The 142,513-nt window shown below is 41.8% G+C and overlaps 3 protein-coding genes across 9 annotated transcripts in view; 2 read left to right on the plus strand and 1 right to left on the minus strand.

The window, feature by feature from the left end:
* The window catches only part of CKAP4 (cytoskeleton associated protein 4), an 8,289-nt gene extending 2,901 nt beyond the window's left edge, over window positions 1–5,388 (minus strand). Inside the window, exons 1-2 of the mRNA XM_055712154.1 lie at window positions 4,906–5,388; window positions 1–228 (exon numbers count right to left, since the gene is read on the minus strand). The exon at window positions 1–228 is cut by the window's left edge and continues 2,901 nt beyond it. Of these exons, the coding sequence (XP_055568129.1) occupies window positions 1–228; window positions 4,906–5,268 (591 nt within the window). The 5' untranslated portion in view covers window positions 5,269–5,388. The remainder of the gene's footprint in view (window positions 229–4,905) is intronic.
* A 6,617-nt stretch (window positions 5,389–12,005) lies between these two features.
* TCP11L2 (t-complex 11 like 2) lies at window positions 12,006–28,598 on the plus strand. Of its 6 annotated transcripts, none has more exons than XM_014286292.3 (11): window positions 12,007–12,456; window positions 15,105–15,233; window positions 17,219–17,388; window positions 18,624–18,759; window positions 19,705–19,825; window positions 20,550–20,770; window positions 21,707–21,843; window positions 22,828–23,015; window positions 24,341–24,522; window positions 25,283–25,455; window positions 25,985–28,598. In XM_014286292.3, exons 3-11 carry the CDS (start codon window positions 17,253–17,255, stop codon window positions 26,227–26,229), a joined length of 1,539 nt encoding a protein of 512 aa, XP_014141767.1. In that variant the 5' UTR covers window positions 12,007–12,456; window positions 15,105–15,233; window positions 17,219–17,252; the 3' UTR covers window positions 26,230–28,598. The 6 variants fall into 6 exon arrangements, with proteins under 6 accessions (XP_014141769.1, XP_014141771.1, XP_014141767.1 ...); XM_014286293.3 differs by having other exon boundaries at window positions 12,007–12,354; XM_027816027.2 differs by having other exon boundaries at window positions 12,008–12,456; window positions 18,627–18,759.
* Window positions 28,599–31,509: 2,911 nt separating this feature from the next.
* Window positions 31,510–113,506, plus strand: POLR3B (RNA polymerase III subunit B). Of its 2 annotated transcripts, XM_055710667.1 has the most exons (28): window positions 31,511–31,658; window positions 32,979–33,011; window positions 35,395–35,451; window positions 35,537–35,601; window positions 36,100–36,175; window positions 39,283–39,383; window positions 42,919–43,010; window positions 44,224–44,341; window positions 45,363–45,471; window positions 53,149–53,271; window positions 54,750–54,866; window positions 55,343–55,477; window positions 60,980–61,141; window positions 64,445–64,645; window positions 65,703–65,865; window positions 67,843–67,996; window positions 70,003–70,077; window positions 70,859–70,957; window positions 75,387–75,514; window positions 82,437–82,646; window positions 84,509–84,667; window positions 86,110–86,227; window positions 87,867–88,009; window positions 98,911–99,014; window positions 99,885–100,051; window positions 102,306–102,419; window positions 108,023–108,196; window positions 112,976–113,506. In XM_055710667.1, the coding sequence occupies exons 1-28, from the start codon at window positions 31,587–31,589 to the stop codon at window positions 113,103–113,105; spliced, it is 3,399 nt and encodes a 1,132-aa protein (XP_055566642.1). In that variant the 5' UTR covers window positions 31,511–31,586; the 3' UTR covers window positions 113,106–113,506. The 2 variants fall into 2 exon arrangements, with proteins under 2 accessions (XP_055566643.1, XP_055566642.1); XM_055710668.1 differs by lacking the exons at window positions 99,885–100,051; window positions 112,976–113,506 and having other exon boundaries at window positions 31,510–31,658; window positions 108,023–108,161.
* Window positions 113,507–142,513: the final 29,007 nt, after the last annotated feature.

A 142,513-nucleotide genomic window follows, 5' to 3' on the forward strand; every position in this document is an offset into this window, starting at 1 on the left:
CACTGTGTTTTCCAGAGATGTGAAGTCTCGTTCCCTTGCATCCTTCACCATGTGGATGCCATCAGACAAGTCTTTCAAAATTTCATTTTGCAGCTTCTGAAGCACTTCACTGATCCTGTTTATTTCACTCTCCCCTTGTTTAACAGCCTTCTCGGTAACCTCCTGCTTCTGCTGAGTAATTTTCATCATGGATTCAAATTCTCCAAATGTGGCTTGAAGGGAACGCACCTAAAACAGAAATCCACATGTTTAATACTTAAAACTTCATCCTTACCTACATCCTCACCTTTTGTGGCTAAAATCCTTATGGCTCTTGTAACCATATGAAATTATCTGGTCACCCTGCAATCCTTCATGCTCCACACCTGAGGTGACCCTATGACATACAGATACAGGAGGCACAAAAAGCCCAGCATCTAGAGCCTTACAGCTCTATAGATACATCCATCTTCTGCTGAGGATCCTTGGCCTCACTGACCTGCCACAGATGATCCAGAAAATCCATGGAAGTGAAAATCAAACTCAGATCTCCAGAGTTTGCATCCAGACCCCTGAGCCATTTCCCCCCTATACGACTGCTGGTCATACAGGCCACAAGTCCATGAAGGAGGAAAGGGATGGGTAAAAAAAAACCTAAAGAACATCTGGCATCAGTTTCTGAATACAGAAAAGCTGGGATTAGACTATAGCAGGCAGTAAGACCCAAGGCCAATTCCTGAACATGAAAGAAGTTCACAGGAGACAAGAAAGAGTAATGGGAAAAATTAGGGGGAAAGGGGAGCTGGGAATGGCTGGGGAATGGGAGCTGTAATCATGACACTTTGCTGCTCTTAGACACCAATGGAGACACAGCTTTCTTCTTAACTACTTTTTAAGATAAAAAAAATAGAAATGCTTTAAGGCTTTAAATACTTAGTACCTCATTATTCACGCATGAGAACACCCACATGCTCTTAGTGAACAGGGGTACATGTATGTACTCAGGCAGCGAACAAAGCCATAGCAGCTGCCAAGGGGACTGACTTGCATCTGTCTCAGGTTAATGCAGAAAGCTGTTACCACTGGATCAGGTATGCTATTAAGCTTCCCAAGTACAAAAACTGTCTTTACAGTTGGGTTTAGCTGTAGCAAGAGCGAAAAGGTCAAGGGGTGAGTGGCTGCCACATTCATTTACTCTTGCATTTAAAGGTAAGATCCAGGCCAGGGAAGCACGCATTACTTAATTTTGAGGCCAAGCAGAGTATCAGTCTCAGGACTGTGAAGAAGGCTCTGTGTGGGGGGGGGGTTTGTGTTTTTTTAAACTTTGTAAAGCAGTGTAAGCACTCCCACTAGCTGCAACAGGAATCCATCACGTAGAAAATACCTCAAGGCTTTGGCAGGATGGCAAGTGCTGAGTAATGCATCTCGCCTTCCCTCACGCTACTCCTTGTGTCTGAGTGGTACATTAATCAGTCATGCCACATGGGTTACCATGTTTAATGATTAGATATACAGCTGGAGGGGTGGTTTTATTTTATAAATAGAAGGAAGTATATTTTATATGTTCTTAGAAAGAAATATACAGAGCTTCTTTTCTTTTTAACTGAAGGAGGCTCTACCAGTTCCCAGTCAGACTCTAAGCCTAGAAATTATTTTCAAAAGACCTAACAGACTTACTGACTAGAAATTCAGTTATTCATATGTATTTTTGTAAGACTAAATCCTGGCCAAATCCTCCCTGGTCTTCACGGAAGTCTACACTGTGTAAGGATTGCAGAGTTTGGCCATGAGACTTACTCTTGCCTCAATAGATCCCCACAGTTTTAAGAATGCTCATAAAGATGACTTATTTTTCCCCCTTCTGTAAAAAGGTTTGTAATGACTTTATGTCCCCTATACTTGTATTCTCTAGTGTTCACATACGAAACTAGAAATGAGCTAAAGGGTGGGGAGGAAGCAGGTGATACTGCCATACATATTGCAGCAGGGCACCAGCCATGATATTGACTTACCAATCCCATTTTCATTACATCTTAGCTGTTATTCACTCTGATTTTCTCCACACAGACAGCTTTTTCTGTATCGCTATAAACAGACTTCGGAAATCTAGAAGACATATACAGGGAAGTTCTTCTCCCCCTCTTATGAAAATGTATTTTCTTTGACACATTCCAACCAAATCACCAAATTTGTATTTGCAACTAAGCATCTTCAATTGTTAGTCTATGAAAAGGCATCAGAAATGGCTAGGAGAAGTGTGCAAAGGGCCAGGTCTCTGCTGCTATGTTTGACAGAGATAGATCCCACCCCTCTGCAGTGGAAGTACCTTACACCTGCTCCTCCACTGCATTCAGGCAATGCCTATGATGTTAACTTGAAGCTATTTTCCTATACTTCCAGCTAGGCCAGCCACTTGAAGACCGGAGAGCTGTGACATAATAAAAATGGACTGGGGTCTTCAAATTAGACCAGCTTCTAGTCTGATCTGTCCTAACCAAGTGCCACTGGGGCCCAAAGCAAAACCCTTGCACAACAAGGGTAAAATTCACAACTTCAAAGTAGTAGTTCATATTCACTACACAGTTGATTTGTGTGTGCACCTATGTGCAAGTTTGCCTGTTCAGTGTTCATGGCTGGCAAGGTTTGAAACCATTGCCCTTGAAAGGTTTACCATCATAAATAGCACATAAAAATATATCTATTGCTAACAACTATGTCTTCTCTAAGTGGTCATGCTATCTTGTGTTTAACCACGGAACAACTTTGGCCTCTCTGAGGATCGTTCTATATTAAAGACCAAACTTACGTATCATCTCCTTTCTCTTCCTATTGCTGATGTGTAAAGCAGATGAGCTTATATAACACACACTCCTGACAGGAGCTCTCTGCAGTAAAAGACTGAAGGGCAAAGCCAGTTCCGCACAGCAGCCTGCGCTGATGGCCCTCTGTAAGTACCATGCAGGACCCTGCACTTCCATAAAGCAATGAAATACAGCCTGGTCTCCTCTTCCTCAAGTATATTCTTCGTAAAGACAACACAAACCACAGCAAGCAAAGCTTTCAAGGGTTACACCGAAACTATGTGTGATCTCTTTCCCCCACCTTCCATTCTTGCACTACTTTATGTCTAACATCAGCCATCTGCTATACGCAAATAAAGTTTCAGTTCTCCTTGAAACCAACTGTTTATAAACTTCTGTTATATACCTGTACCCTAGAATACATAACACCTGCTTAGGATTTTCTGCAATGACATGGAGATGGGAGACAGCAAATTGTACCCATACCTATGCTTGGAAGGGCTTATACATTGCTCATACACCTGGGTTCTATACTCCTCTATTGTAAATTTAGGTCCTGCATGCCCTGTGACTGCAATTTCTTCTTTCCTACAAAGAGTCTGTAAAAATGCCTTAAAAACTAGGAAAAAAACACAACTCTTGCTAGTTCAAATCATGCCCCAGCCATCAGTGAATAAAACCCCCCAGGACTTAAAATCAGGTTCAGAAACAACACGATAGCCCTGGATTTTACAACCCCTTTCCCCTCTCATGTGAGTTTTCTTTTTCTTCTTTGTTGTAAGGGAGGGGAAACACTGAGACTGATCCTACAAACTCCACGTGTGCAGGCTGCCGCGCTTCTGGGATCACCACAGAACAGCCAGAGGATCTCTGCCAGCGCACATCCCACCATCCTGTCCCCCCACTGCCGGCCTGGGCCCGAGCTTGCAGGGAATACAGGGAATCTGCATGGCACGCTGTGCAGAAAGCCGTCAAGCTGAGACAAGAATTTCCTTTCCTTTGATACGACTCAGTTGTAACTTTACATACTGCTTTCCAACCTATTTACCTATACCCTAGACAGGAACTTGATTATGTTGATGATATGCCTCACAGATGTCATTTTTAAAGGGTTTAGGTACTCTAAGCCATATCCAGATGGACAGTGCTGTTTCTGAAACTCTAGCTCAGGGGCTAATAAGGCCAGAGTGAAAAAAATGAGGAAAATTAGCATTTCTTTCACTTCACTTGAGCTACACCCTTTGCCAACAACTTCACAGCTCTTCTGCGATCCTGGACTGCTGTGGACACTCTCGTTCCCTTGGCCGGAGGCAGCAGCAGGAATGTGGAGGGCAGCACACGGCAGGATCACCGTTTCTGGCACGGTCTTTGCTGTTTGCTGAAGCTGGCACGTTTCGGTTTTTAGAGCACACGGGGATGTTGAGGCAGGTTGCTGCCACATTCCAGATGTGCTGCCACACCAACTCCCTCTGCACGCACATCTGACCACTCGACGTGTCGACAAAGAGCAGCCCACCGGCCACACTCGGTTTGAAAAGATTTGCGGGAGTCGAAGACGTAAAATTACCGCCAGCAAGCTCTCGAAACTGCAGGTCTGCACTGCTGCCAACACGTAAGCGTGCTGACTGCATTACATAAAATGGCTTCGCGCCCAAGCCCTGGAAGAGCGAACCAGGCAAGGAGCGGCTGCGGCCGCCGCTGCCGGCTGTCCCGGGGTCCGCCCCGCCCCGCCCCGCCCGGCCCCGCTCGGCGCTCCCTGCCAGGGATTTCTCGCTTTACCGTGGCCACGTCTGCAGGCGCGCGGCAAAGCGCGGCCCAGGCTCGGTTTGTCCCTGTAACGCCGCGGAAGCATCATTCACGGAGCGAGAGGCGGCAGGCGGCAATGGGACGCGCTTGCTTTCCCGCAAGCCGGGCTATCCGAGAGCTGCGCGGCTGCTTATTTAAAGGGGTTAACACCCCCCGTTACTCCCCAAGCAATTGTTGGCCCCCGCCCCCCCAAGCAATGCCGAGTCCCTGACGGTCCCCGCGCCCCTGCTCGCCCTCCCGCCCGCTGCCGGCGCCGCCACCGCGGAGCGGCCCTGCGGGTCACCCCGCCCGCCCCCGGCGGTGCCCGGCGCCGCGCTACCTTCTGCACCACGGCGTCCAGGGTGGCGGCCAGCTCCTGCCGCTGCCGGCCGGAGGCCTCTCTCTCCCGGGCGCTGCGCCCGACCTCCTCCCGCAGCTGCCGCACGTACCAGCCGGCGGGCAGCGCGGCGCCCAGCACTACCGCGGCGCCCAGCAGCAGCGCCCAGCCGCGGCGGGGGCCAGCGCCGGAGCGGCCCCCCCCGGCCCCCGCGGCGGCCCTGCCGCCCCGGCCGTGCGCCGCCGCCGCCGACTTCTTCGCCGCCGCCTCCTCGGCGCCGCCGGCCTGCGCGCCCCTCTCGTTGGTGGCGGCGGCGGCGGCGGGCGGGCTGCCCCCCTTAGGGCCCCGGTGCTTGGCGGCCGACATGGCGGGACGCCGCCGCCGTCGTGCGCGGAGCGTGAGCAGCGGGAGCGGGCGAGGGAGGGCGGGATGGAGGGAGGGCGGCGGCGCCGGCGGCCCGGGCAGCGCCGCGCTCTCCGCCCCGCCCCGGCCCCCGCCCCGGGGAGCCGCCACGCACACGGGGACGGCCCCGGTCCCTCCCGGGGGGAGCCGCCACGCACACGGGCTCGGCCCCGTCCCGGAGGAGGCAACGGGTGGGGGAGGGCGGGCAGCCCCCGCCCGGCCCCGGGCTGACAGACCCTCTCCCGGCCGGGGCAGCCTCGGCCACGGCTGCCCGCGGGACCCGGCCCGGGGGTCTCAGGACGGGGTGGGCCGGGCCTTCCCCCCTCGCAGCCCCGGCGCTCAGGTGTCCCCGCGCCCAGCCCGGTCCCGCTGCTGGTTTTCAGTTCTGGTGGCAGAGCGCGGCGGGCTCCTGCCTCCTGCAACTTCTGCTTTGCTTGTGATTCCGGCTGAAACGACTGCAGCAAGCTCCAAGAGCAAAGCGTGGGGAAAAAGTTGTTGCCTGCACACAGAACCGCTCCGCTCTGCTTTTAGTGCCTCTAGAGCAGAGACTTGGCACCAGGCTGGTCCCTCGGGCACACAGCAGTGCCTCTGGGTTTCACAGACCGCTTTGTCCGAGCACGCTCGGTCGGGGCTGGGAGCTCAGCACCGAAATTCCCGGTGGAGCCTTCGCACTCCGGGCATGCTCTTTTGCCTCACCACGTCGGCATGAGCCCGCTGCCTTCATCTTCCCAACAGAGCATGTCCCGGCACAGTTCAGGAAAGGCTGAGCCGGCCTTCCCTGCCGTCGGCTCCAGCTAGGGCCTGCCCGGCTGCGCAACGCAGACCCGTCGTTTGATCTTCGTGCTCTCAATTTTTCTCCTGCTAGTAAGAAGGCAGATTAGAAGGAGGTGGGAGCTGACTGATTTGGATATGCCAGCAAGAAAAGGAGAGTGGGGAAGGAGGGAGCAAGGCAGATCAAAGAGGTAATTTCTTAATCACTGATGGCTTACAGGGAAGGATTTTTTCTAACACGTAAAGTTGTCCACACATGCACAGTGCAAGGCCAAAGCATGTCACTGCATCTGATTTTTGTAACTATAGGTTACAATTCGAGAAGTGAGTCATAATTTTTGCAAGAAAGGACTGGGGCATATTTTTTTTTAACCTTAATAGGTACATTGCAGGCAACAGCAATACAGACTTCTTCATATACTAGCTGATGGAGTACATTGCACTTGCATTTGCTTGACCTTCTTCAGTTCTTGAGCCCTCCCATGCCTTTAGTTCTTAAGTTGCCCAAGCTGATGTCTTGTTCACCGCTTCATGTGAAACTGAAAACAAGACTTATTCTCCTGCCCAGAAACTGTTTCATGAGTTGCCTGAAGATTCAAAAGCAAGATACATACTAGAAGTTGCTGTTTCAGTTAGTAGAAGAGAGCTTGCAAGGAGCTGGAGTCTGCATGTTGCAGGTGGCTTCCGTGAGGCACTTGAACCCAGAATTCTGGAGGTAGGTCAAGTGTTGTAACAGTGTCCAATGTAACAGAGTTTGTATTGAATAATCCTATAATAAAAACATGCTAATAATCTTCTTCACTGCGTGGTCCCCACACTTACCCACGTTTCAGACAAATGGAACAGAACAGAACTGAATAGTTCCAGTTGGGAGAGACCTGCAATGATCATCTAGTCCAACTGCCAGACCAATGAGGCCACTCAGCTTCTACCACTACCTTCCTCCTATCCGAAAGATGTGCTGAGTAGCTAGGGTATCAGTATGGACTCTCAAGTACTTCTGAAAACTGTCTTTCATTTCATTACAAGATGATCAATGAACAAAGTAAGCCGATCCCTTATTGTCCCTTTCTTTCACAATTACTAATACCAGAAAGGCTTACATGGTAGACTTCTATTACTGCCTCTGTCTCACGTTCTCTCAGAGGGTTCATGACGAGGATCATGCAAAGCAATCATGGATTTAGACCTGGGCTGAAAGCAAACAACTGCTAGATAACCAGTAGTAATGGTGGCAGTTTCAAAAGGATTTGCTATTTGTTTTTTTAAGAATAATGCAATGAAAAGTTCTTGGCAGTTAGCTTCTCCCTTAGACTCTTTTTCTGTATGTTTATGTATATCTTTATACCTAAAGCTAATTTAAAAGCCTGTATCAAGTTTGTATCTGTTAATATTTGCTCATATTAAAGATCTGTGTGGGATGAATGACAATTCTGTTCAAGACACAGAGTCATGAATGAAAATAATGCTTTAAAGCTCTACCAGGGCTTCTGGGCAAGGATCTTACACATGTAGCTTCAGTGTCTCTAAGACACAAAAAAGTTAGTAGCAGCAAGTTCTTTCCAGTTCTGCACCTAGGCTGCTGAACTGCTGGTGCAAATTTATTTCCTTCTTATGCTTTTATGTTATACTGAAATGCATCACTTGCCAAAAGTAATTCCATGAGTGGAAGTTCATTACATTAACATGCAGCCTATAACTCCTTGCAAGATAAAAGCTTGAGGTGCTAATGCATCTTTTTCTCCATTTGATTACAGCAAGAAATCAAATCAAGTTTTGTCCTGGAAAACATTTTGTTTTCTTGGTCTTTCCTTTGATTCCCAGCACTTTTCCAGCACCTTTTTTTTTTTTTTTTTTTTTTAGTAAATTTTAGGTTGAATAGTCTTCAGAGATGGCACATCTTAAACCTAGGCAGGATCGCAGCCCCTAATGTCAACCGGCAAATCCAGTTCCGTTCAATACTTCTGCCAAGATTTAGGGTGAACCAAACTGTTTGGTCTACAGATGGTGTTCTAGTCAGTAACTACTAGCATGGTCGATAGAAGGAGAATTTATAGCTGATTGTCTCTGACATTTTGTCAGCGCAGTCCTATAAAATGCACAGATCAGAGGTCAAAAATCACTAGCTGAAGAGGATGCTGGCATGACTGCAGGTTATGGATACCACAACAGAAGTTGTTTAGCAGATTGTCCTGAACCTAACAAGTAGTGAAGGTCTTGGATAGGGTCAGGAGGTTGTCTTAAATACATCCCAGAAATGGCTAGAGGTGATGGATGGATGGGGGGGCGGGGGGGGGCGGCGGGGGGGGCTTGCCCTGAAATGTAAGAGGGACCTCAGAATACTCTGTCCTCCTCAATACCGTGCGAGTACAAATCTTCAGCAGCAAACAAACCACCTTGTGAGGGCTAGAATAGCAGAGTTTCCACAGTAAGCATCTAGCCACAGCCTTAGCTGTCTCATACTTTATGGTTAAGTGTCTCATATTTCTGTTTAGGAAGGGCTTAGAAAGGCCAGGATTTGTAGCAGTAACCTAAGACCTAGGATTTTAGCTCTGAAGCTGTTTATGCAGTTTACCATAAAAACTGAGCCATATGGACGTTACCAGAGACAATAATCAAAAGGATCATCAATGTTAAACATCAAGGGATGTAAAGTTTCAGGTAGTAAGGCAGCATAGGTAACTGTCATACCGTTTCTCTTCCAGCTTGGCTGTGACAAGGAAAATGTTAGTGATGGACTAGCCAAGTCTTTTTCTCACCAAGGAACCAATACAAACTATTTATGACCAAGAGCACCACTCTGCAAACAGCTTCTCATTGTGTTTGACACAGTGGGTCAAACTTTATTTCCTACCCACAGAAAGACAGACCATTAGTGCTGAGGGGAGTGTGCATTAAGAATTTGCTGAGGTGATCAAGTAGCTAGGCACTGCAGACTGGTGCAGCTGGGGAGTTCAGTGATTTATCTTTTTCTCTCAGAAGTTTCAACAGTCTGTTTTGTCTCTGTGAATTTGAAGCCAAATAGTTTGGTGGGGAGAAGTAGCAATCCTGTTTGCCTCTCATAAGACTTATTTCTCCTTGGAATTCAGGAAACTCCACAGAAGAGCAACCTGAGAAATCATCCTTACACCTGCCTTGTAGACTTTTTTTTCTTGCCATTGAGCCTATTATCAAATCTGGGCCTGATGGTCTCAGTCAACCCAGAGTCTTAACATCCATCTGTTAGTGCTACAGCCAGTCTGCCTGGCTCAGTTATTAGGATTAGGGCAAAATATCTTGTGACTTCAAGTTATGTTCTCAACTTAGTTGTCATGGGCCTTGGTGTAAACAGTAACTTGCCTTACCCTTTCCCTCTCCTCCCACTCTAATCATCGGTTAGCCACATACTGGGACATTTCTGATCTGCGGGGCTAAATGCAGCTGCATGTCTTACTCAGTAGCTGCATTGCTGTTTGCTGGGTAAAGCACTGCATTAATCTTATGCTTTATTGTCTCCGCCAGTTTTACTGGTAACAGTAAAGACAGGGTATGAACTAACTTGCTGCAAAGGCTGAGCAGAAACTAGTCCTTCCTTTCAATTAACAGTGCTTCTGTAGTGAAAGGCCAAGAATTAAGGCCAACTTGAGACAATAGTCAAAATTCCAAATTTGTACCCTTTTGCTGTTTAACCCCAGCCAGCAACTAATCATTGCACAGCCACTCACTCACTCCCCCCAGTAGGATGGGGGGAGAGAATTAGAAGAGTAAAAGTGAGAAAACTTATGAGTTGAGATAAGAACAGTTTTTATCAAAGGCCAAAAAGGCGTTGGCTCTGGGTGAGCACTACTCAGCAGTAACAAAAACATCCCCCTATTATCCACACTGTTTTCAGCACAAATCCAAAATATAGCCCCATACTAGCTACTATGAAGAAAAATAACTCTATCCCAGCCAAAACCAGCATATACTTGCATGTCTTATATAAAAGACACAAGGACACTGATCTTCTTAATTGAGCAAAACAAATTTAAAGGCTGTACAATTATTTTCCTGGCTGACATTGTGGAAGACACAGACAAAAAGTAACAAGTGACATTTCTCTGTGGATAAAGTCTCCACGGTAGGTAATCTACTTCAAGATCCATATAATGGCCTACAGCTTCAATCAGGAAGGAGTTGAAACCAAAAAGGAGGTTAAGTGCTGAGTACTGCAGTAAGTCTAACTTACTCTTGGCCTTTGGACTGAAATCTTGAAGCATGTCTTTGGTGCCCCAGCTATATATACAGATGCACATCTCAGATATATATATAGATAGAACAAGCTAAGTACTTAAGAATGGGACCCAAAATAGCTGGTGTGCTGTAGGAGAAGGGCACTGCTACACCTGAAAAATAGAAGTTGTTTTTAAAGCCATCCCTTTCTAGAATTCCATCTCTTATTTTGTGGTGTAGGGTGATATCCCTGAGAAACTTTTTCCTTTAAAGTTGATCTTTCATATAAATGTTTAGAAGCTATTTTAATTGGTAACGCTGGGGCATCCCTTTACCTCCCTGTGCAAGCTACACCACTGAGCATCACAGGTTTCCGCAGTTGCTGGTCCACGCAGACAGCACACAAAATGGACCCTGAGTCACTGACTCTGGTGTGTGCTGCAAGTAGTCTTTGTGCAGTTCTAGATTATATAGCTGATTAATTAATAAAAGGAATCATCAGCCATCATAGCAAAGACCAGAACTCAGGTTTCCCCCATCTTTCAGATGTCATTTAAGCCAAAATGGATATAAAAAAAATAATAAATAATGTCCTTGTAAGTGAAAACAGTCCTGTACCAGGCAGTCCCTCTGTACGCCATCACAGTCTTCTCCAAAGCTTTTATTGAGCTTCTCTCAATTGTCATTGCCATGCGACATGCACAAACTGGGGCGAAGTAGTGCAAACACAGTTATTTAAAACATCGTCTTCTTTATGGAAGCTATCGGATTAGGCTGTTTGACTTAATCCCATTTAATGTCTCTGAAGGCTGGGCTGAGTGGCAGGGCTGACAGATGCTCCGTGTTGCTGGGAGCAAGCGCTCCCACTCAAGAAGGGCACTTGGCACTTGCGTAGCCAAAGTCCCTTCCCTGCTTCAAGCCCTTGCTTTTATAGCAGTTAATATGACCTACAGTGAGCTTTGGTCTGCACAAACGCATCATCTCATCTAACCCATACAGTCCATCACGTGTGCTAAAGATTATTCGCAGGAAGGGGAGCTCTGTGTCTTCATGACAAGCAAGGCTTGATTTAGTTAGCTCCTGCCTCAGAGATGACTGCCAAGGTTTTGCCCTCCATGCTTCCTGGTAGGTGAGGCAATAGTGGCACGTAACTCCTGTGACAGGGTGAGGTGATGACCCTGACAGGTACTGCTGGCCCAGCGGCACGTGAAGCTGCCCAGTAGCCAAGGTCAATACAGCAATAAGCGAAGTATTTGTAATGATAGTGTTGTACTGCTTCACGCTGCATTCCTCAGTGGGCACTCAGCAGGCCTCCTGACACCACAGCCGTGGGCAAGGCAGGTGACTAAGTCCAGCACAGTCCTGAGTGGCACCCCTGAGGCTAAGATGGCGCGGGGGTGGGCAAGATGGCGGGGTGGAGGGGGCGCCTCACCCCCCGCATCGAGGTACTAAGGAAACCGGGGCAGAAAAGCTCGTGGGGACATATTTAAAGCCTCGCTGGCAGCGCAGTGATCAGAGACGGGAAAATACACCCTGAGGAGTGCCACTGCCACCGCCGCTGCCGCAGCCCCTGGCGAGAACGCGCTCCCTCCGCGCCCTGCGAGGCCGGCGCGCCGCCCCTTCCCCCGACGCGGCTCCGGGGCGGGGCTAACGCAGAGACCCCGCCCCCGCCGGGAAGGGGCGGGGTCAGTCCGCATCGACGCGACTCTTCCGTAAACACCACCCAGCCCATCCCCCGGCCTCCCCCCCGCCTCGGCAGGGCCCATTCAGCGCGGGGGAGTCCGCGGAAGCGTCTTTTTTGTCCCCTTATATTTCTCCCCGCTTAGTGCTCGGGACCGGGCAGAACGAGGAGACACGGGATGTGTCTGCGGGAATAGGCGCAGGCTGATCCAAGTCCCTCGGGCTCGCTCGCCGTAAACAGGCAGGAAAAGGTTACCTGCCCCCCACCCCCGTCAGTAGCAGAGGTGGACGCGCCCAAGGAAGACACTAATAGTCCGGACTGGGTACATAAATCCGGGGGGCTGTTTAAAGCCCCGGTGAGCGCTGTGGAGGAGGGTGAGGTGTTGCTGCTGCAGCCGTTCGGCCGTGGTGAGTGACCTGAGTGAGCAGTGGTTGAGCTGCGCCGTCCGACGACGGTACTGTACGGCACACGGCTCGGTGTTCGGGCACGTACAGGCCATGAGCTGCGGGGTGAGTCCGGGTCCGAGCCGGCGCGGGGGCCGCTGCCCTCCCGTGCGGTGCGGGTGGCTGGGAGGTGGCGGGCTGGCGCTCCGCTGCCCCGGTGGAGCTCCTGCCGCAGCAGGTGGGTTTCGCAGCCCCGGCTCTGAGTCTGTAGGGCACCCCTTGCCCCGTGTCTCTGGGGCTGTCTCCGTCCCTTAGTGACTGGTGTCCGCCGGGACGGTCTCTCACGACGGACGCAGCCGCGAGCTTCCCCCCCGCAGCCCCGCTCCAGCAGAGCAAGGGCATCGCGGTTCCTTCCCCGGGGCGTGCGAGGCCGGGACCCGCGGCGGCGGGCAGCCGGGCTCGCCTTCCCCCGGGCTGGCAGAGAGAGGGTTCCCCCTTCCCTTCTCCCTTCCTCCCCCCCGGGCCTGTCCTTGGAAACGCTGTTTGTTTTGGTCGGCGAGTGCCAAACTCCTGCCTCTGGCAACTGTTAAAAACATGGGGCCGGGGGAGGAGACGGACAGCGAAACAGATGGAGGAAGAGGAGGAGCCGCTGGCGGCGGTGCCGCTCCCCCGCGCCCCGCCGACAGGAGCTGGCGGGGGAACGGGGCGTCGGGGACGTCCCCGGCGACCCTTCAGGGGGTTGTGGCCCCTCGTCACAGCCCGGGTGGGGGGAGCGTTGCCAGAATGTCCGAGGTGTAAGTAACTCCCGTGGCACCCACCTTGCGGGATGCGTGCTCACCTCGCTCTTACCTAGGCATTTTTAAGCCTTCATCAAGACAAGCCTATGTGTAAAGGGAAGAGCTGCGGAGCTAGAAAGCCAAAGGAGTGAAATGTCGGCTGTAAGCTGTGAAAGATGAGGCGTGAGGGGATTCCGTAACTCTTAACAAAGGTTCTTTTCTGCTCCTGTGCTGTGAGTGCTGACAAAGGTGGAGTCAGTGAAAGGGAAACTCGAGCCCAAATGAGATTCAGTTGGTGCCAGCTTGAAGATAGTAAGGATGTAAACCCAGCAGAGTAAACAAAGTTAAGACATTTATAGTGGTAAAACTAGACAGAGCACTTTAAAAGTGTGCATGGATAGAGATACTTACTTGAACAATGCAGAGCTGTGGAGAAACTTTCCTTGAAGATGCTATCTGAAGAAAAAAACCCTTCTGAACTTTTCCCCTTAGGTGCTTCATAAAATAACTTCTAAAACAAGCCTTCAGGAATAAAAAGCATGCTTGTGCTCCTTCAAACTAATCTGATCTTGCAATCTTGATCAGTTCCAAGTGAATGATCAGGCTGGGTGATGTGGTTGACAGTAGAAGTGGAGGATGCCTTTAGGTATCTACAGTATTATATTCATTGCATCTTTACTAAAAAGAAAAATCCCAAACTGTCTTAATTAGCAGCAGAAACCATGATAATTTATTTCTTCCTTGGTAAATTAACTGGAATCTTGGGTTTTGTACATTTTACAAGATATTTTTAGCTTGGTCTTCCATTTAGTGTTTATTCTTAAAAACTGCAAAATAGTGCTGATTGAAAGAAAGCTAACAGGGCAATGAAGCCCACTGTGAAGGTATCCATCCTAATGTAAAAGTAAACATCAGGCGTTTTAATGCAGGAAGAGTAAAGCAAACTGTAACCACAGGGTGACCCTGATAGGTAGGCTATTAAGCTGTGTATTAAAACAACAGCCTAATATGTAATACTTAATGAAGATGATGGTATTGTGTATTCAAGGTGGTGAGTTACAAAGGTGTTGGAAGGCTAAAGGGCTTTCTGAAATTTTTACTTGGGCATTGTATTAATCTAAACTTAAAATTACATGTGAACTTGGCCCTTCATTTGTGAGAAGCTCTATGCTGCCTACAAAAGTATAAGGAAAAGCAGCTATTCCAGTGTATGAGATATATATATAAAATGACTAAATAAGTCAGTTGCCTATTGTTGTAACTAATTAAAAGTGCCCTTTTTGGTTGTACTTCCTTTTGATATGCTCAATTAAGTTTTTTAGCTGTTGGGCAGCAAATTTGAAAACTGTAGATGACATATTCCAGATTCTGCTTATGTATTCATGTATGTTTACTTTTGTGCTTGCTGCCTTGTTTTAACTTTAAAAGTTAGAATTTAGCAGTAATGTTATGAATCTGCAGAATATGCCCATTCTTCCTTACCATTACATTTGAGGAACCCTGGTAGGAAATGTATTACTTTAAGGCAAAGATTGCAATGTTTTTTCAGTGTGTCATCTCCTGTTACATTGTTGAAACTTCTTACTTAAATTAAGCCTTCTGAAGCACTCTACTGACAGCTGTGCTATCTGTGTGTGTAAGAACAGGTATGGTCTCAGAACATCAAAATATGTCATGGGCCTCTTTGAAATGCGAGTATTTGTTGCCAAAAGATGCTTTGCTGGGAATAGTATGTAGAGACTTAATATATTTAGAATTTTAATTTCTACTTTAATGATTTGATTTTCTTGGGAATCAAGATTGGGATAGAAAATGGGATAGAAAATGGCAATGCTGACTTGCCTCCGTGCCTGATTTGGTACTTCTGTTAGGAGCAGCTTGCAAATCTGAATATTTATTACAATTATCATAGTAACGGTTAAGAGGAAGTTCTTGAAATTATGTATAAACTTTGGGGGGTTTTAATGGTCATTCAACTTCAGTGTTCTTAACATCTAGATTGAAGCAGTAGACGCATCTTGAAGCGCTTATACTAGCAGTGACTTACAAGACTTTTTGGGCCAGTACACTGCTAACAACATTAATAAAATCTTTCGATGGACCACATGCAGCATTAACCTTTTGGAGGTTAGTAGTTGGGATTTTTTTAATAAAAATAAAGGACATCTTTCTATGTGATTAAAGCCTGGAAGTAGTGTTCTGATGCTGATCCGGAAACAATAGTGGGAGGGTAATAAAGCTGTGCAGTCTCTGTGGGATTACTGTATTTGAGTGCTTCCACATCAAGAACCTGGAGTGTGTTTGACAATTAGGTTACTTGTCACAACTAGTTTCTAGTTAGTGGTAGCTTTAAGATCTGTCATGCAGATGTTAACTGAAGAAATAGTTTGACTCTTCTGTAACATTAACTAGTGACTTATTTCTAGTTGTAACTTAAATACAACTTCCACACCAAAAATCTCAGCCTTTTTTGTTTTCTAGGTTCTCTTGCAATTCTCAGTCTTGTTTAGTCAATACTGCTTTAAATGTATGCTTCTTTTCAATTGCTTCATAGAAATTACAAAAAATGCTTTTCTAGTAAGAGTTATGATGTTAAAGATCACAACTAATGCTGTAAGCCTTGAACTCATGACCTCTATATCCTGATCAAAAGTCTTACTGGTTTCTCCAGTAAGGTAATAAACTGTCAGCTGTGTTCTTGCTGATGTGCCTAATTCTTTTCACAAAAAACAGCATAAAACATAAATAAGGTGCTCAAATGCATCCTCTTTCCTTTAGGAGAGGAGGAAGAGTAAACATACACTTAAAAAAATGTTAATCACCTCAGTTAACAGGGGAGTACTCATCAGTGTAATACTTCATCAGGTTATAAAGGCCTGTTTAGGATGAGCTGGTAGCCAAAAAATGAAATGCTCTAAGCTGTAAGTAGGTGCCAGCATAAAGAAATATTCATTCTTACTCCCTTTTGTGTCTCTTGACCCAACAATATGTTGATTCACCTAAGTACACGCAAAGATCACCCTTTTGCTGCCAAAAGTGACTTTTCCAAAGTTCAACAGTTGCAAAATGCTGTTTTTCTTGCCTGCTGAAGTTGATGCAATTTAATCATAAATGAAGTTGCATTACTTACACTTGCTAACAAAAAGCATTGTTGGCTATGTCCCTTCATAAAGTCTACTACAGAATGCTTCATGGCCATAATTGAAGATGGACAGCTACTTTTGGTATCTGGGCCAAATTCCTTTGGTAGCAATTACGGCTGACTTCCAGTTTCTCATTTTAATATGGTTATGAACATATTTTTCACTTCCTGTCATACAACTATTAATCATCTCTATCACAGTATGCAGCTGTTCATATTCTCTGCAGTTGCAGATTATCTTCCTGGGAGGCAGTTTCTTTATGTGGACAGAAGCACTATGGAGCATGACACTTCTCAGTATTGCTGTGTATGCTGAATGTAATGTTAGTGGCTCAGAGTTACTGTTTGACTTGGAAACCCCATCTACCCTCATCTGTATGAAGAGTAATTTTGAGGTTTATGCCATTGTTGATCTGATTCTGAGCAAAGACCCACCTAAAGCAGCAGGCTAGAATTTCAGCTGTGCCCTGTCAGAAATGTAGTATTCTGAATTATTTGCCTGTTCTCCCACAGCAACTTTTATGTTTGCTTCACAGTTGTTACACTCCGTGCAGTCAGTTTGTGGAAGGAAGCTAATTGCTAAACATCACTTGGTGAAGTTGAGAGGGGGTGGGGATGGATGGGTATGGTATCATCGTAAGACGCCTTTACGGACATGGAGAGCTTCCAAAACTGACAAGCCACTTTACGGGTTACTGTGGGTAGTCTTTCTTTAAACATAACCAATTTACAGACTCTCTCTAACATAACCATTAAGGTATGAAACAGAAGAAGGTACAAAACCTTCTTGCAGAACAGGTGTAGTTTGTTAATAACTGTGTGATTCTGCATGTCAGGCCAGATTCTTTCTGTAACACCCTTTTAAGAAGGCAGCTACTTGTTCTTAATTAATAATATAATGATCAGTATCTGACTTTGAGACACAAACAAGTAAGTGTTGGTTTTATTGGGAAGTTATTTGTCTTTCCAGGTCTTGTTTACTGTAGCAGCTACAGTGAATCAGAATGCCGCTCAATGATGACCAGAACAGTGATTCAGATTCTTCACGCCTCTCTGAAAGCACAGCTTCTTCTAGCGACTCTGAATATTCAAGACAAAGCTTTAACAGTGATTCTTCAAGCAAACCCAGTTCCCCAGCGTGTAAGCCTATTTCAACCTTACATGCATTGTGCATAGACAGATAAGGCTAACTTATCTCATTTCTCTTTGCTGTCATGGGTAGAACCTGGGATTCTGAATCTCTGTTTAAGAGTATTAAGAGAAAAGCATGGCTTTCTCTCTGCTGTGAAGCAGTGCATCTCCTTGTGTGTGGAACACCACCAGCAGCTGTATCCGTGGGGGTCTCCCTGTGCAGTCCTTCAGAAAGTGTAAGAAAAGTGTGCCACCATGGACATCCTAATCTTGAGCTAATCTTGATGTTGGTAGCAGTTTCCCACTCAACCAGACACTGCTTTGTGCAAAAAGTGGATTTTTTTCTGTTTGCTCCATATGCTTAAAAACCTGTAACTTACAGATTTATAATATCACATTGTTACATTAAATTAATCTCAATTTCACATTTTTCTTTCGTAAATATTAGCATCAAACAGAAAAACACACACACTTGCACAAGGACAGTATTTTGAGTAATGATAAATAAAACGTTGGTTAAGATGTGCTTCATGTTCATGTCTGTAAGCATTCTCAGACCACCTGTACTTTTTAGCATCTAAGTGGAGTCTTACATTAAAGCAAACTTGTTAGTGGAACTGCTGTTGGCAGCTGGCTCTTTGTCTTTGTTACCAGTCTTCAAAGGCTTAATTCAAAATACTAAATTGAATGACAGGGTTTAGAAACTTTGGGAATTTACTCTTGCTTTTCAATGTTGTTGTTAATTGTAAAAAGGGAATGTAACTTACGATGTATCTGCTATGGAACATAAGTGGGGGGTTCTCAAGTCAGTAGCTTCAGAACCTTCTCTACAGGTAATAAAATGCCAATATAGGCATCATGTGTTCACAGTTATAATGGACATCTGGTATCTGTTACTGCCCATGCTTTTGGTCTGGTGGATGTTACAGAACAGTAAATAGGCAATCTGTTGAATGCAAGATCCTGTTTTAAAGAAAAAAAGATATCATAGTTAAGATGTAGAAATATGAAATTGCTTTTCAAAATGTTATGGGGCTTGGGTGGTATTACCCACACACACCCCTGATAAGCTGGGAGTTTCCTGAGTTAGTGTTTTTAGAAGATATAAAGACCTGGTAATCCTACGTTGTTTCTACTAGAGTACTAGACTCTACTTAGCAAGCAGAGCAGTAAAACTTCTAAATATTTTCAATGGCACTTATCAACTATAGTTATTTGGCTTGAATTGATCTTATTTGTTCCAGCAGCAAGCCCTCCTAAGATTATTACATTTGATGAACTGATGGCAGCTGCAAGAAATTTGACAGACTTGACTCTAGCTCATGAAATTGCTGTAAATGCAAACTTTTGCATAAAACATGATGACTTACCACAGAACAGGTAAGAGCCTGAATTTTGCAAAAAGCAGCACTGGGGTTGGGAAGGGGGGAGAACAAACGGAGCAGCAAATAAAAAAAAAAAAAAAAAAAGCAAACAAAAAACCTCAAAACATGTTGGGAAGGCTACAGATTTTTCCAGGTGTTGCTGTCAAAGCTATCTTGCTTGGAACAAGTGTTGCAATCCAGCTGAGCTGATATACTGTCTTGGAGCATATTGCTCTGTCTTAAATGTCACGTGGAAGATAAAAGGCTACTGCAATATGAATGCTCATAGTGAAGATGAGCATCAGTCTGTTCTGTGTAGTTCCAAGCCCTGTGGAAAACATGAATGGTGGCCTTCTATATTGTTGTATGTAGTAGCCCATTGGTACCACAGTGATAAGAAGATAGAGGTCATCATGAACATAGCTGTAATATTAGCCCCAGAAGTGATGTGAAAATACCTGGACATCCAGAGGAAGTAAGAAGTAACCTCCCTAATGTATGTAGCTAAAATGGTCTTGCTTACAGACTTAAATTAAAAATTTAAATGCTTAAAAATTACCTTGGTCTTTACTTTGAGAAAACTTACATCAAAAACCGAGGTTTTTTAATTGCCCAAGTCCCTTAACTGGTAATGTCTTATATGACAAAGCACAAAGCTTTCTCAAAAACTCTTCTAACTTGGTATGTTAAGTACTATGGATACAATTTCAATAAGGAAAGGTAATATCTCTTTACCTACATCGGAACTGCCAGCACCACTTTATAAAATACAGGGCCTTTAGGAAAGGCTTGTCAGTCTAGGCCATGTTTTGGGAGCTGATAATCCACAGCCCAAGAAAGATATGGTTGCAGGGCACAACAACTGGTGAGGTGTTGTGTGATCAGGTAAATGTAAAATACTTTTACCAAGGATGAAAGCCAGTTGGGAGTCTTTTCTGTATCTAATTGATTTATGCCACAGCTTTGCAGGCACAGTAAAACAAATTGTACATGAGGCGTTTTGGGATCATTTGGAATCGGAACTGAATGAAGATCCTCCAGAATATGAACACGCTATCAAACTCTTTGAGGAAATTAAGGAGGTAATGTTCCTCCTCTTCTGCACCTCAGTATTGTTTTGTCATCTTAGGTCTGAGAGTCCCTTACTTCACTGAAGGGCCTGCGAACTCAGCCAAGCCAACACTTTCAAGTTCTTTCTTTTAAGTTGAAGCCATGATTATTCAGAACTGCGAACAGGTGTTTATTTATAGTATATTTATATTAACTGTTAATATGGCCACACACACAGTGGCATATCTACTCAGGTTTCATTGTATGGCTGTTTGTTGCCAGTCAGCTCATTTCTCAAAGCTTCACATCTACTAGCCTCTTCCCAGCCACACACTGTGAGTTTAGGGCATAAACAGGAATACAAATGTGACTGCATCTGCCCGCATAGACTTTGTGCAATGATCATAAGGGAGCATACAAACCTTCAATCCTGGTACAATACTAAGTCTTTCAAAATTTTAAGTTAGTAAATGTGTGTTTTACAGGGCAGCTTCCCAGTTTTTGAAAGTCTCACTGTTGACATGCTTTCTGTTTTACTGGCTTTGAGCATTTTTGGAGAAGTCTGCGATCCTTTTAACAGTCCTTTTTTTCCCTGCTACCTTAGATAATGTTCCGTCTTAATGTGTCTTGTTATAGTCGGTCAGCTAAGTACACTTGACGTTAATATTAAAATCTTACTTCATGTTGACTAAGTTGTTTGGTTTTTATTGATAAGCTCTTCATTTTCTTTTCTTTTTTTTTCTCCCCCTACTTTAGATTCTTCTTTCCTTCCTGACTCCTGGAACAAACAGGATTCAAAATCAAATTTGTGAAGTTCTAGATACAGATCTTATAAGACAGCAGGCAGAACACAATGCTGTTGATATTCATGGGCTAGCTAACTACATCATCAACACTATGGGAAAGTTATGTGCTCCAATAAGAGACAATGATATAAAACAGTTAAAAGCAACAGACAATATCGTAGAATTACTGAGGTTGGTATTTGGGTGTGGGTTTTGGGGTTTTTTTTAAGAGTAAAAACCTCTTCTCTGAAAGACTACTGGATAGTGGAAGAGGGTGTTGAAGTCTTAAATTGTGTCAGTTCACATAACACCTGTTCCCAAACCACTGGAAAACTTATTTTTATACAGAAATATTGAAGGGGAAGAGCTATGACATACTGATCAGAATACTATGTGTATCTCTACTTTATAATGAAATGGGTAGAATGCATAAATCAAACACTACCAACTCTGAATATCAAAGCCACTGAACAACAAAAAATGCACTCTTGCAATAATGTGTGTTTCAGAAACTGTTTTTTTTTTTCAGTCTTGTCCGTCCTTACAAAATCTAAGCAGCACATTTGTACTGTTTCTTCTTGAACTGTTTATTGTGTGCTTCCTCTAGGAGGCCAAACTGGGTTTAAAATCTCTTTACTAAAGATCTTTTTACCTGAACTTGAGTAAAACACTTGCATAAAAGGGCAGTTTACTGCTCCTTAGTACACTGAAATATTAAGAGTAAATGGTGGTGGTAGTTCTGATATTTCATTGCAACTTGGATCATATACAGGGACCAAAGCAGCTGGCTCAGAAGGATTGTTTCTCTTGGTGAAATTACAGTGACTATAAGGTTAAAATCTGTTCATTTAGGCTGAGATGTACCAATTGGTATAGTTCTTGAAAACCCTTCTCTTTCTGTTACAGGGTTGTAGCACTTAGCTATATTTGTCAAGCTCTCTGTACTTAATACAATGCTCCTTCAAGTATCCTGAAAGATGGGTAACATGTCTGTTACACTGAAATACCAATGAAGGAGTTTACTTCTCCCAGAATTGAAATTAAAGTACTAATGTTTGTGTACCTCATATGTGTTGGTTAAAATCAATAGACTATTGTAATGGTCAAATCTTAAATTCTTCCTTTCAGACAAATATTCCGTGTTTTGGACCTGATGAAAGTGGATATGGCAAATTACACAATTCAAAACCTTAGGCCATACCTTCAGCGTAATTTGGTGGACTATGAACGAACAAAATTCCAGGAAATTCTTGAAGAAACACCAAGTAGGTATCATGCTATATTTTAAACTTTTTTTTTTTAAAAAAGAACTATTTAAAGACATGCTATAACACCTATCAATTGTAGTTAATTTAGAGGAAAACTTCAATTTCTTGTCTGGATCTAACTAATGCAAATATTCTTTGACAAGCAAGCTACCAATGGGCAATTGCTTAACTTGCTATAAAGTATGTTTATCTGTAATCTGGGGTGCTTTCAGACACATTTGTATTTGCTAAATAGGTCAGTATCTGAAAGAAAAAACCTACAGTGGTTCTTTCTGTCTGGAGGCAGAAGCCCTACACGCTGAAAGATGAGACTTTATATCTTTTTGTATGCCTTAAGTAAATATGTAAAACCAGTTCACGTGCCTGGAAGCTGGAAGGGACAGGATCATTATTTTAATAAACAAAAGGCAGGCTCTGAAAAAAACTTAGATGATGCAAAGTCAGCTTGATCCACTGTTACAGGTTTTGTGTAATATGGCTAAACATTGTTCAGGAAAATTATTTTCCGGGAAGAAAAAGTAAGCTTACTAACATCTGGGGCAGGGGCTTCTAAAATAGGAACCCTGAGCCATTGATATGGCCTGCAGCGTCTACATAGGTAGTCTGAGGAAGAACTCCTTAAAAGCATTTCATTTGCTGTTAATACAGTTTATCTCCCTTCACCTCTACCTTGCAGCCTCCCTGAAGAAGGGGAAAAAATGCTTTGGGATCTCGGACTTTGAGGCTTTTTTTTAACCCCAAAATCTTGGCTGAAGCTTAACAATTTGGGTTTGTACAAGCTAGCTGGAATATTAAGGTGACCAATGGAAAATATTGGTGGGAAAAAACGAGGGAGAGAATTTACGTGTGACTATCCAGCTGTCCACTATGTTTAAATCTTCAGAAGTTCAATATTCCTGTTTGTGTAAAACTTTTTTCCTCCAGGTAGTGTTTATTTTGATGAAAGCATGCAGTAAATCTGTTTTGATTTGCAATGCTTAGGTGCCCTGGACCTCACCACAGAATGGATAAAGGAATCTATGGAAGATGAATTGTCATCCGTTTCTGATGAATCTTCATCATCCCCTGGTGCTGACGGTAGTTCTAAACCAATTATTAGTCCTATACTGGTGCTAAACAATGGCTACTTGAAACTGTTACAATGGGATTATCGCAAAACAATTCCAGAGGTAAGAAAAGTATTTTAGTGTCTTCAGATTTCTAGCTGTATGAAACCATCAGTGTAGTATAATAATCCTGACAATATGTGAAGTATTCTCTTGCACTTAACTATCTGAGTAATAAGTTTAGAGCATATGCTAGTTCCTGAAATAGGAGATGGGCATGCCAACAACTAGAAAACAAAGCAAAGGTTGTTTTCCCTCTTTCCAATCATAGTCTGCTCCATCCTAAGAGCAGACTTGGCCATGATCAAAGGTGGGCCTTGTCCTGACAGCACCTGGGCTTTCTGTACTTCTGAGAGAACTGACTATAGCATCCTGTTTTCCTAACAGCAGCAGGAATTGGTGGGATTACTCTTGCTTTAGAAACAGGATCAGTAAAAGCTTAAAGCCTTCTAAAATAGATATTCACCCTTTCTCAGTGCTCAGGTTTTTTTTCTCCTCCAGCTCCTGATTACTGACCTCTGCAACCTTCCGTAAAGCCAATTTGAAATTGGCCATCAGTGAGGGCTAAAATTGGTATCTGCAGTGAATTCCCTAGCTGTACTTAGGGTGGCCTGGCAGAGAATTTGCTGAATACATGGGGATACTCATAATGCTCTTAGTGGATGGAAGGGGAACCACCTTATTGCCTTCCTTCTAACAGTTTTGAGTAAGAGCTACATACAGGTATCCTCTGATGGATCTAGTTTGTTATACTATGAAATTACTGCCAAACAGTTGAATGTTAATGCCCCTGTGCTTCTCAGTGATTTAGTTAGGATGAACTCTTTCTAACCTAAAATATGTCACTCCAGCCTATATCTTGCTGTGGGAATTACATTCTTGGTACAATCAAATGGCTTTTTGCCTGTAGCAGGCTATGTGTCACTCGCAGAACCTGCTCTGGTGGTTGAACTGGTGGTTGTCATGCACAGTTGTTCATCAGTTACAGATTATGCCATTTTTCAAAGGACAGCTAAATCCAGAAGACTTATTCTGTTTGTAACCTTGATCACCACAATGTCCTCTGGATCCCCTGAGCATTCTGCGTCATGGGTTGAACTGCTCGGTGTAGATTTCTGTCAGCAGTGATGAGGAATAAGATGCAATTCTCAGTTTCTTCTGCACTGGAGGCATTACCTTTCTTCCTGGCACAGGCTTACTTCTGGTACTCGTACATAATGCCACTTTGTGCAATACTACATATTCAGGGAACCTCAGCTGCTGTCTCCTGCAACTTTGCGTATTTGTCATTAAAAACATTAATGCTTCATGGCTAGATCCTATATCCGTCCTTTTCACTGCCTTTCTCCCTCCGTATTCCTAAATTAGTATTATTGTTTCAATTCTAGACTCTAATAACAGATGAAGTTCGTCTTCAGGAGTTGAGAGAAAAGTTCAATCAATTAAAAATTGTAGCTTGTATTTGTCTCATAACAAACAACATGGTGGGTGCAGCAATTGTAGATGTGCCTGATTTTGCTGACCAACTGAAAAGGATCTCTGTTCCTCTTCTTGAAGGCATGAACAAGAAGTAAGGCCTTGTTTTTATCACTCTTTGTATTTTTTACCAATAGGAAATAGCAGGTGGATCTGAAAACTTTTGGAAACAATTAAAATGTCATAGCCAATGCTTGTTAATGATAGGAAGATACAAAACTTTAACAATTTATATCTATATTCCCTTTACAATAGAAGTCCACTGTATGTTAGGCATATGGTGTCAAAAGCTATATTTTAATGAAATCTTAATCTTGATGTTAGTCTACAGAATTTGCAGCCTAGTACTAAAGTTCATTCATATGCTCCTAATACTGGAGAGACTGTGGCAATGCATTCACTAAATTGTCTTGTCAATTGCTTCAAACTTGTAGTTTAGCTACAGCTTAAGCTGTTTGGCTGCCTATTTCTGCTGCCACATGGACTACAAGAAAGTCTGATGTGATCTGAAAGGCTGTCTCAAAATAATTTTCCACTCTGCTTTTCCTTGTGAAATGCTATGCATGTGGCCCAGAAAAGCACCTAAACATAAGGGCAAAATTAAATGGTGTCACTGCTGCACACTTGAAATAATTGTTATTCAAACAGGGAAAAAATTAATGTAGTATTATTATCCAATGGAGATTTGCCCTGTAGATGTACATAAAGCTGCAAAATCAAAAGATAACTTTTCTAAATTCTCATATTGCAGAGAGCAGGTTGGAAGTAAAAGGGAAAGGAGACAAGGCAGGTCACCTTACAACCTATGCTACAGAAACTGCAAAAGTTAACGCTTTGCTCTTTCTTTCTTCCAGAACTTTTGATTTGAAGGAGGCTCTGAATGCTATTGGTGTCCAGATTTGCAGCAAAGTGAACAGGTCTCTAGCTGAAAGAGGTCTTCCTACTCTTAATGAAGAAATGCAGAGTAATTTAATGGGTCAGATTGCTCATATCGTTGAGGAGAATAATCCTGTCAGTTCCTTGATTGGTGAGTAAGATAATAAATAACTGTCCTATTGTATGTGTCTGTAAATAAACTTATTTCCAGCAAGCTTAATCAGCTGAAACCACTTCCTCGCTGCAGTAAAATAGTGGGTCAACTAAGAGTAAGGGAATGTTGTTTACCTGTAGATGGTGTTCTCGGTATGTTGCAGAGCATGGTTAGTCACTGCTAGAAATAATATAAAGTGTCTGTACAAACAGGCCTAGACATGTTAGTCTTTTGGAGAAAAATTTAGAAGAATGAGTAATATTCAGTCTCCCTTCTGTCAGTTCTGGGTTTAAACCTAGTGGGTTTCTCCTTGGAGTCTACTTTGTATTAGGTAATTGTTGCAGCAGATTTATGCTGTGTCCACCCTGTGGGAGCCAACTTTAAGAAGCTTTCAGTATTGTTTCCCACCACAACATGGGCTTGGGAAAGAGTTGGATTTTTTTGCTGTGCTGGCGTACAGGGTGCTTACAAAGTGAGTGTGGCATCATCTTGGTTTACATTTGTTCTGTGCATACTTCAATTTCAGACAAACGAATCCAGTTCTTCATGAGAAGCTTGCTTGCGCTTCCAAGTTTTCAGAAGAATATGCCTACTATGCCAGGAGGCCTTTCTGTGATTCAGACAGAGATGGAGTATGTTGGATCTCAGTATGCAAGCATTGTAAACTTCAATAAACAAGTGTATGGACCATTCTATGCAAACATACTAAGAAAACTACTTTTTCCTGAGGCACCAATGGGGAAAGCAGAAACAGAAACACCTACCAATTAAAAAAAAAAAAGAGACCTATTTCTGTAACCCTTTTTTGCCTTCCAAGACAGTGATCTGACTTCCCCACTAACAACAGCCCACTCAATTGACTATTAGTGAGAGAGGTATTGTAAAATGTATGCAGATAGCTTTTGAAATTCACTGGATGAATTAATTTCATGGACATAGATATTTTAATAGACTACATTTGTTTAACAGATTGTGTCACTTGTAAATAGCCAGTGAGTTCTTAGTTTTCATGGCAAGCATCTATAGTGGGAAAGTGCTGGCAAAGTGTGTACTGTTTTGCCACCATTAAAACATGTTATTTTTCAACTTAAATATATTTACATATAGCAATGCAATTATGATATGACAAAACAATTGTAGATAAAATGTACTGTGCTTACATTGTATTTTTGTAGAGCAACATCTTATAAAACAATTATGTTTCTGAAAAGACTTTAAAGCAAAAAAACATAGCATAACTGCTTTTGTAACCAAAACCAGGTTTATACTAGGCCAAGTTGCGGTACTCCTGCAACTACTGGAACCAGAACTTAGCCTCTGTTACATTAAGGAATGCCAGTATTAAAAGCTGGTTGGAGTGAAGCATTCACCACTTAAAGTAGGAATCATTCAGAACTTCTCAGCTGTAATTGAGATTAATGATAAACACCTAAGAAACATGATGTCGGCAGGGGAGTGGAGTACATTTATGTATATAATGTTTATAAGCATTTTGTTTATCCAGTGGAGGTGATACTGATCTTAATTCTAATCTCTAATATGTGTATGTACTGATCTTTAATCTTGATGGGTATTAAGTATTTTTAAGTTTGGTCTTTCTGACCTTTATTCCTAAAAGCACTTGAGAGTGACCTTAAAGAGTACCACAGAGCAATTTCCCTTTTTATATTCTGTTAGATGAGTATGTTTCAAAACATACTTTTTGGGTTTGAAAGCGAAAACCCAAACGATTAGTCATTCTTGAAAATGTCTTAGATTCATTTTCACTGAGTCTGTGAAAAATACTGCAGTATTCCTTTGGAATAGGCCCCAATACTTAGTTCCCATTTAAAGCATCAAGAGTCTTGCATACAGAAAATGAACAGGCTTGAAACTGAGAAATGTGGAAGTAAACTTCTGTAAGTTTACACAGGCTTTATTTTGCCTATTTCAGATTACTGGGAATAAATACTGCTGGAATACCTATTATAGACATGTTCTTGTCTATGAAATTGAATTGTAATTTACTTGAATGTGACCTTTTTTAATATATTTACCATATAGTCCTTTTAAAATGTCATATATATATAAAAGCTACATGTGGTACAAGTTATATAGCTTGGCTTTAATATTTTATACTACAATTTTTTATGAAGAGACAAAATATTGCCCATAGAAGCTTAATGTGTCACACAAATTGTGTATGTACCTTACTGTGTCTATCATAAAGGTCTAAAAAACTGGGCATTATTAGCACTGTGGTTTTGTAGTCCATTCTTAACAGAGTTGTGAACTCTTATTTAGTAAGGGAAATGACTTCCAGTCAGCTGTTCCTCAGTGTCCAAGGACTTTGGTCACATGTACATGATAAAAAATTCCTTCAAAATGCCTTTTTAGAAAAGAAATATCTCTAGTGCACTTCTGCTCTATCCCTTGTAAAAACTTTGCACAAAATAAAGTTGTATATAAATTCTAAAGGGACCTGTTTCCTGAAGCCTGAAAAACCTGAGAGAAAGGAACTCTTAGAATATAGTAACTGTGCCATTAGGTAAAACAGGCTTGCTCAGATGAATATGACATTTTGATATACAGTTTGAAATCATCAAGACAAGAAATGCATTTCAAAAGCAATTATGGGGAATTAAATCTTAGTGATTTGCTACATCTTTAGAAATACCTGAATTATTTTGAGCTTCAGCCAAAAGGGTTTTATGAACATTTGAAAGTGATTTATAATGTGATTATGAACTTTTTATCATAATACTTTATATGCATTCTATTGTAAAAATAAATATGAAACTGTAGATCTTTAATATACTGGGGAAACTGTCATACTAGTTTTTACCAGTAAATACTCAAAAAATGATAATTCATTGGGGTTTTTTGGTGATTAAAGTGACTTGCAAAGGGCATTTTATAGCATGGCCTATGTTTCAAGTGATTGTTTAATGTATCTTAATTTTTATTTAACGTTTCAAACATGGACATTGCATCTGTTTAATGTTACGTGTTGCATGCTGTTTATGCTACTGTGGCTGAAATGCACTTGCCTCTACTCTGAAGTTGTCCTTGTGAAATAAGATGCCATTCTGTAGCAGCTTTCTTTGTTGAAATACAAATATTTGAGGTTTTATATGCATTAAATTTTGTTTGTGATACCACTGGTAGTGAAAAGTCATTTATGTAAACTTTTAGACGGAATGGATTGTTCACTTCTGAAGATAGATGACCACCCTAATAATATGGTGTGACTTTCTCTAACTTCTAGGTTGCAGCTGGAGTGTAGAGTAGGGGCTTCAGCTGCACAAATTGCATTCAAAACAGTCACTTGCTGAAATCTGATTCCTTGGAAGATGGTTGTATTGGGTTTGCAGGGCAAGGATTTGGTAGTGGCAGGGCTTCAGGGGTGGCTTCTGTTTGAAGCTGCCAGAAGCTTTCCCCATGTCTGATGGAGCCAGTGCCAGCCAGCTCAGAGATGGGCCTGTCACTGGCCAAGGCTGAGCCAATCTGCAATGGTGGTAGCGCCTCTGGGATAGTGTGTTTAAGAAGGGGGCGGGGGGGGAAACCCCACTGTGCCATAGAAACTGCAGCCAGAGAGAGGAGTGAGAATGTGAGAGCAACAATTCTGCAGACACCAGGGTCAGTGCAGAAGGGCAGGAGCTTCCCCTGCAGCCTGTGGCGAAGCCCACGGTGAGGCAGGCTGTGCCCCTGCAGCCCATGGAGGTCCACGGTGGAGCAGATACCCACCTGCAGCCCATGGAGGGCCCCATGCCAGAGCAGGTGGATGCCCGAAGGAGGTCATGACCCCATGGGAAGCCCATGCTCGAGCAGGAGGACCTGTGTCCCTGCAGCAAGAGGATCTCAGACTGGAGCAGGTTTGCTGGTAGGACTTGTGACCCCATGGGGTACCATGCTGGACCGGTTCCTGAAGAACTGCAGCTCATATTGGAGCAATTTGTGGAGGACTGTGTCCGGTGGGAAGGACCCTATGCTAGAGCAGGGGAATAGTGTGAGTCCTCTAACTGAGGGGGAAGAAGCAGCAAAGTGGGATGAACTGACTGCAACCACCACTCCACAGTTGTCCTGTGCCACTGATGGGGAGGAGGGAGAGAAAACTGGGAGTGAAGCTAAGCCTGGGGAAAAGGGAGGGGTGGGGGGAAGGTGGTTTTAAATTTTGGGTTTATTTCTCGTTATCCTACTCTGATTTGATTGGCAATAAATTAAATTTATTTCCCCCCGTGTTGAGTCTGTTTTGCCCATAGTAGTAATGGCTGAGTGATCTCTCCCTGCACTTACTTTGACCCACAAGCCTTTAATTTTATTTTCTCTCCCCTGTCCAGCTGAGGAGGGGAGTGGTAGAGCAGTTTTGGTGGGACCTGGAGTCCAGCCAGGGTCAACCCACCACAGGGGTAATTTATTTAAAATTAATTTTAATATTGCTTTAAATTCAATTTAATAGATCCAGATCTCAGGACTGGAAGATGTTGCAGGGGGAGGGCTATGCCTGATCTCCAGAGTGGTGAGCAGCAATAGAGAAAGAAGAGCAAGTAAATTGTTCGCTGTCTTTTTGGCTGCAAAAACAAGAAGCATCAGAGAAAAGTACTCAGTTTAAAACTACTGAACTGTTTTATTCCCAACAATGTGTAGATAAGCTGTGGAACATCTTGCCCAGAATCTGGCACTATTAAAAATTTTTTTGTTGCAGGAGAATTGGACAACATGTAGCCAATGGCTGTTCTTTTTCCCCTTCTATGATTTTTAATTAAAGGTGACTGATGGCTTCATATTGCTCTCTTTTTAGTAGCATTATGCAGATTAAGTCTGCACAATTCAGTTGGTCTTAAAGTGTTAGCTGTATTGCATGTGCCTGGGTCAAATGTGCTGAGAATATGCTGAAAACATGATGTGGCTTGGAATTCTAGTATTTCTAAAATGACTGCCACTTGGTCATGCCAGGATTTTGATCTTTTGTAATCCCTGATTTTTTTTTTTATCCCTCTGTGAACAATTTACCCCCAAAGTTACACTCAAGAATACCTAAAAAGCATAGTGCTGAATTTTCAAATCTGTAAAATCAGAAAAATTTGCTTCTAATAAAACTTTTTCCTTTTTTTTTTTTTTGACAGTTATGCAGTAGGAACAAACATTTTGGAGTAAACTTACGGCTGAAAGCTTGTGCTATCTGATAGAGCTTAGGTTTCCTGTAAGCGATAAAAAAAATCACAAAGAACTGACTCCAATAGGTGCTTGGTTTGGAAAGGGAAAAAACTCTTAATCCTCTAACTACCACTGTTAATTTATTAAACTTTTCTATTGTGGAAGTAATGATGATTTCTGATTACATACTAACCACAGCTAACAGACCAGGCTGCAGGGTAACGGGGTCATCGGACTGAAATAGCTGCTTGGCGAGCATGTAGTTAGTTAGATGGAAGTCCATGTGGGATGCAATAGGAATTAAATGTATTAAACAAATGCTCCATGCTGACTGCCTGCTTTATGCAGTAAACTGTATGGAAATGGCCTGAAATGTTGCTACTCTTATGTTTAATGTTGGCTTTTGTGTCCAGGATGTCTGGACCCCAGACCAAACTATTCATGAAGAATCTGAGTGAGTGCAGATGTGTGTGTCCAAGTGCTATTTTTACACTCTGCTTCTAAAATGTACTTAGAAATTATTACATATGAACTGGCAAAAACTTACCATCACAGGAATTTGCAAAGATCAGTAATGTTTCTTTTTTATCTTGAACTGGAGGTGGTGAGTAGTCCCCTCTGTCAGTGGGATTCTGGTGTCTGTAGCAGCAGCAGCAGAGGTGGCAACTGGCCAGAGGCGGGAAGGCCGCAAACGGTGGAAGGTATCAAAGTCCCCTACGAGGGGCGAGGGTATTGGGAGGCGGCGGGCTTAGCAAAGCCCTCGGCCCCCTTCGTGCACGCGTGTGTGTGTGTCTGTGCGTGTCTGTCTGTGACTATCTGTGTGTCTGTCCGTGTCTCTGTGTGCGTGTCTTTGTGTGTCTGTTCACTCCTTCCGGCCCTCCGTGGGCCCAGAACCTTCGGGCGCGGCGCGGCGCGCCGGGAGGACGCGTTTGGCTGCTGCACCTCCGGTCCCTCGCCGCCAGCCTCCGCTGTGCCGTCCCTGTCGGGCTAGGATGGAGGCGCTGGCCACGGAGCTGGGGGCCCTGACCCCGGAGCAAGCGGCGGCTCCTGTGAATACGGTGGAGGTTAGCGGCGGGCACCGGCCGACCGGCCGGCGGGGAAGGGGCGGCAGGCGTCGGGCCGGGCCGGAGGAGGCTGGGCTGGGGGTGAGGTGAGGGGAAGGCGCCCACCTCCCCGCGCGCATGCGCAGAGCCCCCAGCTGTCTGCACAGGTGGCCGGGGGGCTGCAGCGCCCGCGCGGCGGCTGTGGCGCGGGGCGGCTGGCTCGCGCTGCCCGTGCCGCACGAGGCCGGGCCTGCTGGGGTGCCGTCTCGGTGCCGTCTCGGTGCCCGGAGTTTGCCGGGGCTGAGCCCTGCGGGCGAGAGCCGAGAGGCCTCAGCCCTCCCCGGCGGTTCCGGGGCAGTTGCCTCGTGTGGGGAGGGGGAGGAGGCGGGGGCGGTGTCAGGTCCCCGTGGCTGGACCGCGCTTCTTGTGAGGAAAGAGCTCGTCGGGAGCGGAGCCCGGGAGCCCCGGTGTGCTGCCTGAGGTGCTGTGCGTGCTCCTGCACCGTGAGGGACAGCGCTACACCACAGCTGCAGCACTGCCACGTACGGCTAAATGTGAATGCCAAACCAGAATTGTGAGGTGCCGATGTGCTGTGAACATTATAGTATACGCTTTTTCTGGAGCGACCTGGTGCAGCCTTGTTTTGTGCTGTCTGGGCCTCGCCTTTGCCCTCGACCCGTTTCATCCCAAATCTGTGGGCGGTTCCCGATGCCACTGAGGAGGAGGAAGTGGGGCTGATGTAAGGTGATGTGCCCTGTCATCATCAAAGAATGAATGGGGAAACGTTTGTAGGAATCTTGGTGTGCTTACATTTGTCAATACTTTGTTTAGATAGTTTTGCTGAATCTGCCACCGTTTGAGCGCTGGTAGGTTTTACGGAGACACATGTCTGCAAGTGCTACTCCCAGGACTGATGTATTTTGTAAAGTAAAAGTTGTAGCAAGTCTTTCCTTTCTAGGAATATAATTTACAGTGTTAACAGCACAAAAAAAAAGTTAGTTCTTCTTAAATGAGGACATGGTAGTAACGAATTTTCTAAGAAATACATATTCTCACATAAATTGCTTTTAGAAAAGACAATGCCGTGTTGTGTACTGAGAAAGTATTGCATAGCACATATGGCTTACTACGATGATCCAGTTCATCTCCCTATTTTGTTTTTACTCATCTAGGTTGGCTTTGGACAGTTGTTTGGTTTTTTTTTCCCCTAGATAGAGCTCAGTTTAAATAATGTTACTGTTTAAAAATAATAATTAAGAAAAACGAAACAAAAAAAGCTCTAGCATCGTAGATGTTTGGTCACTCTTTGGAAGGATATTTCACACTGTTTTTTGTTTTCAGGAAAAATGGCGACTTCTTCCAGCGTTTCTAAAGGTTAGTGTTATGCACTCATTTCGTGGCATGAATATTTTGTCTTCTTTCTAAATTCATGTGCCCCTCTTCTAGGTTTGGCTGTTTCCCAGAATACCTGTCCTTACCTTCTGTGTGGATTTTGCAATTATTTTTTTTTCATTCCATGCAATTATGGATAAACTTATTACATAGATTGATTTTTTATTTATTTACAGATTAATTTGTGGAGGTATCTTTTTTAGAAGTTTGCATTTTTGTGTGGGTGTTCGCAATGAGCAATGTATATATGTAATGTTTCCAGATTTTTTTACTCTTTTACTGGCACACATAGACCATATTCATGGTCTTTATATAAAACTGTGGTATTAGGTTTGTTGTGTTTGTCACAGGATGTGTATAACTACAAATCTGGATTCTGCAGAGGCTTGAATATATGTATGTCTTCCCTCATGAAGTCAGAGCTTGATTGAACTCAAAGATTACTAGTGTCTTAATGTCAGTGCTACTCGTATAGTATGGAATTAGTTGAATAGCACATTTCTATATAAAATGCCATTGGATGTAATAACAGGACTAAAACAGCTGGAAGTGAGGAAGGAGAAAGGCAGTAATGAAAATTGTATCATAAAGATGGCTGGTAAAGTCTGTGATGTGCTTAGGTACCTTCAGGGAATTGCAGTCACCTCTGCGCCCGTCATCTGTCTGGAAACGTTGCCCACTTCAGCAAGGTGGTCTCACTTCGTCATTCCTTTCCTTCCCAGTTTCAATACCTGCACTTCTCTTTTTGTTGCACCCTTGAGTGTTTGATTGTGGTAGGAAAACTAAATTCAAGTGTCAGTTATGGGTTGTGTATGTTTTCACTTGGTTCGGGCCTGTGAGGATGCTTCAGGGCCCTAATGAATCTGGTTTCTGTGTCTCTCCCAGCAACCATGTGAACTTCCATCATGAGCTTGAGCTAGTGACATTGTCTGAATTCCTGAGACTCTGAGAAAGGGAGGGCTGCTGATTGTGAGGTGCAGTTTGCCATGTGCTTTATACCAAGTGTATCCATCCCACATTATTTCCAGCCAGTGAGCCCTTTACTCTGGGGCTGCTGGTGGTGGTTGGCCTTTCTGTGCGTGTCGGTTTATTCATGCCAGCAGTGATACAGTTATATAAAGCTAATGTTGTGCATTACAGTTTCTGTGGTGGAGTTTTCTTTCAGTAATGCTGTTCATATCGCCTCATAAAAAAAATGGAAGGAATACGAGCCTGATTTCTAGGCACTAATAAATTAATAATATTTTCTTGCCTATGTCATATGATGTGCAATGTTTTTGTAAATTAGGGAAACTTTTGATCTGGAGTCATTCCTCCTTTGTCTTAACCCCCAGAGGCTTCACTGGGCAGCTGGATTTGTCATTCTAAGCTTCCTATTTCTTTCTAATAATTTCAGAATTAGCTGTTGCCTATCATGTGAACTATGTAAATATGTGTTTTCTGTATGAAGTTTGTAACATGTTAGTTGTCATAAGGTGTTTCAAAGATTAAAGCCCTCTGAGCATCTAAGCATGTGTCTCAGTATCAGCTAACACTCTTTCGTTTTCAAGGAAATCTTGCACTGTGGTTAGGATAGTTACACCTTTTATTTCTGCAAATGCAGATCTATTAACAAAATGAATGCTTCTCTTAGTATTCTTTCAAGCCAAAATATTTTTTTTCTTTAATCCCTGATCGTTTTACTTAGTATCACCCCCCTTCTTTTGATTGCTGTAAAGGCCTTAAACTTAAATCTTTGAAATACACTGTATCAACTCATTACCTGGGGAAATGGGTACTGTTTATTATGTGTGATACTACCCCTGGGCATATTCTCGCTCTTCCTGCCTACAGATGGAACTCAGATTTCTTAGGCGTGTCCTGCCCTCCTGTGACTTTCCTTGCTTGTTAACTTCTGTTTTTCACACCCTCCTTTTCTTCCATCTCCCCTGTCTCATTGGCCCTCCCTCTCATTCTTCTTTATGCCACCTGCTCTTGTTGGGTTGCAGACAACTTCTTGACCCAAGCAGCACACATAGTCATAATTGTACTATAAATGATTAAAATTATTTCAGAATAACAGCAAACTGATAAAATACTTTGACTTGCAATGGCTCTTGTTTGTTTTATATGACTGTCAAAATTTATTGGGTGTTTATACAGTGACTAAATTACTTTTCTGACTCAAAGAACGATGACAGCTCTGGTGTAAACCTGGAAATGTACATTGTAGAACCAGACCAATCATCCAGGCACTTCTCAGAACTTTGTCAACTGAAAGAATTTAGCACAGATCCAAAACTACTTATAAATGCTTCTATCTTCTGCCTTATGTGATTAATGTTATTGAAGCTAATTTTGTTTGCTGCATGTGTGTATTTTCCAGGTGAAAGGACTTGTGAAGCAACACATAGACTCATTCAACTATTTCATCAATGTAGAGGTATGCTTTCTTGGTGGAAAGAGAGTGGCTCTTAGTACTCAGAAAAGGCACATGATTCTGTTGGTTTTGTTTTTTTGCCCTCCAGATAAAGAAAATCATGAAGGCCAATGAAAAAGTTACAAGTGATGCTGACCCAATGTGGTACTTGAAGTAAGCATGAAATGATTTCCGTATCAGTAGTAGTGTGCGTACTATCTCAGGGGTTTGTTATTGGCTATAAAGTATTTATAGGCACTTGTGTAGGTATAAATCAAGAGAGTATTTTCCATAACTTATCTCTTACTTGGAGCATTGAAAGATGGGAGGATTTAAAGAATAATCGTGTGAAGCAGACTTAATAGTCAGCTGTTAACAATACCTTATGTCAGCATTCTTCTGTAATTTAGTCTTTTTGGATGACAGATGGGAGTTTCTTTCTGCCTGTTTGCAAAGGTAACCTGGGGTTTATTGCATGTGTAGTTTAAATTTTAACTAACTAGAACACAGCTCAAATACAATGACTTAGTTTGGGAAAAATGATTGCTCATTATTAATCAACCTACATTCAGCAAAGTAACTTCATTTTTCAGTATATGTAGGATTCTGCTTCTTTCAGGTCACCTAAAAATATTTGGCTCATTGCTCATTATGGAACCGTTTGCATTACAGGTACCTCAATATCTATGTTGGGACTCCAGATGTGGAAGAAAGCTTCAATGTGACACGACCTGTATCACCTCATGAGGTATTAATGTTTGCATCTGTCTTGTTTGTTTGGTCTTGGAAATGCCTTGGCTATTAACTGCATATAACTTTTTAATTAATTTTTTTTTCCTGACTTGCAAATAACTAGTCAGTGTTTCATGGTGCTGTATTTGAGTGGGTTTCCATGAAACTAATGAAAAGTACTTCTCTTGTGTAATCTTGTGGCTCTCCTTATGACAGAGCTGAAGTCCTCACACTACAGTGTAGTGTTTTTTGATGTTTTTATTAACTTCTTTGTAATATTAACCTTGCTACTCTCTGCACCCTGGGTCACTTCAGTCTCCCCTTCCCTCACAGTCATCTTTGGGAACATCTCTCTGATTTTTTGCTCACAGTTTTTAAGTCTGAGTCGGAGACTAAAAATGGAAACTTTGAGCAGAAATAGATGGAAGTTGATAAAATTACAGGAAACTTCAGAAGAACATTAGCCTTATGGGGAGTATATTTAACTACTTTGCACTGCTGTAAGCATATAGGTTGACAAATGGATTGTGTGCTTCTGCAATAAAGATGCCTGTTGGAGAACAAGTGCTTCTCTGACTGAAATCAGTCTGTTGCTTTTGGCAGGATATAAGTTAGCTTCTATACATATAAGAATATGTATAAGAAATGCATAAATTAAGATGAGATTTGAACCTTTTAGGATCGTTTCCAGGACTCTATAGCCATACAGTTCCCTTCAGAGATTGCTCAGAAACAAAGTCTTCCTCTCCTGCTGCTGTGCTTTGAGATTTATACCACTGCAGCAGAGGTACTGACAACCACTTCTGGCCTCAGAACAGGAACTGAGCTTGAAACTTGCACTCATTTACCTACATACAGCCTGCTGTCAATGTAATAAGTCAATTCATATATCAGATGTTTTTTTCCGTGCTATATACCCTTGATACTTGGATTGTTGGTTGTTTTCCATGTTGTGTATGTGGCACGCTTTAGACTCTTACCGTGAAATACATTCTGTGCTTTGGAGAAATTCTGTAAAAACAAGCCATCTAGTGGCTGCCTCGTGTGTATAGCCACACCTGTTTCCAGCGACCTGACTAACTCCTTTAGTTTGATGGAAAGATTTTAAGTAAGGCCAATAACTCAGCCATCAACAGTTCAATTAGATGTAATACGGCACAGCTCACGCATTTTATAAATGTGTAGTTAACATTAAATCAGTATATATTGAATGTGCACAAAATGCAACATGATTTTATTTTTCTTTCATATGAATGACATTGCACGCAAAAAATTTTGTGGCCAATAACTCATATGCAAGAATCCAGATATTAAAATGCTTGCTTACTTTAAAAGTAAAGTGACTGTATGTGCAGAAGAGGAAAAAATAAATGTTTCCTAGAGAATGTTGACCTTGAATTTAGAATAACCTATTCTTGCATCTCAGATATAGCCTTACTGATCCTTAACGCTAGTGCATCATTTCTCAGTTTTTTTCCATGTGTTACACACACGTGAAGGCCATAGTTATTTTCTTAAATAGTGTGCTAATAATGTCAAACCAGGGATGTGATTTAAAAAAACAAACCAGAAAGATTGGATACTCATGAGTATGTCATTACATTTCTCTGTTAGAGGCTTATGAAGTTCCTTCCCAAAGACACCTAAAATGATCAGGTTTTCATAAGGGGCTGAGTACATTGCCTATCTTCAACTAAATTTGGGAGGGTTTATGTCCTTGCTTTCCTCAAAGATCCACTCATGCCTGTCTTTTACCTCTAGGCGTCTAATGTAAGGGGAGTTACCTGAAGGAAGGTGATACAAAAATACAAGTGCTGGCCTATTAGACTGTGTAATTCTTATTTTATATCTGTGTCTTGCATGGACAGAGCATGCAAAAAGAATCTCAAAGCCTTTTTTCACCCAAGTTATATTAATGAAGCTATCTGAGACTCCTTCTCACACAGTTCTTACGGGAGTTTCAAGAACTATTCACACAGATGAATTTAAAGTAATTAGAAAATGGAAATGTTCTCAAGTTACTTTTATATTCGATAAAGATGCTTGGAGCACAATGGGACCTAGTTTCCTACAAATCACAGCTTGAAAACTGCTGGTGCACATCAGTATTTTATTACTAGAGAAGTAGTTTACTTCTTAATATGAAGAGAAGGAGCATTCAGTTTGCAAAGATTCTTGAGGCATGTTTTTCCCATACAGTTGCATCTTTAATACACAGCACAATCTTTATTGCATTTATTAATGTATAGTCGATACACTGAAAGACTATAGAACCATAAATGTACAAGTCTGAATACTGATAAACGTATAATCCTGGAGCTCAAGGATATTGAATACTCGGAGAGATCACAAATGACCTGCTGTGAGTTGCTCTGTTGTATTCAGCAAATGCAATAAACCTTGGCTTGCATGACAATACACAATACCTTAAGGGCTAGCTGCAGAGTCATAGAGAGAGATTGGAGATAGCAAACCAGAAAGCTCAGGTTAGAAATGGTTGAGCCTTGAGCTATATAATGTCCTAGATATGTATATCCTGCTTCTCTTGCCATGTGAGGGATTCGCAAACAAATTCTGGGAATCCTTACAGGAAGTGATACTGTAGTGAGCCTTCTGTAAGTCATCTTTAGAAAACAGTACCGTACAGTGAGATCTGCTCATTCTGTTAATGAGGTAGTGCAGTGTCTCTCTTAATCTCGTGTGATTCCTTTCTATCAAACTTCTTATGACAGCAGTACTCTTCAGCTGTTTTGAGTCTTCATACAGAAATGTCCCTAAGCTGAGCGCTGCTCTCAGAGGCTATGGTGTAGTATGGTCTGTGTGTCAGCTCTGCTGATTAGGCCTGCTTGTTTAATTAAACAGTTTAGAAGTTATGCTCTGCAGTGCTATCCTCTGAAGATCTGCTGGCTGCTCTTGAAACATCACAGTAATTGTATTTGGGGTTTTTTTGGTTTTATTTTAAGCAGGAGACTCTGTGACACATAGTCCAGGTACCATTAAGAGCTTGGTCAAGCTTTGTTTTGCATGATTTCTTTGTGAGGACTTACAGGTGACAGGGATAACACAGGATATTTTCAGAGAGAGTCTTCAGCTTGTAAGCCAACGTGACTGTTCTCCTTTTAGTGCCGCCTGAGAGACATGACTTACTCTGCCCCGATTACAGTGGACATTGAATATACACGAGGTAGCCAGAGGATCATACGCAATGCATTACCCATTGGCAGGTAAGATGTCGTGTTGGGAAGAGTTTTTACTGCAAAATAAATGTAGGCTGACCTTACCTCCTTGTTAAAAGAAACAGTGAGCAGGCAAATCTTGAAAAGCTGTACAGGATGTGGTTGTTATGTTCTGTAATAAGATCTTGTTTTGCAAAAGCTTCTGGAAATTTGTCTTTCCAAAGAAGGATGGATATAAGGATGGATGTTGTCTGTGCTTGTACTGATACAAAACCAAAGAGGGAAATACAGGAGAGAATACTCAAGCTTCAGGTTGTGTTATTGCAAAATGAAAATAAGTCATATTTGCTTTGTAGGCAAATTACCCACTCTTTCACACATAATATGTGGATATACATCTGTGGAAGTTGGATGGTAAAACCAGTAAAGCAAGCATGGGTTCTTCTGTATGAGGTTAAGCTCTCCTTTAAAATTGATTTGGTTTAGAGCCAAGGCTGAGCTTTGTGGGTAAGTGTTGAGGATTTTTTTACTGGTTTTGTTTTTCTAAAGCCTGTCAAATTACTTGAGGTTATTAGTATTGTGAAGGACATCTGATTTCTTAAAGAAAAAAATAATGTGCCTTTTGGAGAAAAACAAGCTCTTAACCATACCAAAAAGGCAAAATTCCTGACAGTGCTAGCATTTATTGAAAGCAAAATTGCATTTGAAAGGCAATAAAGGTGTCTGTCTTTTGTAGACAGAGTTTCTTAAAGACAAATGCTGCTGACTTTAAAGGTCAGTGCCTTACAGAGATTGTTTACTGTGTGACTATGCATCTTACCAAAGTTGGAATACTGGCAGGAAAGAGAAAATAGATATTTAAGGAGCTACACTTCTTGCAGTGAAATTTTAAGCTGTCATATAAAAAGATACACTTCAGCTCTGTCAATAGAACATGATAAATGAAACTTCTGTAGCTGTAGTCAGTTTATTGCTTTAAGTAACTTTTTAAGAAAAGTTTTTAAAAGACCATCTAAATTTGAGTCCTTTGAATTATTTTACAGTGTGTGCTGTAGGCAAAGAAAAACGTTAATGTGTGTTTTTACCAAAATGGTTAGCAATTTGTATACAAAAGACAGTACTTTAAAGGGTAAGTTATAGCTAAGAGAAGCACAACAAAAACTAGTTAGTTGTCTACATCTCTCTGTATAAAAAAAAAAAAAAACCAAAAAAAGATGGACTGAAGAAGACTTGTAAAGCCTCCATAATATACTGAAAAAGACTAAATTACTGCACAGCACTAGTGTGTTGCATCTTTGCATCTTACATTAAGGCCTGTTCCTGTAAATTCCTCTTTTTCCTATGAAGTAAGGTCATGGCAGAAAAAGCACTCTTCATTAAGAAATGAAGTTCTGTCATCTGACTGGTTTTAAGGGCATACATGCAGAAAATATTTTTGCTGTTAAAAGCTTAATATCCGGTTATTATTTCCATGGGGAATAATTTTCCTCCTCTATCCCTAGTATTATGCTGGGTTCTTTTTGTTGGGTGAGTATATACAATGTTCTTGTTTGATATGTAGTTCAGACTGGGACAGCAGAGCTGTATGTTCTTTCATCTCTTATTTCTGTTGTTTGGCAGAGTAACTGATAACCTATGTGTGTTAGAAACAAAAAAAAACCAGGGCAATGTCTTTTTGTCTTTAAAAAGGAAAATTTCCTTTGAATGCTTCATAGCATTCCAAATTTATGCACAGAAATTCAATAACTTTATTTTCCCTTTTTTTTATTTTCTTCCCGTTCTTCAGATAATTAAAAAATCAGATTCTGTCCTCAAAAGGAGAATGAGTTACTGTATATAATGTCTAACATTAATTGCAAAATATTTTATTGTTCACCAGTGAAATAAAGAATACATGCTTGGTGAAATCTGTTTCACTGGAGTTTTCAGTTTTGGCATTTACATACTCCATTTTGAGCTTTCTTTTGCCAATTGGTTACTGTTTCTGATATAAATAGCCAATGCATTAGGCTTATTGTGTGTGTGATACAAGATTATCATATGAAGCTTCTTATCTCTAGGAAACACTTTCTCAATGAGATGACTGAAGCAAGTAGATTATCTGTATAGAGCACTGTAGTGACAAGGTAGCTTTTTATTCTCTTCAAAAATAAAGAATTTTGAGTTCCTCAGTTTTCTTTTAAGATAAAAGAATATAAAAATGGTCAAGAAATTCAAATAATTGATAAAATTTGCATACAAGAAAGGTAACTTCATTAGCAAAAGCTTCCTACTGTTAATTTGTGTTGGAATAATTCTGAATTAAGTATCTCTGAGGTTGCAGATAGTTCCGTAGTAGAAATCATAGATAAATTTTGTCAAAATATGTCTTAGCAAACACCTGGCACATAGGTCTTACAAAGACTGTGCACCAAGGAGTGAAATTCTGTAAGCTGGACCAAAAGTCCACTTTTTTGTAGAAGAGACTAAAGGGCTTGGAGTTCTTTTGGTAGTTGTAGTGATAAGCTGTTTTCATCTTGTGCAAAATGCAGCTTTTTCTTTGGAAGTGAAATATGTTTTCTTTCAAAAGTTTTAATGAAAAATCTGAGAGTGGGAAGCTATGTTATGAAGCTGACTGTAGAAGTCCACTTTTAAATAATAACTGCAAAATCATTGTTGGTTAGTTGTTGAATAAGCCTAGTTGAATTCCTAGTAAGACTGCAATGTAAACACAAAACCAAATGAATGTGAACACTGCATTTCATCACAGGGTGACAGAGTAATTCAGGTTGGAAGAGACTTCAGGAGGTCTCTAGTACAACCTCCAGCTCAAAATGGGGTCAGCTGTCTTTATCCTGTTAGGTCTTGAAGACCTCCACACATGGAGACTGCCCAGCTTCTCCATGCACTTTATTCCACTACTTGAATGTCTTCATGGTGAAGAAATTTTGCCTCCAACCAGTCTGTGCCTCTTTAGTTTATCTGCTTTTTTTCCCTCCCTAAGCATAGAATTTGTATTTAATTTCTTGGAATAATTTTCCACCACTTCATGTTGCTTCACAAAATGCTTGCTGCAGGCTTCTGTGCTAAGACACTAGAGAAATCAAGAGCTACTACTGGGGAAACTTCATGCCTGGGTTATGTGTTAGAGGCACTGTCTATCTGCAGCCGTAAGGTGTCATTGTGATGTGGGAAATCAGGTCTGAACTAGCTTTTCCTAATTAAAACTGGTAACTGTGGATCTGCAATGGTGTGGTCTTCAGTGCAGACTGTACTGTTTTTGGGGACCAGGAGTCTTTGCACTAGTAGTCATTGGTCTTCGTGACTGTGCTTGTCCTGGATGCCTGTAGTAGCTGCATAAAGATTGAGTAGGAAGTCTACAGTTTCTGTCAGTAGGTGTGCAGTTTCAGGTCTGTTTTCAAACTACATGTTCAATGAAAAAAGGTGGGATTAAAGGAAAAGCCCATTGTTCGTTGCTTGCATGTGTTCTAATTACCTTAAATGTGTTTTCTTCGGTTTCTTCAGCATGGGTTTTGTTCTGAACTTGGCTATTCATATTTTTCTATCTGAATCTAAAGTAAAAGTGTAACTGCTTTTCTTGCAGAATGCCTATAATGCTGCGTAGCTCCAATTGCGTTCTTACCGGGAAAACTCCAGCAGAATTTGCCAAACTTAACGAATGTCCTTTAGATCCAGGTACATTTGCACTCATGCTCTTTCTTTCCCATCTTTACTTTTAATTTTAAATGTTTTTTAGCAAAGAAATACCCCATTGGTATGTTTCCTGCCACTTTGAAGTTGCTGTGGGAACTTCTCAAGTGTATGCTTGTAACTAAAAGAACTTGGCAGGCTTTTGAAAGTAGTAAGAAATGGTGACAGCATGGAATGTTTGTATTTGCAGAGGAGTTTTCAACCACAAAAAAAATAGACCAAAATTTTGAGAAAGTTGAAGAGTGTATATATAGTATTGTACAGTGATGTGTTACATGGGAACAAAGGTGGAGTTTGTTCATGAAAATGAAGTGAATCAGGGGAGAGTGAAGTATAATGGCGTCCTTCAGGAACTCTCACTTGCTGCCCTTTTAAAAGTAAGAATAAAGTGTTACATATTAATATTTGAAATGTAGAGAGGAGATGAAGGATTATAACAAGCAACTTCTTTGGGTTTTATCTGCCGCTTTTGAAGCGTGCGTTGGACATGTACCGTGCTTGCTTGTGATGGCAAGGTACGGTGACATGTGCTGTGCTGGAGGCATTAATAGATAGCTACAGTCTAAGAGAGGAATCTGACATGGCTCATGTGCAGATTCCTTAGATTGCCTTAGGTACAACAAGGGCATTAAAATGCATTTTAAAAAGTAATGCAAAAGAAATTCCTCCCCAGAGTGCCAGAGAGAGCAATTGTTAATTATGGAAGACTTTCTCTTTCTTTGTTACCAGGCATCTGAAATGGCTGGTTCTTTTTTGATATTTATATTTATATTATATATTATATATTATAATTTATAATATGCTTTTCTGGCAAGCAATTTTTTTACCTAATTTGTAGAACTAATAATTCTATAACATCTTTTAATAAGTATGGTTACCTTACAGGTTTGTGGGTTTTGTACAGCTTTTACAGGTTTTGGTCTGCCTGTGGGTTCTTTCTGTTGAAATCCTTCCCAGATAAAGTGTTAGATCTCAAATACTATGTGTGAGCTTAGCAAAATTTCTGTTTAGTCTAGTGGAATGTTTTCGTAGTTATGACAGGTTCCACACAGGGTTTGCTCTTTACTCTTATAAGGGAGAATTTACTCTTCTGTTTTGTCCTTTGTGTACATACTGTTTACTTTCTAATAATTTATATTTAAATTAATATTGAAGAAGGTGCAAAGGTACTGACATGCAAAATCTTTCTATTTAATAGGTGGCTATTTCATTGTTAAAGGTGTAGAGAAAGTAATTCTTATTCAAGAGCAGTTATCTAAAAACAGAATAATTGTGGAAGCTGATAGAAAGGGCACAGTTGGCGCTTCTGTTACCAGGTATGGTAAACACCTATAATTACATAAAAGAGATAAAATCAAAGCTTTAGAAGGTCATAGTTGTAGTTGTAGGAGCTGTGTAGTTTTTCTTCCTAGTATAGTTTAATGGGAAAAAGCTGTAGACATTCAATGCCCCTGTCTTGCTACTGTCATTTTGTATGCTAAAATATCAATTCCATGATCAGTTAGTACAGTATTCCCACAAAAATAAATCGAAGTTGCTCATATGCTTCAGGGTTCATCTCAGACTAGGAAAAGCAAGATCTAATTTTTAACATAAAGCTGCACTTCCTAACCAATGGTATTTGGTCTCATTTTGCAGCAAGTAACATGAAGTTACTGCAGTAGAAATTGGATGTAACCTTTTGTCTGACTAAGTCAAACTGGTGTGAAAGCTTTTAAAGGCAATTGAGAAGGAAACAAAAATCTATGTTTTTGTAGTACAGGAATTACTGAAAATGGCAAGGTAGTCTAAATTTGGACCTTCCTCTTTGACTAAGTTTTATTTGTATTTGTTTGCCTTTTTGTTTTTAAGCTGCCTGCTGGTATAATGTGCTTGTCACTATTCAGTGGGAGGGCTGTTTTTTCTTCCCCAGAAGTCTCATGCGTCTCTCTCCTAGCTACTTTACTGTTCCTCAGTAAGCCTAGATGAGGTTAAACATACAATACAAAATACTGTTATCTCGTTACTGCTGTTGCCACAGTATTTGTGTGCAGTTTGACCTTGCTGGTTACATCCAAGTTGATGATAAAAGCATGCAAAGATGATTTTGAGAAGTACAGGCTTCTGTTTGCTTAAGTTGCATATTGACCTTCCCCATCACAGGTGATAACACCCTATTACCTTGGAGTTATGGGGTGATGTCTGGCTGTTTTAATACAATTTTTAAGAGGAGAAAGTGGGATTAATTCAGCTGCAAGACTGCTCAAGCTTGAGAAGTTTTTTTATACAGAAGGTTCTTGGAGTGTCAGTGCAATCTTTCTGTTGGACATAATATTTCATTTTTTTTTTTAACTTCAGCTCCACTCATGAGAAGAAGAGCAGAACAAATATGGTTGTGAAACAAGGAAGATTTTACCTGAGGCACAACACTCTGTCAGAAGATATTCCCATTGCTATCATATTTAAGGTAATCAGCTGTTGGTTTGAAGAAAAAGAAAAAAAGCTATGCTGTAGCTCAAGAAGGAAGGTTGGTGGCAGCACCTCTCAGAATTTAATATGTATAGAAGGACTTGGCAGGACTTAGAGAGTGTTAGCTTTTTTTCCCCTGGGAAGTCATCTTTATTGTACAGCAAAAAGAAAAAGTGCTGCATTTGTCTGCAAGGAGAACATTGCTGTGCCAAGACAAATGCCTGCCACCCCTTACTGCTTTGTAAGGTCCTGCTGCACTGCTCTCTGTGCTCCTGTTGCTACAGAAAGTCAGGTTTTTGGTTTCTTTTGTTGTGAGCTATGTAGCAAACTTGCGTTAAGGGTCTTCATTTCTGGGTTTGCCCCGCTCCCCTGCCCCCACCTCAAACTTTTGGACTGCAAAGTCGCTCAACACCCTGTGTTTCAGGTCTGGGGACATGACAGCCATGAGCTCCTTATACATGACTTCCAGTCATAACTGTAAACAACACTGATAGCCTCCGGGGAAGGCTTGCAATTCTTAGACCTATTGCTAAATCCTTTAAGATTACTAGAGTGGCTTGCATTTTTTGGCACTTTAATTCCTTCCCTTGTGAATGAGCTCTGCCTCAGTCAGAATGCTTCGGAATCTCTGAATCCCTGCTTGGGTCAGGAACGCTCACTAGTATCTTAAGTGCGGTGACTGCCTGGGCAGGCATCGCAGCTTTGAAGAGATCCCTGGTGGGGCTGACAAAGGGCCGTGAGAGACATCCACCCCTGATTCTGGGCAAGAATTGAGAAGTATTTGTCCTGCCAGCTAAGCTGGTGACGGTGTCATGCCTTGGACCTCATAGCTTGTGAAACTGCCAGAACTGCTTTCTTTTGCCCTCTGCTCCTCTCTTTGATTTTAATTCACTCAAGGGTGCACACAACTGAAGGCATAATGATGACTTTTCCCTAGCTGCCCGACAGGACTGGGAGCAGGCTGGTAGCCCATCTGTCTGTGGTATTGAACATGTGGGCTACAGCCAGTGAAGGTGATGAGTGGACATGCACTGCAGGGCTGCCAGAGAAGACAGCAGAGCATGGCCAGGCTTTTAGGCTAGGATCTGTCCTCCCAGCTGCTCCCTCCTGTCCTGTAGGCTTCACTGCTGCCGGTGGGTTTGCAGCCTGGTGCCCTGTGCGTGCAGAAGGAAATTGGGCGGCAGTCCTGGAGGCACTTTTCACAGGGAGGGTGGCTTAGGGCACAGAAATGCCTCTGACTGTATCTAGCAAGTAAATCCTCCATCTCCCTTTACCGTCTTCACTGTAATGGTTAACGCAGCACACAGGAGGTTTGGGAGCGTAGTAGTCACTTGAGGAAATAAACTGCCAGCAGAGGGCAGCACTCGCTCACAGCATCCAAACGGGTTCTGCCAGCAGCGCTGATCTGCTGGTGTCGGCAAGTACGGGGTTTTCTGTATTACCACAGCATTTTGGCTGATGTAGAGTTTTAAGAATCGGTTTTCTTATAGCGAGTGCTTTGGGTTTGGTACTAGAAAATAGTTTAATAATTGGATTTAGACTTGAGAAACAAATGTCTGTTGTCTCTGATTAAGCTAATCTCTTCAAGTAGCTGGAAGTGATCATCTGGTTTTAGTGACCAGTGTTAAAGGAGGTTGAGAAATTATTTGTGTTGAGAAATGCACATAAAAGTGTCAGGATTCAGTTCACAACTTTTCTGTTGCAGGAAAGTGTTAATGTGGCTCTTAATCCATTTGCTCAGAGTACCAAACAGCTGGATTCCACCTTCACTTACAGAATTTTATTACATTTTGTCACCCCCTGCTGGTACAGATAAATACCTGCTCACAGAAGAGTAACTGCTCAGGGTTATTAAGTCTTTGGAGGTGGTTGTTTGGGTTCTTTTTAAGCAGCATTGTACGACTATTTGATCACCTTCTGACAATGCTTGCTGTAATTATCCTCCTGTCTATATGTATCTTTTATATTCCAGATGATGTGGCATATTTTTTTATTTATTTATTGAATAAGGGGTTACAGTTTTTAGAAGCTGCTTGCTGTAGTGCTTTAACCCAGTTACAAACTAGCTGCACCCGCTTTTAGCTATTCTGAATGTTCCATTCTTGACCGGCACTTATCTGTACTTGTGAGTGATCATTTTCGTTACCTTTCCTTTAATAACATGTGAACTTCAGGGTTCTTCTGTTCACTTTTGATGAGTCTCCAGCTGGGAACTAAAAATGCCAGAGAATCTTTTCAATGGATTATCAGGCAGGCACCGGCCTCTGATCTTTCCTGCTTTCTTGGGCATTGCTGTAATGCAGTATTACTTTATTGTATTTAACTACTAGAAGCAAGCTTGCAAATGCTGTAGCCCTGGAAAATCCCTAACTTAGGAATCTCCATGTAGCGTCAGCTCTCTCACATGGCAGTTATACGTAGGAGATTTGTTGGAAAAGCAAGGAGAATAATTCCTTTCTGCTGTCACCCAAGCCTTGGGCATGGAGCATGGGTCTTCCTTGTTACTAGTAAGTGTTCTGCTTCTTGTAATTTAGAGATACACATCTGCAAGGGGCAAAGTTAAGCTGTACAGACAATCTAAGGTCTGAAGTTGTGGTTGCTTTTGCATCCTTAACTTTTACTGTAGCAACTGCTTGTAGAATTTCCAACTGAAAAATAACCAGAGAAGGCAATGACAAAAATCTATTGCTGTGCAGTTTTTCCCAGACCAGTATCCAGCTGCAACCAAGTTCCACAAACCTCTGTGTTTTGACTAGGAAAATGACTGTAATTGGTAGAGGACTGCTATCCAGTTTAAGGGCCAGCTAGAGGGGAGGTTTTGTCAGGAGCTGAGAATCAGCGGGAGAAGGTTGGGCAGTTTTGGATCGTCTTCTAGTCCCAATAGCTTTAAATGGCCCAGTGTTCCTGCACATGACTTAAGATGTAGGTTAGGTACAGAAAATCATTGTAACTTCATAGAAAAGAAAGCAAATATTGGAGATCTGTGATCTAATGTGGATTTAAAGGTACTGCAACTGTAAAGTGCAGGTATACTAATATTGCTTAAACATCTTTGTCAAAATCAAGGGCTATGAAGTAGGGAGTGTTACAAACACCACCCGCTGACACAGCTGAGGGCTAAAATTCATAAAGAGCTCCGTAGACTAGAATCTTGAGAGCGCTTTCCTGTTTCAGGCATGAGTCATGGACACAGCTGCATACCGGGACAAGACCTGAACACACAGCAAACATACAGCCTGTCTTTCTTTCCTTTCGTGGTGAGGAAGGAAACCCAGGTTCATAGGCTGTGGGGAGAGGTGGAAATAGTTTGGATCTGAAGGTCCCTTGATCTGGATAGGTGGGGAGGCTGGACTGTGTAATGTCACCCTAAAGAGGGCATCTGCTGTGCAGTTCATCCTTATCCATAGTCTCTTCTAAACCTCAAGTCTGAATGACCTTGTTCTGCTGCTTTGCTTTTCTGCCATCCAGACCTGTAAGGATCTTTGAGATTGGCATACTTGGAGATTTAAGAGCTAGTTGTGCTGAACACATGTAAGTTGTGGTTTTGTGAAGTTTAGCACATTGACCACAGCTAACTGCAATTTGATAGGCTATAAAAGGCGACGTCCTGGCACTGTTCTAGGGCAGACTTGAAGTGTCCGTTCTTCAGATGCGATGGAGTTAGTGCTTTGTGTGGTAATAGCTTAAATACTTTCCCCCTAACCTTTCTTCTTGAAAGTGACAGAAGTATTTGTATGGCCGCTTTATATGTAAATGCAGGTTTTGGTTTGAAGTAGTGATTTAAATTGGACAGTTTTGCCCCCAAAGTATGTATTTGTTGAGGTTTTTGAAGGGTTGTTAACTGCCTTGTTACGGGAAACAGACATGACTAATTTGCTTCCTGCTTACTGGGTAAGGCTGCTTCATTAGTTAATACACATGCAACCAGATTGGTGTTTAGGCTGTCCTGAGTTGACCTGCAGCCCCAGGAGACCTTGTTTTAGCTGTGTGGTAGTTGTCCACAGATCACAGGGCTGTGTGAACTGTGTGTAGTGGGTTTTTTGAATATGTCGGGCTATGAGCTATGTACACTTTACCTGGGGTGGGGGGGTGGGGGGGGTGGAGCTCAAGCAGGTTTAGGTAGCAATGAGCGTTAGAGGAGGTGTGGAATATTTGTGTAGTACTTAAGGGTGTTTCTATCCTGAAAAACGTTAGGGTTATGGGTGACGTCATGCTGTGGCTTTTGCAGGGAACTCACTACATTGCAGGGTTTAGAGCTGTTTTAAGGTAAAGGCTATTTTTCTTTTGGGTTTGTGATCTTGGTTCAGTGGACTTGAGTGAGTCCTGGGAGCTGAAGTAAATGAAGGTTGCATGCTGCACCAAAACTAGTTGGAGAAGGAAGAGAATTATAAGTAACCTAGGGGGACTTAAAGTTGAATTTTACAACCTGAATCACTAGGTGAAGTATCTTTAGTTTATGTGGGAGCTATAAGGAGCTGCTCTAGGACCTGCGGCAAAAGGTTTGAACAGCAGATCAAGTTTCATTTTTACAAACCTGTGTTAGTCTTGGAGCTGTTAAGAGCAACTCTAGTGAAACAGCTGAATGGTGGTCTTACTGGATCTGCAGAATTATGGGTTCCCATGGCTGCAGTTTCATAACTTGTATATTTTGAATTATGAAAGCTCCAGACCAATTCTCTCTGTGATGTCAACCTTGAACTTCCCTGACATCTTTTTAATCCAGTCATCTGCCTGTCTCCGTTCTGTAATTTAGCCTGATGGACTGCAGAACTGCATTCTAGGGAAGTGCCATGGAAACGCCTAGACATCATCATTAAGGCAGGAGCTGGGGGAGGAAGAGCTGGGCTTGCACTCTGTCGTGCACACTCTGTCATATGTACGTGTGTTTGCGCACACACACATTTTGGGCAGCAGGGACATCCCCAGTCCTAGGAAGCGGCTGACCCCAGTTGGACCACTTTGTCCCACTTGAACACAGGAAGATCTGAATATTATGAATGATTGCTTTGACTTGTCTGTCTCATGTCCGTTGGCTACTAGCCTTCCAACCACGCTCTTCAACAGCCTGCTACTGTCTCCTTCCTCATCCCCTCATCCTTTCACTGCTACTGTTAAGGTATCCCTTTGCAATGTCTCCTTCGCCTCCACCCCCCCACCCCCCAAAAAATTAACCCTTTGTGGCTTTGTCTTCCAATCAAAAATAAACGAGACATCTTGTCTCTCTCTTTTTTTGTGTGTGTGTCTTTGTTTTATGTTAATTCACTTTTAGTCGGCTTTGTCTTGGGATGGTAAGAACAGGACACATACCTACTTTGAATGTCATCAGTGTTTCTGTAAGAAAAGCAACAACCCAGGAATATTTTGTTACTATCCTAGTGATGTTACAGGCTAATTCTGGAGTACCTTTTTGGTTTTGATTTTTTTGTGGAAGTACAACATCAGGGCCAAATTTACTAGAAGAGCAAGTGTTAAGATTACAAATCTATCTGATACCAGCATAGGCTGTTGTGTTCCCTGTTAGTATTGCATGTAGGTGGAGTTGTGTGTGCAGCTCTGCCTGTGATTGTTGAGAGTACAGAGGAGACTAAATGGGTTTACTTTTAGGCTGTTGTATCAGCACATCTTTTTCAGTTATTTGTCTAAGTTTTAGTCATTAGTCATAAATCAATTTCCCCCAATTTGCACTTATCGAATAATATAACATGTATTGTTTGGTGGCAGACCCCAGCCTTGCCAACACACAAATTCAGATTCTCAAGTGAGTTTGCTGCTAGACTTCAACTAGAAATATAAATGGGCCTAATGATAAGTCCTATTCTCATCTTGCTGTCGAACTTCTGATCAGAGAATTCATCACGCTAGAAGAAATCATCAACCTTCTTTACTGTTTTTTGGATTTCTGTTTTTTTTTTTTAATGGGCAAAAGAGCATAGCAAAACTGCAGGTTGACTTTTTTCCCCCTACTTGTTTTGTTCACTTTTTACATGACTATTACAATCTGGTTGCCATCCTAAAATTAACCTGGTGGACAGAAGTAGGATGATATCTTATCAGCTTGTATTTGATGTGCTTTAGATAAATGTATTCCTGGTATATGTGCCTAGAATGGCACAAAGATTCCTTTAATAAAATTTTGGTCTTCTGTAGCTGAGTGCAATATGAATATGAGTGTATGAATCCGATTGTGGTTCCTAAACTGGTTTGCTGGTCAGCTATTAAGTCCTAGACAGGTGGGAAATTACTATTGTGAAGCTTTCATGCTTTTGTAGATTTTTCTTATGAGTCTGGCTATCAGGTCATTAGGGTTTTTGTTAACTTCTCTGCTGGGGTTTAACTACTGTGCAACCTTATTTAAAAGGGTGAGTGAGCATAATAATATTTGAAAAACAGAGATCTGAACTACAGAAATAACACATGGGCAATTTCTGTTTCTGAAAAGAGCCTTGAGATCAGAGGGGTGACTATTTACTGGAACACTCTTATCTGGTGAAGTAACCGTGTCTTGATTTGGCACTCAGGTCCAAGATGGTGATCTGTGCTTTGCACTGAAAATGGGCATGTTCTCACACTCTTGTGGGTGTGCTACTTTTGCACTTGTCTGCTGAAAAAGAGAAGAAATTAAAGAAGAAAAGATAAAAAAAAAGCTGGATACTTCACAATCAGAGCAACAGTTTTGTGAGGGGATAGTGTTAGCTAGGTATTAAGCAAAGTGATGCCCAATGAAGGCAGTAAGAAGGGAAGGTATTTATGTATTTTGGAGGAAAATGTGACTTTTTGGGACACTGCCAGTTTTTAATGAGGACCAGAATACTAGGGTCTACATAGGCCATTATTTACAGTGGTCTTTGTGGCAGGCACTTAGAGGAATAATACGAATACAAACGTAACTTCCTCAAAAAGTTCTGAGAAACATTATAACTCAGCCAGAAGAGGTTTAGTGAGATTATTCCGTTTCTTGATATGGCAGAGCTCCAGGCAAATGTGTGAAGAGGGGAGCTTTAGCACCATCTGGAATCCACAAAGGCCTGCACTGCTGGCTGCCACCTTGAAACACTTACTGATAGAGAGATTTTTCTAAACCTGTTAAGCACTTTCTTAGTTTATTAAGCTTTTTCCGCAGTATAAAGTCTAACAAGGTGTCCAAGGATCAGTGAAATAATAGGATGGCTTTCAAGTGGAATTGTGTAGTGAAGTCATCTTCTAAATGCAGAGAGCTGCAAAGGAGTAAATTATAAATGTTTCTCAAATAGGACGTGCTGCATGGCAGTCAACTGAGTTTACGAAATTGCTTGTGGTAAGAGATAGCATGTAATCTTTTAAGAAATTTCACCTTCCTTTATTTATTGTAGATTCTGGTTTTCATTGTTAAACATGTAGGGTTGTTACTACCTGGTATTTATTTTTTCTTAAGAAAAACCATAAAATTTAACTCCTGTCAGTGAAGGAAAAAAGGCTCTCCAAAAAGTGTGTGTGTTCCTGCTGCTTATCAAGATTTCCTTTTAATGTTCTTCCATAGCTAGAATATGTGCTGCCAGTGCCAGATGGCACAGTTTCTTAGAGAAGAACTAGCTCTTGCTTAGTAGTAATGCAGACAAACAATACTGAATTAGCATAAGCAAATGTCAGTGAGTTAACATAAAGCCTGTGCTATTTCTGTCTTTTCTTTTTTTCCTAGGCCATGGGTGTTGAGAGTGACCAAGAGATTGTACAAATGATTGGCACAGAAGAACACGTGATGGCTGCATTTGCTCCTAGTCTGGAAGAATGCCAAAAAGCTCAGATTTTTACACAGATGCAGGTGTGTCTTTTCACATGGCCAGAGGCCATAAAATATAAAGATGGTGGGTATTGACCATTTTGATGTGTTCATGCACTTTGTGTTTTGGGGTTTGGTTTTTTGGGTCTTTTTTAGGGGGCAGGACTTGTCAAAAGCGAGGCTTTGCTCTCATTTCCTGACTGAAAAAAAAAAGTCAAGAAACACTTTGTTTTCAGAAGCCCAGGGTTATGTTTTAATGTGTGCGGCAAATAGCGATGTCCATAAGATTAGGGGGTTTTGTTGAGGATGATTCCCATTTTTTAAAAAGGAACTACAGGCCTCATTTTGCAGAAGCCTTACTGATGTGGACATGACCATTTCATCATGTGTAGGTGTTCTCCTCCAATTCTAATCTCTTGTATAAAGCCCACAATAATAGCCACCCTCTGTCCTGCTAAAGACTCTCCAGAATTCTCTTCAGCTCATGTGTACTTTTTTAAATTAGCCAGAACACAGGCCATTTTGCTGTTTTCCATCATGTACATATTAGTCTGTTAGAAGAAGCTTTTGAAGGTTGGTCATAGTTCTGCTATTTCATTGTAAACTTTAGCGACTCCTTCTGTGTATGATGTTAAGTAACATGAACATCTTTCTAGTTTGCATCTTTTGGGGCTTTTCAGGGTTAGAGGTAGTATAGAGGCCTCCTATTTCAGAGTCAGAAGAGTAAAATGGTGATGTTGGAGGAACATGGAGAAGTTTGAAGCATCTAGGAAGGTAGAAAAACTGAAATACAGAAGTTACTCTGTGCAAGAAATGTCAAACGAAATTAAAAGAGAGCTATCTGGAGAAGAAGGTAACAATGGAAAGGATAGTCTGTCGTTTAGTTGAGAGGGTGATTTTTTGGCTTGAGGGGCATGGCTTCATTTCCAGGCAGGAACTTCCTGTGTAGACCTGAATGCTTTCTTTGACTCATCTGGCCTTGAATTCTGCACATTGATTCAATTTCTTGGACAACTTGTAAGAGAGTAAGAATCCATTGATCATTGCAAGGTACTCTTGGAGACAGATGTGGATGCCACACAGTAGCATTTGTGCCTATTAAACAGCGAGTGCCACCTCATGGGCTAATACTGGAATGAAACTTAGCAAGTATACTGAAGAACTGGAGGTGAAAAGTCAAAATAATAAACTAGATATCTTTGGAATTTCTCTAATCTTTTCTCCTATATCTTTACAATCCTTTCTTTTAATATTGTAGTCATCATGCTCTTTCACCACTTCCCATTCCAGATGTTATCAACGTATGATAAACACAATGTTGTATATTTAATTATAATCAAGTGTCAATTTTCAATTTATTTTTTTATTGTGTTTGGTATTTTGCACTTCGCTTGGAGTTTGTATCATCTGCGACTAGTGAGATTGCACTGACTGAGGAATACACACAGATCTCTGTGTGTGTATATTTATATAGGTTACAATTCTACTATTAACTCAGGTTAATTCCCCACCCTTGACAGGCCTTGAAGTACATTGGAAACAAAGTACGAAGGCAAAGGATGTGGGGAGGCCCAAAGAAAACAAAGATGGAAGAAGCACGAGAGCTGCTAGCATCAACTATTTTGACCCACGTTCTTGTATGTAACTCTTTTTTTTAAACTGGAGTAAATTTGTGTGATTATTTACGGTGTGAGCTTTGTTGGCAGGGAAAAATGTCTTTGATTGCTTTGTAGCTAAGATAAAGTAAATCACCCTCAAAATAAAGGGGAAGATTTGAATTGAATCAAAAGTAATCTTCATGAAATGCTCTACTGTTTAACTACTTAGCATACTACGCATTTTTCTGCATAGCCAGGCAGTATCAGCTATTAGTTCAGGACCTTATTCTCATGACCTATACTTTATTCTGATTTGTTCTCATTTAACAGCCATTTCAGTGTCACTAATGTATATTACCGTTAGCATTTTTAAAGAAGGTAAAGTGCACAAATCCCTTTCTTAACTCCCCAGTCAGCCCAGATTACCCACTTATTGAAATGGATGTGTTTGAATAAGAACTAAGGAATTGATCCTGAAACATCAGTGTGTTTTACTTTTGTTTATTTGTTTACAGGTGAAGGAATTCAATTTTCGTGCCAAGTGCATATACACAGCAGTGATGGTGCGCAGAGTAATTTTGGCTCAAGGAGAAAATAAAGTAGATGACAGAGACTACTATGGAAATAAACGTTTGGAGTTGGCAGGGCAGGTGAGTTCTTACTTCAGGTGCTTTTTTTTGGGTTTTGTTACTATCTGCTTTGAAAAGATGCAGAATAAGGAGCATCCTTGTCTTCCTAACTTAAGCGGGTTTCCTCTCATTTTATTTTTGCTGTTTTTTCTGTGTTGACTTACAGATATGCTTCCCTGACTGAGACTAATAAACTATATCCTCACTTCTGTGTTGCCTCTTTATAGACAGAGTAGTGTAAATATGACATCAGTTCTAGTTCCATTATAACACTTAGTGCCAAGAAGGCAGCAGTAAAATCCATCTTCCAGTGTCCCCCTTTAAGCATCTGGGTAAGGGAATAAACTGGGGCCAAACCAAATACATGCCTGCGTGTCAGGTCCAGGTTGTCCCACTGTGGAGAACCCAGCTTGTGTAGCAACTCACAGAACAGCCACTCAAGTCTCCTGTACTTTGCAGAAGCCTGTAAGATTGCTTATTTGTTGTCAACTGCCTTTCTAGCCTCTAGAGTAGCATGAATTAACTAAGTGGTTTAAAGTTAACTTGAGCAACTAATGGAAGTGGATTGCATGGACTACTCTGCTTGCAGAATTTTGCATTGAGATAGAGGCAGTAACAAAGGCCTGTGAAGGAGGGAATGGTTTGAGGTGTCTGACTGGCACCGTTCTTTTGCAGAGAGGGTGGCAGTTCACAGCTGTTGGCCAAACTACATTCTCCTAGTGCAGTGGGAATTTGCCTATCAGGTAAAGGAACTGCTTAGTTACCATGGCATGGATTTTTCCTTGCCATGCGTGGTTATTTGATTAACCAGTTTAGATTATGATGGGGCTTCTTTGCTGTGCTCTGTATTAACTTAAGTTGGGGTTTTGGCAGTCAGTATCATCTTGTGTTACTGATCGTGCAGCAGAAGTTCAGACAAGTATACGTAATGCACCAGGTTGGAGAAGCTATGCATTTCTGCTCCCCACATCATTCGTATTGGGATTTCTGTTGCAGCACATGTAACAATATCCATTCTTTTTTGTTCATATCCAGTGGGAATTCTCATCTTACTGTACTTTTTTAAGATGTGTGCTTGCATGTTGTCTCATATTCCTGTGCTCTTTCCCACCCTGCCTTGTCCTCCATGCACACATGTGAACACACACAGAGCACGCAATCATTTCAGAATAAAACCATGCACTTTGCTTCCTAGGTTTCTGAAGAAACTAAGACAACACTCTTGAACACACTCTTAAGCACAAATACAAGGGAAAAATACTCTTAACCTGTTAGGAAAAAAAATAATCTTTCTTCAAATTAATATGTTTACTGTTCGTCAGACTTGTGTGCTGAAGCAGAACATATTTCTAAAGTGTAAGGAGTAGTAAAAAAGAATGCACAATATTCTAATGGTTCTAATGTGCTGTAATGTTGCTGTATTTCAGTATGACAGTCAGTAATTAGTTGTTGCTTTGTCATCGTATTGTTCTTATTTAAGTGTATTGAAGGAGTAGTTTGATTTTCCCTAATATTTTTAGAGACAGAAAGTAGAGCAGGTAAAAAGTTTTCTACAAGCTGTAATAAAAAGGTGTCTGCTCACACAGATGTTAAAGTAATTTTAAATTAACTGGGAAGAGGTTTTAAATGTAGAGGATCATCATAACAAAGCCAATACATATTTTTTCTACGTCAAGGGGAACTGTGCAGAGGGGGTTGTAGCACTTGATTAAGAGTAGTTCTGGCTCCCTTGTGATATTTTAAAAGCTCATTTCAGGCTGAACACTTGAATTCCTCTCTGCCACATTATTGGTGTAATATTAATTTGATTGGACAGAATATAAAGTCTTGAGATTTTTTTTGCCAGTTTGAGTTTAGCTAAAGTTTGTGTGGATAAAATGGTTGGTGGTTTGTTGGGGGTTTTTTTGTTTGTTTTTTTTTTTAATGCCAGCATGTTCCTGGAATAAAAATCCTGTTGATTTAAAATTTGAATAAAGAAAAAAAAAAGATTCCCATGCGAGGAGAAAAACATAGCAGTCTAAACAATGTAAAGACATAAAAGGCATTGTGTTTATAAAAATGTGTGAAAACAATAGCTGCTAATTTCACACCCCACGGGACAAGAGAGTATGAAATGTGCTTTAGCTTTAGATAACAGAGTTGTATCCACTAGCCAAGCTGGTTTACAGAGCTTTCTCTTAGTCTTTCTGCCACTAGAGGCTTGGTAGGCCAGGTGCCAGCTGAGGTGTTAGCAAAACCTACCGATTTCAGGCTTAATCTTTTCACCTACCTTTTCTCTTTCCTTAATGTGTTCATTATTTGCTAAGCATTACTCTGTTCTTTGTCCTCGGGATTTTTTTGTTGTTGTTGTTTCTAATGCAGCTTGCTTTGTATGGGTGAGATATGGAACAGCACCAAAATCCGGCACCCTGGAAAGCAAGGGATTTCTACCCTGTGACAAAAGAATACCGCCTTGACTTCAGAGATTGCCTAATCCCAGCTGTTCTGATAATATAATTAAGGCTGCCTAATGTCTTTAATTTTGCAACCAGTTTGTGTGAAAGGGAGAATTTGGCACTCCACAGGCTTAAACGCTAAATAGCAATCTCAAGGCACCTAATTAGAATTCTCTGACATTAAGCTAATTGGTGAAACTGTATTTCAGCAGCTTAAGTTCTTTATTAATTTTTCTTAGGATTTTCAATGAAAATCAATTGATGAGCTGTCAGTATTTTATTTTTTTTCTTAAATATAATTTGCTGTTTAGTGCTCTTGTCTGAAGCGGGCTGAAAGGCCCTGGACTAACTATGAAATCCATTGAATATTATCATTGGCATTCCATCCTTTTTCTTTAATCTCTTGCTCTTGACCTAAATAATGTGGTTATTGTGAGATTCTGCTTTGCCAGATAGTCAGAGCTCTGACAGACCTAGAGTCTGTGAGTGAAATTAGCAAAGTATGATGCTTTTCAGACTGGCAAATAGTAGGAAGTTGGTGTATTTGGGGTGTAATTTACTTTATTACTTCAGAGAAGAGGAAGGATGGTGTGGCTTTATAATGCCTATGGTGTGTGGAATTAGGGGATTTTTGCAATTTTATGATCAAGAAATCAAATGTGAAAGTATTTTCAGAGTAAATTTTTTTAAATGTTCTGTTAATGTTTTGCTAAATGTTTGTCCTGCTTAAACCTGTTGAGGTCAAATGTATACCATGATTGATTTCAAAGCGTCTAGTTCTTATTTGACAGGACTATCAGACGTCTTAAAACTGTGCACATTACTTCCTTTTACTTTTCCCCTACTTTTGAAATACTTCCCTCGTAGTCTAGTTTTTGGAGACTCCAGTGGGTTTTCCTTCCTAATATGATGCTGCATAAAAGTTGCTTTTATTTCTGATGGAAATCTGATTTAAATGAGTTGTGTCATTGCAGGTGAGTTGCAGGTGACTGGGTTTTTTATGACAGGGTGTCACCTTGAAAATGTTAATGGTACTACAACAATCAGGAAGGGAAAGAGCCTCTGTAACACCTTTTCGTGCCAAGTGAGGTCTAAAATATCCCTGCTTAACCAGTTTTCAGCAAAACTTCTCTGTCCAGATTGGAAATAGGATTCCATTTTTGTCAAGGGTTAGCATACAGCATGTGTTATCGCTGTGGTTTTACAATTTAGTGACTGATCACTAAATATTCCTTATGTCTTGTGGAGTAGACTGTCAAAAATGATCCAGTCTTGCTCTCCATGAAGACCAGTGGGAGCATTTTATTGCAAATCAGATCTCCATCTTGAGTTTCCAGGTGCTATTTGTTGCTTTTATTCTAAAATGCATTTGTGATGCCAGTGAAAAAGGAAGCTTATAATTTATTTAGCTGCTTTATAGTGTCATTTGCCAAATGCTGTAGTCATCTCAGCTGGGGTATGTAGGTAGAGGAAAGTAAGCGAAAGCTAGTGGTCCAACCCAGTGAGAGAGGCATGAGTCGTTTGCTTTCTTCTTTCCAGAAGGTGAGGAAAAGTTTGGACTATGATGGAAACAGTTGAAATTCAGTTTAATTCTGTACATACAGAAATTAAATTGTGCAACTGACTCCAGAATGTCTTAGCTTGTGGTAGCTGAATACCTAGCTTGTTCAGCCCTACAATGCTTTGTACACTGGGAACCACCATTTCTGGCATTGGTAGCTGCTGCATTTTTATTTCTTTTGACACTTGGAGCTGCTGTAAAATAGAGTCCCAGGACAAGACTGCCAGGCTTTAGAATTGACACTGCTTGCTTGCAAGCTAATCATCGTGAACACTTAAAATGTATCATGTAAAGCAGATTTAAATGTTTTGGGAAGCTATTAGTGTCTGCAAGGAGAGGTTGAGCAAACGGCAGAAGCAAAGCTTGGATTGGAGAACAAAAAAAGTCAGGTCACAAACTTTGGTCACCTTTTCATTTTATGGCTATTTTAAGAGCTAGAAGTAATTAGTGTAGATATGCAGGAAATAATTGGTTTAAATTGCAGCACTTTGAAGGGTTGTATTGCTGGGCTTTTTCCAGTTCAGCTGTGTTACGAAGCTCCTTTGCTTAAGCTGTAGATTTATTTTTTTTGTTTGTTTGTTGTTTTTTTTTAAGGGAGAGATGTGGAAGATCATTGCACTTTCCAGATAGTATCGCTTGTAGAAAGGGATGTCAGATGTTGAACCAGGTGGACTTTCTGTGAGTGTAATTGGTTTTCCATAGCTTCTGATTGGCAGAAGGTAGCAGGATGAAAGTGTATATCTGAGGAAGTTGTCTACATAACCTGAGATGTCTTGCCAGCTGTCAAGAGCACAGATTGCTTCTGAGCCCCTAATAAAGTCTCTTTAGTTCTGCTTGTCCAGAAGCAATGTTAACTGTGCACCTTTTTTGCGTCAGTCTGGTTTTCCACACTGTGCACTGCTTCCAAACTCTGTGCTGCTGAGTTGCTTCCCCTAACGGCCACTGACAGTCACTTAAGTGTCTCTCTTGTCTGTTTTAGTAGCTCCTGGGAAGGGGCACTTTAAATAGCCTTTTTCACTTTTAATAGTAAAATATCTCAAGGTAACTGCTCACTGAACTGCTTTACTGCAGTTATTCCATCCAGTATTAGAATAGAAGCTGGTCTTGCCTCCAAATCTTGTGTGTAATTCAAGGTTGTACATTTAGGGTATTAAATCTTTAAAAGAGTTTGTGATTTTAGGAAGGAAGTAGATCAGCAGATTAGGGAAAACAGTTAGTAAAAGGATAGCACAGAGATGGATGGGTGTGCTAAGATATTGTGAAGGAAGAATTAGAGCAAACCAAAAAGAACGTAGACCATTCTACTTAATTTGCTTTATGTTATAATTTCTCCAATACTGCACTCTAATAAGGAAAAAAAACTCATGAGAAAAATACCATTTGAGAAACAGAGAGGGTATTTTTTAACTTAGAAGAAACATAACGGTAGAAGTATTAAATGTGTCCCTGTCACCCATGTGTCCCCCATTTCCCAGTTCTGGAAAAGTATAATTTTTTTCCCTTAATCCAATTGGTTTGTATTTCCAGCTTCTTTCTCTTCTGTTTGAAGATTTGTTCAAAAAATTTAACTCTGAACTGAAAAAGATTGCTGACCAAGTAATCCCAAAGCAACGTGCAGCTCAGTTTGATGTAGTGAAGCATATGCGTCAAGACCAAATTACCAATGGCATGGTCAATGCCATCTCCACTGTAAGTATTTTTGTTTTCATTTTAGTAGGTAAAGTTTTTCCACCAGAGTGAATGATGCAAATGTGTAAATTTTCTTCTGATGACTCTACTATCTTTGGTTGTAAAAACAAATCTATTTAACATTCTTTATAGATTAAAATTGCAAAAGTCTGTCATGAGCAGGACTTTTGGAATTCACTGAAGGATCATTAATCATCAAATCAAACCACTTTTTATTTCACCATTTATTTCAAAGTTTTATTGTGTGAGAAGCAATGGTAGAAAAAACCACATTTAAAATAGCGATCACGTTTGTATTTATCCAACTTGCTGTCTTCTAGGTTCTGTTTGACTATCTGGCTCATGCTATTTTTTATTATCTGGCTTTAGCTAGGGTCATATTACATCGTATGTCCAAAAGGTGGTTTAAAAACATCAGGAAAACATCATGAACAGAAGACCCACCATCAGGGGGTGGGGGTGGGTAGGCAAAAAAAAACCAAAAAAAAGCCAACTCTAAAAAGGGAAGCTGAATTTTGAGCTCTTTAAGGGCGGTGCCTTTTTATTCATATGAAGTTGCTAGTATGAGCAAATTTGCAGCATAGAAATTAGTGCTTCTCTGCTAATGATACTGAACTGTTTAACAGGGAAAACTGCTACATGCTGTATAATAAAAAAAAAAAAAACCAACATAATTAAGCCTTAAATATTTGTCTTGGCTAGGTTTTAGCCTGTGTCTGCCTTCTCCTAAACAGATATTTTCATTTTTTCCAGCAGAGAACAAAAATACAATTACTAACTTTGTCTCTTACATCACACATCTGCAAGAACAATTTGTGAGGTGGTTCCTGAAATCTAGCTACTGGCTTGTAAATGACTTTGAAATCCATTATTTTTTTTAAGAAATTAGATTAGTCTAAGTATTTTAGTAGCTGGTAAAAGTTACGCAACTTAATTTTTAATCTTTGGAACTCTTGAGGGGGCTTTTCTGCCTAGCATGAAACTGAGGATTTTCTTCAGTTCTTGTGAACAAAATTAACTCCACAAATTGCATCCAAAACCACTACCAGTCTGTTACTTAAAAACCCCAGTGTTAAAGCTTATCACTATTTAATTTTATGAGTGCCCCAAATGTAGTTAAATCTCTTCAGTGCACGTAACCAAAACAATTGACGGATTTGTTTCTCTAAATGCTAGTGCTTTCTTCTAGCCAGTGCCAGTTTTTCCATTTGGACTGACAGAGATAAATCTGCAAACTATTCAGTATGTATTGTAAAGTCTTCCTTCTTCCACTGTCTTTGGACTTTTTTTTTACTGCCACATAAGCAGTTAAACACCATCTGCTCTTAAGCATTGAAAATAATTTCTCAGGAACAATGCCCAGTGCATACTATTCAAGAGATTAAGCAAATACCATAAAAATCATTCTTGGAAACAACAATCTCCAATTTCACCAGAATGCTTCAATGATAGTCTCAAAGAGCATTGAATAACTCAGTGGATTCATAATTACACCAGTAGCATGCAAAAGAATTCACAGCACTACTGCATTAACTGTACAGTGATGTTCAGTGATATTCGCTGTAGGTCATCTTTTTACCCTGAAAAAGACCAGAAGAGAGGGTAGGTCAGGCAGCAATGCCACAGGCCTAATAGACATTTCAGTGTCTGCAGAATCATCTGATGCCACTTAAGGAACAACTTTCAGGTCATTCATATTCATTCATAACTTCCTGCTCAGTAGGAAGTTACCTGCTGGGGATGGTCTCACAACAGCTGTGGCCCCAGTCTGGGTTTTTGGACAACATTTAAAGGAGTCAGTCTGTCACATCCAAAGCACAAAGAATTTTTCATATTATTTCTTCAGGCAGTGTTTCTACCTCCCCTTTCCTCCAGTCTTTGAGATTTCAGTCTTCAGGGCAGTGAAGAAGAAACCACATGCTAGTTTAGACTACAGGTGCAATCATTTCTAGTGTGAGGAAAAAGTACTCATTTATTGTATTCTTCCACTTATTCTGATAACTCCTGGTCTTTAAAGAATGAAATGGTTAGCAAGTGAACCCTTCCTGAGAAGGTTGAGTGAGTGGACAGGTTTCTTTTGACTGACTTACTGTTGGTATTATGACTTCCCACTTTCTGTAACAAGGAAAAAAGGGAAGTTCTGCAGACTGTTTGGTGGTCTCTCCAGTAGAAGCAAATAGCAAAATCATTCGGATGAATGGTCGTTCCTTGCTGTTCATCATAAAATGGAATTGTGCTGTTAATGTATAAATAAAGAAGCCAAGCAAATCGCCCTCTAAAAGAATTTCAGTGCAGTACAGCAGGTGAGCTTCAAATTTTTGGGTAGCGTTGGTGAGCTGAGTTTATCAAAAAGGCTATAGGAATTAGCTGAAGGCAGTCCTTGGGGAAACCATTACTTTTGAGATCTTCGTTGCCGTCGGACTGACTAGTAGCATGGTGGCTGGGATAAATAGTAGTAATTGGGACAGAAACTTGGTCTATCCACTGACTCATGTGCTGGGAGCTGTATATGGAGTAGATGTTATGAAGCCAAAATTGTAGCACCAAATTTCAAGATCTTCCAGTAGAGATTATTAAATCTGCTTGGCATGGAAACATAATTGTGTCCTAGAACATTCTCTGAACTCCTCTGTTCTCCTAATTAAAACCACAAGTGATACTGCCTGTGACAGTCATGAAACATGAAACCTCTGACGTATGTATGGATCTTGCATTTCATATTTGATGTAATCTTACCAGAGAAGTTGGAGAGACCACACTCTTTGGTGAGAAGACAAATCAGTGAGTCTTTTCCCTCTGGATTCCAAAACAAAAGGCTTCATGGAAGTACAGGTAGCTTTGATGTCAGACTTCTCCAGCTTAAATGCCTGTGTTTCCTACAAAAATAACAAAGCACAAAAAAGGCAGAGCTGAAAGTTTGTGGGATCTATTGTAAAAGTGTATTTCACTCAAAATACTTTTTTTTAGTTTGAAAATACTCAAAAACATCTATAATGGGAGAACAGAAAATAATTTAGCTAAATTTGAGTATTGATTTACCTGTGAGGGACACATGATGAAGAATCTTTGTGTGATTGACTAAGTATCCTCTTGTCTGAAAGAGCAGTTCTTTTGTTTCAACTTTTTTTAGTACTTAGTTACAAGTATGTTATAACTAGTAGTTCATGTGCAGATAGATAATTGGAAAGTTGTTCTATATAAATGCAAAGCTTCTCATTCTAAGTACTGAAAAAAGACATGTATTGTCAAGACTACGGAAGGATAAACTGCAATAACTTTTGAAACGTTCATTTTATTCTACAGGGAAATTGGTCTCTGAAGAGATTCAAAATGGACCGCCAAGGCGTGACACAAGTATTGTCCCGCTTGTCTTATATATCTGCTCTGGGAATGATGACTAGAATCTCTTCTCAGTTTGAAAAGACAAGGAAAGTGAGTGGTCCTCGATCACTACAGCCATCTCAGTGGGGGATGCTCTGCCCATCTGACACTCCTGAAGGAGAGGTGAGGAACTTACATTTTGCTTTCAGTAGTTCTTGTCCCGAGAAATGGAGGCATAGGTGATTCTCCATAAGAGGAAGAAGTCTGATGAGGATGTTTCTGGAGAGAAAAAATATCCTCAGACTGATAACACAACTTCTATGTCTTCTCACATCCCATCCATTTACATCCTGATCCTCCTTACTAAATTGCCTTTTTTCTCCTACCTCAGTGGAGTGGCTGGAAACTTTTCAGAAATAATTTGGCTGTATGAGAATGACATGGGGGCTCCCATTTTTGCATCAGAGCTACTTGTTCTCTTTTGATCAGAGCAGAAAGAGAGGAGTCCTAAACTCTTATCCCTTTGTTCAGTAATAGATGTTCTGCTTTGAAGTTGCAGCATCAACCTGCAATTTTTCTAGAAACAGGTATTATTACTATAGAAATGGCTTTAGCCTTTAGCTTGAGGAAGAGAAACACCTTTGTATGTTTTGCTTTTAAGACATCAGCTATTTTAACCAAATGATTGATGCTGTCTTTTTCTTTGTTTTCCTTTTTTTCTTTTATTTCGTAAAGAGAAAGTACTGGAGGAACTCTGAACTTGCTGGCATAAACACATAGTCAATATGAGCTAGTTATCATTAAGCAGCTGAAATAAAATTGCACTGTATAAGATATGTGGATATTTTCCATTGTTAGAATTTGTGTTAGAACATACAGGATATCTAGCAAATCGGTAAATATACTGATTTCATATTTCTATTACGCTTCTAAGTTGCTGTTGCTTTGAAGAGAGAAATATAGGGTTATACATGGTTGGTTAACTTGAGAACTACAACTTCATTGCCTATAGTTTTATTAGTTTGTAAATGCTAAAACATTACATTTCAACCTGATACAGAAAATTCTTCCTTTCTTCCCTCCTCATTTTCAGTGTAGTTAATTTGTTTCATTTCTTTCCCTTTATCCTTCTGACTTTTTTTTTTTTTTTGTTCTTAAGTATGGTTTTTGGAAGAAAAAGATAAGTATAGTATTAATACTTTGGAATAAAATGGATAAAAGATGTATTTTTTTATTTTAGGCATGCGGTTTGGTTAAAAACCTTGCCCTCATGACTCACATTACTACGGATATGGAAGATGGCCCAATTATTAAATTAGCCAGTAATCTTGGAGTTGAAGACGTCAACTTGCTCTGTGGTGAAGAACTTTCATATCCAAATGTGTTCCTTGTTTTCCTTAATGGTATGTTACTTTTCAGCAGTCTTGACTCTGATCTGTTGCTGATAGAGAGTTAGGCTTCAGAAATCCTCCAGCAATTTTTGGAGCAGTCAACTGCAGATGCCATTCTCCACATGTAGATAATTCCATCTGTAAATATTTTGATAGGGTCAGGCAGAGTAGGCAGGCCAGGTGATGGCCCTTAGTTGTCTTAAGCTGTGTCCTTAGAACTCTGCTTGCAGATGTGTGTAGTTGGGAAATTGAAGCTTGCTCAAATTTCAGTACTGTTTTGAAGTACGTTGCATAAATAAGTACAAAAATATGTACGTTCTATTACAGATTTGTTTGGTTTTTTCAGGTGCTCACTGAATGAGGTACCATTCATAAATACTTCTAAAAGAGAATAACACTGCTAAATTTGTAATAAGTTAAGTTTACGAATTCAGAGCTTCATTCACAGAAATTATTTAATTTTAATGTAATCTTTACGTATTTATATATATATTCATGCAAGTTCCTTTAAAAACAGGAAGGAAACATCACTTGTTTGCAAAGTTTAGCAATGCTGTTCTCTTCAAAACTACCTTTTAAAGGGCAACTTGCTTTGTGAATGATGAGAAAAAATTAGACCTCAGAAAATAGGCCTCTTTGTTAAAGGGGTGATTTGGTGTATGTGCTTTGCATCGGCACACTTATGTTCCTTTTACAATTGATCTTTCAGTGTTTCTAAATCAACAGGTACTGTGATATCAGATTCCAAAATACTGATGTTTTAAAAACTACAGCTGTGATTTAAAAATTGCCTTTGTCAACAGCATCCACTTCCAGGGACTAGCATTTAATGTCTGTCACCATGAATAAATTCTCCATTTACCTTTGAATTAAACAGCAGTTGTTCTTCAATCCTGTCTTTTACCAGCAAGTTGAAAGTAGCACTTGCCCAAACTGTTTTCTTTTGCTGTGCTTTTCTGTAGCAGTATGTTAAAAATAAGGTTCAGTGAAACTACGTGCACTCTCTTCCATCTTGTTATATGGTCCAAAGGGGAATGCATAACAGAAATACTGGACTTCCTTCACAAATTTGGCCTGTAGTATGGAACAAGATAGTTACGCTCCCAAATGTCAATGATCTAGTATTAAGTGAGGCAAAACAATTTACTTTCAATCTACTACTGTGGGTTTAGTTCATAAAAAAATTTCAGGCTTGTGGATGGCTGACTTGATTCTGATTTAAACTTCTGACCTGAGAGGGCAGAAAATCTGTTAAGTACAAATCCTTTAAGCTATAAAGACCTTTTTATTGTCTTAGAAACTCCCTAAACTGTCATGCTTTGTTTCCTCCTTCAAAGTTTTGTTTAAAATGATACCATACTTAGGGGTTTTTTAATATATATTAAAATTGCTTTGGTCAGCTGACTCTTTAAATTAATTTTACTCTCTTGTTTGTTCATCATGCATCAGAATACTTATGTATGTGCTAAAGTGCCCTGCTAAGATAGCAATAGCTTGTTGAGCTAAGTTCCTGAAGGAGGAATTCTAGTGCTGTTGTGAGTGATCACATATATAAAAAATACCAGGTCTTTCTAAAATTTCTGACAAGGCAGCAGGACAGTTCCTGGATCTGTTCTTGGAAACCTTGGATCCATTTCAGTACAGGTGAAACTGCAGGCTTCAGGAGTATTGTTTTCTTGTACACTAATTGGTGAATGGGCATCTGAGCAGAAACATATTTGAAGATGGCTGGATGAAGCATGCCATTTGTCTTATGAAGCTATTTAGAGGCAAATAGATGACCTGTGAAATTCTGACACTTTTTTTAATGTTTACTAAGAGAAAAAAAGAGCCAATTCTTACTCATGTCAGAAAAGGGAAATTTTATGATAATTTATTATTTGCTGGAAGTAGGACGTACTTCTGTACATGCTAGATATGATCAGAATTTGTAAGTAGGGTTTTGGATATGCAAAGAATGCACTATGAATTTATTCACTTTCTGAATAGGTAACATCCTTGGTGTCATACGTGATCATCAGAAATTAGTAAACACATTTCGGATAATGCGTCGAGCGGGTTATATCAATGAATTTGTTTCCATCTCTACAAATCTTTCTGACAGATGTGTCTACATTTCCTCTGATGGAGGGAGGCTGTGCAGGTAAACATCTTGTCAGAATTATCTCAGTCGTGAACTTACTATAAACACTGTTTTATTCACTGTCAATACACTGGGCTGACTTTCACAAGTACAGATTTAAGCAAATTCAGTAGGGCTTGAGCATCTCTTTTCTCCTTAAGTAGCCCTCATTCAAAACAGGCAGATTTGAGAAACATAATATATAGTCATGCAACTTTTTTTTAAAAAAAGCCCAAATAAATCCATTTTATCTGTGAACAAAAGTAAAACCAAAATATTTCTTCTATCTTCTTTGAAAAAAAAAAAAAGAGGGGGGTGATGCTAAAGTCAACCTGATTGGCAACTCTAGTAACATCTGATGTCCTTGGAGTTTTTTTTTTTTTTACTTCCTGTGAAGTGAGAAACAAGCAGCCACTTGCCTGATATCCCATGGGTATGATATCACATTTTAGAATGAGAAGTTACTCTTTGTCTTCAAGGGCCTTTACTTCTGATGCAAAACTTCTTCAGGCATGTATACCTCTTTGCTATAATACCAAGAAGTATGTCTCACAATTTTGGTTTATTCCATTGCTTATCCTTAAGTAGATAGGGAATTCAATAAACCTGTAAGGAAGGTCTCTACCTTGAGATGCTTGTGCTGTGTATTAGACAGAGGGAGTGCCTGTATAACAGTCATGTCACAGAGGAAAGGAAAAATAATTGGGTGGCTAAAATGAGAAAGAGTGGAACGTAACAAGATTCTGAAACAGAAAATCAGGTTGATTTTATAGTAAAGGCTAGAGACTCCAGTAAAATTATGGCAGCACTGTGATAGACTGTTTGCAAGTAAAACATCTCCCGGCCCAAGTAATTAGCCTAAAGAACAAGATATAAAAGATGAACAAAGCAGAGATTGAGAGAGGCAGAATGAGTTAATAAAGATATGCATATTTTAGCATTGACTAGCTGCGTGCATATTTTGTGCGTACTTCAAAGAAACAGCAGTCACAACTACAGCTGGCATTTCATTGTGTTCATTAGTTGAATCTCAGAGCATGTCGAATGCAGTTTGAGCTGGAGGCTCCAAAATAGTACATGTATAAACCATCAGCTAATCGTATCTGGTCAAGAGATCCAGAGTAGAGGCATATTCAGTGGCTGAGAAATCACTTTTCCAGTCAGGCCTAATATCGGCCATTCTGCAGGTTTGGAGATGCAGCAAAACTTCTGATCTGTAAAACAAAGACAAGTGAATCATGTGGATTTCCAGGAGTTTACCAAGTTTGCTTTGTGGCACCCCCCACTCTGTGATTGTTCAGATACCCCTATTAACCGTTTAAAAGTACTCATTAGTCTTCAAACAGTTATTTAGACTTCAGAGTGGAGTCTGCAAGTATAGTGTAGCTATTTGCTGCTCTTTATCAGAGCAGCTTGTCCAAATAGCAACAGCCCTTGACGTTTCATTCTTGCATGCCATCCTTTGTGTCAGTGTTTTTGTGTGGTAAGGAAGCCTTCAGAGATCCATGTGCTGTTGAAATTTATGGATTCATCCGAGGTCACCCACAGTAAATACCTGTACTTTGCATCACATAAGTAACAGCAAAATACATTCTTGCATGTGGACACTTGAGCAAAAAGTGTTCGCTCAGTGTTGTATGAAATCCTTGCAATATCCGTAGAACTTAATGCTGTTCTTAGCTTTGTAGATTGAGAAATCTTCACTCTTATAAAACTATCAACAAAATGTGTAGGTAAGACATAAAAAGTTAGTTTAAAGATTCAGGGGGGGGGGGAAGAGAGGGCTTCCTCCTCAAAACTGAAGTCTTAATTTTTCTTGCACGCTTTTTGGGTACTTCATAGACAATATGCCAGTGCAGGATAATCTGTGTATCAAACCAAGGTCTGAATAATTAATTGTATTTATGTGGCTATATCAGTTAAAAGTGCATAAGTTTTAAAAGTGGTTTATAAAATAGGTTGTGTGTAGGCAGGGTTCTTACTATGAGTTAAGTATTTGCTATGATAATTTTTTTGTTTAATTGTAGACCCTACATAATTGTAAAGAAGCAAAAACCTGCAGTTACAAACAAACATATGGAAGAACTTGCTCAGGGATACAGGTACACGATTCAAGTAAACCATATTCATCTTCGCTAAGTAAATACTGTGTGGAAATATGTCCATCAGTCAGTATTTCACAATCTTTGGGTTAGCTGTGTAGAGGAGAAGTCTACTCTCTCTATAAATTAATAGTCAGCGTATTGGAGGTTTTCTGTTTAATGTCAAATTAAGTCTGCTGTTGTTATTTTGTTACTGCTATGAAATTTGGTCGTTATGCAGAATAAATATATCTCACAGACTCATCTTTCTGCAAGTGGAAGGTCTGAGGCACTACCATCCTTCTCCTGACTGAAGAATCAAACACTTTGAAGGAATATCAACTTGACCACCTTAAACTGGGCGCATTCAGAATTAGTTTTGAAACTTTTGAAACTTTGCAAATTCTTAGTTTGAGTGTTTAAAAAACCCACTTTCACAAAAGCGTTTAAATTTAGCTTTAACTAAATGTTGGGAAACCATCACAAAAACTTACTAGATTACCCTTATATTTGCCTACGTATATAGTGATGATGAGTACATACAGGAAGATTTTATTTAGTAGTTCAAATAAGTAACATTGGCCAGTCAGACTGCGTGAAGCAGTGAATGGGCAAGGGGATTAATTTAAAAAAATAGCTTTCTTTAAATATGTAAAGTGTGCAGAACTTTTCATGTAGAAGTATTTCTGTAGTTTAACTTCTGCACATTACATTCCTTCAATAGATGTATTATGTAGTTTTATTCTTGCAAAAATTTAAGAAAAGGCAGTACTTCTAGTGTAATCTTTCAATTTAATTGTAGGAATTTTGAAGACTTCTTGCATGAAGGCCTCGTTGAATATTTGGATGTGAATGAAGAAAATGACTGTAACATTGCACTATATGAACATACAATTAATAAGTAAGTATGCACTCAGACTAAACACTAGTACAGGAAAAACTTTCATAGGGTGATTCTCTGAAATGCAAGTGTGTTGATAATGTTACTGTTTCCACATATGCATACTGTTCCCATGCTAATGGTTGAAACAACTCCAGATGAAAGCTAAAGAAAGAAATCTGTTTACAACATTCAAAAGTATTCATGGGACAGTTAGAAAAAAAATTATTTAGCTTTTGGGTTTGGGGAGATCTGTTCCTGCTTCTAACTCTCAAAACCATGATGTACTCAAAGGTATATCCTTTTTTTCTCTGGATGTGGCTTTTTTTTGTTCTAATCATTGGGCTGCTCATCGTAATTTGACACAATAGGAATCCAGAAGGCAAATCGTTCCATGTGTTAAATGATGATCTTAGCACATCCTGACAGTCATTTGGAAAATCTCTCACGGCTGTAGTGGGACCCTAGACAACCAGTTTGCCTTTGACTTTTGGAAGTATAATAGGCCCTGATACAAATGTCTGGATCATTCCGTGAATTCTTTACCACATATGTTAAACCTATTTCTGGTATGTGATCTTCATTTAGAAAGTGTGGTGGTTTGATCCTGGTTGAATGCCACGTGCCCACCAAAACCACTCTATCACTCCTCTCCTCAACCAGGCAGGGGAGAGAAAATAGAACAAGAGGCTCATGAGTCAAGATAAGGACAAAGAGATCACTCAGCGATTACTGTCACAAGCAAAACAGATTCGACTTGGGGAAAATTAGTTTGATTTATTACCACTCAAATCAGAAAAACATCTTCCCCCCCACCTCTCCCTTCTTCCTGTGCTTAACTTAATTCCTGATTCCTCTGTCCTCCCCCAAAGCAGCACAGAGGAATGGGGAGTGGGCATTATGGTCAGTTCATTGTTTCTGCTGCTCCTTCCTTCTCACAGTCTTCCCCTGCTCCAATGTGGGGTCCCTCCCACAGGAGACAGTCCTCCACAAACTTCTCCAACGTGAGTCCTTCCCACAGGCTGCAGTTCTTCATGAACTGCTCTGGCGTGGGTCCCTTCCATGGGGTGCAGTCCTTCAGGAACGGACTGCTGCAGCATGGGTCACAAGTCCTGCCTGTTGTGTGCTTCAGTGTGGGCGTCCCACGGGTCACAGCTTCCTCAGGCACCCACCTGCTGTGGCATCTGAATATCTGGCTGTGGATATCTGCTCCACTGTGGACCTCCATGGGCTGCAGGGGTGCAGCCTGTCTCACCATGATCTTCACCTGGAGCACCTCCTCCCTTCCATCTTCGCTGACCTTGATGTCTGCAGAATTGTTGCTCTCAATAGTTTCACTCCTGTCTCTTGCTGGCACAGATTATTTTTTTCCCCCCTTCTTAATATGCTATCGCAGAAGTGCTACCACTGTCACTGATTAACTCTGCCTTGGCCCGTGGTGGGTCTGTCTTGGAGCCGGCTGGCATTGGCTTCATTGGACGTGGGGGAAGCTTCTGGCATCTCCTCACAGAAGCCACTTTGTAGCCACCCCCCCAGTACCAAAACCTTGCCATGCAAGCCCACTACAGAAAGATTTCCAGATATGTTGTGTTTTCCACGTATCTGAAGGACCTGGTGCTTTTTTTTCCCCCTCTGTCTTGTCGCTGTGATTAAAGAGCCCACTTTAAAAGAAGGATTCTTTTAGATTCTTAAGTCCTCCTATCTTTCCACATTTTAATGTTTCTCCGACAATATCCTGTCAACTGAAGGCTGCATATAAGATGTTAGAAGTTATCTCTGTGAAATGTTTGATCAGTAGATTTACATAGAAAATGCATTTTCTAAATATTCTGTCCTGGTCAAGTACTCCTGGAAGACAACAGAAATACATAATTGATTTCAGTGGAGCTGGGTGACACCTTTAGTTGTCTTTAACCTTTACCAGATAAAATGCATTAACTCTGCTAATTAAATTGTATTGCTCCTGGCCAAGCTTTTAAAGACTTTATCACTTTAAGAAATTACTCTTGCATGCTCTTGGCTGGCTTCTGCATACATAAGCAAAGAAGAGCACACAAAATTGCTGTCATTCGTGCCAAAATTAAGTAACTTCCACAAAGCACCAGAACTGAAAAGTTTAAGTTACAGGACATGTGATTCAGCTAGGAAGATTAATGGCAGTGTATCACATGAAATCACGATTTAGTCAAAAAATAGGAGATGGTAACCTTCTGATGGACTAGTGTGAGGAAATGACTCCACAATAACTGCCAAAAAGCTTAGGAGACTCTTGTGGTGTCCATCAACTTGTTTTGAGTTTAGCTTCAGTGCTTGTAGTTAGTGCCATAAGTATCTGAGCTTGCACCATGTGAGCACATTGCTCCTTGTGTTTAGTAATGATATTCCCTACATCTTGAGTAGTTGATGTGTGTACCCCCTTTCCCCAGCTGATCATGTTGCATTTTAAATGGTGTGACCATGTTGGTACAACTTGTTCTGGTAATACAACTGATATAATCCACCATTGTGAAGTATTCAATTAACATTCCTGCTTTTGTAATGTAGGCTTCTTTTAGCTACAGTATCCTCTCTTTACCTTTCCAATCCAGTTAGGTGGGTTTTTTATTGGTGTATTTGACTCTATGTAATGTGTTCACTTTCTGCCTTACACATCTGTAACCGATTTTCAAACTCACTAGGTTGTCTTCCTTTCTTGGGCTCTTTTCTGGCAGTAGCATTTTGACTTGCAGAATTTGAACTGCTGTGTGAAGTTTGAAGGCCTCTCATCAGAGCACTATGGAATACTTTCTAAGCCTCTAGGATTTGTGTATGTTGCATCTTCTTTGGTTGAAATGGGATTGACTTCTATGGAAAATACTTGTGTTGAATACCCTATCTGAAAATGTATATATGTAGTTCCATGCTCTAGTACTTTCTGAAGAAATTAGCTAACTTTGCTATCAGTAAGTCTTAAGCCTCTTGTTTTATTATTTGAGAAGAGTCAGCAGTTCTGTAAAGTTCTACAGAATGGGGGAGCAGTCTGTGCTTGAAGTTTGCTAGCAGCTCTTGAGAGCATTTTGCAATTACTTGACTGCAATTGGGATTCTACCATTTGCATTTTCTTAAGACAGGCTTCAATTAACATAGCTGCTTTTTATCAAGTGGAGAAAAATAGTGGCTATCCTCTTGCCAGCAGGTTATTTTTAGGTGCTTCAACCATATCTGTGGTTTATAGATGGATAATTTCACTAGGCTTGTTCCTCAGGGTTTCCAGATTTGTTTTGGTTTTCATATTTCATTTTTTCCAGTAGCACATACATTGTTTCTGTAAGTTCATCTTCAGTCTGTATGTACTTGTGGGTAATTCCTCAGCCTTTTTGAGCTTGTGATGCTTTGCCATCTTTTGAGTGTTGTCATAATAGAGATTGTTCCAATCACTTCCTTTGCAAGGTCTTAAAGTTTAGTAATCAAATTAATTTAACCAATTAATAAGAGTCTTCCAAGAGAAGGCAGACATTAAGGATGGGATTTTCAGAATGCAGTGGGTTTAAGTGTGTGGGAGAAGCAATGTATGCCTAAACCCAAGCTCTGTGTAATAATTCCAGAATACCATGAAAGATATGATTTGGATAGGTTTAGTTATAATTTCTTTATTTCAAAATTTCCCATTTCCTAGTTACTTATCTTGATTTAAATTCAGATCTGCTCTAGCAAAACTTTATTGTACACTCCATCTTTAGCTATTAGCCACTCCATTTGCTCCCAGTGCATGCTATGATATAATTGTTTTTGTTGAGCATGAACTTCCTCCTCTGAAGCCTCATGCCAGGTAGAATGAATTTTGCTATCTCTGTCTTTATTGCTTGTCCTTGTCTTTTTACTTCTCATCAGTACTGTCTTTTAACAACATAATCATTTCCAAAATATTTGCAGAGCTTTTCAAATAGTGTTTTATTATGCCATATCACCTATGGCACTGGATCTGTTTTGGGCATGTTTTGCCTCTAACTGATGTTCTATAACTGACCTTGGAAAACTAAAACTACACTTTTATGTTTTTTTCTATACCTAAATCTGTCTTGCTCTTCCTTCTTCCACCTCCCCAGTGGATTTCCAGATCTCTGAGATCAGTAATTTGATGTGGAGGACTCTCGTTACGTGAGAAGACATTCCTTAGGGCAGTTTGGGTCTTACTGTATAAACTGATGTTTTACTGTCTTACTGAGCTCCCTCAGGTTGTTGTTATCTGGAGGCTTTTTCTCCATGATGGAAATTCATAAACCCTTATTTATTTCTTCTTCATTTCTTTTCATGTGGAAACTCTTAATGAATCCATATTTTGAGGTCCTACTGACTTACATTTTCCTGAACAGAATTCAACTGAAGTATTATGAGATACTACTAAATTAAATAAAGTCTAGTTAAGATGTTAGTTTACAAGCCAGCTATAACTGGTACTCTTTCTTTTAAGAGATACAACGCATTTGGAGATTGAGCCTTTCACACTTCTTGGTGTCTGTGCTGGCCTGATTCCATATCCTCACCACAACCAGTCCCCAAGAAACACTTACCAGTGTGCCATGGGGAAACAAGCAATGGGTAAGACTTTTTTTTATTCAATATTGAAGCTATGTAGCAGAATTGACAAAACAGAGAAATACTTTCTTACCTAGTTCACATAAAAGCTTTGCTAGGAAGAGGAAAAGAGCACTTTAGCTCTGAGAGAGAAAGAATTTACCTCTGAAAGCTGAAAAAATTAAAAGGCAGAAGATACCAGTCAGTTTTACTTAATGGAGACCATATCTGCAGGACTTAATACTTAAAACAAAAATTGAAGAAACTGCGGCACTGTTGCTTTTTTGATGATTCTCAAAAAAACCCAACATGACTTTAAAGTTTTCAGTGTAGCTGCAGGATTGGCAGAGTGGGGTGGTTTTAGGCTGCAATGTGCTGTGTGTTTTCAGACAGAGTTAAAAAGTACTCACAAAGAGAGAGAGAACACGGAGAGAGAAGAATTTTCCTGAATAGTTGAGTAGGTGCCCTATAAATAAATAAATAAATAAATAGTTACATTGACATTAGAGACTAAGAGGAATCAAAATGTGAAAAAAAAATGCTTAGTTACTTGAATACTTTCTGCAGCTGTGGTATAGATTTGGGGCTTTTTCTGTTTTGGATATTGAGGGCAAGTATCAGCTTCTCAGGAAGACAACTGAAACAAAATTAATTTCATGATCACTTAGTTCTCTTTACAAATGTGATAGCTAGTCATTAAAAACCATCCATTTTGTAAATTTGCTGTTGTGGGTGATTGACACTAGGTATGTCCTTATCCTTCCTTTAATACACAGCTAAACTAGCATTAAAGCATCCAAGTCATATGGCCCATGATCAAGGCAGAGCTGAGTCCCAAGAACCTGACCAGTAGCACATCAGTACAGACAGCTGTATTCAGACTTGTGCTGTACATGCCAGTTTTATGTCTTGTATTGATGGCTTGCTTGTAAGTTGAGAGCTACAGTAGAACAACTCTGTCATGAAAAAACTACTACTTCTGTCATGTTTATTAAACCATTTGTTTTGCACTGTGTGTTCGAAACGGAAACACTGCACCTTTTGTGAAACTTCTCCAGCAGAATTAATAGCAAAGAAACTGCCTTGTGCTGAACTGTCATGTTCAGCACATCAAAATAGCAGAAAATAGCAGCAGATGCATGTCTTCCATTTAAATTAAAGAAAAAAAAGGTGGACAGGGAGAAGGAGCGATACAATCTTTTTTTCCTTACAGTTCTCCCCCATCCCATTATCTTTCCCCCACCCCCGAGTCTCTATTTTATGACTATTAGTCTCAGAAGGTTTGGTTAGTTACCACACACAGTTAAGCAGGATCAGTGTGTACAGAAAGCCAATTCAGTATCTGTGGAGTTCTTTTGTAGTTTTCTGTGTGAAGGTTTTTTTCCCCGTTTTGTTTTGAGTGTCATTTGCAATTCATTGTCTGTGTTTTCTGAGGTTGGTGTATTCAGCTGCTTTGACCCTAGGTCTTGCACATTTAGCTCCTTGGATACAATCCTCTGACGTTCCTGCTGACGCTAGGAACACAAAAGCCGTTGAATATCTTGAGCAATAAAAAAAGCCTTTGTTTCAGTTTGTTATGACAAAACACCTGACTCAAAGAATAAGCAGCTAGATAAAAGTACATTTTAAAAGTTGGCACATGACCTGAGCTATATTTCGCTCTGCCTGAAGTATCTGCAAACACCTGAAGCTTTTTGTAATAACTGCTTAAAAACCAGCCGCTGTAAGTGGCAGTATGTAGGGACAGAAAAGATTTATCTCTACCCTTACTGGTCAAATGAGACCTAGAGGATATTGCTGAATCATTACACATACTTTTTCCTGTTTTGTATTTATGAAGAGATGCGATGTAGTGCTTCAAACCCCCACCTTTAAGTAACCACCCACTCATCTTGCTTTTTTTCCCCATACTGAAATTGCAGAGCGGCTCTTGGTCCAGCATTGCCATGTGGAAATCCTCATGCCCAAGTCTGCGTGTCATTCTCTCAGCTGTCAGAACCTGGGGGCATGGAGGGAGCCCCGAGGCTCAGGCTGGGAAAGGGCCTTGTGCTACTCCACACTGACCCCTCTGACCATATCACAGGGCTGTGCCGGCAGCTTTGGACAGTCTTTACTCTTTTTTTTAAGCAACATTAAACTAGCGAGAGGTGTAAAAGCACAAGTAAATGAGGGTGGACATCAGAGCTTGCAATGGGTCTATAACCCAGTATCCCTGACAAGTGTTAGGTATTAAAATAATAATGTTTCTGCAGGATAACATTAAATGTCCTGAAAAGTACTTCCCTTGCACAGGCAGAATGAGTCATCTTGTTGGAGGACTAGGGCTGCACTTAGTGAGCAAACTGGTTTTCAGTGAAATGAAATCGAAATGAAATCCTGCTATTTTGGCTTAGATAATTTACTGTGTGTTGGAGGTTGAAGTGTAAGACTGAGAGGAGGTTATGATTAAGTGGCAGCTGCAAGGACCTCAGTTGAATGTTGACATCTCAGTGCAAAGTTAACAGTTGTAGCTTAAAATCTGAGAACTATTTAAGATCAGAATGTAAGAGTCTCTACTGTTTGCATTCCATTGTATTGCTAAAATAATGTTTAAGAGGATCAGAGGCTCCTACAATTAGAGAAATAATTCTCAATGGAGCTTTTCAATTCCATTAAGACATAGAAAATCAGTCAGTTTTACACACTGTACCTCTGTGACTGTGAAACATTGTGTAAAAGCCTAATGTAAGAAATGAAAACATACACATTTTCCTGCCAGTAATCCACCATATTGCACATATGCATCTGTGAAAGCGGCAGTGTGGGTACACAAAGCAAGCTGTACGCTCTCACAGCCCAACTGTGCACTGCAGTTTCAACCCGAATGTCATAAGGCAAGTCTTGAGTAAGGAAAGGAGAGTTTAGGTGGTAGAAAGTGTTTGGGGGGAAGGTGGTAGGTGGACAAGAGCTTTGTTGCAGAGGTTTATGTTGAAGCAACTTCTTTGATATTACAAAAGAACCTCTCTTACTGTATCATGTACGTTCTGCTTTGCTTCTGTGAAATAGCAAAGCCCTTTATATACTGATCTGCCTCGTGCCATAACCAGCTGAATGTGTTAAAACTGACTAGAGAAGACAAATGTGCTTCAAGGAACTGGGTGTTGGGGTTTGTTGAGTTTTGACAGTTGTGAAAGGCTTGTTGGTGGGCTGAGAGCTAAAGCGCTCCCAAATTCTGTACAGCTAGCCTATTGGCAGAGAGTCGAAACAAATGTCAAAGCAAAACCGGCTGTTGCTGGTCATCACAGCTGGACCTGGGTGCTTTGTGGCCAAGGCTCAGTTCTGCTGCTGCTCTTTGAGGAGCAGCATTTGTGCTTTGTGACACTGTATTTGTGCCAGCTCTTCTCTCCCTGGTAGCAGGCATAGAAGTGCTGAGACAGAAATGAGCCAGACTACTTCCCCCGGTTTACCCGTAATCTTTTTAACTGACTTCTTAATCTTTCTATGGTGAAAAGAGTATTTTGAATGATGAACATTCAGATCACTTGATAAATGTACTGAGAAAATCTCTCTGAGCTGAGTTAGAGCCCCCTCTACCAGGTTCAGTGCAGTGTTTAAAAACTGTACGCCTTTCCCTGTTGCTTTGTGCTCATGTAAAAGACAGAGTAGTAGAAAATCCATGGCAAAATCAGCACAACAATTCTTTTCTTGGCATATGCAGTAATAGCCCTTTTGGCTCATCTCTTAAGTAGATTGATTTTTGTATTCTTGTTAATTTTGATTATACAGTTTAATGTTGCTGTAAGTAATGCTCCAGAGAATTGGATAAACACTTATTTTAGCTGGCTGATTGTTCTGGTGAGTTCTCAAAACTATCTTCATCAGAATAACAATATGCCATTTATGCTAAATATCAATAGAGAGCATTTTTATAGTGATTACTTCACACTGAAGGATGGTCAAATGATGCTTTAAAAGAAAAAAAAACCCACCAACTTGTCAAGAAATGGAGGAAATGGAAAAAAGGAAAGAATGCACATGTACATTCACAATATACCAAGCACTGAGAAAAGCAAGAAAATTATCTTCGTTGTATCCAGGTCAAGCTTGTGTGTTTTGCTTTAAACAGGGCTAATTACCAATGAAAAAAAATTGGTTCATGCTGTTGGGATAATTATAAATGTGGGTCATTGTGGGCAGGGTTTGTTATGGTGAACTGTAATTATACTTTACTTTTGCTTGGCTGTTTGACTGAAGCAAACAAGGACTCTGTTCTTTCAGACAGAAAACAGAAATAAAGCTAGTGACTTCCTTCATGTCAACACCCACACAGAGGTCTCATCCCAACACACCAGTCCTCAGAAGAAGAGGGCTGCTTCTTAATTTTAAATAAGCAGATTCTGGTTTAAGGCTGTGGTTTGTTACAGGAGTCGAGAGAAGGCATTATTTGTATAACCATTAAATTGTAGTAATTAGGACAAATATTGCTGATGTATGACATGCTTTTTGGCTAATTTATTTCACTTGTGCTCTTGAATCATTCTCTAACAAGCTTCTTTCCTGCTAGGATATCCATCATTGATACATATATATATATATATATATATATATATGTTTTCCATTTGATACAATACAGCATTCAACTCCTGAAGAATTGCCTAAGTCCAGTTTATTATTGAGGCTAAAAATTTCAGTAGTGTCAGTCACTCACGTATCTTGGTCTGATACAGACAGTTACAGTTCCGTTAGGCTTATCTAGACCTCTGATGAAAATGCCAGCTCTGAAATACGTGAAGCATCTGCGAGAGAAATAGTTTGGATTACCTGAAATACATAAAAGTGTCATCTGTAATCCTGATATATAGGGGACTTCCACAGATTGCAACTGGGGTATAAAGCACAAGTTTAGCTGTAATCAGGTGCTCCAGACTTCATCCCATCTTAGCATCCCCGACCAGTGAACCATATAGAGTACAGCATACATGCATCTCAGAGGAGGAAAAAAACGGCAAGCATTTCAAAAGTGGAAGTCTGCATGGCTTACTCGGGAGAAGATTTCTCTTAGCAGCAGGAAATTCCATGAAACTTTTAAGATGAGCTCTACAGCAGACAGCCTATCATGAAAGCACACAGACTATTCATTCTAGGTGCAGAGGGGAAAAAAATGGCCTAAACCTCTAAGTTTTTAATTTGGAAGTAATTTTCCTAGCTGTGTAGTGGGAAAACTAGCTCTTTTTATCAAAGTACAATGAAAACAATACTTAGGCAAAGAGAATGACAGAAGTAATGAGGCTTCAGATGGTGGCCCTTGCAGGGGGTGATTGGGAAGGTCTTCGGTGTTGATGAATCCAGGCCCTACCAGCTTCCTTCTTACTGGAGACAGAAAATACTGCTCAGGGATGATCAATTTTCTCCAAGAAAAAGTCAGAAAAGCAACTGCTCAAAAGCAAGAGAGACAAGTAAAACCTCTCAACTCTACCAAATCTTTCTTGCTGTTTGAAAATACTGTGCCCGTGGCTTCAATCCACTTTCTAGAGCCAAGGAATGTCCAGGTGTGCAAAAGGCAGTTAAAACAATTTATTTTCAAACAGTATCTGTTGAGCTATCTCCCTGTTCTTGTCCTTGGGTAAGGGTAGACCTGTGGTGGTTTAGGAGGGAGAGCTTAGTGCCAAGGACCGGATAGGTCTTTGGAAATGCCAGTGATATGCTGCCTGGTTTTATATATTTGATTTTCTAGACATTTTATTCAAATGCAGACATTTGGAAATTGCAAGTAGATAGATGAAAAACATGAAGCTGGCCTCCTCTAAGAGCAGATTTGTGTTCAGCTATACTTATTCTGGCTAGGTGAGGTCTTCATTATGCACTGGCTGCTTTGACCTTTCCTTGAAAGCAGCTAGCCTCTGAAATTGCAGGAGAAAATGGAAAGCGTTTGCAAGACTTAGATTCTAAGTGCAAGTATTGCAGCATATTTGGCACTTAAAACTTTAACTTTTCAGGTTATAATTTCTTAATTGCTTAGAGACATAGCATAGTCCTGGTACACCAAACTCTAATAACATATGATTGCCTTAACTTTTGTTCTGCTACACAACGGTTTATGTTTCCCTGCTGGGCGTTAATTATTTTTTCCTCAGATTTCAGAAGACACTTTGGCAGTCTGATGGGACAGGGCCAAAAATTTCAGTCTCAAGCTGGGAGGTCTATACAAAGGGTTGAATTCTTAACCATAAATTTAAAATTAATTTCATGTAAAAAGACAAATATATTGTGAGTGAACTTCTACTGTAGTCTTTCTAGCAATGACACCTCTAATTTCAGAAAGTAAATCAGTCTTGGCTGCTGCTAACTGTATGCTTTGTTCATGCTTTGTGACATTCTAACACAGGCTGCTGTTGAACTAATTATTGCCCAGAAAAGGAAGGAAATATGATGTGGAAGATGCAGAGCTTGATCCACAGTTCCTCTTGAACTCAGTGGGAGTCTTTCTATTGATACTCATGAAATTTTGGATCAGGTCTATGGAACACGAGTTCAGCTCTCCAAAAAAACCACCTATGGCTATTAGAACAATAAAAGCAAACTTCATACTTGCAGTTTTATTCAGTGCCATGATTAAAAAAGAAATCTTACTTGTATTCGGTCATATAGGACCTGACTTTGATTTCTTTTGTTGTTGATCTTGTATTGATGCTTAGGTTTTCCCTGTTAAATTAAAAATAAATAGTTCTTTCTGGAAGCTTAAATTAAGAAGCCTCTTACATCTTTATTTAAATATAAGAATGTAAAGTTGTTTTGGTTCATTCTGTTATGATTCCTCTCCCCTCCCCCCTTCTTTTCTTGAAGAATTTAGATGAAATTCTTCCGTTTGTCATTTTAGTTGGTTTGCATTTTGGTAATTTTTTTAGCCAAACACATCTCTAGAAAACTCACTAATGCTCACACACATTTGTTTTTCTTTTACATGCAGGTACTATTGGATACAATCAAAGAAACAGGATAGATACTCTTATGTATCTCCTAGCCTATCCGCAAAAGCCAATGGTAAAAACAAAAACAATTGAACTAATTGATTTTGAGAAACTGCCTGCTGGACAGAACGCCACAGTTGCCGTGATGAGCTACAGTGGTTATGATATTGAAGATGCTCTTGTCTTAAACAAGGCCTCTTTGGACAGAGGTAAGAACCATCAATTCTTTCCCACTTCTCTAGTGTGTGTTATAATAGAATTTTTTTAATAAACCTGTCCCATGATGTTATCCTATAATAACTTTTATTGCAGTTATGAACAGTATATCTCCAATTAAGAAATGAAATTCCAAAACTGCTTTGAATTGCTTTTATTTGTTTTCTGCATAATAGTGATTCTAATTCTGTGCTTGCAATAGTGCGTGAAGTTTGCAGCATGCGAATAAACTTCTGAGTATGGGTATTACAAGAAAAAATGACTAAATTTTGACCTCAAAGGAAAAAGTGTAAATGGGTCCTTTTTGAAAACATTTAATTTACAAAAAAACTATTAGATAATCTGTTTTCTGTTGGGCTTGCTTTTTAGATGGTTACCTGAACCTCTTGTTCATGACTAACAGAGGGGTCTCATTATTTTCACCAGTAACAAGAGCAATAGATGAAATTATACTTCTGAATGGATTTGGGAAAGGAACAGAATGCGTGGCAGTTTGTGTCATTGTGAACTTGATGCTTTGAAGGAGCAATACTAGTATTGCCTACTTTCTAAGAGAAAATAATAGTATTGTCTAAAGCAAAATAATTTAGTGTTTATTTAGAGTTAAACTAATGACCCACTTCCTTAAAAAAATAATAATAAATCCATGCAGTGTATTTTAAGTAAAAGTACATAAGCACCAAATAGAAGGTAAGTGAAACCCATGTTGGTGCCAGTCTAGCCTGTCTCACTCTCTCCATAATTCTTCGGTGCATTATGTTAATGCTGCTGGGAGTTAGAGGAGAGTTGCCTGAAAACTTAGTCTCTCTTCTCTCTCTTTTCCAAATAAATTCCATTTAGAGAAGACATAGTGCAGTGTGTGATCCAACTGGTTTTAGTTTTGGGTGGCCAAAATCAGATTCTTCCATCACTTTATCCCTCCCCCCCACTCCCTTCCTCCTAGTTGCTAGGCAGCTATAATAGTATTCCTAGACATGTATCTTTGGCATTAATGTGTGCCGCATTTAATTTATGCCTCCTTTTCTAAAACAACAACAGGCATGATTTAAAACTGAATGTTTTCTTTTCTGGTAGACTGGTAACATTTACAGGGAGAGCTGTAGTGCTTTGTCAGGAGTTACTTGACATAATCTAAAGATACAGATACACTGTAAGTGGCTGCAACCATCTTTCAAATGAACTAAAATAACGTAGGGTTATTAGAAAGGTTTGCTCTTGGTTGTCTGTAATTCTAAATGTGATGAAAGCATTTCATATTGTGGCTAGTTGCTGTACTTGGAGAGAAATTCCAGCGATGCTACTTTTCTCATCTAAAACCCCAAACAAACCTATTGATAACAGTATATGTAATCCAGAATTCTTTCAGTTGGGGAAAAAAATGAGTAATAGGGTGCTTTATATGAAACACTCAGTCAGTATGTTCCTGGTAGGCTAGCTTGTGTCAGCTACAAACAACAGTAAAAGTTCAGGTTTCTTAGAACTCCTGAAAGGAAGAGGTGCTGTTCTCATCCTGTTACAATGTCTTCTCCTATGTTATGTCTCCCTGCGGACCACCAAAGGTAAGAGAAATGATGCGTGCATGTGTGTGCAGTGGTATAGAAGTGGATTAGCACAACTTCAGAATTGAGCTGTAGACCAATGTCTAAAAAAAGTAGTATGCACAATCTGATTCTTAAACTGTGAGCTACTAGGTATCCATGTACAATGTTACATGTATTGAAGACAATAAATAATTTAAATAATAAAAAATATATTCTGCAGCTCAGCAGGTAGATCAGCATTCTTGTTTTATTCTGATAATGTGTTATGAGGAACCTTTGAACACCTAGGCAGATGAATTTGTGTTACATTTTAGGTTTTGGAAGGTGTCTTGTATATAAGAATGCCAAGTGTACGCTGAAGCGTTACACAAACCAGACATTTGATAAAGTTATGGGTCCGATGTTGGATGCAGCTACCCGTAAACCAATCTGGCGCCATGAAATTTTAGATGCTGATGGTATCTGCTCTCCAGGTACGTCAGACTACATGTTCAGTCATGGCATGTTCGTAATCTGAGGTAGAAATTTATGTTCTGTTAATATTCCTTGTGCACTTTGTTTTATACTTACTGTAATTATTTTTTTCTTGAAGGTGACAGTACTGTAATGGAAAACTTAAAAATGTTAGTTTCTGAAAGCATCGTGATACTAGTCATTGAGATCTTTTTTGTGCATGAGAAAAGAGAGCTTTATATTTAAGTGGAACAGTGAGGCTTTAACAGTGTGAATCTATTGAAGCATTAAAACTTGTATTCTTATATCCCCAAACTGGCAAACTTTTAATACTGTAGGTTTTTACTGTTTCTCTCTCATATGTTCTGTCATTGTTGTTTTTTAAGAATAGATTCCTTACTATTTTGGTCTCATATGTCAAAATCCCCTAGCATGTTGTCAGTTAATGCAGTTGTTTGAGGAAGTAAAACCTCATGGTTTTAACACTTCAGAAATATGTTTGGAGAGAGATAAGAAAATTAATACAACCACATTTAGTTATGAGAATAGGTATATAACTTCCCTGTGGAAATAAATTTGAGAAAGAATCTTCCCATACTGTCGTCATTGAATTGGGAAATAGCTTAATAGATCTGCTAAGATCTAATAAGGAAGGTGCTGTAAAAGGCAGTAAACTTAATTCCATTATAGCGACACAATTGGGTCACTTTTGCTCTTTAACGCATCACAATGGAGCTTTCAAAGTTAATTAAAAAAAGAAGGCAAGAATTTTCTGAAGTATTAGGATAGATAGGACTGGGGCAGACTACAGACTGCAGCTGTTCTCAGCATGTACGTAAAAACCTCATTGAAATAGTTCATGTGGACAGAAAAGAGACATAGGCTGAGGTTCAGTGTAATTTTGTGGAGGAGGCGGGAGGCAGGTACTTGATGTGCGTTAGTATCATTGGACATGCTACTGATCTGGTTTTGTAAGTGAAGGGCAGGATAAGGGAATGGAGGGGAAAATGTCTGATGTACGTGTGAGACCAGAAGCAATAGGAAAAAGAATTGCAAAGAGAGGCTGTAAGTAGTCTTGCACAACTCATTGTGGAAGAGATGTGATGTCCCAAATTTAGGTGTGAATTTCTAAAATTTCTCTGTTAGTGTTGCGTGTTAATTTTCATCATACTTACGGCAGATGACTTCAGTGTTTTTGTGTATTCTGTAGACCCAGGGTATGTTGAATAGCTGTTCTCATAGTGCACCCAGCATGCAAGCTGTTCCGTTTTGGTTTACCAAAAAAGCTAATTTAATGATTCCCTTACCATGCAATATTTAATAAAATAACTTGACATACTTCCTGGACATGTTCCTCCCAGTTTGTCTTCCAGCTTACCTCTTTTTCAAAGCTTAAAATGTATTTCTAACATAGGTAGGCAGATATGTTTTCATGGTACTTTTTTTTTCTTGTTCTTTATAGGTGAAAAAGTAGAAAATAAGCAAGTTCTTGTGAACAAATCTATGCCAACTGTGACCCAGACACCTCTTGAAGGAAGTAGTGTGCCTCAGCAGCCACAGTACAAAGATGTGCCAGTAACGTATGTTGCATCATAACTTTATAGTTGGGGAAGGTATATGGAGGAAAGGTATCTGAGAAGACACTCAATTCTAGAAAAGTCAAAGGAATAAACTTCCCTCTGCAAATTAGACCTAATTTTCTAGGTCTTGAGTTTTCACAGGATTTTTCAGAGCCTATGTTATTTTCACAAGTGCCTAGATACTTAATCACTAGTAAGTTAGATTCTGACACTTGAAAGGCTGGAATTGCAAAGAGGGGGAGGAACCCTCCTGTAGATGTGTGTAGAGTGGAATCACTGAGCAGGTTCCCAGGAGAAACAGAGGAGAGACCTAAGACAGTGGTAGAGGGGAGTGGAGTCGCTTACGGATGAATGGAGAAACAGGAGAAAATGGGATGGCAGAGAACACGTGTACTTAGTGAAGAGGCATATCACCTCCATACTAGCTCATGCAGAAAATGACCGGTGCTGACTGGTGCCCAGCCTTCACTTTGTCAGGTAGGAGGCCAGGAGACGGGAGGCCTTCCTATCTCAGAGGCTGACAGTAGCTTATTCTGGCCACTCCAGTTAGATACCCTTTAGCAAGGCACCAGTGAATGGGAAAGGACAGTCAATGAGTTTTTTCTCATCCTGTCCTTGAAGAACAGGAGAAGGCTTCCGAGGTGAAACAAAAATTTTGCATTAAATGTAAAAATAAATAAATACATAAGTAATGAAGTGTTTTTTCACTGTCTTGTGAAGAATGGCATTGACAGTTTGGTAATTTAGCAAAGAGCAAGGCAAACAAATTGGTACCCAGATTAGAAAGGCAGAATTAGCTTTGCTGCGCTTCCGTGTGTTTCATAACCAATAGAAAGCTCTAGGTTTACTCCTACAAGTTAATAATAATGAAGTGAGGCAACAGTGTCATTATCAAGAGGAAAGAAGCAATCCTGCTAGGTAAAGACATGGATCCAGGGCTCTTGAGTTTATAGTTGTAAGGTATATAAGTTGTAAGTATATAAGTAAGGTACTAAAATCTGCTCTACCCTCATTCTGCAATATATAGAAAAAAGCTGATACCGGAATAATTTCCTCTTACTCTGTCACGCCTACCTGCTTTTCTTTTTTTTTTTTTTTTCCCCACTCTGTCCAAAAATCTCTGCATCTTGGACTCTAGAGTTCATCTCTGTCTGTACCTCATACTGTGTGCTGCCCTTGGTTCATTTCCACACCTGCATCTGATGCATAGTTTCAGTCAAGATATTATGCCTTAATTTTGTTCTTAAATATCCATGGTATATTCCTGAAACTCCCTTCTTCAACTATAACTCTGTATTTTGCTTTTGTTTGTTTAACTGAAGATCCAGAAATCTGCGATATACTAGGAAGCTTTTTTTTCTTCAAGAGGAGTCTATGTGACAAAAAAATACACCTTGTTCTTTACAAGTTTGGCTTAATTCTCCCTCTGGTTCTATTATCTCTCTTAAGCCTTTTCTTTTCCAGAAACATACCATACTCTGGAACTTTATGTATATATAATCTTTGCTTCATTGGCATCCCATATATGAGTTCTGTGAAGACTACAGTTTGGCCAGAAGCTTGCCAATACCCAGATACTTGCTTGTAACTTGTGTTTGGTTCATAGATTTAAAACTCATGTTTTGTTTTCTTGTACTAGCTACAAAGGTGCAACTGATTCTTATATTGAGAAAGTAATGATTTCATCAAATGCAGAGGATGCTTTCTTGATCAAAATGTTGTTGAGGCAAACTAGACGTCCAGAAATTGGAGATAAATTTAGCAGTCGTCATGGGCAGAAAGGTAAGCTACACATTTAATAAAAATAAATTTGAGTTGGGTATGCCAACTATATGTATATAGTATCATCATGCATGTTTTCACTGATTGGTTTGGATCTTTTATGAATGCAGTGGTAGAAGACCATATCCCTTTTTTTGGTTAAGTTCACCTAATTTAGCAATGTTGTTTCTGGAACTGGGGAGAGGAACTAGCAAACACAACTCTCTGTTTATTTACGAATCTGGAAAATACAGTTGTTGCCCATTTTAAACAAGAACATGGTTTTGAGGTTTGGTTCAGGTTTGTTATTTTTTTCCCAAGTGTGTGTTTGGTTTTAGGTAATAGGTTTGTCCATGGGTTATCAAGTGAGAGATTGGAGGAAAGAGTCAAAGGGCTGGTTCTGAATGGACAGAAAAGACCAGAGATGGAATGGGATGTCTGCCAGTCATCTGGGCAGACATACTGCTCTGAAGACAAGACTGCAGATACATAGCCGAGAACCATGTTGTAAAAGGGAAGCAACTTAGGAATGCAACTTGGAGTGTACCAGCAGAGACCGGAAAGAAGGGGAAAATGTTTGTAAAAATGCACCTGGGACATGATCTGGGGCACCTCTGGATCTTCAACCTGAGAAATGAAAATGGGTACCTACTAGGAAGCTTCTTGGTGGCATGTAGCTCTCTAGTGTTGATAGTAAGATGAAAATCAGGAGCCTGTTTCCATATCTGTTGAAAAAAGAAGTAGACTGCCTTTGACCTTAACAGCAAAACAATGTGACTTGACCATCCTCTCTGAATCTCAGAGGGCTGGGAGGTGTGGGAAGGGTGTTAAGAAAGATGTGACTGAAAACAGTCTGACTGTAACTGACTTAAAAGCATGTTTTGATCCCATTGGTCTCAATGTGGGGCAAGTTTTGACGTGTTTTGATCTGTCTGTTCACTTGGAAAATCTAGATTTTTAGTGCTTTCAGCATACCTTCTGCCTTAGTGCTGTGCTGAACTTATTAACTGAACATTGTCATCTTGTTATATTTTTAGGTCTTATTTTGGTTTGAGAATATTGCTCGGTCTTGTCAGGTGAGGAGGCAAAGAGGTTGATATTACCAAATCCTTTCCATTACAGCACATACGCTCCTTTCCTGTTATTGAACAAACGTCTTAATAGCTACTGGAACAAAAAAATTGTTATTGCCTTGCTTTGATTTCTGAGGAACTGGAGCCAGAGCATTGAGTGAAAAACACACCAGCATTTTGCGTCTCATAACACAAGTATCCGCTAGGTCTGTGTGGAGGGCAGAGGGAGGGAACTGAGGACGTAACGAAGGACACTGTTTAGATTTGAAACACTAATACTTAAAACTAGTTGTAGTCAATGAACTTTGCAGTAATACATCAAATTACAATACTAGCTAAGGGACATCTTGCAAACAAACTGGCCTTCCGTGAGCAGTGTTCTCTTTGTCAGAAGACACATGGAAGAGAGTGCTTTTTGTTAGGTGGAGCTCCCTGAAAGTGTCCCTTTCAGCACTTTGTGACATGGTCCCGCTCTACTCCCAGCATCATGTTGGGTTTGACCTTGTTGAATGACAGCCTGTGTTCTTCAAGCAGAACCAGAGAACTCTGTGGGCAAATATGCCCTGGAGTCAGTCAGCAGAGAGCTGATACTTGCACAACATCTGCATGTAGATCTGCATGTAGAAATGTAGATTTCACTGAGCCAGTGAAAAGAGATGAAACTGCAACAAATGTCACCAGTACACAGACAGTATCCAGCTCTAGAGCTTTCTTAGATGAATCTTATACAAGATCATCTCCAGCATATTCAGTGTCTTTGCAATTGGAAGAGGTATGAAGAGCGGTTGCTTACAGATGGACCCCAGGCACAAGTAAGAAGTATTTTTTTATAGGGCTTCATGCCACTGCTTACTTCTTACTCACATGTGTAGCCTGAAGTCAAACTTGACGTACTTTATGACCTTCTGGGATTATGAAAGTACGTAAGCATCAGTGGCAATGAGATGGTCAGGTGTAACTGAAGTCTAAGACTGCATCCCTGTCATGAGATGCAGAGCTAACTACAGTAATCCTCATTTCTGTATTCTCCAGATTTGATGATCAGAACATCTACCTAAAGCAAACCTAACAATCAACAGAGGTCAAGTGGGTACAAAAGGCAGTAGTTGATCATAATGTCAGCCGTTACCAAATGTTGCCTCAAGTTTGTGTGTGTTTTCTATGGAGTACAGTCAACACAGGCTTTCTCGCTACATACAACCAGCTCTCTCCAAGATCACACTTACTTCCACAGCGTCTTTCCCTAGACCCTTAAAACTGGTTCTTGAAACTATTCTAAAGAAATTCTTCCATTGTTTCTGCTGTCATTAAGAAATAGAAACTCTTCTGATAAGCACTGAAACATTTTTCCTGATAGTATTTTCAAGATAGCTTTTGATCTAAAAATAGGAAGCAATTCTCACTGAGTCCCTAGGTGATTTGGAAACCAGTGCCTGTTGAAGGCTTAAAAAAAGTAAAGCAGCAGCAGTACATTCTTGACTTTCCTCTTAAAATTCAGTCTAGTTCTTGCACTACAGCCCTATAGGATAGTTTGGGCAAGTGAGGGGGAAGATCATTAGCTTTAAAGGCAAACAGAAAGAGGTGAACAGTTGGAGTGGTTCAACTGCTCCATTCCTGCCTTCTCTCCAGGAAGATTCTCCTTCAGGAAGATTTTGTGTAGAGTCTCTTTCAAATACTTCTTAAATTTCATACACAATGATGATGTGCAGTGTTTTTAAGCCTATGACCACTTTTAGAGCAAAGCCCATTTCTTCATGTATTTTGAGCTTCCTCTCATTAATCCTTTCTCCTTACAAATGGCAAGCGTAATTTTATTTTGGAAGTTATTATTTAACAATACAACCAGTACTATGCGGGACGAATTCTCTTACTAGAATTAAAAAAACTAAGCCTACAAATAATTTTAAAGAAACTGCTCGGTTAATCATGAAAAATATTTATAGCCATTTGCATGAAAAATTTAAGCAGGTAAGATTTTTCTCCTAGTTTGGGCTATTGATGTGCACCTATTGAAATAGTTGAACAGGGCATAAATGGATTGGATTTTCATACCACTCCAAAAATCAAGAAAAAGGGTGCTCCACAAATCTAGAACCATCAGAAGAGAAGATAGAAGTGGAGGAATGACAGAAGGAAACAGAATTGTATCAAGCAGGCTGCAATATGGCTTTAAGGAGCAGAGGGCCACTAAATGCACATAAGGCATCACACAGTCTAGAGCAAGCTCATTTTCGAGGTCTTGAAGGACAGACATCTCATGAGTATTTTTGCTACTCGTGAACCCCTGATATTTGTGGTCAAATGCAGAAAAAAACCTAATACGCACTGTACTGGAATCTGGTGGTATTTTCTTTAATATCCCCAAAGCCGCAGGAAGTTGGTAGGTTTTTTTCCCCAAAGTGAAATACCTGTGGAAATCCCATGGTAATGAAAGACAACAACCTGAATGCTGTAGAGAACTTTGAGGGTGCTCATAATTAAGCTTGGCATTGCATCAGGTTAGAATGACTGATTCCCCATTTATCTGTGATTTTGGACCTATCATAATAATAAACCAAACTCCCATCAATTATTCAGAATAGTGAATGCCCTTTTAGCTTGGTTTTGAAGATATGAGTGGGAACATTGCAACAGCAGAGTTTTCAGGCATGTGCTTGTTAGCCATCCAGTACATCAGTCTGTAGTAACCTCTTGTGACTAAGGGAGCAATCATAGTCTAAATTGTTACATACTACTAGGTTATGTTGCCTTCCTGGTAGTAAACCAGGCAGTTTGCTGACTTTTAGTACATTATGGAAAAAAACGTTACAATAAATGGGAGAAAGGAGAAAGGTGCTTAGTGGAGAAGATACATGTGTTAGATTAAAAAAAAAACACACCGCCAAACCACCAAACCTGAAAAGAACAGTGGAGTTCACTGTTGTGCAGCTTTGGTATACAGCGAAGAACCAGATACTGACGTTAATGTTAGATTACAGGCAATTGTAGAACTGAAAAAAAGGCATAAAAAGGAAAGGGAAAATCTCCTTTGCTAGCTGTTTAACTAGTATCATCCTTCTCTGACATCAGATCAGGGAAGGATCAGTCATAACAAAGGAATATAGACAACTGTGAAACAGAAATCATAATACTAACAGTTTAACATTTTCCGTTGAGAGAATTTTTAATTAGCCCATAATTTGTTGTCTCATCTTCATCTGAATGCAAGCAATTACCACTTCAGGTTTAATTTGTGAGTGTTAGCTTTAAGCCCATCATCAGGCCACTTAAATCTATGATGAGCTTAAACTAACAAGTACCTTGATTCAGTGAGGAGAGAAAGCATATTTCTCTCTGTACTGTCAGTCTTTGCTGTGTAATATTTTTATTTTCTAGAAGGAATGCATGAAGATGAGATTTGATTTCATGGAATTTTAGTAGTGGTTTCAAAGTAATAAAATATTTGCTAAATAAGAGATTGCAGAAACCACATTTCTCAAGGTTTTTTTTCCTGGACTTTTTCCTCAATTCCAAATTGATTTGTATTTCTAAGCTATACTTTGTTGCTGGGGCAGAAGGAAGCAGAGAAAGAGAATTGGAAATTGTCTGGGATGCGACAGATTAAATCTCACAAACCAGCTTTAGCCTTTTGTTAGAGAAGAGCCTTTCATTAAATTTGTAGGTAGATTTTGCGGGCCTCTTAAATAATATAGATCTATGCCACTGCCTCTGTATTTGCTACCTTCTTTGTGTCCTCTCACATGTCAACACAGTATTGGCAAGGGTCACTGCTTCTGGCCTGTCCACCACACCCTCTTTTCATGCAAGTCCGTGTTTTAAGTACACTTCTTCCAAGCTGCCGGCAAAAGCTAGCCTTTCCTTCAAGACCTGTCAACAAAGAAGTATATGGGAAGAAGGAAAGAAAAAAAACACAAAATGAGGCCATCATGTTGTATTTTGAAATACAAGTATTTTGCTCTGTTTCAATATTCATCTTCAAACTGGAAGTTGCAGTAAGATCTTTGGGGCTGGGATTGTCCCTTTAGTCTGTAAAGCCCTTAACCTTCTACTGTCTCACAAATAAACAGCTACCTACCAGGGAAGATTTATCCTGAGCTGTAGGACTTTGTTTTAACTATATTGCATTGTATATTTTCCAGAAGGATGAAGAAACTTTTTTTGTTAATTATTTTATTATGTAATCTTGCATTCTTCAAGCAAAGTCATATTTCAAAGCACAGAAGGCTAAAGCATTTTTAAGCTAAAGAAGCTTCATCTGAGATCCATACAATCTAAATTATTATATTTCCAGATTTCCTCTTGCTTTGCTACAAGTCACAATGAGGAAAAAGTTGGACTCCTTTGATGTGAAAAAAAGCAATATAACACTTCTCTGAAAGAACATTTCTCAGTCTCTCATGTGAAAAAGGATTAACACCTCCAACAAAGGTCCTGTAGATCACAGAACTAAGCAGCAATACTGAACAGTATTCCTGAGGAGTGGAAAAACTGTATTTAAGCAAGAGATTGTTTGAACTGGCAAACAGAAGCTTTTTAATAGCTGAAGATCTAAGATAAAGGATTAAACCTTTCTGAAGTATCTGCACTTAAACAACTCTAAAGACAAGGAAGGGAGTTTAAATTCATGAAAGATGGTCTTTGTTTTCCTAAATGAACCATGTTCTTTAGTGTCAAAACAAAATCCATTCACAGCATTGTCAACTACATAAACTTCATGACAATACCGCTTATCTACCAAAGTCTGACCTTGCTTACTTTTCAAAATTTTTACTAGTATGAGCATCTGTCTTGTGCTTGCCTGACTTAATAGTTGAGAACAACTTGTCTTTCTGCTTTTAATGGGCACTTTTACAGCATGTATAAGCAGAACATGTAAAGTAAGATGTTAGTTTTAAATAGCTACTTGTGTCATTTTCCCCCATGTTACAAGTCAGACTTAGTACTTTATCTCAAATAACACATCAGTGGATTTATAGGAATTAAAGGGTTGAAGTGGCATTAAAAATAATTTGCTGTTATCGACTGCAGGAATGTGGGATGATTAGTAGTTATTAGCCATCAGGAAAGGTAGGAATTTCTTACCTTATTTTTATCTTCAGAAGTTGGATGTGAGAAAACAAGTTGTCAGAATGCCATTAAAACTTCTCTTACCATTTTTTCTACTTATTTTTAACAAAACTGCTGCTTAGCTTGCTGTTTTAAGAAGAAAATTACAGCATTTTTTTTATCTCAAGCAGCAAACAGGTAACCTTCTGACCTTTTCAGTAAATCCTCAACTGAACTTCTGAAATTAGGGTGATTTAGCATTTTATGGCACAGAATAAAAATCTCTAATTCTGTTTCCAAATAGTGTATCCTGAACACACATTTTATTAAGCTTTTGACTCATTCAGCCATGTGTATTTTGTAAAGTTCCTATGGTTATTGTTTTACAATAGCTGCTTCCAGAAGCATTGTAAGGGTTTCAATTAATCAGCTCTTTGTGTGCTTCAGACTATGCAAATTTATCACATCAGACCATTCAGCAGCTCATGGGAAAGCAGTGTACAAACTGTATTGTCTTCTAGCACCTCCTCTCATTTAGAGTGATGTTTTTAATAAGAAAACTAATCAAGTTTACTTATGCATTATTTATCTGTTAATTTTAATTCTGTTCTTTACCTCTTATGTCAAATGGGATGTAGCAAGTGATATGATAGATCAGTGAATGATTCAATATTGAACAAAGCTTATGTGATGCAGCACTTTTTTTTCTGGATTTGTTTTATGCTTAGTTAGTCAACACAGTATGCAATTAGAGAGTTTTGAAGCAGACATACATTTTTTGTTTAGCTTTACTGATTTTTGCAAAACTATTTGTCACTTGTCCATAATATACAGCACTGTGTTATAGCTACAACTTCTCTTAATTATGTGACATAGTCTGATTTCTCAAGAGTATTTCCAAATTCTGACCGATCTGGTAAATCTAAAAGAGATGCCTTTCAAGTTAGTCTTAGCTCTTTTACCACCATATCATTAGAATAAGTAAACAAGCACATTTAGTAATTCGCTGCTTTTTATCTTGCTGATAGAAACTGGTATTACTGCTGCTTCTATTCACTTAGTCTCCTTTGCTCTCTAATGTCCCTCCTGCTGGTAGTAATTAGTTTTCTATATTAGGTTGTTTTGACTTATTTGATGATTTTTTTTCATTTGGCATGTGTGTGTATAGAAAGCATCTTATCGTAGGCCGGTGAAAAACTTTCCCATACTGTTGTGTTTTGTCCCTGCCCCCTCCCTGCCGCCCCCCTTCCCCCTTTGCTGAACTGCTGTTTTACAAGTCTGTGTATGTTCATGTTTTGTCAGCAAACGGTAAAAACAACCACATAAAAGATACCAGTTCTGGAAACTGAATTTCTCCTGATTCGAAAAAGAAATTCTTAAAGGACAAAAGTACAAGGGTGAGGGGATATTTGTGCTGTGGCAGGGCCTTGTGGAGGTACACGGGTGTTGAGATGCTGGCCGGGTTGATGCAGATAGTGTGTGAGGATGGGGGCCATCATGCATAGTCAGAGGGCTGTCATTTATTGGCTGGCATACAATAGCATTGAAAAACACTGCCTATGGCTGTTTTATACTTGAATGTTAAACCACTGTGGATTTCTGATTTAAGTTTATTCTAATTCAAACTGTTAACCTTCCAGTAAACTGCCATGCCTATTAATCTTTTTTTTTTTTTGTATGTGTGTGTGTGAGGGTTATCTTAAAATTCTAAAGTGACATGAAATAGATATATAAAGTTGGTTTCTTTTCTAGAATTTAATTTGCTTTTCAACTGAAAAGAATTGAGATGTAGCAAGCTGATGGATGCTTTCTTGCTCAAATATACAACCTTCTTGTTACTCCACATGAAAAAATTATACTTACTTTGTTTTGTCTACAGCCTTTTCTGGTTGTTAATGTTTGATTCTGGTCCTAGATGAGAACTGCAGAGTGCACTGGTGAGAGCAGATTCAGGCCCACTGCAATATAGCGTTTAATCTGAAACTGTATTGCTAAATTTGAGATGTAGCATATGAAGATTATGAGAGGAAGTGAATGAAACCATGTTGTTTTGTATGTCCTGTATGAATGCTGAGGATCAATTTTCATGTGATGTCTAAATCATTAACAATTAGGAAATCTTAATAACCTGTAGTAAGAGCCACAGAGCAAAGTTACTTACTAGTTTGAGTGTGTCCTATTTATGAATATTGCAGGGGGAGTAGCTGGGCAGCTCAGTTGTGAAATGCGGTTCGTGCTTGGACAGAGTAACATTTGAAACTTGAGGCTGTCTTAAATCCAGCCTCTTCTTTTCTCCTTTACTGTTTTATTACCCAGTTGCAAGTGATAATTCCACTTACATGGATTAATTCACTTAATCACTTTTTCGCAGCCGCTCGGCAATGCAGAACTGCTAGGCTTTTGCAGCCCTGCTGCAAACTCTGGCTCAGCAACCAGGGATGAGAAAGAGTAGCAAATTCAGGAGCTCACAGTGCAGACCTGTCAGTGTTAAGTCTTTTAAAGAACTTCTGAAGGCAAGTGACTGCAGAATAAAATCAGGTTTACATTTTGAAAAGAATCGCAGTTACTTGCTTTTAGAATTAGCATTGTATATGGGAAATGTGTCTTTCAGCTTTTTAAACAGTATTTTATGAGAAAGAATGAACTTTATTAAAAATAAGGGAGGAAGAAGCTTCTCTGTCCTGTTCTCTAAATATACACGACATGCTATAGATCTGTTAAAAATGCAGCAGCTTCTTACAATCCAGAAGCTTAAAATTGAGGTTTTATAGCTTTTTCTTTTTTCTTTTCCCCCTCTGTAAAATAGAAACTTTATAAATGGCCTAGTGAGCTTCACGTTGCTGGATTCTGTCTAAATATTTTGTTTTTAACTTCCAAACTCATTATGCTGTCTTTGTGTTAACTTGTATTAAAATCTGTCAGCTATGACTGGTCTCATAACCACAGTCAGCGGACCAGAATAAGTTAATTATTTACTTGTGTCACTAGTGCTCTTCATCTAATGAAATGCACAGCTGTGTTAGATCTGCAGTTGGGTGTGTAGGTCCCATTGTTACACAAGTCAGCGGAGGGTAGAAGCCGCTATGATGGAGAGCCCTCAGTTCTTTCTGCTGTTCTGCCTTTCTGTGTCGATTTCATGGATCTTTTATCATTCACTTTCACACAAAACAAACAACACAGTGGCTGTCTGCTATGGGAACCAGCTTGGCATATAAAAGGTTTTCAGAGCCTAAAGTAATTTTAAGTTAGCTAAGATTTAATTTTTGGCTTACAGGTGCCATGAAGTCCAGATGCATCCTAATGCTTTCTTAGAAGTAAATGTGAATAAGGCAAAATGTATGTGCCGTAATACGTATATAATAAAGTATCTATCTATACAACTTTAGGATAAAAAAGCTGTGCACACAAGAGATAGTGGGTTGGAGTTTTTTCGTTTTCAGCAAATGATTACTGCTTGGCAGTGAGAGGTAGAAGAATGTTATTGATTTATCATAATAGAACAATAAAAATTAGTTTCAATAGGTTTAAAGAGTAAATACACCACCACCCCGCTTGCCCCAGATGCTCCAATCTTTTTTTTTTTTTCTTTCTTTCTTTTTTTTTTTTTTTCCCTCCTCCCTTCCCCCATTCTCATTCTGTTGACTACTATTCCATACACCTATCCCTGTCTTGCTTGGACAGTGGAAGAGGAGCTCCCTCCTGAGCAGACGCCAATATCCCCCTGTGAACTGGCTGGTCGGGAGATGCCTTTTTAGGGATGTAACCAGCACCCTCAGTCTTCCAGGAGCCCCCTCCACTCCAGGACTGTTCCTGAAACATGGTCTGGCAGTTGCAGCAGGCTGATCTCAAATAGCTTGCAGACTTTTTCAGCTCTAAGGGCTTCTGGAAGAAATTGTCCAACTGAAACAGTGGCTTTGGTTCAAAGGAGTATGGGCTTAAGCAGCTGCATTTTAGCACCTGAATTTGAATGTTAGATCTCTTGGTCATTTATAGCTGCAGTATTTTGATCTGCAGAATGCACTGTAGAAACAATTGTAAGAGTTGGAAGGAAAATGTTGGGATGTATGATAAGCTATTTTAAATGAGTTTTCATGTTTCTCTTTAATACTGATGGTGACTGAAAAAAGCTTCCAAAACTTTTAAAGGTACAGTTTGTGTTCATGGACTAACAAAATATAAGCATTCTGGGGAGTGAATTGTACTTCACAATTCATCAAAAGCAGTCTTTGCTCAGCAAATGAATACTACCTGAAAAAATCTTTGGGCTTGTTTTTTTATTTATTTTATTTTCCCCTACTTACCTCTTCTCAGTCCCTGTCAAAGTCCTGACTTGATTTGGTTTTATTCACAATATTTAACGAAGATACATATGATAAACAAAGTTTGAATCAATAATAATTTTGTATGTTCAAAGACATACTGTAAGAGGCCCAATTTCTTCATTTTTTTCCCAGAAAATTATAGCATCAGCTTTAAAAACTAAGTCTGCCTTGAGATGTTCCAGTCTGACTGGTCAGAAGTTTCTGGTTGCCTCTGAAAATGGTATCTAAAGCTTTCTTCCCTAATTTGCTAACTCACAAATCACAGGGAGCATTATGTAAGGGTATGCTAATTTTGCCAGTCCTGTCACAAGGGCTCTCTTCTAGCCTGCAGGTTGTGAGCACTGGTCATGGTAATGAATCTGGGTAAAAAGTGATCCATGAGAAAGAGAGGAGGAGGAAAACACTGAAGAAAATCTGGTGATGAGCATCAGCCCTGCTGGTGGTTTGCTGTTTGTGAATTGAAATGTTTTCTCTTCTGCAGGGGTGTGTGGACTGATTGTTCCCCAGGAAGACATGCCATTTTGTGATACAGGAATCTGTCCAGATATCATAATGAACCCTCATGGCTTCCCCTCACGTATGACGGTTAGTGGTTATGTTACAATTAAAGAGACAGTGTCCCCCAATAGGGAAAGTGAAGTAGATTAGCCAAAAGAAAAAAAAAAGTTTGAAACATGGTTTCACTGAGGATATTCTCCAGTCATCATGCTATGCACTTGCTGTTCTATGAGTATTCAGCCCTCTGTTTTGCATGTTTTGAAACATCCTACTGTAAAAGGAATAGAGATGCAGATCTTCTGTATAAGCTAATAGCAAAGCAACTGAATACTTCATTTGCACTCTTTCTGTTTGAAAATGTCTTGCTCTCCCTCTTCCTTCCCTATTGGCTATGCCCACTAAACCGGCTGGGCCAGACTGTTGGGCAGAAGTTGGAGAGGAGTTTCAGTGATTGTTCTAGACCTATATAGCTTGTTACAGTACACACGCCTCCTTGGAATTGATGCAAGTCTTGCACCTGTGCTGCAGGGTCATGCTAAATATCTCACAGCCTGGCCTTGATATGGGACCTCCACTGATTGCTTGGTGTAGCTTCTGATCTTTTTTCTTTCTTAACTTCTCCCTTTCTGGTCCCCCACTGCACTGTAGAGTGTCAGTCTCTGAGGCTGTTTCCTAGAGCAGAAGGCCACACCGGATTGTGCTCATTTTCCAGACAGCTGGAAAAAAATGGAGCTGCCTGACTCTGGACCTTAAAGGTTTTCCCAGACCCTGTGATCAGTCCAGTTTTCCCCCTTGTTACAGGGAGTACTTGCTGTTCTTGGGCTTCTTCCACTCCTCCCATTGCATGCAATAACCCAGGCTGCTGTCCCGGACACTTTGCCTGGCTACCTTATGCTGTGACCAATACAGTGGCCCACATTAGCAAGCAGGCTGTTAACTCTGCTTTTCTTTGCACAGGTAGGAAAGTTAATTGAACTCCTGGCTGGAAAGGCTGGGGTCCTCGATGGCAGATTTCACTATGGAACAGCTTTTGGAGGCAGTAAAGTTAAGGATGTGTGCGAAGATCTTATTCGACATGGTTATAACTACCTAGGGAAAGACTATGTAACGTCTGGTATCACGGGGTAAGAATCTGCTGTATAGATTTAGATGTTTCAGAAGAGCGGTGAAATCCTGTTGAGACACAACTGAAAAGTCTTCTCATGTCTCAGAGCTCAAAAACTTTGTTATTTCCAAACTGCTCTGTGAGATGCAGGGAAGGGGCTGAAGAGTGGTGCACTTTTTTTTATTATTATTTTTTTTTTCTTAGAAGTATTTTGTGGTTCCACACTTTAAGAATTATTAGTATTTGTGTGGCTGTAACATGAATGGCCCTTGCAGTAGAAGTTGGGAAATTTCATGCGTACTACATGACAAAACAGGTAAAATCAAGGTTTTCTTTCTGAGAGATTTTAAGACATTTCAAGTTTCTTTTGGCAGCAAATCTTATGTATGCTTAGAATCAGATAAACATTTTCACATTGACTTTAATGGTACTGTAAAATACAGATTTTGAGGCAGGTGTCTGTTCCTTGGGAATATTTTATGTGTGCTCTTTTTTTTTTTTTTTTCCTTCTTCTTCTTTCAATTACACAATTATTCAGTCTGGCATAATACTCTAATCTGCAAACTTCCTGCTGTGTTGATCGGACTGGCTTCTGAGACACAGAGTTCAAAGAACGTAAGATAGTTTAGGAACAGGAAAAGGCCATATGGCTTCACATGCCTGCCTTCCAAAACGTATCTTAATCCTACCTTCCTGCTATTTTTATTATCCTCCCGGTCCCCTTCTTCTCAAGGAACAAGTTAAGGTCTCTTTTTAAAGTTTTTTTAAAAATACTTCTTTATTTTAATCGCTTTATCTTACCAACTTATTCCATATGCTGTTTCTCTTTTTGTTTCAGAGAGATTATTTTGTTTTCCTTCACCAGTCCATATTGCATAAATTGTCTATAAGTATCTGGTTTTTGAAACACTTTAACTGATATGTCATGGTAACTTTTAACAAATCTGACTAATCTTGTTTCCTAGGGAGAATAAAATCATCTAGCTCTAAAAATCCCATCCCCAAACTTCAACTTTGTGGTACCCTATTTAGAGACTTTGCTTTAGGATACTGATATTCTTCCAAGCAAATTTCACATGCTTAATTTGTTTATTACAAAATCTGAAGGCAGATTTCATAACAATGTGGAAGTTTGCAAATTCCAAATGTCTGGTTAAGTTTAATTATTTTCTTCAATAGGCAGCTTTTGGAATAACACTGCCTCATGTCAGTAATGACTCTGAATGGGAGGTGCAATACTGTTGTCTCCTGCATGCTTTTACATTGCACATACATTTTCTAAAAATAAATCAGTGACTGTGCTGAGTTTGTGTTAAATATGGTCATTCTTAGTGCTGAAGGTGGTAACTGGGAAATGACTAAGTGCTTTCAACTGTTGCTTTCTGATCTTTAGGTGCTTATGCTCTTACAATTGGGGGTGTTTTAAACATAGAAATCTTTAGCCATTACTGCAGCTCATAGACTGAAGTAACACCCTTCGTACTGCTTACAGATGTTCCCAAGCTGATCCAAGTGCCTGAACATGGTTCTCAAGAGCCTTTTTATCCGGCTTGTCTGAGCCTCCAGTGCCAGCCAAGGCAGCGATTTTTGTCCTACAGATACAGCTGCTGAGCAGTGCTGCATCAGCACAGCTGCTCAGGGAGGGCTTTCATTCACCTGAATCTTAGGTTGTGCTTCAAAAGGGTGTGCACGGAGAATTAGTGGATGGGAAGACTCAAGCTTATAGTGTGCCAGTGCTAAGCTATCCATGCAAACACAAATTCCTTAAAGTGCTGCTATAAAAATGATGTTTTGAGCATTTCTGCTGCCTGTATTTGTTTACCTATATGCTTACCTTTGTGAAGGAATGTAAATAGAAATATCTTAAGTCACGCTTCAGGGTCTGACACATTTACAGTATTTATTGGTTGCTAGTGATGCTGTTGAAACACTCCAGCACAGACAGAGGAGGGGCTTAACGTGGTACAGCTGAAACACATACCTGCAACTATATAGCATGTCTGTGCAGTGTATGGCCAGAGTTGAGGAGCTTGTTCCTCACTGGGTGGATATGGCAGTATGTTGTGCTGAAATTGTACTGCTCTTGTGTTCAGAAGGATTCCCTGTGGGGTTTTCAGACTGATTGCCCTGAAAGCCCACACACGTTTTTCTAGGACTCATGATTCCTGAATTTGTTTAAAATTCTTTCTCTACATGAAACTCTTGTCTCTCTTAAGGTAACTATGTGCTAACTGTGAATATTTGTTTTGGTTTGTTTTTTTTTATTCCTTCAGGGAACCTTTGGAAGCATATATCTATTTTGGCCCTGTGTATTACCAGAAACTAAAGCACATGGTGTTGGATAAAATGCATGCAAGAGCTCGAGGACCAAGAGCAGTGCTCACCAGGTATTGTTACAGGCTAAACACAAAATTCTTGTGTACATTCAGAAGTGTGCCCACCTGACTGATGGGTGTAAAACAAAAGTTTGTTTACCTTTCGGTACTTGATACAAAATGCTATTGCCAGTTAATACCCTGTTACAGACTGAAAGTAGGCTGTGTCAGGAGGTTGTTCTGAATGTCCAGGTGTGCTCTGTGTGGTCCAAAACTGAGTTTGCTTCTCAGACTTCTGTTAGCAGTTGATAAAACTACCATCTGCTGATTCACAGTGCACATTGTGGCCCTTTCCTGTCAGATTGCTCATATCATAGGTATTTTAGGAGGATTTTTTCTTTAACTTTTGTACTTTTATGAAATCAGGTATGAGTAGAAGGAATACATTTCTTCTAATATTTCCACATCCTTAGGTATTCAGCAAGTTAATATTGATACAGCCCATGTCTTCACCTGTCAAGGCAAAGCAAATGCATTGGCCTTAGCGTGGTGCAAACAAACATTAGAATAATCTGCATCCCTGGTGTACTGCACTTTGCCTTGCAGACTCTTCCATTCAATTCTAAAACTGAATTTAGGGTTGTATGTGCCAGTCCACAGTTATCATTCAGTACCAGGCAGGAGAATAGCATTTTCACAGTAATAAATCACAAGAGTTACAGACATGCCAATGGTAAATCTGCATTTTTATTTGCCCAGTTAAAGGTATGTCCTCAGTTCCTTTGGAATCATGATCATTGCACTAAGTCTGAACTTGGTTTTCTCTCCAGCAAAAAGGTTGATTACCATGTTGATGTCTTCTGGTGTCAAATTTTGAAGTCAGGCAGATAAATGTACTCTGAGTAATAGGTAATATAAGCCCCTGGAGGTTGGCTTGTATTATCTGCACCTTTGGGGAATTTGAAGCATCCAGCTTTCGCTGATGTTGCTTACCTTTTCTCCTTAAAACCAAGCTCTATGGCTGCTTGCACTGATATTCTAAATCGCTGATGTTCCTGACTTAAGAGAAACAGTTTAGTGGCACAGGCTTTGCTTTAAGGAGGCTTCTAGTGGGTGGATCATTTAGTTCACCTCTCTACATCACAGTAGGATTATTTTCTAACTCTTGCCAGCAATTTAATTGCCGGCTAGTCTTGAGTACTCTAGCAAAGATTGTTCCAAATGTCCAATGCCAGTCTTCTGGAGACTATCATGTACGCTGTTTATACCTCACCTTCCGCATGGTGGTACTCTTCTTTTTAACCAGTCCCTTTCATACTCTTTTGAGATGCAAGCATAAAGTCATGTCTCTTCTGCCCTTACTCTTCCCTATAGCAAGCATGATTCATATTCTTTAATTCTTAATTTACTTTTATGCCTCTTATCATGTACTGATCTACTTCTCTTGCCTTGCCTGACCGCACACCAAGTTAGCAAGTCTGTCCTCTTAATAGAGGCAGCTTCTGCCTGTTGTACTATTAGAGAAATGAGGGGCCGGTCTTTGTTGTACCTTATAGGGAAGTATCTTTCTCTCTTGCTTTTCATTGCATATTTCCTATGCCTTTTGGCTTTGCAAGCTCATGCTGTTTCTAGGACAAAGTTGTCTCACACTTGCCATGGAAGTAAATGCCAGTGGTTGAACTGGGAGAGAAATCATAACAAGTTTTTTTTTAATACTTGGCTGAACTTTTCCACCAACAACATTAAGAGCAGCAAGTGTATCACAACCATTATTTCCTACCACAGCTGCTTGCCTGTATGAACATAAGTGATATTCCCAAATAATGGGCTGTCTGCCCCACTTCCTGTTCTTCAGTGTGTTAATCATGGTATTGATGCTTTACATGAAAATAAAAGCTCTCTGTCTTAGCTAATGGCGCATGCAGTTGGTTTACTGGAGCTCCTAGCTTACCAAATGCCTTGATAGGCTTTTGTATTGTCTCCCCAACTTCTCAGCTCTTTAGAAATACTGAATTTAAATGACACCCAAATCCCAAGTCAAGGTAATGTTTACCTGTAAGGATGTAGGTGGTGTGATTTCCCCCACCCTTTCTTTGAATTTTTTGTTCCAGCCAGTAGCATCATGCTATGTAGCTAGGGCTCTTTATTTGACTTTCAGTAAAGCTAGTGGATGTTCAATTGATGCTGCTTCTTGACTAGTCTTTTAGGAATTTTCTTTTTTCTCCTCAACTAATTAAACATTTGTTATTGCTATCACCTCTGCTGAGAGAGCTTTGCCAGCTTTCATACTCACTATTGTTTTATCCATTGCACTTCCTGGAGAGTAGGTTGCCTTGATTTTTGCTTTTAAAAGTCATCCTGCAACAGTTTTCAGTATGGAATTTTGCTGTTATTGTCTTGAAATGCATTTTGGCCGTCATTGTCTTGAAATGCATTTTATTATATATTAAATGTACCTTAACTGACAGAGCAAAGCTGTATTTCCATCTGGAATAAGGCAGAAGACTTGAGTTTCTTCAATGTCACTGATTCTAGGTATTGTTCTGACTAAAACAAGACTTTGTAGAATTGCAAAGCAGCACTCTGTCAGCACAGTCAAAAACCACCAAGATGTCGCCCTCTGAATCGGTATTTGTTAAATGAAATGCAATATTTAATTTATTTTGCCATGAGTAGTTGACAATTAATTTAAAACATAGTTCTGTTCATGGTGTTGCCTAGATACCCACCCTGCTAAATCTTTTTAATAGATAAACTGCTTTTAGTTTTCCTTACAAGAGATCAATATAAGCTTTCTACATGCATAATTGTTTTGATGGACATTGTCAGAGCTGCCACCTGTGTGTCATCTGAACTTATCAGATATGCCAGTTCCTATTGTACTGCAAGGGACTAGTGTGATAACACTGGTCAGGGCTCCTTTCAGCACCCTAGGGCTGTGGGAGCATGGTACATCCTCTTCCTTCAGGCACTGTTTTTCTAAGTAACACTCCACTTCTTGGAGATCAGTGTTTCAGCCGACGACTCAATTGAGAGTTAGCCACTGGTTTTCCGTAACAGGCACAAGGGAGATCTGCTGAGACCTACAAGGCCCCCACTGGCCAATGAAACGAGGAACAGAGCCATAAAGCTGAAGCCACTGTTCTTCTAGAAAATGCAGAATTAGTGCCAATAAATTCTTAATGTGCTTAAAAACACTGAAGTTAATTGTTTTATGCTTTTTCCTAAATGCAGCTGTTAGATAGTATGAAGGCCACTTGGCCTTATTATCTTATTTAAAGAATCACTATGTTTTAGTTAGCATTTAAAAATTTTAAGAAACTATTTTTTTAATATGAAAAATATCTCCTTTTAGTGGTATTCCCAATCTTATTTTCAAGGGTCTGCTTTGTTTTCGGAATGTTATATTTAGAATAAAGAATGGAAGTAGTTGCCCAGGGCAACAGCTGCAGTGTACATGTGTATAGCGGAAAAGGGGAAGCACAAATGCTTTATAAATACTGGTTTAAACATTTTGAGCAACCTTTGGTGTGAGGAATTTTCAAACATGTGAGCCACCAGAAAACTGATAAGACTTAGGGAGCATAAGATAGACCCTTTTCAAAGGCCTGATCTCAATATTGAAATATTTGGTACTTTAAAAAATTACTTTCTAGGGAGGGAGGATTTTGTTTTGGTTTTCTTAATGAGGTAATTTTGACAGTGGGAGTGAAACACTTAAAAGCTTAAGACTCAAATTGGGGTTTTTATTTTGTTTTAGGGGGCTTTATGTGGGTTTTTTTAAATGGTATTTCAGCTGCCTTTGAAATCTTCATCCTGTATCTGTTGGAAGACCCATGGCATATCAACTCTTAAAGGGCTGGAGTTAAGAACCCATCATTTTTCCAGAAGTTTTATCCTCCCTTAGTTGGATTGAGGCCTTATTGTTGCTCAGATTTATAAAGCTATTTTGTCATTTTATTCTGTGGAACAGCACTTGGTGAAACTTTTGAAAGTAGGCTTGTGCATTAACGAATATTATAGAAGTCAGTTGGTGAAAGGAACTCAGGCACTTGTAGCAGTGCAGCAAATGCCTGTATCTTTGGAGGCCCCAACTGCTTTTAAAATCTGCCTCTCAGGACTTCAGAAGAGAAACTGCATTCACTGCAGGGTTAGTCCTTTAAAACAGCATCTGAACAGTGATGGTGCCATCCTCTGGGGAGGGGGCCCTAGGGAGTTTAATCAGGATGTAAACAACTTCTATCCATTCTCCCAACAGTGGGAAAAATAGAAGGTTATGTGAATGAAAAGGACGATTTGAATTACAAGCAGATTAGTTTTAATGTTCCAGTGTGGTCTGAGTAAGGGAAACTACTTCCCCCTAAAAACAAATACAACTTGCATCTTTAGAAAGTATTCTGGTCTGATAATTAAGTGTGGTTTTTTACACTTGTTACAAAGGCTTTTATAAATCCTATTCTCTGAGTTGCAATAAATTGGCAAAACCTATTTTTAATATATTTAGTATACTTAACAAATCTGATTGTTTGAAATAATATAAACAAAATATACACCAAACGTTATGGGCCAGATCTGTCATTGGATATTCTAGGTGGATTACACTGCTACAGGTCTCAGAAACAGTACACGAACATGGGGTTTCACCGAGCAGTGAAGCCTCTTATGGTTGCCAGTAACATTTTTTTAATTCCTTCTCATTGCTGTCACTTTTCAGGGAATATACTAAGATGGAAATAAAATGCATGAATTATATTAATCCTTTATAGTTCACTCTAATATTTGCAACCTAAGGACTACAGCATTGTGCCAGTATATGAGAGTAGAACTGGTACTGTACGAAATTGCAAGTTTGACAAACCAGAGGGTAAAAGTTTTGACTGTGTCCAACAAAAAAACATTGGCTTAAACAGTCATAATGTTAAATAATACCTTGCATTTTTACCTCAGAATCTTCAGTGTATACTTACATTGCTTAGTTAAAACTTTCCTTTAGCACCATGAGGACAGGAAGTCTTTCCAGGAAAAAAAATTAGAATTTGATTTGTGTTGAGGAACTAGAAAAATGGGAACATATACAATATGAAAATTAGTCTATTAACCCTTAGATGTGAAAAAAAAAACCCTAGATAAATGTTACTTTAAAAAAAAAGCATGATTTCAATAATGAGTTAGTAATACGTGTACTGCTTGTTTGCTGCTTTGTTTTGGTGTTGTCTCCCAGGTCAAAAATAGTTTTAAGAATTTAGTCTTAACTGTAGTTCGGCCGAAACATTAGCTTGATGATTCATTCATTAGCTGCTCAGTATCATTTCATTTAATTAGCTACAAACTGTAATGAATGTCTTATCAAAAAAAAGTACCAAATCTGTGTCCAGATTGTCTTGGATACTGTTCAGTCTCTTTTTGTTTTCACTTACTCAGCTACATTTTGTAAGGTAAAGAATTGTGGCCTGACACTGCAGACACAGAACTACATCATATTGCGTAGTGCAGGAGCAAAGATGAATTGCTTCAACTTGAATAACACATTTGCAAGATCAGCAGCTCTGGTTTGTAGAAAGCTGTTGTCCATTGAGTCTGTACTATTCCCACAGTTTGGAGACAGGCATTCCTAGAGTTGTAGAATGTATGGTCTGGAATAATTACTACATTTTTTCCAAATATTTCTTTCAAAGGCAACCCACTGAAGGTCGATCCCGTGATGGTGGTTTACGTCTTGGAGAGATGGAACGGGATTGTTTGATCGGTTATGGAGCCAGCATGCTTTTATTGGAGAGACTGATGATTTCAAGTGATGCCTTTGAAGTGGATGTTTGTGGACAGTGTGGCTTGCTGGGGTACTCTGGCTGGTAAGTTGTCTGATGTAATGCTTTTTGTAAATCATGGTGTCCCCTCCTCACTTTGTGCACCTGACATGTTTCATGTTTTCAGAAAACCTCTTGACCTCAGGTGCATGAAGCAAAGAGATAGAGAGTAAACATGCCTCTATGTAACAGAACTTTGCCCTTGCTTATAGGATTTCTCAGTTTTAAAGTGCTCACAGACACCGAATAACAGTCCCGTGCATCTTAAAACCAGTGTCAATGTTCAAAATTGTTGTTTGGAAAACAGGGGACAGGGGATGCTTCTTTGTTATGGTCTGATTGAAGTTAGGACTGAAGTGCATGTGTAGCCAAAGGGCCAGGAGTCTCTGCTGTGGTGGGAACACAGGTACTGTCTTCCAGAGCCAGCTGTGCTTGTGGGAGGAGGGCTTACCTTTGCTCTGTCTGCTGCCTTCCTTCCACCTTGCAGGGGATTAGCAAACGCCCTGTCCTGTATATCATCAGTTTTTTGAAAAGGGGAAAAGCTGTGTCGATGTATGTGACTCTTCTGACATCAGAAATAAGACTACTAGCTAGGCTAGTCACAGATCTTCCTGGTACAGTCACATGTTGAAGCTCACAAGGCTGAAGAGAGAAAGCGGGCACAGGAGAATGGGAGAAGGCGGCAGCATCTCCTGCTTTCTTGTTCTCTGGCTATGGAGTTCATAAGCACATGCATACCGCTTTCTTTGACTGTGCCCCTCCCAAATGCCTTTTTCTTTGTAGTCTTGTAAAACATGCTGCTCCTCTCTGAAGCATCAGAAAAATGCACCAATCCCATGTTGGAGCCTGAGAGACAAGCAGCTGCCTGGTTGGAAATTCAGCTGGCTTCTGCCCAGCTGCCTTGTCCCTGAGGAACTTACCTCTAGGCTAGCAAATGGTCTTGCTGTCTTACTCCAGGTCCTAAGCCAGTATTGAGTTTATCTTGTGCAAACAAACTGGTTTTCCATGTAGGGGAAGCATAGAACTGGATGTCAAAACTATGTGAAGCTCACCATGTGTAACACTACGGGCTTTGCTCTAACCATCTTTTCTCAACAGTAATTTTGAGATCCTAGACTTAAAGTTGCCCTGTAGCATGCTGTTACTAGAAGACAGGGAAACTTCTTTTTATGTTCTTTAGAGGTGAGGGAAATGTGTTGCTTTAGCTTGGTTTTGGTTTAGCCAGGCAGAGAAACAGACTTGTGAGACCAATGGGAATTTATGAGATACAACATTCTTGCAAGCTTTGTGAAGACAGGTGATCTGGACTCCCACTACTAAGGGAGGAAAAAAATAAATGGTGCAAGTTCAAGTTACATCTTGGATATCGATATCAATCTATTGGGAGAGGCAGGAAATTGGACTTTATTCACTTCAGTGCTTTGAAAGTTATTTTTTTTCCATGATACAATGAAGGAGGAAAGTAAGGTGTGTTCTCAGTTTGTAGATGTGTAAAAGGGACAGCTACTGTTTCTGCCCTTGGTCAGACTTTTCTTCTGAAGCATGTGGCTTCTGGCCAGAAACCAATCACCACATTTGTCTGCTAACAGCAGCAGCAGCTCTGCTCCTTGTGGAGCAGAAGTTCAGGCAGAGGGACGTAAACACGTGAAATCCAGAGGAGAGATGAGGCCTACTCTGTGCAGCCTATTGTGGTTGGTGATTTTTAGTTGGGTGTTGTCCTGCTGGCTTTTGTGCAGTAAGTATTTTTGGAAGAGTCCTGTTTTTCTTGCGTTTGTACTCACTGTATGGCACCAGTGGGGCCCTTTTTGGATCCAGGTCTCTTTAAACTAACACAATGCAAATAACAGTTGAAGGAAGTTATCTGAAAGAAAGGGCATGTCATAAGTCAACCAACCAACCGCTTCTGCGTAAAGCATTGCCTTAAAAAAAAAATCACATGCAGTTGTAGCTCAGTCATTTTTTTGTAAGACCTTGGCTTTCAGAGCAGTCCTTGAAGATTTTCAGAGACCACAGGAAGTAAGGGTGCCTTGAGGAAAATTAGGAATTTGAACTTTAGAAATAGTATAATGTATTATTTTTAAGGTGTTGTTAGTGTAGTATTTCATGTTTGAAGTTTGTAACAAAGTTTAGTAACTCTTTTTAAATAACTGTGAAAGAAACTGCTGTCTCAGACAGAGCCAGACATTCATTCAATCTGTTTCTGTGAAAAACTGTCTGATGTGTGAGAGTGAGTAATCGGTAAGAGGTGGTTTCTGCTAAAGGATACACTGCGTCTACCAGTAGCTGAAACAAGTGGCCCTATCATGTGCATCACAGTAGAAACCAAGTCATTAAGAGAAACTTCCAAACGGGTCTTTTCAGTGATTCTGGCATTAGTAAGACATCACTGCAAGAAACCTTTTAGAAGAAAACTGTTTGGTGGCTAGCATTAAGGGAACTTGTCTGGGAGGAAGGGCTCATCTTCCTTAAGACAAGGAGTAACCACTGGGTGTGTTCTGCTGAAATACAGTAACAGCAAACCGGTGTTGGGGCCTGAACCTTCACAGGGTACCTTCACAGGGGAAAGAGACTGTTGTGGCAGTGACAGAATTTGTCCCCATAAAAAATACAGTAGAAACTTCCTGTGATGTACCAGTTTTATTCAAATTTTCTGACTTTGCTCTTGTACAGGTGCTCAGGGGCAGGGCTCCGCTGAAGGCAATGAGCAGAATTTGGTCTTTTTTTGGTGATAAGAAGTTACTCTGATCTGTAGGATCTGAGCGTTTGAAAATATACATGAAGAAGAAAATTTTCTGGTCCATATTCAGCCTTGGCACAGTTGCCTTTTCCTGTGCAGTGTAGTGTCAGTTCTAGTACCAATTGATCTTTCAAGTGCTTCAGTTGCTGGGATCTGTGTTTGGCAGAGCTTTGCGCTTACTGTACCTTAACCTTTCTGAGTGATCCCCACCATAGTACAAAGCTGGCCCAGAATGGTGTAGCTTTGAGCCTGGGTGTAATGGGCATTCTTTGCTCCTCAGTCCCTAGTAGCTGTAATCAGATGTCACAAATCTGCCCGTAGGAGAAAACTTGTGTCTCATCAGGCTTCCACAGTTTGCAAGGCTGCTTCTGTTGAGAGCAGTGGCTTGCTGTGTTATCAGTGGAAAACTGCTTCTGTTGAGGTCCCTTCCTGCCACTACAAAAATTTGGATCCCTATAAATTTGGACTAGAGGGGTAGTTATAAACCTGCAATTGAGATCTGTTCTGTTTTAAAGGCAGGCTAGCTGTAACGTTTCCCCAGTGTAACAGCGTCTACAGGAGAAGCCAGTTGCAGGGAAACACCTAATTCAGTCTACTGCCTTCTTAATGCCTGTAGTCAGACAAAGGTAAAGTAATTACTGGAAATAAGTGAAGCTTCATTCCTCATCATGAGTGGCAGAAATGTAATTAAGGCTTCTGTACCATTGCTTAAAAGCTTTCTTGATTTAAAAAAAAATAAAATACATCAAGTATGGACCATGTGAAGGTCAAGGCAATCACAGTTTCCTTGGAAAATCAGCAGCTCTTAGACATGCCAAGTATGTCTGTAAAAGAGAAGTAGCAGAATCTGAAAAAGTAACTGCAAGACTAGTGCCAATTCCCATAACCAAGAGCCTTATTAACACTAACCAACTTCATTGGACCGGCCCCCATTGACTTCCAGATGCCCTAGGTCAAGTTCACTGGTAACAGAAATGAGTGACTAAGCACTGGCTTTATTGCAGGTGTTGACTGTCAGCCTTATTCTGTAGCACAGAAGCGTGTAGGAATTTTTCTAATTCTTCCTTAATTGAATCTTCAGATTGTTATAACTTTATGCCAAAAATACAAGTTTGAAACACAGAAGAAAAAAAGAGCTTTGTTAGACCATTAGGAAGCGCTGGGTCACTCTGCATTCCCAAAGGCCTGGGTTTCTCAACTTTGAAAAACCAGAAGATGGACTATAAAGGAGAATGAGGAAATAGAGAGGTTGGAGACTGATCTTTATAAGAAATGTTTTTAATTTCCTTTGTGTGTACACAGAGTATGAAATTAAATGATTGAAACAGTTGCTACCTCCACTGAATTTGACTCCCAATACTGGAAGGTGGCTAAGTGACCAGCCTATATATTCCTTATATGGTCAAGGTTATATCTTTATGACAAAAAAATCCCTTTCCCCCAGAAATTTAAGATCATTATTTGATCTCTATCAAATAAGAGCAGAGACAATATGTGTTAAAGCAGTTTTACTGTTTTCCTATCTTGACTAAAGCTTTGGCTGTTCACACAGAGAGATGGAAGATGAGAGATGCCTCTTTTCTGGAGTATGAACTGATTTGAGACATTATAGGGTAAAATTGCTTATAAGGAAAAAACCTAAGCATGAACCTTCTTCCCTCCTGCTTCTTTTGTGTGTGTGTGTGTGTGAGAGAGAGATGTAAAAGACAGAAACCAGACCATTAACCATGTTTTCAGAAATACTTAGCTGTGTTCACCCCCTTCCATTATGAAATGCTGAATTTGCATTGGCAGTTATGTGAGTGGTGAAGTCAGTCCTGTTAGCTACTGAGTATTGTGATTCTCCTCCAAAAAAAAGTGCAGGTTTAATATTAAGCTCCTATTGGCTTCAGTCAGATAATTTAAGGGCTTAAAGTTATGACTTAAGCACTAAAATGTGTCTCAAGCACTTGGCTCTTTCTAGGACTGAGCCCAGTGTTTAAATGCAGATGGACAAAGAAACCAGTGGATGGTGGCAACTGTTCTTTTTTTTCTGCAGAGCTTCGTTTATGCACCAACTCTGACCTTCTTTTTGTTTGTTTCCCTAGGTGCCACTACTGCAAATCATCATGCCATGTGTCTTCTCTGCGTATACCTTATGCCTGTAAACTCTTATTCCAAGAACTGCAGTCAATGAACATCATACCTAGGCTAAAACTGTCTAAGTACAATGAATGAACAAGATGAAAAAGATGGGAAAAAGTACTTTACAGAAATTGAAATCTAGCATATATAACTGGAAGATTTAGTTGATGAATAACTCTAAAACCTGAGCGGGTAGAAGGGAGATGCAAGACAGCGTAAGAAATCTTTCTTACATATCCTACCTGTTGCGGGGGAGAATCTGTCAGTAGAATACACTAGGAGCAGTTCTGAAAGCCTTGATTAGTCTGAGTGAACAGGACATGTGGGAACTGTGGATCAAGGCCATGATCCAGCAAAGCACTTGCATCACTTCAAACAGCCTCATGCTTGGATTTGAAAAGTGTTTTGCTGGACCAGGGCTTGAGCTGAGCTAAGAGGTTAAAGATGTTTTCCAGACCAGTGTAATATGAAAGACTAATAAATGTTTTAACTAATACTGTGTGAATATGTGTTGATGGTTGGGTAGGGGTGGTAAAACTTTCTTATAATGTCTAAACCGTTTTCCTATTCCTAAAGCATTTTGTTAAAACATTAAAATTTTGTTAAGTACTGTCAGGCTTAGCTAAATGAAACTATTTTCTTGAGACCCTGAAATCAGACGTTTTGTGTGGGATTTCAATATGCAGGTGCATTTGTGTGCAAGCAATGGTGTGATTATACAGTCAGTCTGCTTTCAGCTAAACCTATGCAGTTTCCGTGAAGTTCAAGGGAGGTGACTGCGTATGCAGCAAGTGCACGATACAGCTTACAGATACCCATTCCATTCCTGCTGAGTGTAGTTGGTTTAATGATACACTGGCCCAAAGCCCTGGAAAGATGGGCTGCAAACACTAGGTACTGATGCATGCTGTCCTAGGACTTCAGAACTTTTTTTAAAATATGGGAATAACTGTAACTTTTTTTTAGGAACAAGACAAAAAAGGGCTATGAAGAACAATAAATCCTCCGCTGACAGTGAAGCAGGTTTGAATGACCTGAAAGGATTGAGAAAGGGAACAGCTGAATTTCTTCATGAGATCTAGGACTTAGAACTGAAACAGTGAATGAACTAAGAATCACTCGGTACCCTAAAGTCACTGGAGCCTTTACTCAGCAAAGCATATGGTTAACATTTTAAGCGAAAGAGTAGTCCCACTGAAGTCAAGATGAAATATGTGCATGTTCAGGTGCTTCAGAGAGAGGCAGCACTCTAGATCAGTGAGGATACAGAGCACTGCCCATCATCTGAGATGCTCTTTGGCTCCTGATGTGGCTGAATTGTGCATGCTGATCCTGACACTGTTCTTGCAGTCATGTTGCTGCTTTCTGGCTGTTTAAGAAGCACAATATTATCCTGAGGCTTGCTTTTTAAGCTTCCATAAAAATGTTTAAACTAGTATTTTTATCTTTGGCCTTACAAATCAAGTCTGAAGGGATAGATTTTATTTTTTTTTCATTTTATTTGTACTAATGACAACACAGATGCCAACATTTGGCTTGGAAAAGCTCTTGAAGCACCTCTACCAGATTCTGAGCAGCTTAGGGTTATTTACAAGGAGTTATAAGAGAGTGTCATACTGCTTCAAACAAGGAAGCAGTTAAGCAAAAGCCCCAACCAAGTTACTAACCTTTGCTTTGCTCCCTGAGATTGCCAAAGGGAGACTGGGTGCACCAGCAGAGGGAGTGAGCCTCAAAGGCTACAGTCTGTGGGTGAGGGAAAATTTGGGCCTGGATCAAGGAAACAACAATACTGAGGATAAGGTGTTCTTGCTAGCTAGTCCTCTCTTAAGTGGCCATCTCTCTTAGATGGTCAGGGCTACGGGACATTAAAGAGTAAGCAATATGTATAGTTACACCTGTGGAAATTTAAGCAGACACAGCAGAGATGGAGGAGGAGCAAAGGAGGGTGCTCGTCTGTAACCCTGTTGAGGGACTAGGTCTACGTGCAGCCCTGAGGTTACCACCTTGCAGCTGGTTTGCCTCAAGCTGATGAAAGCATGGGGATGAAAGGCTTTGCGAGGGTAAAGGAAATCCTCTGCCATAGCTGAAGTTTAGGAAGAAAGGGTGAGCCTCAGCAATGATGGGCCCAGTAGAACATAAAAACTAGACATGTTTGGCAGTAAGTGAGGGACATGTACTATCAGCTATTCTGGTGCTACCTACGTCAGTTCGGTTTACACATCGTTGCTGTCTGACCTAAGCCTGTGCGCACACTGGAGGCTTATTTGAGTACAGATTGAGTTTAAAATTATTTTTACTTTTTGCTTGTCTTTAAGAGGCTACCCATGTTCCATTCTGATAAGACACTAGAAAACAATCACTTGACAGTGGAATAAGCATTACAAAACCAGCAGCAGAAATGGAACAAACAGCTATGGATTTCTGGAATACAGTTGATCAAAGTGGCAATTCAAGGAAGGAATCCTGCTGCAGCTAGGAAAAATTATGATGCATGGACTGATGTGGTAAAGTACATTCTCAGAACCCCAGAGTTATCAGACTACTTTCCTCTGGTGAGCCTCATCTTTGCAGCCCTTTGAATTATCTTCCTAGCCAACCTCCCCTCCCCCACTTTTTATACAGTGAGTGCCTTCACAAAGAGGTCTTAAGTCAGCTAACGGCTGTACTGCTGTAACTAAATTTGCCCAAATCAACCCTGCCATGACTCTGTCTAATTGCTGAAAGAGATACAATATTCTGAACAACACTTGACAAAACCTTAAAGCTTTAGCTGTGTCGGTTGCTAGAAAACTGCCATAAAGTTTTATTCCATTGCAACTTCTTTATCTCTTGTATTTAGTGTCCAGGGGAGACTTTCTAGAAATGCTATTCAGCATGAAGGTCACTAGCGTTAGTCCCAGCTGAAATGCCAAATACAGTCCACTTTGTGAGATACCTAGGCGTGTGTGCTGATGTTGGGAGAGGTATCTAACTCCGTATAGTATGTTTAAGTTGCCATTTACTTTGCAGATCAAGGATTAAATGCTATTAAAAGGCAGAAGCATTTACAGGCCTACAATCCGGTAATCAAGTTATTATTTCACTGCAAAACAAAGACATTAATTAAAAGTTACCCCTTCAAACACCGTGCGTATCCAACTCTACTGTTGTCTTGTGAGAAGCAGAATTGATCCAGGGACGGGTGGTAGGATGCTGTGGGGCAGAGCAAAGCACAGGTCTTTCAGCCAGTTCTGGAACTGTGGGCAAGGTAGGTCACTTGTTCAGGAAAACAAATTCACTTCAAGTAATTTACATAACCCCTACAAGGGTTTTACTTTTTTTTTTTTTTTAAAGGTAAATGCTTCCAAACATAGAAACTAGAAAAACAAACCATAAAGAAAAATGGAACCAGAGTGGCCAATTTTGGCATTCAAAGAGGCTATAATATGGAATATAGGCATACTGAGATTTAATAATTTTAAGATGTGGAAAGTAAAGGGCTCCTGCTAAGCACAACTGGTTTTATTTGTAATGTCCATATCTCATTAAGAATTTTGTTTACAAAGAAGCTTCAATGCGTGCAAAGAGACCTTTTAATTCTTTGGACAACCTACTTGTTGCGTAAGCAGGGAGGAAAACCAATGAAAACCATAGGCCCATGATGGTGAGAAATTACCGTATGTCTTTTCTCAGGTTTTCTGATGGTAAAAAGAAAAGTATATGTGTGTTATAGCAAAATGGGAGTATATCATAATGAAAAGCCTAAAAAGACTGAAGAATATTTCATCGGTGATAACAAACGACAAACTAACGAATAGTGCTGTACGTCTGAAAATGGGTTTGCAAGCCCCGCTCAGAACACCTGCGAAGCCTGACGGCAAGAATAACTGGTATCATGCAGCAGTAAAACCGGAGGGGCTGAAACTGTGTGTGTGCTGCCTTTTGAGGCTCTGGAGGGCTAGGATGGCCCTAGCATGAGGGAGCACAAGCCCTGAGATGACCTGGCTGGCGGCCCTCCCGCAGTGACCCACAGGAGCACTGTGAGGAGACGAAGCCCTCCTCAGCTGTGTCCCAGCACAGGCACCTCTGGGCCGTGTCACGGAGCTGGCTCAGCACTGCCAGGAGGCCCCTCCATCCGGCCTCTCCTCCCGTTGGAGCTGAGGATTGTTTTACAGCCCGCTGCCGATTCAGCAGGGCCACGGGGCACTTGATGAATTCCCTCCTTCGAAGAGGACGTGACTTGCCCAGGGCCACTGAAAGACTGTGCCAGAACTGGGATCAGGACTCCGCAGTCCCCAGGTGCCAGACACGTGCTTGCCTTAAAAATGAGCACTTCATCAAACCGTAAAATCCAGCCAGATGGTGACTCTTTGCTATTATTTGGGCCAGTGCTGGGAGGCTTAATGTGTGCAAGGCACGGTGGAGATCTGGATTCCAGTTTCTGTGTCTAAGGCTCAGAAGCCCAGAAAATGGATCCATGTTTTAGACCTAAATGCTGCTAGAAATGAGCGTGTTTGAACCCAAGTTTTAACTTCAGTCCATCCCTCTCATGAAATGTTTCCATCTCAGCCTGGCCCCACCAGTTTCAGTCTGGGGGGGGTCATTCTTTGGGAAGGGGCAGAGAGGCACAAGAATAAGGACTGGCTGCTTTCCTGTGTACGTGGCCCCGGACAGACTCTCTTCTTCCAGACAGCAAAGGCTGCATGAATTTGCCAGTGGATGCGTTTTGCCTCTTGGCAATCATTTAAGAACTCACTGTATGGACCCAGGAGGCAAATACACCCACTCTGCCTTCCATACGTACAAACGTATGTCCCAGAACACCAGAACTCTCAGCTGAACCCTCTAAACCCAGGTCAGAGCCAATACAAAGATTTTTTGAGGTTAGATTGTTTTAAAAAATGGTTTATATGGCTTTATTCTTGTCAAAGTCAACAGCAGAGATTTCTGTTGGCCACTCTGCAAATGGACTTGGACCTTTGTTTCGTCTTCCAAAATACCCTCCCAAGCTTGTGAGTAGCCCATTCCTTTTTGCTTCTTGCTATTCGGGGAAAAAAACCCAAACCGAACAACTATATATTTCTCCTAATTACAGTTACCCCTTTATTTGTGTACTTCCTGAGACAGGTACCTCTGAGGTGGTTCCAATGACCATGTCTTTTTTCCAATAGCTTCATTGTGCATGTCTTTGTCCCCTCCTCCCAGTCAGTATATAAACAGCATGTTAGTTCCAAATCAAAAACAATTCCCTGCTGCTAACTGCAGCAGAGCCTTTGTCTTTTGCTAGCATGAGTTTTGGGGAGCTACTTGACCTATGCACATGCTTTACCATTCCAGACAGTGCATGATAGTTATTGTCTACTCAAACTTAACAACAAAACATAAACAGAAAAATAACTAAAAAAAAAAAAAAAAAAAGAAAAAAAAAGAAAATAAATTGGTGTGCTAAACAATAAAGTTCTAATTCCTTGCTATAATTATGTTCTAATAATAGAAATGGTTTTCCCTTGAACTCCTAGTGAATTGGAAACTTAAACTCTGCGTTCAGGCTTTACCCTGCCAGTCAGAGGCAGGCACTGAAGGTAATTCTTCGTGCTCCAGGCAGATCAAAAGAAACTCATTATCAGTCGGTCATCTAAAAGGATATGACAGCTTCACATCCAGTTGTTCGGCAGCTTAGATGCAGTCTGGAATGGATCTTTTCTGTGTCTGTTGTCTATAACAGCTTTTAGGGCTGGCTCTTCTTCCAACACACAGTACAAATCCTCTGGTAACTAGTACCAGCCACACACAACAAAAGCCAGCTAAATCTGGTGCAAGCTCAGAAATTGATGACTGCTTGCCCTTTGCTCGTACTCAAGTCAGCAAGAGTCTCCCAGGCCAAGCGTTCTGGGCGGCAGCCCTGGGAAAAGGGGTTCTTCTAGAATCCTGTGGACACTACTATGCAGAAGAGTGAATTCCCTTCCTCGGTGCAGACCGAAGCTGACCAGTGTGAACAAGTTGTTTTCACTGATTCCTTTTGGCAACACTGGCACTGCACTTCTCCGTGAACCTGAGAACTGGAGCCAAGCAAAATTCCCTTCACAAGGCCTTGATGAGAGAAGATCATTTAAGGCTGACCTAGCTTATCTTCGACAAAACTTGGCTTCAGACATGCCTACAGTTAGAGCAAGCCAGCTGCAATTCATGTTACTTTTCTTTCAAACTAAAAAGAAGGTGCCCCCTGCCTGGTGCATGTGCAAGCCATCATTTGCATGCCGCAGCTCTTCTGCTCGTTTTCTCTCAGATACCTGCATATGTGCCTGCCCCAGCCACTTTCTCTCAGTGCTTGTGTCAATTAAAGCCTTTTGAAGGAATTGGTGCACGTGTTTACCTAGGCAGCCTTTTGATGTTCCTCTTCCAGTTCCTGCATCTGTCAGCATCGCACTCCCCAAGCACACACACGGAGTTGATTCCAGAAGTCATCTGTCAGCTTACTGCTTATCCTGTCCTTCACCTATACATACAGCTTCCTTAGGGGTGTTAATATATGTTAAAGTTAACGTTTCCTGTTGTGATAATAAAGATAACTAAGTGGGAAAGGGAGCCAATACAGAAACAAGATCCTTCTCCGTTTCTTCCATGGGATTTGCCCAGTAGATTAAGGTAGCAGAAACAGAGGAACAGAGCTGGGAAGGAGGATGGACCAAAGTGTGGGTTCATCCTGAGAGGAGGAGCCTGCTGGCTCAGGCAAGCAAGAAAATATGGAACCACTCACAGACTGCAGTCGCTGCTAAAATAATGAAGTGTCACTGTGTGTTTGGATGCTAGCAGCAGTCTTACAGTCTGCGCAGAGGTACATCGGATCCAAAAGGACCCCCTGAGTCCCTGAACTCAGATCCCTGGTATTGCAGACAATTGTTTTACATTAGTCCTTTTGCCAGCCATTCACACTTGTTCCTAAAACTAATGCAGGTTCTTGTGCCTGATACTCTGTGGGAAAACTTCTCTATAACGTCATCCTGAGATTGCCTGAGATATTCCAGATAAATTGATAACAGTTTATACTTTTTTGTTCTTATGCCAACGGTTTTCTTTTGTTGAAAAAGATGTTTTTAGTGTTTACAGCCAAAATGGTTATGTGAGAGTGTAGTAGTGATGTTCAAGAGTCTTGTACCAGCATAAGGAGCTTCTTATGGCAAGAAAAGTTTACATAGTCACAGCCTACTGGCACGATCAACTGCAAAGTGGAATACAACAGCCATAGAAACATGTTTTTGAAAGAGCTCAAATTATCTGGGTGGTAAGTCGATATGAACTGTCATACTTCCACTCTGCCTCTGCTTTGCTAAACCATCAAAAGAAACTCATTATCAGTCAGTCACCTAAAAGGATATGGCAGCTTCACATCCAGTTGTTTGGCAGCTTAGATGCAGTCTGGAATGTGTCTTCTGTTCCTTTTATGACCCTGCTCATCTCTCCATGCATGAGCACGAGTTTGTATTCTTTCTTGAATGAAGATGTTGTTCCCTTCACAATAGCAACAGGGTCCCTCTCCAGTAAAAATACATCAACTGATACAGTGTGGGGTTATACTGTTTACTTTCTGGCTTCTAGATGTTCTGTGTAGGCAAGATCCTGGAGCGAAAACTCCCAATTGTATACTTTTTGCATCCTTGCTGAGACCCGCCCTTTACTCGGTATCAAATCAGATGCTGCAGCCTACATGTAAAAAAAAGAGGCTAGTGACTTGCAGCGCTTCCATCTGTAAACTGCCAACCCACAGCACAGGAGGAGATGCTCCACACTTTCACAAGAATAAAGTACTTTATTAAGTGTCACATGGGATATCCACAAGCACAAGATGCTTTTCAAGAAGGTAAGCAAAACCCCAACAAGTAACAATGGCTGAGCTACGGAAATACGCCAGGGCCATCTGACACAGCGAGGGGGGTTAGGTAAGCCACCTAATGACTTCGTAGTTACTGGGGGTTACGCGTACCACCATGGACGTATTCCACAAGAATGTGGGGACAGGAACTGATCTGGAGAGGGAGTAAACAGATTGCAACAGGTACCTCTGGTCTGACAGAAGTGCGGCTGCTGATCCTGCCCACGCATCGCCACCTGCAGAGAATGTACATCTTTGTGTCATGTCAAAGGAGAGCCCCAGCCTCTTACACCTCCAGGCTGTGCTAACCCCCGTCCTTCTCACCCCCCGAAAAGAACATGTCCCTACCTTCACACATACTGTATTTTTGTTTTGCTTATCTCTGGGACATCGGCAACGCGGAATCGGCTCCCTGAGGCTTTAAACCGGTGAAGACCGGCCTCCCGGCCGCGCAGAGCCTGCGAGGGACCCCCGGCAGCCGCCGCTGCAGGTGTCCAGCACCTCCGGAGATCCGGCCCTGCCCGCTGCCGCTGCCGGCCCGCCGTGCCGTGGGGCGGCCACCTCCCACCGCAGCGGAGCGGCGGCGAGCGCCGCGGGGTGCCCGGTGCCCGCGGGGTGCCCGGTGCCGACCCCCCGCTGGGCCCGCGCCGCGGCCGGAGGCCATTCGGGCACCAGGTAACGTCCCCGTTCACGGGCAGCTCCCGCCGCGCAGGGCAGCGTCTCCTGCTTTTTAAGGTTAACGCCGATTTCAGAGCCCTCGGGGACGAGCCGAGCCCAAGGCCAGAAATGCCCCTCGAGCTTTCGCGGGGCTCCTGCTCCCCCACAGGATCCGTGCGCACCCCGGAAAGGGCCGGCAGGTCTCAAGGGCCCTTCACCCCACGGGCTCCCCTTGGGGCTCGCCCACTGCACAGTGAAACCCTGGGGGAAAAGGAAAAGGAGAAGGAGAAGGAAGAGGAAAAGGAAAAGGAAAAAAATAAAATCCTTAGAAAGGGGGGAAATGCCCCCGGTTTGGCGGCGGCCATCGAAAGCATCCTTTCACGCATAGCAAGGCCCCGGGGGCGCTTGGCGGCGGAGCTGAGCCCACCCGCCGCACCGACAGCGCGGGAGCGCCGGTCCCGCCGGCGGCTGGGGGCCGGGCCGGGCAGCGCCCCCGGGGGGACAGCGACACGACAGCCGCCCCGCCCGGGCAGGTGGCCCGGGGGGGGCCGCGGAGGCGCGGGCAGGGAAGGCCGCGGCGGGGGCCAGCGGCCCTCGGGCGGAAGCCGCCGGCAGCGGGGACCGCGGGCAGCGCCGTCGAGGGTCGGACGCGCGTCGGCGGTGGCCGAGGTGCCCGCCGCGCCCGCCCGTCGGGGCCCCGGTGCGCTGCCGCCTGGAGCAGGGCCAGCCCGGCGGGACGCGAGTGGTGGAGGGGAGGGGGAGACGGGACGTCCCCGCCGGGACAGCCGAGGGGGTCGGGGGAACGCGCAGCCCTCGCTTTGCGTTGGAGCTGGTTTTTGGTGGGGTGGGGGCAGAGGGGACACAAGTGCCAGCTCCCCGGGCCGTGCTCCCGCCCGTCCCCGCGCCCGGCAGACGGGCAGGCGGCTTCCTTGCCGCGGCGACCTCAAGTGCTTTTCAGTCGCCGCCGGCCGCGGGCTGGGTTTTTGCGCCGCCTCGCCCCGCTATTATTTTTGCCGGCCCCCTCCTCAGGCACACGGGGCTCCCCGCGCCAGAGCTCGGCCTGGGGGTGGGGGGGGGGCTGCACCGCCCGCCCCCCGCAGACACCCGTCCCCGTCCGGCAGGGCCCGAGGTGCGCGGGGCCGTCCCTGCCGCCGTCCCGCCGGGGGACGCGGGGGCACGGCGGAGCTTCCTCTTCAGCAGCCTCGCCTCTTGTTTCAGCCGTGTGGGGCTGGTGGGTTTTTTGGGTTTCTTTTTCCGAAGGGGAGAGGGAAGGGGGGTAGTCTGCGTGTAGGGCGGGGAGGGGGGGGAGCAGGGTGGAAAACGTTGGCTCTGTCCATGGTCAAAGTAATTCAGCTATAATCCCCCTTTCTCTTCCTCTCCTGGAGCTCTATTCATATTCTAATCACAGCTTTTCCTCCCCTAAACCAGCCACTTTTATCAGCGCCCTAGCTTTGCACTTTTACTTCCACTTCCAGCACATACAACCGCGTGCAGAATAAGCAACTTTTTCAAGCCTCCGTCCTGCCCCCCGTTCCCCCCGCAACGTGCTAACCCGAAGGGGGACCCTCGCGTCCCCCGCCTAAAGCTGGAGGGGAGCGGGGGTTTGAAAACGCACCCGTTGGGTTCCTCATGTCTCTTGGTACTCGGGATCGCCCCCCCCGCCCCGCTTTCCCCCCGGTCGCACGGAACGCTCCCCGGGACAGCCGCCCCCCGCCGGCGGGTCGGTGCCGGGGCGCCCCCAACCCGCCTTGCCCTCGCCCCTCGGGGCGGCGGGAGGACGCGCAGCCCCTGCCGCAGGTCTGCGGTGCCAGCACCGCTCGCCCAGACACTGGCAACTTCTCTCTCCCCTCGCCCCCCCTTCCTTACCCACACACATCGCCTCCCCACCCCCCCCACCCCACCCCCCGCCTATAAACTAAGCTTACAAGATATTTGGGAAGCTGTGCAAGCTTCCAACGCCATGTGCCCGCGAAGGATCCCAACCCAGAGCCCATCGGGAGGAGGAGGAGGAGGAGGAGGAGAAGGAGGAGGAGGAGGAGGAGGAGGAGGGGAGCTCGGCGGCGCTGCACGCACACCCGGCAGCCCCAAAGAGCACAACCCCAAACCTACTGCCCGTTTGAAGATCTAAGCCAATTTTGATCTCGGGCTGTAATGAGCCAAGGACCTTGGGTGGGGGCTGGGGGAGGGAAGGGAGGAGTGGAAAGGCCTCTGGAACTTTAAATAAGAAAAACGTTTCTAATGCTCTAATAGAAGAGGGAAGTCGAAGTGTTGGGATTGCGTAGATCTAAGGCCCCCCTTTTTGGAGGAAAGCTTTTCTTATTCAAAACAGCATCACAATGGGCTTCACATTGAGCCTTGCCACATCCCCATCTGAGTAGCAGCCATTCATCAGGCTGGCTGGCCTATCAATGACATTTCTCCCATCAGGGCTTCTATAAAATGATGCTTTTTCCCATGAAACATCCGCAAACATTTTGACGGGTCTGGCTTTGCCCTGCTGGATTACGGAGTGTCCCTCTCTCCCGCGCTACACCCCCCACCCCCAACTATCTGCCTCTGCCCTCCCTCCCCACCCCCTCGCCACCCTGCTCCCTCTCCCCTGCGCATCTCTGCGATAAGGGCTCTCCATACCCCGGGACCTTGGGGCTCCCGTCCCGTCCATGGGAAGAGCATGCATTGCGGGTTGCTGGAGGAACCCGATATGGACTCCACAGGTAAGTCGTCGTCGTCACCGTCCCCTCCACAGGCAACGGGCTCCTCTCGCCAGCCAGGGAGGATCCTCAACTTGACCGCGGCGGCGGGGGCAGCGGGGGGAGCCGCCCGCATCGCCGGCAAATGAGCCCGGGCGTGTGCGGAGGAGCGGGGTGCGGGGGCGGCGGAGGGGGAGCTCTGGCCCCTGGGCTGGAGCCCTGCTGTTGCACTTGCAGACACGATGGAGCAGAGGGTTGTTTTTCCCTTTCTTTCTTTTTTTTTCTTTTTTTCTTCTTTTTTGTGTTTTTTTTGGGGGAGGGGGTGGGATTTTTTTTGGTTCTTTTCTCCTCCTTAGGCTGCCGGCCGGCAAACAAACTTCCCCTCCGCTTCTTGTTCTAGGCGCTCGCTTAGGTTTGAGCGGAGCCTTGCAAAGAGGCGAGAAAACGAGGTTGCTTAGGGAAGATGGTCGGTGGGTTAAGGCGAACCCAGAACCGAGGTCGTCTTGTCCCGGCAGGCAGAGCCCGGGCTGGGCTGCTTTGGAGGGGAGTTTGGGGCAGGGCAGGGTGGGTCTCTGCCCCCGCACACCCAAACAGTGACTTGGCCGGGGGGGGTGGGGGGAGAAGGGTGGCCGCAGTCCCACCGGCCGCAAGCGGGGAGAAGCCCCGGTGGACGGGCGCGGCGCCCCGAGGGCCGCAGCCGGTGCCGTCGCCCCGCCGTCCCCCGGCGGCGGCGGGGGACGCGGGGCGACGGCACCGGCTGTCCCCGGGGGCAGGGCCCAGGCCTAGGTCTTCCCACGGCGGCTGTCAGCGGCCACCTCCCCGATCATGTCCCCTTCTCCCTAGCCCTCTCCCGCCGGCCGTGCCCGCGCCCCCCTCCCCCTCCCGCCCTACGAAGCCCGGGGTCCCACCGGCCCTAACGGCGACGCTCCATGCAGCGGAGGGCAAGCGGCGGCCGTTGCGATTTTAATTTATTTTATTAGCACCGGAAAACACCCCCTCCTCCCCTCCCGCCCTCCCTCCCTCCCTGCCCAGGCGTTTCCCGGGTGGACAGCCAGCCGGTTAGGTAGGGGACGGCCCGGGGACGGTCCCCCGCTGCCCGCTCCTGCCCGGCCCCGGTCCCTGGCGAGGCGGCCGGGGAGCTGGGAGCCGGGTGCCCCGGCCCCGCCGGAGCCCGCAGCGGGATCGGGGCCCTCCCGCGCCTCCCCGACGGCCGCGGCGGGCCGCGTTCCGGCGCTCCCCCGGGGCCTCGCAGCTCCGTCCCGGCTCCTCCGAGGCGACCGGGCGGCGGTGGTGCGGGCGGGGACGGGGCAAGGGGCGGCGGGGCAGGGCAGACCTGGCCTGGGAACCGCTTCTCTCCCCGCGCCCCCGACCCGCCAAGGGCTTTCCCATCCCTCGGCCCCGACGCGGCCCGAAGTGCATTTTGTGAAATTTAAATACTGGTTAAAACCAAACAAACTAACAGGAGAAGGGGAGGGGAGCCTGCCCGTCCCTGCTGCACTGCGCCTGCGGCGGTCCCGGCGCACCGGGAGGGCTCGGCCCCGCGCCGGCCACCGGCGACACCAGCCGGGTTCGGGCCACGTTTACTTGCCGGATCCCCAGAACAAAACCCGGGGGGGCTGTTCCGGGGATAACGTGCTCGGCGGGGAAGGAATCGTTGTGTTCAGGTCAGAGCGTGTGCAGGAGTTACTAGGGTGTAAAAGAAAGTTGCACTTCCGTCCAGCGGCACTGCCGAGACGGAGCTAAGGGCACTGCCGGCAACTTCTCGTTGTGGGGAGTAACGGGGCTTCAGGGAAAGAAAAAAATCAAAGCAAACCAAAAAAAGCCCCGCGTTTTGTATCCCTGCATCCAACATTGTCCATCCTCGGGCTGAGCCCCGGTGCTATTCGTTCCTTAAATTTAGTATGGTTATAATAAATGGCAGCATGGTTGATTAAGATAATATTAATCAGAAAACACTTTACCCTTGCTTAACAGATGGCAAGAAAAGTGGAGCTTTGCAGTTGTCTCATTCAGATACCTTAACCTCCCTTTCAGAGGACTTAATCCAATTAGCTTTTCTCCTGAGTTTCAGTTGTTATGTAAAGATCCTTTTGCATTGTGGAGAAATATGGCTTCATTGAAAAAAATCAGTCATGTTTTAATTTATCCTTAGCAGTTTTTCCCTAAACCAGCAGGATAATAATAATAATAATAACAAAAAAAATCAACCATGGCTCTAATTTTATGGCAGGGGAATTGGCTCCTTCACCTCCGCGCGGCAGCGCCGGGTGCTTCCATCGAGTTGAGTTCCCGTTCCCCCAACCCAGGCAGTGACCCACGGGGGCTGTCACCGAGCCTACACCGATTTCTGGCCGTCTGGGGGGCCGGGAAACATCCACCCCAGCCGCTCCCCGTGCAGCGCGGGGCGCCGGGGGTGGCGGGGGGTGGGTGAGTGAGGGTGGCGGGCGGCCGGCGGGGCAGCGGCAGCGCCCGGCCCCGACGGCCCGGTCCGGGCACGGCGCGGCCGCCCGGCAGCACCGGCAGCGCTGGAGAGAGCCGCCCTCGGAGCTCTCCCGCTGCCCGGTGGCGCCCGATCCGCGGCCGGGGAGCGGGGCACCTACCCGGGGGGGCGCCCGCCCTTCTCGGGAGGTTTGCGGCATCTTTCCTCGCACCTCTCGGCCGCCGCCGTTAACTCCGCCAGGCGCCCGCCCCCCCCCCCCCCCCCCCCCCGCCGTGATTTCCAAAGCCCGTAACTCCCCCGAGCCGGGCCAGGGGAATTCGATGTGGGGCACCGAGGGGTGGCCCCGGGGGTCGTCTCTGGCTCCTGGGACTCACAGGAGCCACCCGCCGCCTGCCCTGCGCTCGGCCCGGCTCTCCCCCCACACCCCGCCAGCCCCCCGGCACCTCCGTGCCCGCAGCCTGCGGGGGGGGCCGCTACACCGGGGAGCCGCCTCCGCCCGCGGCAGGGCCCGCCGGGGCCCGAGGGAGGGCGGCGGGGCGAGCGCTCGGGGCCAGCACCGGGGAGCCCCGAAGGGCGGCTGGGGCGGGGGCGTGAGGCTCCGCGGGCGGCCGCGAGTGTCGGTAACAGGTTTCCACAGCCGCAGCCCCCCCTAGTGACACCGGCCCGGCGAGTGCGGGGCGCTGCCGGCGGGGGGTGCAGCCCCGCGGTCGGGGTGGCGCGTCCCGCGGTGTCACCGGCCCGGTGCCCGGCCCCCCACGCCGCCCCGGCCCGGCTCTCCCCAGGCGGGACCCCCCGCCGGGGTTTCGGGGGTGCCGCCCGCCAGGGAGCTGCGTACGGGGGCGTGGGGCGGCGTGGATTCCCCGGGGGGCTGCCACCCTCCCCCTTGCCCCCGCACCGCTGCGGGGACAGGAGCGAAGGGGACGGAGGCGCTGGCTCGGAGCGCAGCGGCTCCACAGATACTCCTCGTTATTCCAGTGCCGGGGCCGGGCGAGAGCTCCACTGGTTTCGAAGTGCTGGCTGGCTGAGATCCCTGGGACGTGAAGCTGGGGCTTAGGAGCGGCTCCAAAGCCCATTAAAGCAGCAGAAAGCCTTTCCGTGCTTCAGGGGCGTGGGGATTAGGCCTTAAAGCGGTTTGTGGGACCCACAAAAAGCAGGTTCCAGCGCGTTGTGGCGGTGCCAGGTTTCGGTCTGTGTTCTTACCAACGCACAGGCGGTGCGGCACTGGTGGGTGACCTTTTCTATGGGCTTGCCGTTTAAGAGGCGCTGACTGAAGAGAGAATTAATGGCTTTCATATCCTGGTTCAAATAATGAATTTGCCAATATTGATAATAAATACTCAAATGCTAGCTGGGAAAGCAGCTGTGACGGTTCAAAACATATCTATAACGCCGAAGCATGTCATCCTAGGTCTCGGTTTTTTGATCCAGACAAGTGGTTGACTTTGCTGCTGAAAACGGTTTGCTTTGCTTACTGCAACACAGTTTACTAATAAAGAGTAACTTGCTATTGGCTTTTTTTCTTACTCTCCGGGAGTACTTTTCATACTCAAGCAAAAATGTGCTTTACATTTGTTTAGTAAATAAAAAAAATCTTTACTGTTCCAAGGTCTGTGTTTATAAAGGCTTTTACCTGCTGAGCAGTTAACATGACCCAGTGATTCTTTTGAATCCTAAATTTGATGTGATATGGACATGCAAAAGAAATACCATGGGTTCTTTATATAATTGAACCTGACTACTTGTCTTATGTCATTTTGTATCTTACAAGATTTCACATATGAAAGAAATGGAACAAAAAAAAGCCCCAAACCCCACCCAACAAAAACGTTTTCTTTCCTGCTGGCCGCGGAGTTCCTGTGGGCAATGTTTGCGCAGCAGAGCCCGATCCTTGGCAGCTCCTTCTGCCTTCAGCAGCAGCAGAACTGGGATTTAAACCCAAGTCCCAGCACTGCATCAGGTCTTTATTCCTGAGAGGGTTTTAATAACTTTGTAAAATCCGTAGGGATTTTTTAGGGAGTTGTAAATTGACCAAAATTACCTTGGACAAAGTTCATCTTCTGAGTCAGAGAAAAGAATGATTTTATGATTTATTTGTCTGCTAATTAATTAATTCTAAAATGCTTCAGAAGGGGGAATTGTGATACGTTTCACTGCTCTGCAATGTTATTTACCTGCAGTAAAGATCTTTAAAAGGATGGAAGGAAAAAGAACTAAAACAAACTTTTGCATAAGAATAGCCAGACAACTATAGGAAAGGATTTAATTTATTTAAATTACAGTTTGGAGTTTATAGTCCTCAAGATTTTATTTGGGTAAAACCCTCATTAAAGAAAGGACTTGGGATTCAGACAGATAAAACTTTTGCCTGTGAGACTGTAAAAAAGCCCTAATCACAGCTGCACCTTTACTGTAGCAAACATCTATCAAGCAAAAGATCTTCTCAAAAATTAGAAGAGACCATTTTGTGCTAAGACACTTGAGATATTGTTAGAGCTGTCCCACAGAAAGTCAGCAGTACAGTACCCTGCGTCCAACAGGGTCATTGGCTTGTCTGCTTTTAGAAAATAAGGCTGGTTTTCAGCCACTGGTGCGGTGAGCATGCAGGCAAGGAAGAAGGTTACAGAGCCACAAAACCTGCAGCAACTCCAAATGGAAACACCTTTACATTTACATAGCTTAATTTGCAAGTGGTTTGCAAGTTAGGACAGCCCCATAGGAGGTGCATCCCCTGGGGTACTACTTATATACATAGGATTTCACTATGGCAAAATAAAGATGAAATTGTGGGATCACTGAAATGCGCACGGTGATGAAACATTAGTACCTCTTCGTATGAAGACTTTTAAAGAAGTGGCCTTAAATCCAGCCGGGGCTTGATGGTTCATAACAATGCCTTCAGAGCAGCAGTGGGCTGTCATGTAACTAATACAAATATAAGGTCAGTCCTTCGGGGATACTTGATGTGACATTCAAGTCCAAATAATTAGCTCACAATTCTGTGAGCACTGAGGTTTGTGAATTTTCTGAGTTCACCCACTTGTCTGGTTCCCTGCATCTGTGCTGGATTTTCTATTTGTTTCATTGTGTCTGAAAATGAATACCCCGTACGATCCGACCCTGCTGGAGCCCAGCGCCCCAGCGGCCGGGGGGATTTGATTGCTAACATTCTAGTTAGGAAGATGGATAGCATAAAGGATATTTGATGGCTGAGCGATCCTATAGATAACAAGTGTAGGAAGGAAGAGTGTGTGGTGATGATTAAGCCAGTGGAGGCCCGTGTAGGTTTTTTTAAATTTGTCTGTACAAAAAACATGTTTACACGTATCTTTTAGGTCCTAGAGAATTGTATATATGTGTTGGAGAGTTTCTGTGAGTGTTTAAAACTGTAATACAATTTGCTGTTAGCGATGGGTCCTGATCCTGTGACAGTTCCACAAGGGAAACACCTGTTGGAAATCCATGTGTGTCCCCTAGAGAGGGCAGGTGCCCAGGGTTAGCTTGTAATGATCCCTCCCAGCTGTTGGGAATGTTTAATAACTTAATTGCAGCTATTTTACATGCATAAGTAGCAGTCCTGGCTTGTCTTCATTTGCATTTATTTTCTCTCAGGAGATTTTCAGCAAGAGCAGTTTATTAGATATAAAATACTAGCCGGTGTTAGAAATAGTGCTTAAAGGCAGCGGCAGAGTCTTTCTGGCTTGCTGTGAGAGCTGTGGTTTCATTCTCTCTCTATAAATAAGTGTTGGGTTAAATATTTTTTTTGTCATTCTTCCCTCTCTGATAAATTTGAAATCAGGAAAAGTGGAGAGGGTTAAATAGAGCTATGGCTCTCACTGCACCCGGCAAGGAAGAAGTTCATTTGCAGCTTAAATTGCCCTAGGACTGAAATGTGGGGCTTGGGGCTGTCTCACTTCCTTCACTTCGGCTACAGTTATGCACTTTGCTTTCTTTTATTGGTAAGTGAGCTTAATTTCTCTGACATGGAATTTGTTATGGGAACTAAGGAGTTGATTCACAGCTATGAGTGATGGGTTTGAAATTAATTAGCAGCTTATCTTGAGCGTTTTTGCATAAGATCCCAATATCATAGTAATGGGAAACGATACTTTTCAGAAGTTGGAACATTCTCTGAATGAGTGATTCCCTGAAACTTAACAGCCCTGGGAATCGGAGGCATTAGTTTCAGAGCAGCAGGCTAGAGATGCACGCAGGGATCTCAACAGTTTTCTAGGCTTGCTGTAGTCTGATGCTGTGGTTATCACTCTGACAAGCTTCCTGCTGAAGCTTTGGGTGCTCATGAACTTCATGGCAGAGGCTCAAAGAGTTAGAAATGCAAAATTCTCTTCTCTAAGGGTTTGGAATTGCTTACTGAGATCATATCTAGAAAAAAAAAAGATTTGCCTGGAAACAAGGACTACAAGTTTTGAGTGTTAGAAGTTATTGCTTTAAGGAATGCTGTTACTCAAAATAGAACTACTTGTTGCTCACCTTCTCTTCTCTTCTTAAACTTTCACTCCTTAGAATAATACTATTAGGCTACCCTGTGTTCTTCAGTGCAGCTATCTGTTTTTACTGGTTTGGCTACTTGGGCAAGACTTACAGACACTCACACTGAATTGGGTAGAACTTATGATATGAAAAATGTCTTACATACAAGTGTAAGTTTGCAAATGAGACCCCTAAGTCAGCAAAACAGTCATGAGCTTTCTGTTCTTGTATAGATCTATACATTCATATCTAGATTGTGCTGAACTTGTAAAGTAATAAAATACTAGAAATCCAGTGGCAAAACTAGTCGAAAAAGCCCAAATGTAGGGGTAAATACAGATATCACTAAATGCAATGACAGAATAATTAACATACCTCCCTGCATCTCCTCTCTGAATCTCATTAATTGCTAAACTATTTCAGAAGTGCTAAAACTACCTCAGCTGCAGCTGAGGAAGGACAGCATGGAGCGGGAGCCCAATTCGTTAGTGGGATTTTATGAGTGGCCATCCTATGCTGGGAGGAACCACCTGTGTCCTGGAGCTGGGTCCCCCATGGTGACAGCAATGCATACCTAATTTGCAAGGCCCCACAGAAATCCTTTCTACAACCCATGACGTTTTCCAGCATCCTGAAATAAAGGTGCGACCTGCTGCAAAAGATAAAATGCTCCTATGTGTCAGGACAAGCAGGAAAGGCTGTAGGTTTCACTAATATTCTAGGATCTTGCAGAAACAGGCCACTTGTTGATTAAAATTCATGGATGGTCATAGGAAGTAGACCCAATCCTGTCCTTCAAAGGGGAAAAAAAATATCCTCAGCAATCTGACTTGTGTGGTTCCTGCCTCATCTGCCATGCAGTTTAACCATGAACACGTGGCAGGATGGCCTAATTAAGCAAATGAGTATTTAATGCTGTTAGCTTCTGCAACATAGCTTGTAGGTACCCTGCTCTTTGATGTTGTTGTCCCTGATGCTCAGAGGAAAGTAAAATCCTCTACCCCCTACAAAACTTAAGCAACATGGGGAAACAGAAATTCCTGGCTGGTCCATAAGGTGATGGTGACCTGATAGATACTGTAAAAAAAATGTGATGCAAGCAAACGTGGAAGGGGAGTTCTGTTCCACAAGTGCGATGTGTCAGGGTACAGCAGTAGCATGCTGTTCTGTGATGGGGGATGCCTGCTCCTGCGATGGATGTTCCCTGGTGCATGGGCTCACGTGGTGGCTAGAGGGAATGGGCTTCTTTGCAAAGTCTTGCCCACCTCTCCACGCAGCCCTTCAGCTCCAGGTTTCTGTGTGTCAGACCTGGCTGAGCAGCAGGCCAGAGAATTGCTGGCTAAATGCTTGGCACCGCAGGGTCAGCAGGAGAGGAGCTGTGCCCGGCACTGTCTGTGAGATGGAGATCCTGTTGGGGACAGATCTCATGCTGAACACGGCAGGTCTGCAACGTGTGTCTGGTGTCTGTAAAAGGCTGCTTCTCCTGGGCTTCTCGGGGTGAAGGGTAGAATGAGCTGTATTTTAGTCATTGAGGAAAATTTGGCCTTGTAAGAGACTATGTGAAATGACACATTTGTTAAATGGCGCGTTGTGTTTGCACACCAGCCTGTGGCCCAGCTGGGCCTCCTGGGCGCTCACTGTGTGACACCATAACACGCTAAGTCAGAGGAGGAGTGCTTAAGAGACCTCCAAGGTTCATGGCAGAACAAGGCAGCTGCTGGGTAAGATTTACTCCGTACCTTGTGCAGGCTGAGAGCAGGGACACCCAGCATGGCGCTCTGCTCCTCTCTAAACTGTGCCCTGTTCTTCATTCTTCCCAAGCGGTGGGAATAACAGATCCCGCTGGTCAGATTGACTGGCTAGCACAGGTTTCCCAACATTGGAGCTCACATTCCTCTCCTGAACGCAGAGACGTGGGGACAATACTTGTGCGGGGGCCCCTCTAATGCAAACATTTTTTTTTAAACGAGTTGTGGTAGGGGCAGCAAATGGCCTCCATTGTAAGGAGGTGGGGAGAACTGGGAAGGACTGCATTTACAGAGCAGTTTAATCACATGGATGGAGCAGTGTGTTCACCTCTCCTCCTTGCTGGGTCATTTCCACTTTGAGCTCTGCAAACAGACCGTCTATTGAGCAGTTAGTATTCAGTGCTGAATATTCAATACTAGACTCTTGTTTTGGTGAGTCTTAGGCAAAAAAAGAAGGAGGAAAGAAGACTTCTCTTTTTTCTCATGTTCCCTCCCTGAGTTTGCTTTGCATATCGTTCAGAGGAGACTGGAGGCTTCTCAGAAAAGCCTAGTTTTAAAAGCACTGGTCTACTTTCATAGTACTTTCTAAGGGGAGGGAAGAGACCAGTGTGGAAGGGACTAAATTCATACCAGGTTTATGAATCTCTAAGTTTACGCACATCAGGACTGAGTGAAGACTTTCCAACAAGCACATTTAGGTTGTAAGATAAATAGTATGGAATGCTTGATCTGTATACACAGAATAGTTCTGAGGGGTACCAATCTTTGTGGGACTATATTGTGATGATTTATTAATGTCCTCTCTGCTAGTTTTGGTACGCATATATTCTCTGGGTGCATTCTGAGAGCTGAAAGTTTATTTGTTTCTGTCTAGTTAGTGTCTTATTAGCTTATGAAATGGTTGTGGATAATATAATGGCTGTGTCCTTTGATGGTAGTGAGCAACAGCTAGATTTGGAATAGATGTCCTTAAAGTAAGGAAAAGTGGCCACCATCTAATTAAGTGTTGTATCCCTTCCCTTTGATTCACACTCTTCTTCAGTCGAGTGATTGTCTCTCTCTTACTGCTATGATTATGTCCTGACACCTGCGTTTTCTTTGCACATATGTGTCTGTCTGTCTTCTCATGTTCTTTCAGTCTGCCTGACTGGATGTTGCTTCTAATGAGAAATATTTACTGGAGTACCTTTCCTTCAGAAGCTGACCTCTTTTCTCCTGATGTAAAAAACCCTCCTCTCTATAGTTACTTTCTTTCCTCCCATCCTTTATTTCTGAGCATGCTCTTTTCTTTGTCATTGATTCTTTTGTTTCCTTTCCTTTTCCTTTTTCACCTCCTAACCAAGCCGCCTTCTTCTCTCCCCTCCCAGAGCCCCACAACTAGCGTTGCGCGTATCTCCCAGCCATATCTCACATCTTTTCATTTTGTCATCTTTGTGGGCCTGTCTTACTGATGTACTACTGTTTCTGTGCCAAATTGGCCTGTCTGCTGGATTCATCAGCTCCTGAGGCAGAGGGAAGCATTTCATGGGTAGTGGATGCAAATCCTGTTCCTTGTTGAGTCACAGACTTCCTGTTCAGCGACTCCGGCCTTGTGCACTGGTGACCTGGAACTGAATTAAGGATTTGAGGACTCCATGTCTTCTCATGCAAACCGGTGAGCTGAGGGACCATGACAGCAGCCAGGAATGTTTAACCCTAAAGCCAGCGAACAGAAATTTCTGTAGGGTACAAGTATAAGAGACATTGTGATAGGTACCCAGAAATGAAGGCCTTATGAGCTCTCTTGTGTGTCTCACATTACTTTTATAACATAATAAGTTAATAAGATCTGGGGCAAAAAGGGCATCATGAGACGCTGAGATTTCTTCTGGGAGAGAATAGGACTGGCAGTAATCAAGGGGCATGTTTGCATTCCCGTGGAAGGAAACATGGTTGCTAAATTGGGGACAGTGATAGCATTTACACTGGTTCATGCAGCAGACCCTGAAGGGCTGAGGATCTGTAACACGTCATGTTGTGGAAGTACGTGAGGGTACACTGTGCTGTATGCAAGACTGGTGCCTGGAAAATACATGTGTGTGATATCTTACTGATTAAAAGATTGGCTGCGTGTTGTACAGCCATGTAACAAGTGCTGTGGGAGAGCTGAATTGGTCAGGTGCTGGTGTTGCTAGCTTAAATGATCCTAGGTGAAAGTGATGTCACTGCACTGAAATTGGACCAGGTGAGGTTCTCCTTGCTGTTAAATGAGGAATACCCTTGATGAAGCAAAAACCAAGTGGCTATCTACTGGTCTGGTGAAGCTCACTTTTCAAAATGATGGATAGTATCCATGTGTAACTGGGAGAGAGTAAGGGCTGTTCCCAATTAACCTGCATACTGAGTTGGAAATGCAATAGAAATATGATACGTGATTCCAGAGAAAGGAACAGGTAGGGCTTCAGAAGTCTTATCTGATCCAAGTTAGAGCTGCCCTAAATGCCAGAATCAATATGCAGAGGAATTTTGTATTCTAGGGTTCCTGAGGGTGTTTGATCTACATTTGAGATGCAGGTTCTTAATGAGGAATATTGTTCAATAGACTACTTCAATGAAAGTACCACATTTAGATGAACTTCTGCGTAGTATGCAGGGTAACAAGAATGCAATATCTCATGAATTCTGGTTTTCCTATCCAAGTATTCTAGAGAGTTAAAAGATGATGAATTATAGTTCTTTTTGATATATCAGTTTAAACACAGCATGCCAATTTTTTATATACCTTACCAAATGCTTTAGCAGAAAATCAGCACTAGGAGCGAAGACCTGGCTAAACAAAACAAGAGCCCTCAGAGATTCAAGAGAATAATTCTTTGCACTCTTATATCATGGCAAATCTCACGATGCTTCACCAGAATCATGAGTCAAAGAAAAAGAACAAAAACATTTCTGCCAACATCTAGTAAGTGCCCTGTACCAATGTCCATTAACCCTGAAACAGTGCCAAGAAATGAGAACAAAAGAAAAGACTGCAACAAGGGTGCTCGACATTTTCCCCTGTTGGAAATGAAAAAGTTAGATTAGCAAACAAAGCACCAAGGTATCTGGCAGCTTGTCAGTGTAGCAGCTCTACCATCTGCACCAAGGCCATGTGTCACTGTCATCCCTGAGGAGCAGGTCTCTTGAAAGAACAGAAGATGGCTATGCAGGACCAAGGAGGACACTGGCATGATTTCCTGCGGAGCTTGAAGATGTTCCTGAAAGCTCGCACACACTGACTGAAGGATATGTGCCTTGCCAGCCGATGGCACTGAATGAGGCAGTGAGGAGCCAGATGAGGCTCTGTGTGGCAGGTCTACCTCAATGGTCGAAGGGGAGCTGTTTTGTGAACCGGGAGTGTTGATGCAATGGAGTAATCAGACAGAACAGCAGTTGGATGACAGCCCTGACATGGCCTCATAAAGCTTCAATTTTGCTGTGGAGAGGAGGGAGATTACATCACCTATGAAAGCCTAAATCTTAGGAATTCCCCATGTGTGTGATTAGCTGTCCCTAATAGCTTGTTCTGTTTGATTCCAGTTGATTTTAGTAAGTTTGATGCTTTCCATGGGAGCCAGTGGCACAACGTTACAGGCACACAGTTGTTCACAACACTGTGCAGAGGCCAAGCTAGAGTATCTTGTCGTCCAGGTCTTGGTTTTACAGTAGACTGAAGTTTTGGAAATAGTGATTTTTATTTTTGTTTGCTTTCTTTTAAGCAGCATGGTTCTTTAAAAGCTTTGAATGTGCTGCTGTAACCAGACCTTGCACTGCTCCAGCAGCATTACACTTCTCAGGTGGCAGATGTGCCTGTAACCTGGACTGCTGTGCTGCAAGGTGTGAGAGAGATTCAGAACATGAATCCTGCTTCTAGTCAGAGCAGATGTTACATACAGCAGGTACTAGAACAGGCTTTTAACAGTTTGAGGGTCAGACTTCAGGTTTATCTCATTATCATTATCCCTGACAGAAAGGGATAGACACTTTTGCCTTTCAGGGACTGTTTTAAACTAGCAATTTGTCTTCTAAGTTGATATGACCAATTGATCCAAGACAATGAAGATAGTTTTCACTTGCACCAGAGAATATATTGGATGTACTGGCTCTTTTTTGCTTTATTTTCATTCATATGGCAGTTGGAAATTAGGTTTGCAGCACACTTAGGGATAGTCAGAGCAGACAGTCTGTTTATGAATTTAACAGCTGTGGAGGTTGGAAGTTCTCTGTCCACAGCAATGGTGCAACACAGACAGCATGAACAGAGGGTTTGTTGGGTGGTGACATATCTCAGACCATGTTCAGCAAGATAAGCTCTGCAGAGAATAGCCTCGATGGGTCATGTAGACCTCAGCATTTATTCTGAGACAGACAACAGAAGAAGCTGTCAGGGCAGTGATGTTTTTCCTAAAAAAGAAAAGATACAGGATATCACTCCATCAACTGAAAAAAATTGTGATAGATATGATATCTGGTTAGTATCATGGGCTAGCAAACTGGAAATGGGAGGTTCCATAATATCCAGTCAGTCTCCAGAGCTTTCGAGGTACTGCTTTTACCAGCTAAATCTGCTGTTTGCAACCACTTTCTCTTGGCTAATAGATCAGATGAGCAAGCTAGCTAGGCTGTGTTGCTGGCCAGCTCAGTACTGAGACACTTGGCAAAGAGATGCTGCAGGAAGGGATGAGTAACTCTTCCCTCTGAGAACAGCAACCAAATAACTCAGAGGGGTGCTAAGACTCTGTATGCGTGACAGGAGTTCCTCCTCTGTCACAGGAACTGTAAAATTAAGTCTGTCATCACTTCTGAGTATTCATTTTTTCCAACAGGTCCCATTGTAAATCCACTAAAATTTTGTGGTCCCTTTATAGTTGCATTATATACATTTTATGTACCTTTGCTCAGTTACTTACTGCTTTTTTCTACATCTGCCTTGAGAAACTGGGGGAGAAATAACAAAAGCAGCCATGAGTAAAAATAAGGAGTTGGACTGTTGCAGCTGCACCATCCAAGTTGGTACATGGTTCAGGCAGTGGTTTGGGTCCTGGCAAATCTTTTATTCTTATTCCAGTAGTAAATCTATTTCGGTGACAAGCAAGCTTCCTGGAAGAAATGCTGGTCCACGTGCAGATCACTAACTAAATTGTCATGCTTGTTGGCAAACGGCTTTAAAATTCGGAGTATGGGAACCAATCTAGAGCAGAAGGTGTATGAGAGGGATTTCTGTGCAACTGCTAGGGCTGTGGTGAAATAAACATATGGTGATTGTGCAAACCGATACTGTGATTACCGAAAGCCTTGACTATCTTTCTAGGATGTGGGGTTTCTCATCTCCTACAATTTCAGAAAAAAATAGCGATTCACAATTTTGCTGGTGATACGACCACATCCATAGCAGAAGATACGGTGTAACTGGGCAAGACCAGTACTGTTAGTACCACTGCAGGGTTATGAGGTGAAGCAAAATGCAGCTCAGATTAGATGACCACAGAGTTTCATTTTGCCTGTAAAATCTTTTAATCTCCCTTCAGGATGCACACACATGCCCACAGGGCTGCAGCCAGCAGCTCTGGGTACACTTATCTCCCAGCTGCTCAGCACAGCCCTTCCAGCTGCCTTTGCCATCCTGTTTGGGTGCCGGGTAGGAGGCAGTGGCTCTCAAAGGCCAGAAGAGACTGTGATTACAGGTTGTGCTAATACTGCAGCAACTCTTAACCCTCCTGGCAGGACAGCAGCTGCAGAAGCTACTGCTGGCCGCAATCAGGCCCACCTCCTCTTTCTCTTTGCAGAGTGGAGTCCAGGTGGCTCTAGCACTGCTCTCCCTAGGGCCATGCACATGTGGGAGCAATGAATGCTTTCTTTTCTGGGCTGCAAATATGCTAAGCCAATAACCATTATACAAAAAGAGTGAGTAATTATCTCATTAAATGTGCTGGCAGTACGCAGGCACCTCTGCTGTATTCTCTCACCTCAACAGAGCCTCTGTAGGGAGACGCTTTTCAAGGGTGTCTTCCAGGAGCAAACCCTTCTGAAGGAGATAGCATGTCAAAATAATTTGTCAAAGATATATTTAAAAAATAATTAATGCCTCTCTTTTCTGATAGTTCATGAAAGCTCCTGCTCCTTAGCATCTCTCAAGTGCTTGCCTCTACTTTGGGGAGTCCCAGGGCTGCCTCCCTAGCTCAGTGTTTGAAGCACTAAACAAATAAAAATATGCTTGTTGGTGTGAAGAGCCTTGGTGGGGACAAGGGAAAGCCACACAGGCCTCTCTCTTCTGCCAACTTTTGAAAACAAGCTCGGTTTAAACTTCCATTGTGATAAGTATGATGGGCACATTTAGTGGAAGAGGAATACTTTCATACTTGAGGTTCAGTGGATGTGTCAGTCTTAGCAAGATTAGGATCAAAAAGAGGCAAAATGAGGGCCAGAAATAGTTCTATGGTTTTTTTAATCCATCTTTCAGCACTTAATTGGGAACAATTTATACTTTTTGTGTCTCAATAAGCTATTCTGTCAGAAAAATGACACTAGAAAAATTATTGTGATTTAAATAACCATCTCCTTTCCCTCATGTTGGAAGCCTGCAGAAGATAAAATGTATTTGTATTCAGTGGTATACAAAATTATATAACAAAAATTGTAAGGCTGAGGGACATAGTTATGTACTTCGTTGTAATTCACTTTTGATCTTAGTGAAATTAAATAGTTGATGCAGTATTTAAAGGTGCATCTTCAAAACACCATTAAATACACCTTATTTACATTCATTGCTAATAAGATTGTAATAGTTTCCATACTGTGTCACAGTAGAGTTATCAGTATGTGACTACATTACATTTTATGGCTAGATATTAATCTATTTATTTTGCCTGGATGTTCTTTGGCTAGTGCTGATCCTCGCTGAAACCACTGTGCTGGTGCAACTGGGGGTACAGTATGCCGGGGCTCAGGGTGGGAAGGAGTCCTGGAGAGCAGGGAGAGGAAATGCCTTAAGACTGGATACACTGAAAATGCAGCAAGTAAAAATACATCCCATATGAGACAGGATGTATTTTCTTTTGCTCTCACAAGCGCTTCCCACTAGAAATTGGAGTTTTCTACATGTGTTAACGATATATCGTTGTTGTCAGGTATGATGTGCACTTCTGCTTCATCACCACCTGAACTCTCCATTATTCTGTGACTGTCCCTGATGTGAAATCTTGTCTACGAGAAGTTTGTAAGGTCCAAGTGCAGTAAATTAAGCTTGAATCACATAAAACCTTGCATACCATGTGAATCAATGCTTGCCTAGAACAGTGGTGATTGGCGTCAGCCTTAGGAGCCAGTGATGAGCCCTCAGCCCAGAGACACCAGCGGTTAGCCGTGGGTCTCTTCCCCCAGCTCTGCAGCTGGGCTGCTTGGGACGAGCCCCAGTGCAGCCAGGCTGTACACCCGTGTGTCGCGAGGACAAGAGCATTTGACATGTACAGGGCTCTACCCACTGGGTTTGTTATGCTGGGGCAGGTTTTAATGGTATTAACTATGAAAGAACTTCTGAAAGTCAGACTTAGTTTTGACTTTTGACTTTGTTTGCTCTGACTCTTTCTCTTTGTTTTGTTTTTGTTTTATTTTAGGCAGGTGCTATCGTATCTGGGATCTGCGGGCTCCCGAAGGGGGTATTTTAAATTTCAGCAAAACCATGGTTGTATTTTCTTTTAATACCTAAAGGCATTCTTATTAATGCTGGGAGTTAAAAGCTTTGTAAAAACTGTTTTTCTTTTTACAAACAGTAAAAATATCTACTCATTTAATGAAGGTATTTGAGTACTTATTTATACTTACATTACTCAGTTTATGAGATAATACAGCCTTTAAATAGCTAGTTGGTTTTGTTGCATTTTGTCACCTGCCAAATAATTTGACAAATTTGCCATAAACTCCCTGACATTTTTGTTCAAAAGAGTTAGTTTTCTTCATTCTTTGCTGGCAGACAGGTCATGTATCTTTTCAGGCTTGAAGAATTTCTATCAGCTATTTAAATGCAAGGCCACAAAGACAAAGCCAGACTCAGGCTGCAGCGAGCTGAACTGGGGTGATTCAGGACCAAAGGAGTTGCAGCACATAATTAAACAGTTACTGTGCCCTACTCCAGAGACTTTATATCTTGCAGTGTAAACTGTCTGCTTTACCAATGAAAAAGGGGTATATAGGCAGTTATCACAGATGTTACGTGAACAGGGATGGTGAAAATTGTTACTGAGTGACACTGAAAAAGATTTTTTTCCTACTACTTGGGCAGGGAACGTGACTAAAGATGGCCGCTGCCAGTTCCCTGCTGCCGAGGGAAGAGGATGCGTCCCAGCTTCCCAGCTCTCAGTGCCGGGAGGAAAAGAAAGGGCAGAGCTGGGCATCGGTCTCTCCTTGGCACTAATGGCAGCCGCTTTTACTCCCTGCAGCTGGGCTCAGAGCCAAGGGAATTATATACAGCCATGGCTGTGTGCTAAAAGGAGGAGGAGGAGGAGGTAGGGTAATCTTTCTCAGGGCTTCTCGCACCTCTCTCTAATGTTGCCCTCGGCAGCAAGTTTCTCTTCACCTTATAGTGAGTGATCTGTGAGGATCCAAGCTCCTGTCCCCCAGCTCATGGTACTAAAAAGGGAGAGCTGCTATTAGCTCAGTTTTAGGGCAGTAAAAGAAATCTGGCATGAGGCAGCCATAGCGTTGTGTTGGCCCTTAGACAAGGAGGTGTTACACCCCCACCCGACGCAGCTGAGCAGCGTGAGAAGGGAAAGCCTCGAAGTTAGAGTCGCCGCAGGGTTGTGGGTTAGGAGCTGGGAGCTGGTTAGACAGCACAGGCCTTGCTGGCAAGATTTAAGTTGCAGTGTCAGCAACCTTACAGTGATTTTTACACAAGAGCACGTTGAATTTGATGGGAAAAGTAATATCCTGAAAAATCTATTGACAACAAGAGTTATTTTTGCTGATTTTCAGAGAAGTACCTCAAAGGATCAGGCTATAGGGAAGAGGCAGTGCAGTTGTGAGGCTCCCGAGGTACAGGGCAGTTTGGTGGTGAATGAGGAAGATGCACACAGGGACATGGTTGTGCTGATAAAGGCAGCACCACGGAGTATTCCTGCTGTGAATAGGCGGACAAATAGGCAGAAGGAAGGGAATAGCCTGGAGCTGACACAGCCTCTTACACTGCCTGAAACCAAGAGTGCAGTACCTGGAGTCTCGTGGCAGGGCCTGGAAATCACCTCTGAAGGGCTCTCAGCAGACCCTTTCTGTAGTTCTGTGCAGATGCCATTGCCCTTTTGTTTGTGTGACAGTGGAGAGTGTGTGTACAAAAGAGCATGCACAAGTTTGTGCAACTGCCCGGGTTTAAAAAGCATTTTTTTTTCTGCAGGATGTGTTAGGCCATGACTATTCACATCTTCATTTCTTGGCATCTAGTGCTGAAATGGAGTCATACCAACTTCACCTTCTACAAACCAGATGGGCAGCTTTCCTAAGACACTGGGCTTCTGCTTTCCCTTCAAGCCTGCTGCTGTGATGGGCTTTCTTTGGCTGGCAGCTGCTGTCTGCACTGTGCAGGTAGCCTGATGTGTCTGGAGGGGGGTGGCTTATGGAAAGGA

Source organism: Falco cherrug, chromosome 5 (assembly GCF_023634085.1).
Source record: "Falco cherrug isolate bFalChe1 chromosome 5, bFalChe1.pri, whole genome shotgun sequence".
NCBI lineage: Eukaryota > Metazoa > Chordata > Aves > Falconiformes > Falconidae > Falco > Falco cherrug.

Bases quoted from the DNA above. Each gene is read 5' to 3' on its own strand.
- TCP11L2 (XM_014286294.3), top strand. From the start codon at position 17,253: ATGCCGCTCAATGATGACCAGAACAGTGATTCAGATTCTTCACGCCTC. The intron at 20,771-21,706 runs GTTGGTATTTGG...TCTTCCTTTCAG, and splicing joins AATATCGTAGAATTACTGAG to ACAAATATTCCGTGTTTTGG. The intron at 25,456-25,984 runs GTGAGTAAGATA...CTTCAATTTCAG, and splicing joins TCCTGTCAGTTCCTTGATTG to ACAAACGAATCCAGTTCTTC.
- POLR3B (XM_055710667.1), top strand. From the start codon at position 31,587: ATGGAGGCGCTGGCCACGGAGCTGGGGGCCCTGACCCCGGAGCAAGCG. The intron at 70,078-70,858 runs GTACACGATTCA...ATTTAATTGTAG, and splicing joins GAACTTGCTCAGGGATACAG to GAATTTTGAAGACTTCTTGC. The intron at 99,015-99,884 runs GTTAGTGGTTAT...TTCTTTGCACAG, and splicing joins GCTTCCCCTCACGTATGACG to GTAGGAAAGTTAATTGAACT.